This window comes from Stenella coeruleoalba (assembly GCF_951394435.1).
Source record: "Stenella coeruleoalba genome assembly, chromosome: 10".
NCBI classification, from domain to species: Eukaryota; Metazoa; Chordata; class Mammalia; order Artiodactyla; family Delphinidae; genus Stenella; species Stenella coeruleoalba.
This window is the reverse complement of record NC_137156.1, coordinates 53,910,464-54,054,642: the sequence shown is the minus strand read 5'-3', so window position 1 is coordinate 54,054,642 and position 144,179 is coordinate 53,910,464. Positions and strand designations below refer to the sequence as shown.

The window sequence follows — 144,179 nt, the reverse complement described above, 5'->3', positions numbered from 1 at the left end:
ATCTCAGCCCAGCCCGAAACGAGAAGTCACAGTGATTCACGCACTTGATGAAGGCAGAGCACCCCCCACAGCCCCACACATGAGCACCTAGACAGACAGCCTCATCACTGCAGTCCCCTCCCACGCTAAGGCGCTTCCCACTAAGGCTTAAAGAAATCATTATTGTAGGGCTGGGAGACATAGGAAATAGCATTAGCCTAAGGAGGAAGCAGATTTCCTGAGCCCAGCTGAGAAGTACAATTAAGGTGTAATATTTTGTCAAGGGTTGTCCTCCTCCTGACTGCTTATCAGTATTAAGAGACAATTTATACTTTGCAATTCTCTGGGGTGGTAAGTATTCCTCACAGCAGGCAGGTGAGATTAAACTGTCCGTCGTGAGGCGCTGGCCTTCCCGCGTTGCTACACACACACAGCTGGGGAGATGCCAGCCCCTGGCCCTTGGTGGAGCTGCTGACCTGGAGCCCTACCGACCGTGAGCAGGATGCACCATCTCCCCCTTGACCTTAACTATTGCTGGGAAACTGGAATCAGGACCAACAGGAAGATTCAGGACCCTCCTTACACACGGGGCATGGGCGGGGTTCCCCTCTTCAACACACAAGATAAGATGTCTTAGCTTTACTCCCAAGGGTCTCTGGTCCCCCAACAAGTTGAAAGTGGGGTCCATTGGGGGCCCCCCTTCCAGCAGGGAACTGCTGTCACTAAGCAGAAGCCACCCTGATTAGCTCACTTCCTCATACAAGTTCACATGATGAACACATTCAAATAAGTTCATGCATCTCCAAGGGGACACATTTAGCCTGTCTTGAAATCCAGTCAGCCTGGATTTCTCTCTCTGTTATAAAGGGTTTCAGCACATTGAATAACTGAAAATCTGTTGACTCTCCTTATCTTCCTAAGTTTTATTCACTTGAAAATGAATGCTCATGTCCACAAAAAGACTTGCACAGGAATGTTCATTGCAGCTTTATTCAAAATAGCCCCAAACTAGAAACAACCCAAGTGTCCGTCAACAGAAGGGATAAACAAGCTATGGTGTATTCATACAATGGAATACTGCTCCTCAATGAAATATGACAAGCTGCTGACATATGCAACAACGTGGATGAACCTCACAGACATTATGTGGAGTGAAAAATTCAGACCCCAAAAAGTACAGACTGTATGATACCATGTCTATGAAGTATAAGATCAGTCAAAACTGATTTGGGGGCTTCCCTGGTGGCGCAGTGGTTGAGAGTCCGCCTGCCGATGCAGGGGACACGCGTTCGTGCCCCGGTCCGGGAGGATCCCACATGACGTGGAGCGGCTGCGCCCGTGAGCCATGGCCGCTGAGCCTGCGCGTCCGGAGCCTGTGCTCCGCAACGGGAGAGGCCACAACAGTGAGAGGCCCGCGTCCGGAAAAAAAAAAAAAAAAAAAACTGATTTTGGTAACATGTCAGGACAGTGGTTATCTCTGAAGGGGGGTATTGACTGGATGGGTATTTTTTGGGGTGATGGAAATGTTCTAGTGGTCACACAGGTGTATACCTTGTAAAAAGTCATCAAGTTGGACACTTAAGATTTGTTCATTTTACTGTATGTAAATTAAACCTCAGTTTTAAAAAACTTCTAAAATTGACTCATGGTGCCATTTAACTTGAATTATATCTTCCCCTCCAACCTACCAGACTGTCCCAACCTTCCAGCCGTTTGCTGAAAATAAACTTCTCAGCACTCTGGGACTATTGGCTCCTCCACCAGACCATGAACTCCCAGCTCTTTCTGCGGCCCTCTGATGGCTGCTGGATGAACGGGTGAACGGACGGATGGATGCTGGGAGATGACCAGTCAGTGTTAGGCTATGTGATCAGATGACAGACTTAAGTTAATGGGTCACAAGACGATGAAACCATAACTTACCCCCTTCATCTGAGCTACTGGAAACCATGTTTAAAAACTGTGATGGAGGAAAAGAACTAACTTGGATAATCCAAACTTAGTCCAAAAATGACTTGTATGTGTCTCAAAAATTGTTACTGCTGCCTCACTGTTTAGTTCAAAATTTTCTTACTTGCTAAAAGGCTACAATAGGCAGGAAGCAAACCAAATTAGTTATGGAGATGGCAGGCTGGGAAAAATCTTTTATAGGCAATTAACGTCTGAGAATCCAGTTCCAGTGAAAATGCAGTTAATCTTTGGGTCTCCATTACTGGGAGTATCTTATTTAGACTGAAAACTGTCCATCAGGATCCATGTTTCTGCTTTGAACCAGATTTTGGAGTCTTTTTCCTTTTAACTCTGAATGTGTGCACAGGATTCTCCCCTCAGAGGGACAAGAAAAAAACCTTGGCTATAAAATGCATTCTCAATTACTTTTCACACACACAGAGAAAAAGAGAGAGAGAGAGAGAGAGACCATATCCCAAGAGAAGGGATGAAGGGGAGAAGAGGAGGGCTATCTTGCTTCAAAGAGGCGTTCTTTTGACCTTTTGGGGTGAAGCTGATTCAAATACCTGAGCGGGAGAAAGGTTACGCATGTGAAAATGTTAAAAGATTGATAGTTAATTGTTTAAAGTGCTAAAGTAATAAAGGGCAAATTTGCCACCATTTCTCTCTGAGTACGGGGTCTGGGATATTCAGATACAACTGGCTAGGCTTTCAAAAATGAAGATGAACGTTGTTCTTTAAACCAACAGAGCATGCAGCCGTCATGGATTAGACAACCACCAGAAACCTGGCCCTGGCGAGTCCCTGCCTGTATTTACAAAGCCACCGATGCTGACGCAGGGCACTGTCCTCCGATAGCCAGGGGCTTGCAGCCTGCAGGTTCTGAAGTCAGTCAGGAAACTAACTTTAGCAATCCCTTTAGACAAGCGCGTGCGTGCGCGCGTGCGCGCGCACACACACACACACTCACAATCCATCCAGCCCCGCCAGCATCTCATCACCAGGATTCAGAGAGCAACACCTCTAGCAGGTGCCCTTGGTCCGAGCTCCCGCAGGCAGTTTAGGTGAAGACCTCTGAAGCTTGTACCCATAGCTCCAATCAGCAAACCCAGTTTCCCACAAAGCCTTCCTCCCCTGGTCCTGGAGAAGCCCCATATCTGGCTTCTCCGGACCACACCCTGGGGCTGTCAGTGGGAGGATGGCCACGACTGGGCCTCCCCCAATTCTTTTTCCAAGTTTCACAAGTCTCTGATGAGCACAGCTACAGAAGGCTGGCACAGCCTGCTTCACATGTGCCTCCTTAAAAAATCCCACCCTCTCCCATGTGTCATATTCCCACAGCAATATGAGGACGTGACCCACAACCGTGGATGACACAACCACAGTTTTGCTTCACAAGCTGGTGTGATGAAGGAATTGAGCCAAACTGAAATTTGGGGACAGCCAATCTGGTCTGAGAAGAGGGGCTTACCTCCAGAATGAACTGAGGAATCGGGGGACCACAGAGCAGGGGAAACAGGAAAGAGGAAAAGAACCAGAGGCCACACTGGCATCCGCAGTCTTGACTCTCTCAGCTTTAATCCCAGCTTCCCGCCCATTCTAGGCCTGGCCCAGGCTTCAGAAGAGGGATGGTGATGAGAGCTGCTCCAGATGCTGGGTCCAGAAGCTGGACTCTCAGCTCTGGCACTCGGCACTTGGGTAACACTTAGGAGACAGTGCAGCTGTGGGCCTGGGTTTACCCATCTGTAAAGTACAGGTTATCTTGGTGCCCACCACAGGCTTGTGTGGAGGACTAAATTGGTCATATATGTAAGGCCCAGAGCATCACGCCCAGCACATGAGGACTACTCAGAAGTATGTTACACCCTAGTGCTAACAGTTGCATGATATTGGACAATGTACATAACTTGTAAGGGTCTCGATTTCTGAGCTGTAAACTAAGGGAGTAAGATGAGCTTTGTATCCAATAAAGAAATGTAAATGCTAAAAAAAAATTAAAGCAGTCCACGACAGGTTAACATGAAGATAAATAAAGAGTTCAAAGGATTTGGAGGGCCGCTCTTGGCCCAGAATCCCCACCACCAATATTGCCTCCCAGAGAGAAGGCACTAACCCCATGCCTGGCTCTTTTGTTATCACCTTCTGAGGGCAGCATGGGGACCCGCCTCAGTCTCAGGGCTGGGTCAGGATGTCCCTGGGTCTTCATTATCAAGATCCATTTTTCCTCCACGTCAGAGGACTAGGAACAGGAAGGAAGGAGAAAAGGGGGCATTGCTGCGACCTCCCTACTTTGTGCTGTCACCACGCCCTCACTCAGAGGCTCCTACTGGCCCGCCACTCAGAGTCCAAGCCTCACTGCCCTTCCCACGGAAGGCATGAGACCAGGCCTGCTCTCAGACGTGGATGGCTCCCTCAGCTGCGTTCTCTGCCCTCTCCTCACTTCCACCACCACCAGCCCATCCTTGGAGCCCAGAAAAGTGGACACCTCTGTAGTCAGGACACCCAGTGGTTTCCAGGCCCTGTGTCAGCACCTTTCGATGAGCTCCATTCTATTTTTAGTCAAGATGGTGCTGAAAGAGCCAAGAAATCTCCCACCTACCTCTTTCTCCTGCACAAGGTCCTACCTAGAAAAAATCCTCTTGTTCTCAACCTGAGAAACAGAGTGTTGGAACCTGAAAGTTTACGGGCCGGATGAGAACTGAAGAAGATGGAGACAGGGAAAGAGTGACACAGAGCAGATTAGTTATAGGAGGCGGAGTCCAGCATGGGAGGGAGAAGTCTGGAGAGTGATGGAGAAAAGGAAAGTAGTGAGGTGGGGTTGGGGGCGGGGGGTAGTGTTCAGGCAGGGTAAGAAGTCTGGGGGCCCAGGGTAGGCCAGGGGAGGAAGACACAAAGGTAAACATTAGGATGGGAAAAGCCCAGACCAAACTCCTGAATCTCTCCCACACACTCCTCGCCCACCCGCCACCCCATCCCAATGTGACAGAAAGCACTTCATAAACCTGCATCCATGGAGGTGTTTGTTATGATCCTAGCTTCATCTTTTGCCAGGACTCCCCCTCCACTGGCTCCTTTCCCCATGAATGGCAGCTGATTCCGTAAACTAAGGGTGGTTTCGTTCCCCAGAAAAACCCATCTGAGAGCCCTCCATGCCCAAGGGTTGATGGCATGCCTTCAGGTTTTCCTCCTGAAAGAAAGGCTTTTGCCACACATTTGTGAAAGGCAGATAACATAAAAAGGGAAAACGCTGAAGGCAGAGATTAAGAGGAAATAATAAAGAAAAGATGGGTGAGGAAAGCAGCTTCTGCATCCTAGTTTCTTCCACTAAAGCTGGGCAAAACATCCCCCAAACGGCCAGAATGCTCACACCTTTGGATGTGCAGACTTGCTTTCCACACATTCTAGGGAGTGACACCCGTGCAGAAGGTGCTGGAAGGTGCTGGAAGGTTGGAATAGCCCCTGTTGACTGAAAGGCACCAAGAGTTTCTGGAGGACCCTCAAGCTTTCTACTTCCCATCTTCAAGACCCCACTTTATTGAACTACCCCTCTACACCCCTTAAACCTGTCTGCATCTTCATCCTCAGACCCTGTCACTGGGGACACTCCTCTGAGCTCAGAAAGTTCTCATTCACTTTTTTTTTTGCAAAGGGGGGGTTTAGGGATTCAATTTCACACACACTGATAGGCTGCTGCTGTAACAGGTGTGGCTATCTGGTTGACCCGGCAACCTTCACTTCCCTGCTATGTTATACATGAAGAAGCACTGCAAACACCGGCGACAGTGAGCAACCAAGTAATCTAAAAAGACAGCACCATTTACAGCAACGTGGACGGACCTAGAGACTGTCATACTGAGTGAAGTAAGTCAGCCAGAGAAGGATAAATATCATATGATATCGCTTATATGTGGAATCTAAAAAAATGGTACAAATGAACTTATCTACAAAACAGAAATAGAGTCACAGATGTAGAAAACGATCTTATGGTTACCAGGTGGTAAGGGGGGGAGAGAGAAATTGGGAGATTGGGATTGACATATACACACTACTATATATAAAACAGATAACTAATAAGCACCTACTGTACAGCACAGGGAACTCTACTCAATACTCTGTAATGGCCTATATGGAAAAAGAATCTAAAAAGAGTGGATATGTGTATATGTATAACTGATTCACTTGGCTGTACAGCAGAAAGTAACACAGCATTGTAACTCAGCTACACTTCGATAAAAATTTTTTTTAATAAATAAATAAATAAGAAAGTAAAAAGACACCAAATAGGGAGCGAAGAGTGGGAGAAAACACAACAGTTTGGAGGCATTTGGTGCAAAACTGAGTGCAATGCCTCCCAAGCAAAGCCACAGGAGATGGTGCTGAAGGTGAAAATCAGACAAGCTTCATCATATTCATGCAACAAATGATGTACTGCATATATTTGGAATTCCTCATTATGTCTCAAAATCTTTCTCAAAAATAAGTATTTTTCCATTTCTTTGTAGCTGTTAATAATGACTTCATTTTCAAAGAAAAAAAAAAAAGAGCATTAGGACAGCACAATGAAACACTTGCCTTTTTAAGAGATGAAAAGTCCTAACCCTCACCCTCCAGAAACAGCCTGTGAACGTCCAAGATAAACCCAGTACTGAAATTCAGGTAGGAAAGGCTCTCTCAAATCCTATGTGCTCTTACTGAACGTAGAATTTTAACTCCGTTGGCTCTATTCATTTCCAGACCCATAGGAGCCAAACTAGAGAGAGTCCTCATAAAGGCAAGGATACAGACATGAGAAATACATGGAAGGGGATGTGTGCTGCATGGACCGCAAAACGCTGCCCTAATGATGACCGGAGGTCAGCATAAACAGGGTGAATACAAATAATCTGGGGTAGAGGGAAGTGGCGACAAAATAAAAGTTGGTCATGAATTGATCATTGCTGAGGCTGGCAGTTGGGTATATACAGTTTATTATATTATTCTCTCATTTTTGTATATGCTTGAATTTTTCCATAATAAAAAGAAGATATTTTATGGGGAGTTCCCTGGTGGCCTAGCGGTCCGGATTCTGGGCTTTCATTGCTATGGGCCAGGTTCAGTCCCTGGTTGGGGAACTGAGATCCTGTAAGCCACGTGGCGCAGCCAAAAAAAAAAAAAAAAAATTATTTCAAGGCTGAACTGATCTTAGGGTACTCTGCTTGTAAAAGGTGGAAATCACATGATACATTATAAAACCCTTCTTTTCAAAAAACAATCCAACAACATAAGAAGGTCCTTTAAAGGATATACTCTAGAAGATATACATTTATCTGAAAATACCTCACTTCTTGGCAGTAATTTATGTGCAGGGAAGGAAGTGTGTGTATGTCAAACTCTCTTGCCTCTGCTAGGGCCCAAATCTATTCTTTCTGCACTGACAACCTCTCTCTCCACATAGACCAGCCAGCCCTAAGATGTGCAGCCCAAGGCACGGGTAGCTATGGCCATGGGAGGCGAAAATGCTGGGCCTCCTGCCAGATCCTGCCCGAGGAGAGGCGCCCTCCCAGGCTGCCCACAGGTGCCTGGAACCAGGATCTCTATCCCCTGCTGGCTGCCGGGGTAGCCTGGGCAGGGCCGAGCTGGACCCAGGCTCTGAGATTTAGGCTCAGGCACACATGTGTCACCACTGGCCTCTTCCTGGACCTGAAGGGTTTCACCTCACCCCCTGGGTGTCAGCCATTAGGGAAGATTGGTGCTGCAGAGCAACGCACTGTCGCAGACCAAAATTAAATTGAGTTTTCAGGAAACACAAGCACTCGAGTCTGAGGGGGGATCCAATCATTCATTCCAAAGCAAGTTAATTTATTCTTCATTTGTTCACATCAATGACGTCTCAACGGCCTGAGCTCAAGAGCCGTGGGTAGGAGACAGCAGCCAGCCTTGGCATTCCAGTGGGCTTCCTCTGGAGGCTCCAAATGATTTCCTGTTTGTGAATACTTAGAGGTGCCAGCCTTCTCTGCATGTTCCTGTCAAGGACCATTTGAGATGATTATCCTTGAGGAAACAGTGCATCGAGATAGTTTATGACTTATGAACAGACAGTCACTCAAGGCAGTAGTGGCCATCCACTATTTTTACAGAAGCCCCCATCTCACAAAATGGTACCACACCCATCTTATTACTCAAAACAAACCTGGGCACCAGCCCAAAAAGTACCCTCTCCAACACATCCGAGCCAATACAGTCCATTTTCATTCCTAAGTTTCTCTCAAATCCACCCAGCTCTCCATTCCTACCTCCAATACCCTCATCCACTCTAATTTCCTTGAGCTTACTGATATCTGTGAGAAAGTTCAAAATGAGGCCAAGCAACGGAGGACACACCTCCAAACCCCAGGAAGGAAGATGTGCCTTCCCTGCAGGGGAAACCTGGCATCGTAGAATATCAAATCCTCCCCGAGTCTCAGCATCTGTCTCAACCCATCCCCCAAATTGGAGCCAATCAGGCCAGCATCGATGAGGAAGATTTGCTTGAGAGGTTGTCCCTGAAAGCCGCTCTCAGCAGCAAGCAGAAAATCAAAAGCCCTGTCCCAAGAAGAACGAGAAAGGAGTTTGGGAACCCGGTTAAGAATTTCACATAGGGTTACTAGCATAAAAAGTTGACGGTTGAGTCCTTCAGTATGTCAGGCTGGTTTCATGTGAAACTCATTCTAATTCTTGAGGGACTCAAAGAGGCAGCCTGTTGACATGACCAAGAGCAAGTTTTGCTCAAGGTGTTTAGTATTGGACTTAAAGCCCTTTAGCTGGAATTTTCCATCTGCATTTCGCCCCAGGCCCCACCACACCTGACAGTATGACACCCGGCCAATTTGCATATTTCCACAACCTTCTGAACCCTCAAGGCAGTTAATTGCTTCACCCCCATAACATAAGCATAAATGACAACAGAAAGCCCCAAAGGAGCACATTGTACAGTGTGTGACACTTCTCTCCCTGACCCAGTGTCTCTGGAGAGGGAGGGAGCTGGGAGCAGCTCCAGGACCTCTCGCCAAATCCAGGGAGGGAGGTAAACCAAGTGTCCATCAGGTATTCACAGACTGCTCAACTAGAAGGGGAAGCCGAGAGTGCTGGAAGCAGACAGGTGAGAGGCAGGTTGTGTCTCGAGCTTCCACGGCCAGGCAGAGGGGAAGTGGGGGGTCAGAGCCATCTCCCAGCTGAGGGCTGTGCTCTGGGGCCAGCTGGTGTTCAGCCTCCCTGGTTACCAGCGCATGAACAGTTGAGATGGAAGCAGCACCATGAAGACCATCATGTAGATGGCTGCAGTCTCCTCCATGGACCCTGCTCGGGCCTGTGCCTTCTTGCCAAGAGCAGAGAAGCCCTGGGTAAAAAGGCAGCTGGAGGGTTTGGGCTGCAGCTGAACATCCTCTGCAGTGTTCACTCCGGAGGAGACGCCACTACCTGTGGGTCTCATGGAGCAGGAGGCCACGGTCAAGCCCTTCCTATCCTCAGTGGAGCTCCTCTTGGCCAGCAAGTCCCTGGCATTTCTATCTCCTGCCCTTACAGAGAAGGGGTTCAATCCAACTCTTTACGCTTGAAGACCTTTCTAGAAATCCAAATTATCCAGAAGTCCAGACGGACCACACCTCTTCCAGGGTGGCCCTGGAGGAGGTAACAACCCCTCCCCAGGCAGATGTGATGCTCCAGGAAGCCCAGAGGAACCACCCTAGACTTGAGCACCAGAAGGAAGGGAGCACCAGCTCAGTTCCCCATGAGCTGAGCCTGTCACAGAACAATTCAGGGTTTGCTCTTCTCTGAGTTTCAAATCCCAGATGACACGTCATGTCCATGGTGATGGCTGCTCATTCTACCCGTTAGGAACCATGCCCCTTCCAGTTCCCTGGCTGACCATTCACTCCTGTACTCCTCTGTCTGTTTACTCATTTGCTCTTTCATTGCTATCACACACTGAGAATAAAACTCAAAGTCCTCATCACAGCTTACAAGGCTCCTGATTACTTGACTGGAGCCTCCTGACTGCTCTCCATACACAGCAAACATCCTCAGTGCTCTGGGCCTTTGCACTTCCTACATGACTCATCGCTCCTTGGATCCTGCACCTTCCAGCAGGCTGACCTGGGCTTGCTTACGTGGTAACTCAGCAAGTTTCTGAGGGAAAGAGAGGAAGCACCCGAGGTCCCTTGAGGCCTAGGCCGGGACCTGGTAGTTGGTCACATCTGCCACGTTCTACCAGCCACAGCAGGTCACAGGGCAAGCCCAGATTCAAGGGGTGGGGAAATACACTGCACCTCCTGATGGGAGAAGCTTCAAGCAAAGAGGTTTGGATAGAGGGAGGGAGAGGAACTATGGCCATGTTTCAATCCACCATATTCGCATTGCTTTCCCATAAGGATCAGGCCTGGGAGAAATCTCCCGGGGCGGGAGAAGGATTTTCCTTGATATGCCTTCTTATCCCTCTTGGATTTTGAACCCATTAAAGCAAATAATTGCAGCTAAAGCAAATAATAAGCAAATAATTTCAACTAAGTCTCTTTTTTAACCTCTTTTTTTAAATGTCCGTTAAGGAAGGAGATGGAAACGTTTAGCTAAAGAAAATATGGGGCTTCATGATCCCTGCACAAGTTAAGATGGATAACCACACGTTGGCTGGGTCTGTGTTTCTAGCAGTCCAGTTTGGTAACTTCTTTGTATTTTGGTTCTTTCTAACGTTCTGCCTGTCCTTAAAGAACAACGTGGCTGAAGTGTCATTTCAGAGGGCTGGTGTCTATGATGTTATGTACATGTGCGCTGAGGTCACACCTTCATGGGTTCGGGTCCTAGCTGTGATATTGCCTTCCTGGAATCTCAGGCAACTCGTTCATCCTATTTAAGTCTCAGTTTCCTCTGTAAAATGGAGATAATAACATCTATTCTGTGGGATTTGGGAAAGAATTAGAGAAAATATATACAGAATACCTAGAGAAATGCCTGGCACATAATAGATGAAACAAATAGTACTACTCAGCAAGTTGAAACTTGAATTTTCTTTCCACAATTTCCTACATTACTTTAAAAATAAACCTTCTTGGGGAACTTCCCTGGTGGCACAGTGGTTAAGAATCTGCCTGCCAATGCAGGGGACACGAGTTCAATCCCTGGTCCGTGAAGATCCCACATGCCGCGGAACAACTAAGCCAGTGCGCCTAGAGCCCATGAAGCCACCGCAATGAGAAGCCCACGCACCACAACGAAGAGTAGCCCCCTGCTCGCGGCAACTAGAGAAAGCCCGTGTGCAGCAACGAAGACCCAACGCAGCCAAAAATAAATAAATAAATTTTAAAAGTAATATTTTTAAAAAATTAAAAGTGAAAAATAAACCTTTTCGGGAGTTCCCTGGCAGTCCAATGGTTAGGACTCATCGCTTCCACTGCGATCACTGGGGTTCAATCCCTGGCTGGGGAACTAAGATCCCACAAGCCACACAGCGCAGCCGAAAAAAAAATAAAACAACACCTTTTCAATAGAATGGATAAACAACAAGGTCCTACTGTATATCACAGAGAACTATATTCAATATCCTGTAATAAACCATAATGGAAAAGAATAGTTTAAAAAAGAATGTATATATATATTTATACGTATATACACATATATACATATATGTATAACTAAATCCCTTTGCAGTACGGCAGAAATTAACACAACATTGTAACTCAACTATACTTCAATAAAAAATGAATAAATAAATAAACCCTTTCAGATCAGATAACTGGCTAGTGCTTCCACGCGAAGCCCTGGTAATCAACCCTTTAAAAAGACATGGCAATCCTCTTATTGGTTATGATTTTCAAAACCCAGGTTTACTTAAGGTAAACAATGCCTGTGTTAATCACTGTCACTCAGAAAGCAAATCTATCCCCCAACCTATTAAATACACCATCAGAAGACACGGGGCATTTTTTTATACCCACAGGTAGATGAGTCAGGCCTCTAGGAACCCAGAGGCTGGGACCATCCCAGAGAGAAGTAACCTCTTTCCAAATAAAGTGTGGGGTTTGGAGAAAATTAGACTCTAATTCAGAAGATGGCTAATAAGAGAATGGTATGATGCCATTTGCTCCAGGAGGTGCTCTTGTAAACCCTAGGGAAATGAGGCTCAGGTCGACAAGATGCCTCCTGGGATTTGGATGGATAACCCAGATGAATCAAGTGGATTATCAAGGCTCTAACTAGGCTGACTGCATCCTTGCCAGCTTAATCACAAAGGCACGTCTCTGGAAGGGTAGGGCTCCACCCTTGCTAGGGGCTTAGAAAAAGAAAGGTCCTGGTATCCAAGCAGTGGGCTCAGGGCTGCCGGGAAGCCAAAGCATGGTGCGGTTGCGTGGGGTGCCTGCTGGGTGGCTGAAAACTGAAGACGATTGCTTTCCAACGACAAGCTCCAGCTCACACTTGCTCGCACATACAGATTTATTACCCAAACAGCGAGAAGCGAAATTTTATGTCTTCGACAAAGAAGGAGCATTTTGAACTAGGGATTTACAATGACCAAGAGACAGCAGAAAGATACAGTCCTTTGCATCCATCGGAGCAGTAGGGCAGTCTGAGAAATGATTATCACTGCGTTCCTTGAGGGCGTTCATCAGAATTACAATGAGAAACTGGAAACTTCCACTGTGGAAAGGCCAGGACTGGCAGAAATGTGAAGAGGGCTGAAGTACTCTTCTAGACTTCCCGGCTCTTCTCTCCTTCCCAGCTAACCTGCCCCCATAACTCACCCCTAGACCCTCTCTCCTGCATCCCACTCTCCCAACATCAAAGGCTAACCCTAGGGAATGATCTAATCCAGGGACCAGCTAACTTTTCCGGTAAATACTTCAGGCTTTCCAGGCCATGAGCCTCTGTTGCACCGACCCAGCTCTGCTACTCCAGTGCAAAAGCAGCCAACAACAAAACCGTGTTCCAACAACACTTTTATTCATGGACCCAGAAATTTGGGTTTCATATCATTTTCATGTGTCATGAAATATCTTCTCATTTTGATTTTTTTTCCAACCATTTAAAAATGTATAAACCATTCTCAGCTCACATGCCACACAAAAACAGGTTGGCAGGCAGCACTGGCCCTGGGGCAGCGGTACTCCTGATCCAGTGAAGTCGCACACACTGGAAAGTAAATGACTACTAGGGTTGAAAGTATCACCTCTCCCACAGGGAACTGCACATAAGGGAGTCAACAATGACCCCGCAATCCCACTACTGGGCATATACCCTGAGAAAACCATAATTCCAAAGGAGTCATGTACCAAAATGTTCATTACAGCTCTACTTACAATAGCCAGGGCATGGAAGCAACCTAAGTGTCCATCGACAGATGAATGGATAAAGAAGATGTGGAACACATATACAATGGGATATAACTCAGCCATAAAAAGAAACAAAATTGAGTTATTTGTAGTGAGGTGGATGCACCTAGAGTCTGTCATACAGAGTGAAGTAAGTCAGAAAGAGAAAAACGAATACGGTATGCTAACACATATATATGGAATCTAAAAAAAATATGGTCATGAAGAACCTAGGGGCAGCACAGGAATAAAGACTCAGACCTACTAGAGAATGGACTTGAGGACACGGGGAGGGAGAAGGGTAAGCTGGGACAAAGTGAGAGAGTGGCATGGACATATATACACTACCAAACATAAAATAGATAGCTAGTGGGAAGCAGCCGCATAGCACAGGGAGATCAGCTCGGTGCTTTGTGACCACCTAGAGGGGTGGGCTAGGGAGGGTGGGAGGGAGGGAGACACAAGAGGGAAGAGATATGGGGATATATGTATATGTATAGCTGATTCACTTTGTTATAAAGCAGAAACTAACACACCATTGTAAAGCAATTATACTCTAATAAAGATGTTTTTAAAAACTTTTTTAAAAATAAGGGAGTCAACAGAATCCATTCTTCCAATAACTAGTTATTGAGCATCTTCTAAGTGCCAAGCGCCATGCTGGATCCTGGAGATATACTGGGTGATCCAAACAAGTCCTGGTCCCTGAATTCCTATAGCTGATGGGTTAGCAGGGAATTTCCCTAACTGTATTATGTGAAGACTTAGAGCAGGAAGAGAGGCTATCTTAGAATGCCCAGAAAACTCCCCTGGATGTCAAATCCACACCCTTGAACCCAAAGTCAACCTTTGACAAACCCAAAGACTGAACCGGCTACAACACAGCCCCGCCATTCCTCCAGCTGGATGTCTTCCGGCCCCAGAATTCCTTGAGGAAGCAGCAGCTGCTTTGTCCTGTGGAGAGTTGGATGCTTTTGTTGGGGGGGGGGGCGGGGTTGGAGTGTAGTACAGAGGTGAGGGGACCAAGTCAGGAAGATCACTGAATGATATTAAAACTCAAATCACAGACTTGTGGTGGGATTAACACCTGTTCCCAGGCAAATTTACCGATGATAATTCAGAACTTTACGTTTTCTGGGCAACGAGACTCATTTACGCAGAGCTTTTGAAAATTCTGTTGTTCTGTCTCCCCAGCCTGTGAAGGGTGCAGAACGCAATCTGCACTTGCTTATTTTGTATCTAAGCAACTGTCAGATTCCATATCTACTAATAAGAAAGGGTATAATTATACCGTGATACTTTAATTAGTAGCAGATGCCTGTGTTTGTGAATAAAATGTAAGATTTTGAGAGACCCGGAAGCTCAATTATATGCAAACTTCAGGTGCCTGATGCTTAAGACTCTAAACCTTCCTCTTGGTCAGCGAGGACACAGATGCCCAGACAGTGGCCTTTACCCGATTTGGCCACAGTGAGGAAGGCTAGGGGCCTATATGCATGCAATTTTCATATTACTGAGTATCACTGTGTAATAGGAACAGACTTTCTCTAGCGCTTTTCCAGTTAAGGATGGTAACGTCTTTATTTTTAATTCACCACTTCTTTCTACCCACAAAACCTATTCAACTAATAAACCCTAAGAGAAAGAGAGATGAGAGCCTGGAGAATTCGGACAGACTACCATAAACTGTGACTGGATTACAGTTTGGACAGCAACACCCAGACAGTATTTTTGAGTTTATCTATTGCAGAAGGTGTATTTCGTCGGGCCAAAAAAAAAAGTCTTTAAGTTGACTAGCTTGATTTATTTTCATCCTGTCAGAATTCAAGGCAAGTTCCTACAGATAAAAAAATAAAATTTGCTTCCTCAGGTCTGAAAGCACTACATCTTGTATCCAGGCCTATAGGGAGGACAGAAGTGATCAAACATGTCCTTGGAATTGCTAATACTGCTGCTTACTCACTTCCACCTGGTAAATGCAAAGCCCCCGAGGGCTTAAAAAAAATCATCAAAATTCAAAAAAAAAAGAAAAAAAAGAGGAAGAGAGAAAGAGAAAGGGAAACTAATATAATGAAGAAAAAAAGGGGGGTGGGGGCAGGAAGCCATCCTTCCATACCTGTATCCACCACTCACCATAAGGCACCTGGGCCATAAGCTGATCCATAAACTGATAGAGGCTGTATTTCAGTCTCTTTGTTTGGTCTCGGTCCCTGGCACAGAGCGGGCCCTCATTTAAGGTTGCCAAAACAAACTGAATGGAACTCTCTGGGCCTCAGTTTTCTCATCTGAACAAGACAGGCTGGGGACAGGACAATCTCTAACATCTATTCTGTAATTCTACAACCCTATTACCAGTAGGCTTGCAGACTTCTGCAGGGGTCAGCTGTCCAGCCAAGCCTAAATTTTGGTTAAAGACAGAGAATAACTTGAAAAAGTCCAGACCCTGACCTTAAACACTGAAATCTCTAAGAAGAATGTGTCTCCGCCCATCTGAAAACAACTTCAAGGTGTTTTCAGATGGCACGTCCACCAAACAGTCAGGAAAACATGACTGTCTCTGAACGGATTTCCAACGAAGCGCTCCAACTTTGGGGTCCACTGACCAAATGAGAGAGTCTCTGGAACAAACCACTACAGGATAAAAGAAGCTGGACTCTATATGGTGACCTCACAATCTGGGGAATTTCAGGAAACCTTCCTTTGCACTTGTTTTCTTAGAAACCAAAGATGGACTCCAGTCCCTCAAACATGGGGGGCCACAGGGCTCCACCCTAGACTTTAGTCCCAGGGAATCTATGGAGGATGAAGAAGAGAGAACCTTAGGAGCCAAGATAACCATGTATATTCTTTTCCCCAGTCTGAATTCAGCCAAACAGCTGGACACAGGAGGAAAGCAGATCTGGGCTCTGTCCCCTACAGAGCTGGAGGGTGTTAGCAGAGCCTCTGGGCAGCGGGTGGGCCTATCCTGCAAGCCCACTGCATGGTGGGAAAGGATGCTCTCATTCCCTGCCAGCCAACTTTGACCAACCCACACTGCAGACTGGCTGCCGCTGCCTCCCTGACCTCAGGGAGCAGAACAAAGTGGATTGGGAACTTTTTCCCACTCTTAATTCCCTTCAGCTTCGCTGTACCCAGCTGCTGACATCCCTCCCGCGGGAAGACTGTGTATGTTTAACATAGCTCGAGGCAAAAAAAGAAGCAATTACTCTTGCCCAAATCTCTGATTCCACAAAACAGCCTTCCCAGACTCGCTGGTGAAGTCTCAGTTTCTTTAATATCATCCCAACAATCTCCTTTCACGACCCAACTATGCTCAGCCACCCCTACCCACGCCTTTATCATTTTGTCTTGACCCTTGGCAGTGACAGCGCGGTGCCTGTTTTCTGCCGATGCCTGTCCATCCATTGCCACCTAGCGTTCGCATGCTGTCAGATCCTCCCGACTCTCAGGCAGTTGTTGAGAGCATTTCCTTGAGCAATTCTGTTCGTTCCCCTGGAAAGAAATACTAGGAGTGGGTTTGGCTTTGTCCCCTACTCACAGGGGAATTTCTGACAGTGGGGACACACGGCATGGAGCCTGTTGGTGTCACTGCTGTCCCGGACATCTCTAGAGCAGGGCTTCTCAAATTTTCACATGCATTCCAATCACAGGAGGATCTTGTTAAAATGCAGATTCTGATGCATCAGCTCTGGAGTGGGGCCCGAGACTCTGCATTTCTAACAAGCTCCCAGGTGATGCGGACGCCCTTGGTCCAGAGACCACGCTGAATGTCAAGGTGCTAGGGAGGCAGGAGGGACTCATCGGCATTAATTAGCAGCTAAGTATGTCCTCAGCTCTGTCTGTGAATTGCCCAGCGCTGCTTGCACATCCCCCCCGCCAACCCTTGCCACAGTCCCCAGGACCCCCTGCTCCAAGGCGGGGTTGATATCCGACTCTACCACTTATAGTGTGGCCTCGGGAAAGACGCTGACCCTCTCTCATCCTCAGTTTTCTCCTCTATCGAATGAGGACAATGATACTCCTCAGGGATAATACTCATAAAGCAATCATTCGTCCCATGGTTGGTGCTGAATGACTCCATCTTATTCTCATTGTCAGGAAAGCTCCAAGGTCCCTATCCCGCTGCCCCTGGACGGTTATTTGTTCTCTAAGAGATGATGAGTATTCGAATAGGCAGGGGCTTCCGGAGGCCAAAAGAGCAGACCCTGATATTAAGAAAAGCGAGGAGGTGGGGAGGAAGAGTGTCAGAGGCAGACAAGGTAATAACTGCTGCTGCCTTTTGATTTCTGCTGAAGCCTCTGGAACCTGCTTTGTCACTTGTGAATGGCTCTCCAGGGAACGTGACAAGTGATGGCCCAGCTCAGGGGCTGTCATCAGGCCATGCACACGCGCCTCCTCCCCACTCTGCTACTTGGTGCCGAAGGCTTTTATTTCTGCACAACTGGCCTTGCTCCCACCCCATGGGCACGAGGCAGAGGGAGAGGCAGGCAGCCAGCACCCGGCCCTGGGGGGCTTTGTGCCATCCGGGGGACAGCAGCAGGTGGGGAGGGGGGTACACTAGGACAGAGGTGGGCGGCGGGCAATCTTGCTCTGTTCCCAGGCTGAGGCCCCAAAGGGCTGACAGTGAGGAGTTAGGAAGGGCAGGAATTATTTGTGCTTGTTCCAGATGATTGTTTTGACCAGACTAACCTGCATCATAGTTCCCACATAAAGGAATAAAAATCACAAACTTTTTTAAAAAAAGGTATTCCGAATTCCACCTTCCTCAATCTGATGGCTAGAAAGTGTTTTCTGCCTAGTACATCCCTTTGTTATTCGAAGCCATAATCAGCCATGAGAAACAGCCATAAACTGAAGTGTTAGAAGCAGAGAGGTAATACATTTGCATTGTTTTGATTCTTCCCAAGGACTTTTCCATTCTATTTTTCTATATTTGAATGGCAATCCTAGATAAAATAATCTTATTTAAAAAAAAAAAAAGTCTGGGACTTCCCCGGTGGTCCAGTGGTTAAGACTCCACGCTCCCAAAGCAGAGGGCCCAGGTTTGATCCCTGGTCGGGGAACCAAGATCCCACATGCCACAACTACAGAGCCCATGCACCGCAACTACTGAGCCCGTGCATTCTAGGGCCCATGCACCACAGCTAGAGAAGCCCGTGCACCACAGTGAAGAGCATGCAATGAAGACCCGATGCAGCCAAAATTAAAAAAAAAAAAAATGGCTGCAAATCTTTGGCAGGCCTGGAGCATTTTATAATAAATCTCCAGAAAAGCCTTAGGAAAAATGACTTTGGGGTTACAGAGGAGACACTGAGGCAAGCCCTTTAAAGCCCTGGTGTGAGAACTTCTCCTTGGGGTGAGCTCACAGCAGACTAGTCTTATCTGCCTTCAAGAAGATGTCAATGGGTGGTTCCCTGCTGAGGATCTTTGGAGATACCCCAAGCTTCCCCAGCATTTCCTCCCTACAGGCCTTTCTGTTCTTGAACTTAAACCATGTTCCTACTGACTCGAAGACAGCTTCCTCCTTCATTACCACTGACAACCTTCTGAAGTCATTGCACGGAAGACACTGCCAACTGTCTCTCCAGAAGCAGCCTCATCCTGAGGCCTGAGGGGCAAGAGCAGCTCAAACTCCAGGCAAGAAAGGGTTAGGTCAGAGGAGCACTGCTTACCTTGAAGCCCTTCTGGCAAGAGGGGAAGAAAAGAGGTTGCAGAGGTGCACACCCTCCCCCATGCAGGAGGCCAGCATGGCTGGCATGCAGAGAACCAGGTGAGTGGTAGGGTAGGTGAGGTCACAGAGACAGAAGCAAGATAATCTATCCAGAGACTGGTGGGCCAGAGCTGGGATTATTGAACACTCCTGGCACGCTTGCCTCAGGGCCTTTTCACATGCTGTGTGCTCAGCTCTCAAAACTCTTCCCTCGAGATACATAAGGCTCCCTCCTTCACCTTCTTGGTCCTCACCCAGAAGTCTCCCTGACCACCCTCCCAACACCCTTTATCCACCTTTGCTCCTGTATTGTTCCTTCCTAGCACTTATCATTACCTGCTATATGGTATATTTCCTGATTTGCCTTGCTTATTGTCTGTCTCCTCCACCTGATTTCAACTCTAAGAGGGCAGAGACTATTCAGTCCCATGTGCTTAGGACAGTGCTTGGCGCTTAGTAGATGCTCAATAAGTTTTTGTGGACTGAATGAATGAATCAGTGAGCCTGGGGACACGATCAAGTCTAAACCCTCAAATCACATCAAGGAGTCATGGAGTGCTCACTGTGGGCAAAGCCCTGTCCTCGTGCCACAAGGAAGTCAGTGAGCAATAATGCAACATCCCTGCTTCAAAACTCACACAGCCTATTTGGAAGACAAGTCATAAATGTCAGGAAAGATAAACAATAACAGAGTATTTCACCCTTTGTGACCTATTGAGATTTTTCAGTCTCTAAGACAAAATCCCTGTGCTGTGGAGTGTTGGGCTTTGGTGTTATGGAATTAGTGATTCCCTACTTGATGAAGAGTCCTCCATCCTCACCAAATGACACAAGCCTCTTAATATGTATCCAAGGCTGTCTTACAGACATGATAAGACTAGTGCATCAGTCAAGCGGCCGAAAACAGCGCAAGGAAGATACATAAAAGTTCAGTGTATTAAGAGTTAAACAGAGGGCAGACAGCAGAAGCAAGAACTACAATCCTGCAGCCTGTGGAACAAAAACCACATTCACAGACAGACAAGATGAAAAGGCAGAGGGCTATGTATCAGATGAAGGAACAAGATAAAACCCCAGAAAAACAACTAAATGAAGTGGAGATAAGCAACTTGCCAGAAAAAGAATTCAGAATAATGATAGTGAAGATGATCCAGGACCTTGGAAAAAGAATAGAGGCAAAGATCGAGAAGATGCAAGAAATGTTTAACAAAGACCTAGAAAAATTAAAGAACAAACAGAGATGAACAATACAATAACTGAAATGAAAACTACACTAGAAGGAATCAATAGCAGAATAACTGAGGCAGAACGGATAAGTGACCTGGAAGACAGAATGGTGGAATTCACTGCTGGGGAACAAGATAAAGAAAAAAGAATGAAAAGAAATGAAGACAGCCTAGGAGACCTCTGGGACAACATTATAGGGGTCCCAGAAGGAAAAGAAAGAGAGAAAGGACCAGAGAAAATATTTGAAGAGATATAGTCAAAACCTTCCCTAACATGGAAAAGGAAATAGCCACCCAAGTTCAGGAAGCGCAGCGACTCCCATATGGGCTAAACACAAGGAGAAACACGCCGAGACACACAGTAATCAAATTGGCAAAAATTAAAGACAAATTATTGAAAGCAGCAAGGGAAAAATGACAAATAACATACAACGGAACTCCCATAAGGTTCACAGCTGATTTCGCAGCAGAAACTCTACAAGCCAGAAGGGAGTGGCATTATATACTTAAAGTGATGAAAGGGAAGAACCTACAACCAAGATTACTCTACCCAGAAAGGATCTCATTCAGATTCAAAGGAGAAATCAAAATCTTTACAAACAAGCAAAAGCTAAGAAAATTCAGCACCACCAAACCACCTCTACAACAAATGCTAAAGGAACTTCTCTAAGGGGAAACACAAGAGAAGAAAAGGACCTACAAAAACAAACCCAAAACAATTAAGAAAAAGGTCATAGGAACATACATATCGATAATTACCTTAAACGTGAATGGATTAAATGCTCCAACCAAAAGACACAGGCTTGCTGAAAGGATACAAAAGCAAGACCCAAATATATGCTGTCTAGAAGAAACCCACTTCAGACCTAGAGACACATACAGACTGAAAGTGAGGGGATGGAAGAAGATATTCCATGCAAATGGAAATCAAAAGAAAGCTGGAGTAGCAATACTCATATCAGATAAAACAGACTTTAAAATAAAGAATGTTACAAGGGACAAGGAAGGACACTACATAATGATCAAAGGATCAATGCAAGAAGAAGATATAACAATTATAAATACATATGCACCCAACATAGGAGCACCTCCATACATAGGACAACTGCTAACAGCTATAAAAGAGGAAATCGACACTAACACAATAATAGTGGGGGGCTTTAACACCTCACTTACACCAATGGACAAATCATGCAAAATGAAAATAAATAAGGAAACACAAGCTCTATTTGGGGAGGGGGGGTACACGGGCCCCTCACTGTTGTGGCCTCTCCCGTTGTGGAGCACAGGCTCCAGACGCCCAGGCTCAGCGGCCATGGCTCAAAGACCCAGCCACCCCGTGGCATGTAGGATCTTCCCAGACCGGGGCACAAACCCATGTCCCCTGCATTGGCAGGCAGACTCTCAACCACTGCACCACCAGGGAAGCCCCGGAAACACAAGCTTTAAATGGCACAATAGACCAGATAGATTTAATTGATATTTATAGGCCATTCCATCCAAAAACAGCAGATTACACTTTCTTCTCAGTGCGCACAGAACATTCTCCAGGATAGATCACATCTTGGGTCACAAATCAAGCCTCAGTATATTTAAGACAATTGAAATCATACCAAGCATCTATTCTGACCAAAACACTATGAGATTAGAAATGAACACAGGGAAAAAAACACAAACACATGGAGGCGAAACAATACATTACTAAATAACCAAGAGGTCACTGAAGAAATCAAAGAGGAAATCAAAAAATACCTAGAGACAAATGACAATGAAAACACGACAATCCAAAACCTATGGGATGCAGCAAAAGCAGTTCTAAGAGGGAAGTTTATAGCTATACAAGCCTACCTCAAGAAACAAGAAAAATCTCAAATAAACAATCTAACCTTACATCTAAAGGAACTAGAGAAAGAAGAACAAACAAAACCCAAAGTTAGCAGAAGGAAAGAAATCATAAAGGTCAGAGCAGAAATAAATGAAATAGAAACAAAGAAAACAAGGGCAAAGATGAATAAAACTAAAAGCTGGTTCTTTGAGAAGATAAACAGAATTGATAAATCATTAGCCAGACTCATCAAGAAAAAGAGGGAGAGGACTCAAATCAATAAAATTAGAAATGAAAAAGGAGAAGTTACAAAGGACACCGCAGAAATACAAAGCATCCTAAGAGACTACTACAAGCAACTCTATGCCAATAAAATGGACAACCTGGAAGAAATGAACAAATTCTTAGAAATGCACAACCTGCCAAGACTGAACCAGGAAGAAATAAAAAATATGAAGAGCCCAATCACAAGTAATGAAATTGAAACTGTGATTAATACTCTTCCAAAAAACAAAAGTCCAGGAACAGATGGCTTCACAGGTAAATTCTATCAAACATTTAGAGAAGAGCTAACACCCATCCTTCTCAAACTATTCCAAAAACTGCAGAAGAAGGAACACTCCCAAACTCATTCTATGAGGCCACCATCACCCTGATACCAAAACCAGACAAAGATACTACAAAAAAGGAAAATTACAGACCAATATCACTGATGAATATAGATGCAAAAATCCTCAACAAAATACTAGAAAACAGAATCCAACAGAATCCAACCATCCAAAAAGGATGATACACCATGATTAAGTGGGATGTATCCCAGGGATGCAAGGATTCTTCACTAGATGCAAATCAATCAATGTGATATACCATATTAACAAATTAAAGAAGAAAAACCATATGAACAACTCAATAGATATAGAAAAAGCTTTTGAAAAAATTCAACACCAATTTATGATAAAAACTCTCCAGAAAGTGGGCATAGAGGGAACCTACCTCAACATAATAAAGGCCATATATGACAAACCCACAACAAACATCATTCTCAATGGTGAAAAACTGAAAGCTTTTCCTCTAAGATCAGGAACAAGACAAGAATGTCCACTCTCGCCACTATTATTCAACATAGTTTTGGAAGTCCTAACCATGGCAATCAGAGTAAGAAAAAGAAATAAAAGGAATACAAATTGGAAAAGAAGAAGTAAAACTGTCACTCTTTGCAGATGACACGATACTATACATAGAGAATCCTAAAGATGCCACCAGAAAACTACTAGAGCTAATCAATGAATCTGGTAAAGTTGCAGGATACAAAATTAATGCACTGAAATCTCTTGCATTCCTATACACTAATGATGAAAACTCTGAAAGAGAAATTAAGGAAACACTCCAATTTACCACTGCAACAAAAAGAATAAAATACCTAGAAATAAACCTACCTAGGGAGACAAAAGACCTGTATGCAGAAAACTATAAGACACTGATGAAAGTAATTAAAGATGATACCAACAGATAGAGAGATATACCATGTTCTTGGATTGGAAGAATCAATATTGTGAAAATGACTGTACTACCCAAAGCAATCTACACATTCAATGCAATCCCTATCAAATTACCAATGGCATTTTTTACAGACCTAGAACAAAAAAATCTTAAAATTTGTATGGCGACACAAAAGACCCCAAATAGGCAAAGCAGTCTTTAGGGAAAAAAAAAGAGTGGGAGGAATCAGACTCCCTGGCTTCAGACTATACTACAAAGCTACAGTAATCAAGACAATATGGTACTGGCACAAAAACAGAAACATAGATCAATGGAACAAGATAGAAAACCCAGAGATAAACCCACGCACCTATGGTCAACTAATCTACGACAAACAATGCAAGGATATACAATGGAGAAAAGACAGTCTCTCCAATAAGTGGTGCTGGGAAAACTGGACAGCTACATATAAAAGAATGAAATTAGAACACTCCCTAACACCATACACAAAAATAAACTCAAAATGGATTCGAGACCTAAATGTAAGACCGGACACTGTAAAACTCTTAGAGGAAAACATAGGAAGAACACTCTTTGACATAAATCACATCAAGCTCCTTTTTCCATTACTCAACCTCCTAGAGTAACGGAAATAAAAACAAAAATAAACAAATGGGACCTAATGAAACTTCAAAGCCTTTGCACAGCAAAGGAAACCATAAACAAGACGAAAAGACAACTCTCAGAATGGGAGAAAATATTTGCAAATGAATCAACGGACAAAGAATTGATCTCCAAAATATATAAACAGCTCATGCAGCTCAATATTAAAGAAACAAACAACCCAATCCAAAAATGGGCAGAAGACCAAAATAGACATTTCTCCAAAGAAGACATACATATGGCCAAGAAACACATGAAAAGCTGCTCAACATCACTATTAGAGAAATGCAAATCAAAACTACAATGAGGTATCACCTCAACTCACACCAGTTAGAATGGGCATCATCAGAAAATCTACAAACAACAAATGCTGGAGAGGGTGTGGAGAAAGGGGAACCCTCTTGCACTGTTGGTGGGAATGTAAATTGATACAGCCACATGGAGAACAGTATGGAGGTTCCTTAAAAAACTAAAAATAGAATTACCATATCCAGAAATCCCACTACTAGGCATATACCCAGAGAAAACCATAATTCAAAAAGACACATGTACCCCAATGTTCATTGCAGCACTATTGACAACAGCCAGGTCATGGAAGCAACCTAAGTGCCCATCGACAGACGAATGGATAAAGAAGATGTGGTATATACATACAATGGAATATCACTCAGCCATAAAAAGGAACGAAATTGTGTCACTTGTTGAGATGTGGATGGATCTAGAGACTGTCATACAGAGTGAAGTAATTCAGAAAGAGAAAAACAAATATCGTATATTAACGCATGTATGTGGAACCTAGAAAAATGGTACGGATGAACAGGTTTGCAGGGCAGAAACTGAGACACAGATGTAGAAAATAAACGTCTGGACACCAAGGGGGGCAAGCCGCGGGGGGGTGGGGATGGTGGTGTGATGAATTGGTCAATTGGGATTGACATGTATACACTGATGTGTATAAAACTGATAACTAATAAGAACCAGTGGTATAAAAAAATAAGTAAACTTTTAAAAATAGAGTTAAACAACTACCGTGTAGTACAGGGAACTATATTCAATATCTTGTAATAACCTATAATCAAAAAGAATCTGGGAAAGGAGGGGGAAGATGGCGGAAGAGTAAGATGCGGAGATCACTTTCCTCCCCACAGATACATCAGAAATACATCTAAACGTGGAACAACTCCTACAGAACCACCACTGAACGCTGGCAGAAGACCTCAGACCTCCCAAAAGGCAAGAAACTCCCCAAGTACCTGGGAGAGGGGATTAAGAGCGCTGCTTAAAGGAACTCCAGAGACGGAAGTGAGCCACGGCTATCAGCGCGGACCCAAGGGACGGGCATGAGACGATAAGGCCGCTGTTGCAGCCACCAAGAAGCCTGTGTGCGAGCACAGGTCACTATCCACACCTCCCCTCAGGGGAGCCTGTGCAGCCCGCCACTGTCAGGGTCCCGTGATTCAGGGACAACTTCCCCGGGAGAACGCACGGCCCGCCTCAGGCTGGTACAACGTCACGCTGGCCTCTGCCGCCGCAGGCTCACCCCGCGCACTCCGTGCCCCTCCCTCCCCCCACCCCTCCGCCTGAGTGAGCCAGAGCCCCTAATCAGCTGCTCCTTTAACCCCGTCCTGTCTGAGCGAAGAACAGACGCCCTCCGGCAACCTACACGCAGAGGCGGGGCCAAATCCGAAGCTGAACCCGAGAGCTGTGCTAACAAAGAAGAGAAAGGGAAATTTCTCCCAGCAGCCTCAGGAGCAGCGGATTAAATCTCCACAATCAACTTGATGGACCCTGCATCGGTGAAATACCTGAATAGACACCGAATCATACAAAGTTGAGGAGGTGGACGTTGAGCAAGATATATTATTTTTTTCCCCTTTTCCTCTTTTTGTGAGTGTGTATGTGTATGCTTCTGTGTGAGATTTTGTCTGTATAGCTTTGCTTTCACCATTTGTCCTAGGGTTCTGTCCGTCAGTTTGTTTTTTTTTTACTTTAAAAAAATTTTTCTTAATTTTTATTTTAATAACTATTTTATCTTACTTTATTTTATTTTATCCTCTTTCTTTATTTCTTTCTACTGTTTCTCCCTTTTATTCTGAGCCATGTGGATAAAAAGCTCTTGGTGCTACAGCCAGGAGTCAGTGCTGTGGCTCTGAGGTGGGAGAGCCAACTTCAGGGCACTGGTCCACAAGAGACCTCCCAGCTCCATGTAATATCAAATGGTGAAAATCTCCCAGAGATATCCATCTCAACCCCAGCACCCAGCTTCACTCAACGACCAGCAAGCTACAGTGCTGGACACCCTATGCCAAACAATTAGCAAGACAGGAACACAACCCCACCCATTAGCAGAGAGGCTGCCTAAAATCATAATAAGGCCACAGACACCCCCAAAGGACACCACCAGACGTGGACCTGCCCAACAGAAAGACAACATCCAGCCTCATCCACCAGAACACAGGCACTAGTCCCCTCCACCAGGAAGCCTACACAACCCACTGAACCAACTTTAGCCACTGGGGGAAGACACCAAAAACAATGGGAACTATGAACCTACAGCCTGCAAAAAGGAGACCCCAAACACAGTAAGATAAGCAAAATGAGAAGGCAGAAAAACACACAGCAGATAAAGGAGCAAGATAAAAACCCACCAGGCCTAACAATGAAGAGGAAATAGGCCTTCTACCTGAAAAAGAATTCAGAATAATGATAGTAAAGATGATCCAAAATCTTGGAAATATAATAGAGAAAATGCAAGAAACATTTAACAAGGACCTGGAAAAACTAAAGAGGAAACAAGCAATGATGAACAACACAATACATGAAATTAAAAATACTCTAGAAGGGATTAATAGCAGAATAACTGAGGCAGAAGAACGGATAAGTGACCTGGAAGATAAAATAGTGGAAATAACTACTGCAGAGCAGAATAAAGAAAAAAGAATGAAAAGAACTGAGGACACTCTCAGAGAACTCTGGGACAACATTAAACGCACCAACATTTGAACTACAGGGGTCCCAGAAGAAGAAGAGAAAAAGAAAGGGACTGAAAATATTTGAAGAGATTAGAGTTGAAAACTTCCCTAATATGGGAAAGGAAATAGTTAATCAAGTCCAGGAAGCACAGAAAGTCCCATACAGGATAAACCCAAGGAGAAACACACCAAGACACATTAATCAAACTGTCAAAAATCAAATACAAAGAAAACATATTGAAAGCAGCAAGGGAAAAACAACAAATACCACACAAGGGAATCCCCATAAGGTTAACAGCTGATCTTTCAGTAGAAACTCTGCAAGCCAGAAGGGAGTGGCAGGACATATTTAAAGTGATGAAGGAGAAAAACCTACAACCAAGATTACTCTACCCAGCAAGGATCTCATTCAGATTTGATGGAGAAATTAAAACCTTTACAGACAAGCAAAAGCTGAGAGAGTTCAGCACCACCAAACAAGCTTTACAACAAGCACTAAAGGAACTTCTCTAGGCAAAAACACAAGAGAAGGAAAAGACCTACAATAATAAACCCAAAACAATTAAGAAAATGGGAATAGGAACATACATATCGATAATTACCTTAAATGTAAATGGATTCAATGCTCCAAGCAAAAGACACAGACGTGCTGAATAGATACAGAAACAAGACCCATATATATGCTGTCTACAAGAGACCCACTTCAGACCTAGAGACACATACAGACTGAAAGTAAGGGGATGGAAAAAGATATCCCATGCAAATGGAAACCAAAAGAAAGCTGGAGTAGCAATTCTCCTATCAGACAGAATAGACTTTAACATAAAGACTATTAGAAGAGACAAAGAAGGACACTACATACGATCAACAGATCGATCCAAGAAGAAGATACAACAATTGTAAATATTTATCCAGCCAACATAGGAGCACCTCATTATAAAAGGCAAATACTAACAGACATAAAAGGGGAAATCGACAGTAACACATTCATAGTAGGGGACTTTAACACCCCACTTTCACCAATGGACAGATCATTCAAAATGAAAATAAATAAGGAAACACAAGCTTTAAATAATACATTAAACAAGATGGACTTAATTGATATTTATAGGACATTCCATCCAAAAACAACAGAATACACATTTTTCTCAGGTGCTCATAGAACATTCTCCAGGATAGATCATATCTTGGGTCACAAATCAAGCCTTGGTAAATTTAAGAAAATTGAAATTGTATCAAGTATCTTTTCCGACCACAACGCTATGAGACTAGATATCAATGACAGGAAAAGATCTGTAAAAAATACAAACACATGGAGGCTAAACAATACACTACTTAATAACGACGTGATCACTGAAGAAATCAAAGAGTAAATCAAAAAATACCTAGAAACAAATGACAATACAGACACACGACCCAAAAGCTATGGGATGCAGCAAAAGCAGAGGGAAGTTCATAGCCATACAATCCTACCTTAAGAAACAGGAAACATCTCAAATAAACAACCTAACCATGCACCTAAAGCAATTAGAAAAAAAAGAACAAAAAAACCCCAACGTTAGCAGAAGGAAAGAAATCAAAGGTCAGATCTGAAATAAATGAAAAAGAAATGAAGGCTAGCAAAGAGCAATAAAACTAAAAGCTGGTTCTTTGAGAAGATAGACAAAATTGATAAACCATTAGCCAGACTCATCAAGAAAAAAAGGGAGAAGACTCAAAACAACAGAATTAGAAATGAAAAAGGAGAAGTAACAACTGTCACTGCAGAAATACAAAAGATCATGAGAGATTACTACAAGCAAGTCTATGCCAATAAAATGGACAACCTGGAAGAAATGGACAAATTCTTAGAAATGCACAACCTGCCAAGACTGAACCAGGAAGAAACAGAAAATATGAACAGACCAATCACAAACACTGAAATTGAAACTGTGATTAAAAATATTCCAACAAACAAAAGCCCAGGACCAGATGGCTTCACAGGTGAACTCCATGAAACATTTAGAGAAGAGCTAACACCTACTCTTCTCAAACTCTTCCAAAATATAGCAAAGGGAGGAACACTCCCAAACTCATTCTATGAGGCCACCATCACCCTGATACCAAAACCAGACAAAGATGTCACAAAGAAAGAAAACTATAGGCCAGTATCGCTGATCAACACAGATGCCAAAATCCTCAACAAAATGCTAGCAAACAGAATCCAACAGCACATTAAAAGGATCATGCACCATGATCAAGAGGGGTTTATTCCAGGAATGCAAGGATTCTTCAATATATGCAAATCAATCAACGTGATACACCATATTAACAAATTGAAGGGGAAAAACCATATGATCATCTCAATAGATGCAGAGAAAGCGTCTGACAAAATTCAACACCCATTTCTGATAAAAACCCTGCAGAAACTAGGCATAGAGGGAACTTTCCTCCACATAATAAAGGCCATATATGAAAAGCCCACAGCCAACATCGTCCTCAATGGTGAAAACCTGAAAGCATTTCCACTAAGATCAGGGACAAGACAAGGTTGCCCACTCTCACCACTCTTATTCAACATAGTTTTGGAAGTTTTAGCCACAACAATCAGAGAAGAAAACTAAATAAAAGGAAGCCAAATCGGAAAAGAAAGAGTAAAGCTGTCACTGTTTGCAGGTGACATGATACGATATATAAAGAATCCCAAAGATGCTACCAGAAAACTACTAGAGCTAATCAATGAATTTGGTAAAGTAGCAGGATACAAAATTAATGCACAGAAATCTCTTGCATTCCTATACACTAATGATAAAAAATCTAAAAATGAAATTTAAAAAACACTCCCATTTACCACTGCAACAAAAAGAATAAAATATCTAGGAATAAACCTACCTAAGGAGACAAAAGACCTGTATGCAGAAAATTATAAGACACTGACGAAAGAAATTAAAGATGATACAAATAAATGGAGAGATATACCATGTTCTTGGATTGGGAGAAACAACATTGTGAAAATGACTCTACTACCCAAAGCAATCTACAGATTCAATGCAATCCCTATCAAACTAACACTGGCATTTTCACAGAACTAAAACAAAAAATTTCACAATTTGTATGGAAACACAAAAGACTCCGAATAGCCAAAGCAATCTTGAGAACGAAAAACTGAGCTGGAAGAATCAGACTCCCTGACTTCAGACTATACTACAAAGCTACAGTAATCAAGACAGTATGGTACTAGCACAAAAACAGAAAGATAGCTCAATGGAACAGGATAGAAAGCCCAGAGATAAACCCACACACATATGGTCACCTTATCTTTGATAAAGGAGGCAGGAATGTACAGTGGAGAAAGGAAAGCCTCTTCAATAAGTGGGGCTGGGAAAACTGGACAGCTACATGTAAAAGAATGAGATTAGTTCACTCCCTAATTCCATACACAAAAATAAGCTCAAAATGGATTAAAGACCTAAATGTAAGGCCAGAAACTATCAAACTCTTAGAGGAAAACATAGGCAGAACACTCTAGGACATAAATCACAGCAAGATCCTTTTTGACCCACCTCCTAGACAAACGGAAATAAAAATAAAGAAATGGGGCCTAATGAAACTGCAAAGCATTTGCACAGCAAAGGAAACCATAAACAAGACCAAAAGACAACCCTCAGAATGGGAGAAAATACTTGCAAATGAAGCAACTGACAAAGGATTAATCTCTAGATTTACAAGCAGCTCATGCAGCTCAATAACAAAAAAGCAAACAACCCAATCCAAAAATGGGCAGAAGACCTAAATAGACATTTCTCCAAAGAAGATATACAGACTGCCAACAAACACATGAAAGAATACTCAACATCATTAATCATTAGAGAAATACAAATCAAAACTACAATGAGATATCATCTCACACCAGTCAAAATGGCCATTATCAAAAAATCTAGAAACAATAAATGTTGGAGAGGGTGTGGAGAATAGGAAACATTCTTGCACTGCTGGTGGGAATGTGAATTGGTACAGCCACTATGGAGAACAGTATGGAGGTTCCTTAAAAAAATACAAACAGAACTAACATACGACCCAGCAATCCCACTACTGGGCATATACCCTGAGAAAACCATAATTCAAAAGGAGTCATGTACCAAAATGTTCATTATAGCTCTATTTACAATAGCCAGGAGATGGAAACAACCTAAGTGTCCATCGTCGGATGAATGGATAAAGAAGATGTGGCACATATATACAATGGAATATTACTCAGCCACAAAAAGAAACGAAATTGAGCTATTTGTAATGCTGTGGATGGACCTAGAGTCTGCCATACAGAGTGAAGTGAGTCAGAAAGAGAAAGACAAATACCATATGCTAACACATATATACGGAATTTAAGAGAAAAAAAAGTCATGAAGAACCTAGGGGTAAGACAGGAATAAAGACACAGACCTACTAGAGAATGGACTTGAGGATATGGGGAAGGGGAAGCTGTGACAAAGCGAGACAGAGGCATGGCCATATATACACTACCAAATGTAAGGTAGATAGCTAATGGGATGCAGCCGCATAGCACAGAGAGATCAGCTCGGTGCTTTGTGACCGCATGGAGGGGTGGGATAGGGAGGGTGGGAGGGAGGGAGACGCAAGGGGGAAGAGATGTGGGCACATATGTATATGTATAACGGATTCACTTTGTTATAAAGCAGAAACTAACACACCACTGTAAAGCAATTATACTCCAATAAAGATGTAAAAAAAAAGAAATTAAAGATGATACAAATAGATGGAGAGATATACCATATTCTTGGATTGGGAGAATCAACATTGTGAAAATGACTCTACTACCCAAAGCAATCTACAGATTGAATGCAATCCCTATCAAACTACCACTGCCATTTTTCACAGGACTAGAACAAAAAATTTCACAATTTGTATGGAAACACAAAAGACCCCAAATAGACAAAGCAATCTTGAGAACAAAAAATGGAGCTGGAGGAATCAGGCTCCCTGACTTCAGACTATACTACAAAGCTACAGTAATCAAGATAGTATGGTACTAGCACAAAAACAGAAAGATAGATCAATGGAACAGGATAGAAAGCCCAGAGATAAACCCACGCACATATGGTCACCTTATCTTTGATAAAGGAGGCAGGAATGTACAGTGGAGAAAGGAAAGCCTCTTCAATAAGTGGTGCTGGGAAAACTGGACAGGTACATATAAAAGTATGAGATTAGAACACTCCCTAACACCATACACAAAAATAAGCTCAAAATGGATTAAAGATCAAAATGTAAGGCCAGAAACTATCAAACTCTTAGAGGAAAACATAGGCAGAACACTCTATGACATAAATCACAGCAAGATCCTTTTTGACCCATCTCCTAGAGAAATGGAAATAAAAACAAAAATAAACAAATGGGACCTAATGAAACTGCAAAGCTTTTGCACAGCAAAGGAAACCATAAACAAGACCAAAAGACAACCCTCAGAATGGGAGAAAATACTTGCAAATGAAGCAACTGACAAAGGATTAATCTCCAGAATTTATAAGCAGCTCATGCAATAACAAATAACAAAAAAACAAACAACCCAATCCAAAAATGGGCAGAAGACCTAAATAGACATTTCTCCAAAGAAGATATACAGACTACCAACAAACACAATGAAATAATGCTCAGCATCATTAATCATTAGAGAAATGCAAATCAAAACTACAATGAGATATCATCTCACACCATTCAGAATGGCCATCATCAAAAAATCTAGAAACAATAAACGCTGGAGAGGGTGTGGAGAAAAGGGAACCCTCTTGCACTGCTGGTGAGAATGTAAATTGATACAGCCAATATGGAGAACAGTATGGAGGTTCCTTAAAAAACTACAAATAGAACTACCATACGACCCAGCAATCCCACTACTGGGCATATACCCTGAGAAAAACATAATTCAAAAAGAGTTATGTACCAAAATGTTCACTGCAGCTCTATTTACAATAGCCAGGAGATGGAAGCAACCTAAGTGTCCATCATCAGATGAATGGATAAAGAAGAAGTGGCACATATACACAATGGAATATTACTCAGCCATAAAAAGAAACGAAACTGAGTTATCTGAGGTGGATGGACCTAGAGTCTGTCATACAGAGTGAAGTAAGTCAGAAAGTGAAAAACAAAAACCATATCCTAACACATATATATGGAATCTAAGAAAAAAATGAAAGAACCTAGGGGTAAGACAGGAATAAAGACACAGACGTACTAGAGAATGGACTTGAGGATATGGGCATGGGGAAGGGTGAGCTGTGACAAAGTGAGAGAGTGGCATGGACTTATATACACTACCAAACGTAAAATAGATAGCTAGTGGGAAGCAGCCACATGACACAGGGAGATCAGCTTTGTGCTTGTGACCACCTAGAGGGGTGGGATAGGGAGGGTGGGAGGGAGGGAGACGCAAGAGGGAAGAGATATGGGAACATATGTATATGTATACTGATTCACTTTGTTATAAAGCAGAAACTAACACACCATTGTAAAGCAATTATACTCCAATGAAGATGTCAAAAAAAAAAGAATCTTAAAAAGAATAGATATATATGTATAACTCAATCATTTTGCTGTATACCTGAAACTAACATTACATTGTAAATCAAGTATACTTCAATAAAAGAAAAAAAAGAATTTTAAATCATCATGAAAGATATACCATGAGCAGGTATATTTAAAGTTACCTTTTGGCCCCTAGAGAAGATTATTACAAGGGATTCGGGGGCAGCAGGGGTCACTTGGGGTCACTTACTGTCTCTTAAAGCAGGATGGGTCAGAAAGGAAGCACGTGTGAGCTAGAATCTCGGTTTACCAAGCCAACTTGAACATGGCCTATTGAGAGACCTGGGCTCCCTCAGAAGAAATGAGGGGATTTCTCAGAAAGGATAGGAACCCTCTTTCCCATTAAGAAGAAAATCCCAGAACACCATGCTCTGGAAGTTTTCCTCAGAAGCCCCCTCTCTCTCAGGAGAATTTCAACACTTGGAGCACCCACGCAGAGCTTGGTCTCAGGGGAGCAGCCTTCATTCCCAGGCACTTTCCCTCTTTTCCTCATGAATAAGAAGAGCTGAGCCTCGGGGTGATGTCAGGACTGACAGCTCCCAGCTGGGGGAGCAGGCCTGTCTTTTCACCCACTGTGTCACTTCCCTCCTTCATTCATAATTACTCTCACTCCCACCACCAGGCTCAGGGAGCCGCTGCCTGGCAAGGTGCTGTCATTCTGGAAGTCTCCAAATGTGAGCAGGTGTGGTGCTCAGGGGGAGGGGAAGGCAATTATCTCCTGAAATGTACAGCCACCAAAATAGCAAAGTGGTGAGTCACCAAAAACTGCCAACCATGAGGATCATGACAGTGATGTCATCACAAAGAGGAGGAAATAGGAGGCAATACTCTCGAATTCATCTTCTGAAAAGAGGTGGAATATGAAATGGGGGCTAGAGGGCAAGAAATTGCTCTCAGCAATGAGCACGACACCTCCCCACTTCCTACCAGCCCTTCTACACCCTCTCCTGGAAAAGGGGACCGTCTTGATATGATGCATTCAGCAGACACTGTTCTGCACCTCCTATGTGTTCAGATGAATCAAGTGAGCCTCCAAAACAGTCTTTGCAAGGCACTCGCTCGAGTCCGATTTCAAAATTCCTCACAATCGCATCTCTTGACCGTTTTTACCTTAAACCTGCCTGAGAAAGAGCTGCCACCTAAAAATCAATCCCATTCAACTCAGTTTCCAAAGAGAACAGCCTCATCTGCCTCTTGGAAGAATTTGTTACATCCTGTACGTGACAACCAACACAGAGCTATGAGGGGAAGCGAGTGCTCCTTTAAAAATCTAACAACAGAATAGCTGGGTGCCGGCAGCTCTCTGCACCCTGGAGATGGGGTGATGCTGCCTCATCCAGCTGTCCCCTCCTCAGGGGTCAAGACAGCCAAAGACAAAAGCTGCGGCCACACTGCGGGGCCTTGTAGAGCCAAGGAGGGCCCTTGCCCGGGAAGAGTTAGACCTCAAGGTCACCACCCTCTCTTGGGGACATCCTTAACATCCTTCGGTCCCCTCAATAATTAAGGAGTTCAACAAATCTTTGACACATTTTCATTCTATATTTGTTTGAGTGGCATTTTTAGCATTTTGAAAATTATATATTTGACACGTGGAGGTTTGGGAATATTTCTTGGTGGAGGAGGAGGCGGTAGGGATGCAGCTGAAATGCATGGTTAGGGTTTGGGGGACGGGAACTTGACCGTAGCAGCTATTCACGATAGTTTGGGATTCACTCGTCAGGCACTACCAAGCTCCTTTTACTTACAATCCTCCTTTAATTCCTTCCTACCCTCCAAACATCTCAATCCATCCTCCTTCACAAAGAAACTTATTGTAAGGTCCTGCCCTCCTTTCACGGAGGAGAAAGGAAAAAAAATATATTATTTCCAGCTCGGAGATTTATCGGAAATCCTAGAAGACAAAATTACATCCAAGATCAGCCAAAACCTAAAACAAAGAGAAGAAGCAGATTGCAGGGCTGAGGTCTGGAGGGAGCTCTGCTTGCCATCTGGGGAACAGAGGGGACTCAAAGGCCAGGAAGCCCCACCAGGGCCCCCATCCCTTATTCCGAAGGGGCTGTACATTCTGTCCAGGGCCGCCTCTCTCTGACACTGTTAATTTTCTTCACCTTGCTGTGATTCATGGTTCCTGATGTGTTTCTGTGGTCTTTTCTCACCACCTTTCCCTCAGCAGTGATGTCAGTGATAGAAATAAGGAGTTAAGAACATTCCTATTTGAAATAAGCTGAGGATGGTCTTGGTGAGTTGTCAAAGAATGGCAATTAGCAGCTAAGTGCCGTGTCCTTCCTCTGTCATTTTCCTTAACTCGATAACGAATAAATTAGGCTGCTTTGGGATTTTCTCTTTTCATTTTCAATTACAAGTAGCTGAAGCCTAAAATGTCACAAACACAAAAATAACATCTCTTTACATTTTGCCACTGAAAGGCATTTCAGAGGGAGAACTCTATGTTCTGTTTGTCTACATGCGTTTAACTTACATCATTCTTTCCCACCCATGTCCAGCTGGTATAATCCCTGATTTCTTTCCTGTCCCTCTGGTTTTGCTCACTTTTCCATCTTCTGCAGGATTTTTCCTCTCTCAACTTCCCTCTCTCCTCTGGTTCTAAACCTGCCCACCAGTCTCCCAGCACCACAGCCTTTAAACCGGGAGTGCCCACCACCTTGTGTGCGGGACCCAGGTTCCTTAGATTATGAGATCTTCTAGCTCTCAAACCTGCCCTGTCAATCTCTGGGCTGATGCCTGGCCTACAGATGCTGGAGCTGGGGCTCGGATGACTGAGGACCTGGGCCCAGCTCCAATGCCATCACTTATCCATGAGCGGACGGAGCAAATCAATGGCTTTGATCCTGTTGCCTTGCCTACACCATGTGAGTGACACATCTCAGGGGCATAGAGGGGACCAACAAGATGATCTGTGAGAAAGCACATCAAAGGGTCTGGAAAGCACTAAACAGATGCTAACTCTGGTTTTCTTTCACCAAATGCCTGGCCATGATTTCTCTCACTCAGAGATTTCCTGCAAGGTTTTCTAAGACAATCCAACAGGACACCTGCTTCTAGAACAAGGCTCTGGCTGATGCCTAGAGGACTTAACCCTGGCCTCTCAGCAACTGTGTGGCCCTGAGGAAGCGTTGATTCTCCCAGGGCCTCACCTTCCTCATCCATACAGTATGGGTAACAAACACCTCCAGTCTTTCTCACAAGTTATCAGGAGGATCAAATGAACATTTTTTGAAATCATAAATGTTATAGAAATGAAAGGCATTATTGTTTCTTTTTTTTAAGATTTTTTTGATGTGGACCATTTTTTAAATCTTTATTGACTTTGTTACAATATTGCTTCTGTTTTATGTTTTTTAGTTTTTTGGCCACTAGGCATGTGGGATCTTAGCTCTCTGACCAGGGATCAAACCCCACCTGCATTGGAAGGTGAAGTCTTAACCACTGGACCACCAGGGAAGTCCCCATTATTGTTTCTTAATTTGTAAAAAGGAAGTAGCGCTTGGCTTCAGCTCAAAAACTTTTCCCATGACCTCTCTGCCTCTCCTTGTGGAAAATCTGACTCTTAGAATATTTCTCCTAAGAAATCTCACTCATTCATTCATTCATTCACTCATTCAGTCAATCAATCCATCAACAAAAATTTCCTGGGGCCTCCCTGGTGGCACAGTGGTTAAGAATCCGCCTGCAAAGGCAGGGGACACAGGTTGGAGCCCTGCTCCGGGAAGATCCCACATGCCACAAAGCAACTAAGCCCGTGCACCACAACTACTGAGTCTGCGCTCTAGAGCCCGCGAGCCACAACTAATGAGCCCACGTGCCACAACTACTGAAGCCCGCACACCTAGAGCCTGTGCTCTGCAACAAGAGAAGCCACAGCAAGGAGAAGCCCACACACCACAACGAAGAGTAGCCCCCCTACCACAAGTAGAGAAAGCCCGCGTGCAGCAACGAAGACCCAACACAGCCAAAAATTAATTAATTAATTAAAAACAAAAACAAAAATTTCCTGAACACCACCAATGTGCCAAGACCCTCCGCCAGGCACTGGGCATCAAAGTTGAATGAGACAGAGTGCCCACTATCAAGACTCGTGGGAGACAGACAGGTACCAGCTGAGATGGGCTTTGATGGAGCAGGACAGGAAGCTACAGAAGCACAGAGGAAGGGGGTCAACTCCATAAGCCCTCTCTGGTCTAGAGGGTCCTGGTGTGAAAAATAGGGGGCTTGAACGAGACAAGCCCTAGGCTCATGAAGATTCAAAAAAATAGGGTTCTAAGACTCAGGATGCCTGTATGCTCTAGTCCAACTGAGATACCACACACATTGAAACTCTCTCCCTCCCTCCCTCCCTCCCTCCCTCCCTCCCTCTCCCTCCCTCTCTCTCTCTCTCTCTCCCTCCCTCTCTCTCTCTCTCTCCCTCTCTCTCTCTCTCACACACACACACACACACACACACACACACACACACACACACACAGGCACAGCCCCCTTGCTGTGGGAAGGGATTTGGCACATAATTCATAACCAGGCACATTCCATCTAGCTCCCCCCACTCTTTTGCTCATGGCTGAGGGCACTGCAGGGGTTTTCTGGATGTAGCTCGAGGAAATCCAGGTTGGGCCAGCCTGGCACAAAGCAGCTGAAATTAGTATGGAGGCTATCCCAGGTGCAGGAGGTGGCTCCGGAGCTACTTTTAGACTTTTCAATATGCAGAGCTACTGCTTCACAATTTCCATAACCCCTCTGAGGTTGTAGCTGGCAGATTAATGTCCCAGGTCTCCAAGGAATGCTGGACCTTTATTAACCTCGTTGGACCATTTTCTTTGGGGGTTCTTTTCTCTGTATGTGGAAAACACTCGACATCTTCATAGATCTGCTCAATCTACCTTGTGCTTCTTCAGCCAGAAAAGTCAAAAAGAGCTTCCAGATTTTAAGACTCCTAAGCACCCTTCCCCAAACACCTTTCAGAGCAAACAAACTCACCATGAGGGCGTGCAGTTAGGAGAAACGATGCATGTATAAGCATGGTGTCTACATACACAAATAAATGGTAATATGTATGACTTCATAAGTATTTATGTAATCAAACCACAAAAAAGACTATCTGTATATATGTGCCACATCTTCTTTAACCATTCATCTATCGATGGACACTTGGCACAAGGAGATCAGCTCAGTGCTTTGTGACCTCCTAGAAGGGTGGGATAGGGAGGGTGGGAGGGAGACACAAGAGGGAGGAGATATGGGGATGTATGTATATGTATAGCTGATTCACTTTGTTATAAAGCAGAAACTAACACACCATTGTAAAGCAATTATACTCCAATAAAGACGTTAAAAAAAAAAAAAAAAGACTATCTGTGTGACCTGAGTTCCAGTTCTAGCTCTGCTGCCAACTATCTACATGACCTTGGGCTCAGCCTTCTATCTCTTTGGGCTTAAGTCGCCTTTTGTATCAAATAAGGGAGTTGGACTAAATCAGTGATTTTCAAAATTTTGAGCAGAATTCTTTCTTGAGACCAATGAGATTGTAGAGGTGCTCAGTGTATATGAGATGTTCCAATATATAAGGGAGATGCTCCAGTGGGTCGTGCAGGTCCTGAGTCCCACCTGGTGGGTCTCTCTTATCCCCATCCTGGAGCCCTCTGGGATCGCTGGAGCACAGCTTGAAACCCCTGAACTGAATGAGTGTTAAATCCTTACCAAATCCCAAGTTGTGTTATTCTCATTGCCAAGTTCTTGCCTCCACTGGCACAGCCACCATCTTAGGCTGTTCTGCTGTTTTAAACAGTTCAGATCTACAAGCAAAACCTTCCTGACAGAAACTCATAACGGCCACTTCACTTACGGTGACCCTGCACAACTCAGTGAGGTTCCCTCACCCCATAGCACTGGAGCTGAAGTGACCCACTTCACAGGAAGATGCCGTCGAGTGGGGAGACTGGACAAATGGCTTGAGATCTGCAGTGATAATCCAGACCTCCCAGCACACACAGAGCACCTCTCAAAAACAGGGGTCCACCCCGCGGCCACCAGGCACTAGCAGAGAATGCAGAGACGAAGGTGAGTCCTCAGAGGAAGCCACCTCCACTGGGTGACATCCAGCTCTGAGTATCAGTAACTCTATGGGAGAACCTGGTGGCTGTGGACAGGGCAGAGTGAGGGCCATCCTGAGGGCCAGGGCCTGAAACCCAACCATCCTGGATGGGGAGGGGCCACTTTATCTTCCATCCCAAGGGCGTGGCTCACAGATGAGAGCCTCCAAAACTCTGGGGGTTCACTGATCCCTGTCGACAGTACCCTTGGTCAGGAAATCGATTTCAGGAAGTGTCTGCAGGCTCCACTGACTGTTCCATCAGGCAGACAAGTTCCCACAGGACCTGATGAGGAGAGATAGCAACTCATCTTCCCCTTCAACAAATACTGAATGCCCACCATGAGCCCTGAAATGCACCAGGAATTAAGCAATAAGCAAGACAAATATTCCCTGCAAAGCCACCAAATCCAACAGACATTTATCAGTCCTTACGTCATGGAACTTCCAGCATTTGACATAACTGACCACCCCCTTCATGGATCACTGGTTTTCCATGGATTTTACAGACAAAACTCATTTTCCCACCTACCTGCCAGGTCTCCCTTCCAGCCCTTCTCAGCCTTATCCTCCTCTGCTTGGCCCAAGACCCTATCCTAGCATCCTAAGCACTCTCTTCCTCTTGATTTAGACCAAGGGTCTTAACCTGGGGTCCCCAGGCCCCTAGGGGGTCAGTGAACTTGGATGTGAAAAAAACTGCATCTTCTTTTTCACTTTCCTCTTACTGACATTTAGCAATTCCTTCAATTATGAATGCAAACAACAAACCACAGCAGTATTAGCAGAACCTGTCACCTCGTCCCCAAGAAAAATTCCAGGGATCTTCATCCCACACAACAGCTGTAGCAGACTTCTCGAAATCTGTATGCATCACTACTTTACGATTATAGTAATTATTAGAACTGCCACTGGGTATTGTTATTTAATGAGTTGATAAAGAAATATCTATACTTCTATGTCACAAATTTATTTTTAGTATTTTGATAACTGTATTTCAACATAATTGGTTTCCATTGTTATCTTATACATTTTATCACACACGTTTAAAATCATAGGCACTCCCAGACTACCAAAGGAATCCAAGGCACACAAAAAATGAACAGCTGGGCTTCCCTGGTGGCACAGTGGTTGAGAGTCCGCCTGTCCCCGATGCAGGGAACACGGGTTCGTGCCCCAGTCTGGGAAGATCCCACATGCTGCGGAGCAGCTGGGCCCGTGAGCCATGGCCGCTGAGCCTGCGCGTCTGGAGCCTGTGCTCCGCAACGGGAGAGGCCACAACAGTGAGAGGCCCGCATACCCCCAAAAAAAAAAAAAAAAAACGAAGAGCTGCCACCCTTCATATGCCACCCCATAGGAGGTCTTATGTATGACTGCAGCTTTAGTTATGACCACCCCACATATATCTTCAGCTCAGACCCCTCCTCTGAACTCCAAACCTGTAAAACTGCCTGCTCTAGAGAAACCTTTGAATATCTCCAAGTTACCCTAAACTCATCATGTTCAAAGGCAAGTTCATGGTATCCCCCAACCCAGCAGAGAACACCCAGTCTAACTCCCAAAGCTTGTGCTGTAACAATGTCTGGCCCTCTGTCTCTGCCCTCCAGCCTCCCTTGTCAGTCCTTTGTACCCCACATTCTCCCTCCCACCAGAAGTGGGGTCACAGCTGTCTCACTCCACCCACTCCACCCTCCACCTCTGCCTAACTGACACTTACTTTCCACATCTCAGCCCACAGCAAAACCTTCCCTGCCCTCCTACCTGTCAAATTGCCCCATGGCACTATGTAACCCTTCTTTGTAGAACTATCTCCACTGCAATTTTACTTTTGCTTTGGTAATTACTTCTTAATGTTGGTGTCCCCATCTGATTACAAATTCCCTGAGAAAGGAACTGGGTCTATTTTTTCACCACCCATATCCCCAGCACCTCAGCACAATGCCTAGCACAGAATAGGTATTCAATAAACATTCGGTAAACAGATGAGTTAATTAATTGAAGTCCATGGAGTTTATAGTCTAGGAGAAAACAGATATGACACAAACATTCAAAATAATAATTATTTAATTCCAACTGCTGTGAGAAAAGAATGATGTACACTGCGAATTTATAACTGGAGAACCTGATCTACTTAGTCCAGATTAGTCAACGAAGATTTTCCCAAAAAAGCAACATTTGAGCTGAGACCTGAAAGATGACGACCAATTGTCCAGCTGAATGAAGGAATGGCATTTCAAGCAAAAGGATCAGCATGTGTGTAGTCTCAGGAGTGGGAAGAGCTGGGCAGGTTCAAGGGACTGAAAGGAGGCCTTTGGGGCTGGAATGCCAAGAAGGAGAGGACAGGGACCAAATCCCAAAGAACTGTATAGGCCAGGGTAAGGGTTTGGGGCTGTGGTCAGTTGCAGAAGTGGCTACAGTTATTCCCCTACCAGAGTCTAGCCCCTTTGCAATCTGATTTTGCAGCTCCTCTCATCAAGAAGTGGAATCCGGGCTTCCCTGGTGGCGCAGTGGTTGAGAGTCCGCCTGCCGATGCAGGGGACACGGGTTCATGCCCCGGTCTGGGAAGATCCCACAGGCCGTGGAGCAGCTGGGCCCGTGAGCCATGGCCACTGAGCCTGCACATCCGGAGCCTGTGCTCCGCAACGGGAGAGGCCACAACAGTGAGAGGCCCGCGTACCACAAAAAAAAAAAAGAACTGGAATCCACCTCCCCACCCCTTGAATCTGACCTGGACTTTTCTCTTGATTGAGCCAACAGAATGCAGAGGAAGCGATATGCCAGTTCTGAGCCTGGGCCTCTAGATGCCTTGAGCCTCTACTCTCTTTCTCTTAGAACACTTCCCAGATCCTGAAGCATGAGAGATTATGTGGAACAAAGCCCAGCCATCCAAGCTGAGTCCCTCCTAGACCAGCCAGTTCCCAGCTGACCCTAGAATCATGAGTCAGCCCAGACAAGCCCAGAAGAACCACCCTGGTGAGTCCAGACCAAGTTACCAATCATAAGCCATACATGCCTGTTAGTATCTATGTTTGGCATCATTTGTTAGGCAGCAAAACCTAACTGATATCACAGCTTTATCCTGAGATCCATGGGATGCCTTTGAAGGGATTTAACAGCTGAGTGACAGGGTGAGATGTGCCTTTGTAAGAACTACTCTGGCTGCTGTGTGAACATTGGGTGGAGAAGGGGCAGGACTAGCTCAGAGACCAATTAGTGAGTGCTGCTGCCACCCAGGGGGAGGGGCTGCTGCCCTGGCCTAGGAGGTGTCAGTGATGTGATGAGAAGTGGATGGGCACGGGAGCGCTTTGAGAAGTGATAGCCACAGGACTTGGTGACTGATTCAGTGCTGTAGGTAATGAGAGAGGATGACGCCTCTGTTTCTGCTTGAGCAGCTGGGAGGACAACTGTATTAGTCAGGCTTCTCTAGAGAAACAGAATTCATAGAATGTGTATATATAGAGAGAGAGAAAGAAATTTATTTTAAGGAATTGGCTCACGCAATTATGGGGGCCGCAGTACAGATCTGCAGTGTGGGTGGGCAGGCTTGGGACCCGGGAGAGCCGACGGTGCAGATAAAGCCCAAAGAAGTCTGCTGGAGAATTTTTTTTACTTAGGGAAGGGTCCGTCCTTTTGTTCTACTCAGGCCTTCAGCTGGTTGGATGGCGCCCACCCACATGACGGAGGGCAATCTGCTTTACTCTACCAATTGAAATGTTAATCTCATCCAAAAACACCCTTGGAGAAACATCCAGAATAATAATTGACCAAATATCTGGGCACCCTGTGGCCCAGTCAAGTTGGTACATAAAATTAACCATCACACTGGTGCCGCAATTACTGAAATGGGGAGGCTGGAGGAGCAGGCTCGTGAGCTAAGGTGCCGAGCTCAGGAAGCACGAGGCTCAACGGACAGAGGCTGCTCTGGCCGGGACCAAGGCAACCCAGGGAAGCCTGAGCAGTGAGGCTGGTTTCTTCCACGTTGCAGTCATTCCATCACTAGATCGTGATGTGACCCTAAGAGCTCAGCAGCCACTGAAGAGACCACGGCGAAGCAGACGGCACAGCCCGCACCCCGGCAGATCCTGACAGTCTAGTTAGAGGAGAAAAGTGGAACTCAAGGACACTGGACCCCAGCTGGACTCATGGAAGAGATCCTGGGGCCGCCCTTCCAAAGCAGGCCCCCACTGCAGCCGTGGGCCCTGCAGCGGGCAGCCCGACTCCATGACTGCCATGCTTCGTGGCCTGTGGGCCTGTGTGCTGCACACAAGGCCCTCCGGGGTCTGGGGCCTATCAGTCTGCCTCTCCAGACCCGCCTTCCCTCACTCTGCCCTTCCAGGAAAAGACACCCGGAAAAGGGCAGTGGTTAGGAGCACAGGCTTTGCTTTAAGGCTGCCTGGGAGCAAACCCTCACCCACTGGTAAAGGGCTTCAATCCCTTAACCATTCCCCAGCGTCCTCTTCTGTGAGGTGGGGATAAAACAGGACAGACTTGCATGTGTTGAGAATTAACTGAAATAATGCTTAGTGCAGTATCTGGCGCTTACTGAGTATGCAGTGAGTGTTAACTACCATTGTTAGATTCTTGCTGCCACCACTATCATCACTCTGGGCTTGAAGGTCCAACAAGCCTAGTCCACTCCTTACTAACTACTAATTAATGATGAATCCTGGCTACGTCACTTAACCTCCCTGTGCCCCAGGCCCTGAACTGTGAGATGGGACAATGGTTCTCCTTCTCAGGGATACTGTGAGGACTAAAAGAGATGGAGCCTTGAAAACACTGAGAACCTTCCCCTCCCTGGTGCTTGGTAAGTGAGCAGCACACTTTAACCTGGAGCAGCACGGGGTACGGTAGTTCTCAAAGTGTGCCATGCTGCTTGGCTCCCCTGTGACTTTTCTCTTTGGACACCCCTGTCCATCGGCCAAGCATCATTCATTTTGTGAAGCCTGCTCAAGTCCCTACTCCCCTAGAAGCTTCCCGGATATCTGCCTCGACCCAAGCGTCTTCTCCTGGGTATACCTGCTGTCAAGGATATGCCTCTATCACCTCCCACGTCTCGTCACATCGAGGACACCTGCTTACATGTCTGGACACCGCGGGACCTCCGGAGCCCAACACAGGGCCTGGTACATAGCAGAAGTTCTTTAAATGCTGGTAACACTGAACCAACTTGGCAAGAGAACATTCTGGATTGATAAAAGGTCTGCAGCTGCAGGTCCACAGCCCCTCAGACCTGTGGCTCCCTGAGAAAGGCAGGGAGACACTGAGACTTCAGGGAGGTATCCTCTGTGCCATCTTTTCCCTACCACCGCACACTCTCTCTTTCCTCCAGCCTCCCCTGGAGCCCCCCGCCAACCCCAAGAGAGCAAGAGGGAAGCCACAAAGAAGGGAGAGAATGAGCAGCTGAGGAAATGCCCCAGGCCTTCTCTCCTGCTAAGAAGCCTGAATCTGCAGGTTTCCTGCGGCCCCAGCCCAACCCTTAATGAGTTGGCAAGAAAAGATGCCTCGGCCCGGTTTGCTGGTCCTGCCAAAGTCAAAAAATGCTAACTGGCATCGCTCTGCTCCACAAGGCTGGAGGGTCACGCTGGGCCTGCCACGTTAGATGACACGCCAGCAGCCTGGGACTCATGTGAACCTGGCCACACCTTCCTGCCACCCGCATTCCCGGTAATTGGACAGGGCTCTCCAACAGGCCCTGTCCCCAGGGCTAATGGCCTCACAGCCTGGCCCTGCCGACGGCTCTGTGCACTCTCCCCAGAATTGTCTGCAAAAGCTCTCAGGGCTCCCCTCCGCCATTAATTCAAAGCTCCTCATGTCCATACCCTGGGAGGTGGGCCTGGAAGCTGCAGCCTTCACACCAGAAGCCACCCACCTGTCCTATTAACTGTCTCGTCAGAGCTACTGCACGCGGGAAGGAGCCATGCGCTGGGGGGCAGGGGGCAGAGAGATATTCGCTATTTTCCTGAGAAACTTCACACAAAACAGAAACTGTCCATTCACTCATGTATTCTTTGGAAATTTACCAAGCGCCCACTATATGCGGGGTTCTGTGTCAGATGCTAGACTACCAGTGGTGACCAAAGCAAACATGATCCCTTTTCTCGCTGGTGGGGTCCGCATGCTGCTGGTGGGGCCGGATTTGAATCAAGGAATCATAAAAACAAAAGCCTGATTCTACTGTGCAAAGCTGCTACGGACTTCAGAGTGACAGCCTGTGTCCTACACTACAGGACAAGGACCCAGACTGAGTCAGGGGCTCGGGATTAATCATCTCCAGAGATGCTTAAAAGGCATGTAATGAAATTACATACATTCTTAGCATGATTTCATTCTTAATAAAAAGAGGAATTTTTTGAGAATTCCCTGACAGCCTCGTGGTTAGGACTCCACGCTTCCGCTGACAAGGGCCCGTGTTCAATACCTGGTCGGGGAACTAAGATCCCATAAGCCGCATGGCATGGGCACCCCCTGCCCACAAAAAAAGAGGAACTTTTTTACAGATTATCTTACAAACCTTTAGAAACAGTTAGTTCTCCCCGGGTTTCATCCTTTCTTTCTACAGTAATCAAACACCTGAATATTAGCTGGGTACTTGGCTACCTAGAATAAAATTTCATTCTCCCTGCTAAGTGTGACTATGTAACTAAGTTCCACACAATGGGATATAAAGCAGAAATGGTCTGAGCAACTTCCTGGACATATACTTACAGGGAAAGAGAATGTCCCTTTTATTCCCTTCTCTCCTTCCTGCTGCTGGAAAAGTGGTCATGACTCCTGGAGCTGGAGCACCTGCCTCGGACCACAAGTGGAAAAGGAACGTTGTACGTGACAGAGCAACAATAGTTCATTCTAATTTAAACAGAATTTGGTACCCGCAGGTGGGGAGCCTCGGATAGCAAAGCATAAATGAGACGCTGTCCAAGTGGAGCCGGTGGGACAGCCGATGGCAAAGGTGCAGACGTGATATACCTCATCATATCTAAGGTGCACATTTTTTTGTCCATTTTAACATTTCTGAAATTGATTTGCATCTTATAATTGAGGGCATATTACAATCGCCACGGGCCACTTTTTACATTTTAACATTGTTGAGTAAGAGGTACCCAGCAGTTACTAACATCTCACATAAAATATGGCATCACAAGCTGGTCATATGATGACTTGTTATTCCACACAGAGCTCTTGGTTAAACCATCACTCGTGGTACCTTGGAAGACAGACAACCTTCCAATGAAGGTGAAGCATTGGGGAAAATTCCAAATTTTGATGGACTTTAGCTGTCTTTTTCTTTCCTTCCACCCAACATTACAAGGGAGATTAACTCAGTCTAAAGCCAGTCAATCACAAACACAGATGCAAGAGGACATAATTCTGCTAGGAGAGGTACTTTCTGTCTGTGGCTAGCAATCTGACTGGAAGTCAGTACATTTATGGTCTTGAACAATAAAAGACAAGGAAGAAAGTTGCCCACAGGCAGAGCTGGGGATTTCAGAAGACAATGACTTTTTCCCAGGGAGCAGAAAGAGGTGGTCCAAGTGGACGAAACAGTGAAATGTGTTCTACAGCCAGAAAAGGGAATATTTGTCATAGCCCAGTGTAATTAATGTCTGTCATATCTCCCATTTTCTCTTTTCAACACGGAGTTCCTGTTGTGATTAACCTGTGTCCACTGAGTTACTACATATTGGCCATGCTGTGATTAGATCATTTCCCTTTTAGTTTAAAGACCACCAGATCAAGGGAAGACTATCTTTTTGGGAGGATGGGTGGGAGATGCTCTGAGGAAACAGCCTGCTTTCTGTTGGTCCTCAGATATCTCCACCTAGTGAGTCTGTATGATTTGTGCTGTGACATTCAGAGCTAAACCTCTTCAATAAAGAGTTGAATATTTTATATATTTGTAAAAAGTTTAAATTTTTTAATTATTTTGGTTCCTAGCATATATTGTTCCCTCCATGACACAATTAACCTCAAGAAGGAATTTTATTTTTTTAAAAACAAAACAACTCAACAAAATAAATTATGATTCTGAATTTGATCTTCTCATACTGTGGACTGAAAGAAACTTAATCTCTTATAAAATAAAGATAGGACCAACTGACAATTTCTGAAAAACAAATCAAGGGAAGACTATCCTGGTCTGATGGACAGGACTGAGCATCACCCACAGATCCTGGCTGTTCACCCAGAAGCTGACCCAAGTGGGGCTCTGTTCCCATTAGGGGGTGGGGATGTTCTACAGAGGGAAAAGGTACACACCCAGATACTTGGCTAACCCAAAGAATTGGCTATACCGAAGGTTACTAATGATGGATGCTTACCTAATGTAACAGGTATATATCTATATCTATTTTTTAAACCAGCCTCACGTTTAATGGGAAAACACAAGAAGCATTCCCATTAAAGCCAGGAACAAAATAAGAATGCTCACTATCACCCTTATTATTTACAACGGTTCTGGAAATACTAATCAAAGCAATCAACAATAAACAGAAATATTAAAAAAAAAAAACAGAAATATAAAGTATAAAAAAATTTAAAAGTGGAGGCCAAGTTATTTGTAGTTGGTATGATTATCAACCAATAAAAGTCCAAGACAATAAAAAAAATTTGTAGGCTGGATGGATACAAAATTAATATAAAGAATTTAATAGCCAGTTAGAATTATCAAGGAAGAAAATATCTCATTTATAGTAACCAAGAAGGATAAAATATACAGAAATAACCTAAGATGTGCAAAATTGATGTGAAGAAAATTTAAATTACCCCTGAGGGATGCACACCAAAAAACGACTTGCATTAATGGGAAGATGTGCCATATTCTTAAATAGGAAACACCTCAAATGCAAAAAAACAAAACAAACAAAAAACCCAAGCAAACGTTTTTAAGAGAAGTCTCCTTTTAAAAACAATGTGAGGGGGCTTCCCTGGTGGCGCAGTGGTTGAGAGTCCGCCTGCCGATGCAGGGGACGCGGGTTCGTGCCCCGGTCCGGGAGGATCCCGCATGCCGCGGAGCGGCTGGCCCCGTGAGCCATGGCCACTGGGCCTGCGCGTTCGGAGCCTGTGCTCCACAACAGGAGAGGCCACAACAGTGAGAGGCCCGCACCGCAAAATAAAATAAAATAAAATACAGCATTGTTTCTCATCATCAAAAAAAAAACTTAAAAAAAAAAAAAATGTGAGGGAGCTTCCCTGGTGGCACAGATGGTTAAGAATCCGCCTGCTGATGCAGGGGACACGGGTTCGTGCCCAAGCCTGGGAAGATCCCACATGCCGCAGAGCGGCTAGGCCCGTGAGCCATGGCCGCTGAGCCTGCGCGTCCGGAGCCTGTGCTCCGCAACGGGAGAGGCCACAACAGTGAGAGGCCCACGTACCGCAAAAAAAAAAAAAAAAAAAAAGAGTAGCCCCAGCTCGCGGCAACTAGAGAAAACCCAAGCACAGCAACAAGACCCAAGGCAGGCAAAAATAAATAAAATAAATAATTTTTTTAATTAAAAAATAAATAAAAGCAACGTAAGGGCATGGAGGCGAGCAGAGGCCTGGCCTATCTCCCCTCCTGCCCCGGCCGCCATGCGGCCCTTCCTCAGCCGCGCTCTCTTCCCTCACACCACAGAGGCCTGACAGAGAGCTTCCAACCCCGAGGCCCAGGGCTGGGGGGCCCGGTGCCGCCGGGCCGGGAAGACCCCTCTGGGCCCCAGAGCTGGAGACAGGGAGGAGGAGGAGACAGGGGAAGCGGGAGAAGAGGACGAGGAAGACGCGGGCTTCCTGCCGTCTCTCTTGGAGAAGGAGGACCTGGCCGAGTGCCCGGTACCGGACCGGGAGCTGGAGGCCATGAAACTGAAGCTGTGGGCCATGGAGCAGGCCCAGGGCCCAGAGGGGGAAGAGAAAGACGCCGGGGCCCTGCTGGCCGGGCAGCTGCTGAGCCCCAAGCCAGACACCCCCAGGGAGAAGGCGGAGGCCGACCACAGATCCAACTACATGGGCAATGTGGAGTACGGCGGCACGGCCCAGGAGCTGGAGGCCTATTTCAACCACTGCGGCGAGATACTCCAGGTGGCCATCCTGTGCGACAAGCTCTCCCGACACCCCAAGGGCTATGGCTGCATAGAGTTTGCCACCAAGAGCTCGGCCCAGGCCGCCATGGAGCCGAACAAGAGCGTCTTTCAAGGTGCTACCCAAAAGAAACAACTTACCAGGAATCAGCTCCACGGACCGCGAGGGCCTTCAGAGACACCCAGGCGCCGGGGCGGACCCTCTCCCCACAGCAGCCTCCAGGGTAGGGCCCGTGTCGGACCACGGGGGCGGAACCTGGGGCGCGGCGGATTCTCCCGTAGTTTTCACTGTACTGAAGGGAGGAGCCGATTTTGAGAGAGGCTGCAGCTGGGTCAAGTGTAAACACCTGTGCTCCTCGTAGGCCCATTTACTCTGCGCAGAATCACTGCCCCGCCCCCTTCACTCGGCGGGAGGACGGCTCACACCCCACGGCCGAAGCCCGCGGTCACGAAGCAGCGCACCGTGTGGGCCTAGCACTGGGGCTACTGGGGGCTTTGGAGGGCACCGGGCAAAGCTGCAGCCAGGTGAGGCCCAGGCGGCGCTGGGTGTGCTCCCGGTCGGCATACTCAGGGCTGTTCGACCAACGCCTTTTATTTATTTATTTTTTTTTTTTTTGCGGTACGCGGGCCTCTCACTGCTGTGGCCTCTCCCGTTGCGGAGCACAGGCTCCAGACGCGCAGGCTCCGCGGCCATGGCTCACGGGCCCAGACGCTCCGCGGCATGTGGGATCCTCCCGGACCGGGGCACGAACCCGCGTCCCCTGCATCAGCAGGCGGACTCTCAACCACTGCACCACCAGGGAAGCCCCCAACGCCTTTTATAGAAAAGTAGAATCGTGTGTCTTAATGGTTATTTTTTTTTTAAAGCAATGTGAAAATGGAAATAGACCCACAGACACAGAAAATGAACTTATGCTTACCAAAGGGGAAAGGAGGGGAGGGATAAATTAGGTGGTCGGGATTAACATACACTACTATATATAAAATAGATAACCGACAAGGACCTGCTGTATAGCACTGGGAACTATACCCAATATTTTGTAATAACCTATAATGGAAAAGAATCTGAAAAAGTATATATATATGTGTGTGTGTATATATATATATATATATATATATATATTTGTGTAACTGAATTACTGTGCTGTACACCTGAAACTAACACAACACTGTAAATCAACGATACTTCAATAAAAAAATAAAATAAAAGCAATGTGAGAGGACTGCCAGATATTAAGATATATTACAATACTACAGTAATTAAGTTAATATGGTGCTGGCACATGAAAGGACAGATAGATGAAAGGAACAGAATTTAAAGCCCCCAAAAATATCCATCAATAAATGTGTGTATAAATAGATAAACATTTAACATATGATAAAGATGATATTCTGAATCAGTAAGAAAAAGATTTTTTTCAACAAAATAATGTTAGGAAAACTAAATAGCCAGCTAGCAAGGCTGCCACACATTGCAACTATTTTTTCCTAATTTGTTGTTGGATTTTTTACTTTGTATGTGGTGTTTTTTTGCAGTGCAGGTGTTTTTTATTTCTATTTTGCTTTAGGTGGTCAAATACATCAATCTCTTTTACTATAACTTCTGGGAAAGTCTTGCCCATTTTGAGATGAAAACTATTTTCATATTTTCTACTAATACGTTATGACCTTATTTTTTTAATACTTAAATCTTTGCTCCATCTAGATCTTATCTTAATGGAAGATGTGACGTGAGGCCAAGTTTATTTCTCCTAGTGTGATTTCTCGGAGAACCAAGGTGTGTTCAGAAAAGAAAAGTGATTCTTCCTCTGCTTCTAGGACAAGAACCTGCTCCCAACTGCAGAGAATCAAACAGCCTGCACTGGTCAAACCACCTCTTCAGCTCTAATCCTGAGAATCTTCACAATAAAACGTGCAGTCACCGGTGGCCCTGCACTGCCTCCAAGGTAAAGGTCAAAGGCAGGCTGAAAGCACTTCGACCTTGCCCTGCTTTTCACTGCAATATCCCTCTGGCTGGCTCCCTGCCCCAGAGCACCCTCATTCATTATCTGGATAAAATGCCTTGTGAATACTGGGGTTCACTCTTCACCACATTCTTTGTCTGGCTAACTCATTTTTCAAATCTAAAGTCAGTCATTACAGGGAATTCCCTGGCGGTCGGTGCTTCTGCCGCAGGGGGCACGAGTTCAATCCCTGGTTAGGGAACTAAGATCCCACAAGCTTTGTGCGATGGCCAATAAATAAAATGTAAAAAAAAACGTCAGTCATTACCTACTCCTGAGCTGCCTTGCCTTACATAAGACACACACACACACACACACACACACACACACACACACACACACATATTCCCCACCCACATCTCTCCCTCTGGGCCACAGGCACATGCCCCAGACCCCTCCACACACATCACTACCAAAGCAGAAGCCACATTCCACATTGTGCTGTCCACTACTGTGTATCTTCCCTGCTGGACTCCAGACAAATGTGCCCGCTGCTTCTGCCCTCCCCCAACCTAGTGCAGAGGGATGCTGAATGAATGACTCCAGAATGAGTGAAGATCTTCCCACCTTGCTCCCTTAGTAAGTATTTTTCTAATGCCGAGAATGGTAAAATCATCAGGAAGGATGTGATGTTCATAGCAGTGATACACGTAATGTGCAGAGTAATGCACACTATAAATGCTTCATTTCTAACAGAGTGATACTCAGTCTGCCATTCTGGTATACAACAGCATGGTAGTTTTTGCAAAAATGGCCCAAATTATGCTCTTCCCTGTATCCATACCTGTTTTCAGTGTGATTTTACAGCATCTTCCATACAGAGGTGGAGTCCTTGTGGCTGACCTTGGAACTTGCTTTAGCCAATTAAGCGTGGCAGAAGACACACTGTTCCCATTCCAAGCCCAGACCTCAGGAGTCCTTGCACGTTTTTTGCTTGATTTCTTGCAACTCCATCCAGCCATGTGAAAAGTTCCATCTAGCCTTCTGGAAGATGACATACATACAGTCAAGTCATCTCCATCACACCAGGTGACCCTGCAGCACCCAGGGTCAGTTAGCAGACTGTCTAACTGACCAGCAGCAAACCACAGGCATACAAATAACCCTAGTCAGGACCAGTAGAGTCACCCAAACCCCAGCACAAATTGCTGACCCACAGAATCATGAGCTAAGCGTACTGCTTTTTTTTAAGTCACTAGGTTTTGGAATGGCTTACTATATAGCAAAAGCTAATTTACAACTGGTTATCGAATTGTTGCAGTCCTTCCATATCAGTTAGTAAATATCCACTACCAAATTTGCCATCACCAAATGGACCCCTGACCACTCTACACCCAGCAACAAGAGCTAATGCCAGGTCCAGCAGGGGCCTTCAGTACGTGCTCTGTTTCTATAGCCTGGTCTCTTCTGACTAATCGATGTTAATGAGGTATCGGCTGTTAAATATTTTTCAAATAACCTCTGATCAAAGGGGAATGACTAAGTGAGCTATAGCATATCACAATATTACATTGTCACTAAAAATAACCATATGAACTGTCAGTCCGTAAAACCCTGTCTATAAAATACTGTTAAATGGAAAAGAATAGATCACTACCAATTGGTATGCACCCACTGTAATAACATCAAATGTCTATGTACACAATGACAAAAATGAGAATTGAAATTATAGTACCAAGAGCTTGGTGTTTTTGTTCTCTGTAATTATTTTATTCTAGTGCATAATAAGACAGAAACAACTCTAATCTATCTTAGTAGAATGCATTTTGGAAACTTGTCTTCTTGGAATTGAATTTTCTCAGAGCAAAGTCCTGACATTGAGTAGAATGCATTAAGAAAAAAATATTTCGTTTCCTATAGGCAATATATCCTAAATGTCTACTTAGATTTCTAACTTACTTTTTTTTTTTTTTTTTTGCAGTACGCGGGCCTCTCACTGTTGTGGCCTCTCCCGTTGCAGAGCACAGGCTCCAGACACGCAGGCTCAGCAGCCATGGCTCACGGGCCCAGCCACTCCGCGGCATGCGTGATCTTCCCGGACCGGGGCACGAGCCCGTGTCCCCTGCATCAGCAGGCGGACTCTCAACCACTGCACCACCAGGGAAGCCCTCTAACTTACTTTTAAAAGCTAAAAAGTCACAAAATGAAAACTAAGTCAATGTGTTCTAGAATAGATCTTGCTTATTTAAGCAAATACTAATTCACGTGTGGATAACTTTGCTCCATCAGCTTCTCTCCCCCATCCCAATGTGGACAAGAGCCCTGTTTTTACTAAATCTGCCTTCAAAATTCTTGTGATGCAAAATCTAGAGGATGAGTATACCAGACATTGCCAACTTCTTACCCAATATCTCTTCTTCCCATCTTTATTAACAGGACCCTGATTTTTTTCCCCAGGGTTTCCAGGTGACAATTATACTTACTTCCCCAGGATCCCCTGCAGCTAGTGATGGCCATGTGACCACTTCTGGCCAATGGGATGTAAGTATCAATCTACTGGATGAGGCTTCATGGAAAGTAACTATTTTCCCAATATAAAGAAACCATTCAGATAAAGAGACAAAGAAGATGTGGTACATATATACAATGGAATACTACTCAGCCATTCAAAAGGAATGAAGTAATGTCATCTGCAGCAACATGGATGGACCCAGAGATTACCATACTAAGTGAAGTAAGTCAGACAGAGAAAGACAGATATATGATAACACAGGTAGAATCTAAAGTATGACACAATGAACTTATTTACGAAACAGAAACAGACTCACTGACATAGAAAACAAGCTTAGGGTTACCAAATGGGAAGGGGGGTGGGGAAGGGATAAAATAGGAGTTTGGAACTAGCAGGTACCAACTACTATATATAAAATACATAAACAACAAGGTCCTACTGTATACCACAGAGAACTTTATTCAATAGCCTGTAATAAACCATACTGGAAAAGAATATATATATTCATATATATATTCATATATATATGAATAACTTTGCTGTTCACCAGAAACTAATGCAACATTGTAACCAACTATACTTCAATAAAAAAAATTTTTTTTTAAATAAAGAAACTATTCATCAGGCACATGTCTTCTGCCTTTGTCCATTTCCCCTCTTCTGGCCTGCAATGCAAACACGATGCCTACAGACACAGCAGCCATCTGTGAGAATGAAGAAAGCTACACAGCATAAATGGCAGAGCAGAAAAGCAGAAGGACCTGCTGGACCAGCTGTGGAGCACCTTGCTATGGACTTTTTTGCAGGGAGAAAAAGAAACCTCTTACTTGTTTTAGCCACCGTAGTGAGGCTTCTGTAACATGTAACCAGACACAACCCTGACTGATATAAAGGTGGGATGGGCACTGAGAAAAAGGAGGATGGGACAGAGGGTATGGACAGAGAGGCCAGGCCAATCCATTTATGAAAGAAGTAGACGAGAGGAAGGAAGGAGCAAGAGAAGATCCAGCACCAGTCTGTGGTTAGGGAGCCGTGTGGGTGTTGGCACAGAGGCCACCTGGAGAAGCTGAGAGGGGAGAGGAGGAAAGGCCTTTAGAAGTGTTACTAGAGCTCAGGAACCACATCCCCTTAAAGGTCTTCAACAGAGTCCTGTAACAATGGAATTCCTTCTCAATTACCTCTGGCTGCTTCATTTTATTTTTGTGAATTGGCAGGGGGAGGGTGGGGTGTCTCTGCAGTGACCCAGCCATGTGGAGCCCCAGGATTTACTAGGGTCATGTAAGCATCAATTCAGGGAAGTTTTGAAAGAGCAGAGACAAGGCAGCCGGAGATGTGAGGTCAAGTCCTCATCCTTTCATGATTTGTTGTGGAATCTCAAGTCAGTACATTGCCAAGTGTGGCTTCAGGTCCCCCTTTGTGAAAGAGGGGAGCAGATCAAACGTGCCAGAAGAAGCCTTCCATCTCGGTTCCTATAGTAGTCCAAGCGTTACTGCAAGAGAAGCATATCTAGACTCCTAGAAGGATATCCCCTCTTTGGGTAGCCTTCCTTTTGGGCTTTGATGGCAATCCATGGTGTGAAGAAAAGAAGCGTGTGCAGGGAAAATGAAGGCCATCCCACGTCAATAAACATCTGTTGACCAGCTGCTCTGAATTGAGCACTCCGATGAAGATGGCCGAAGAATACAGTCTAAGCTCCGTAGCCAGGGGCAAAGTCCTCCCCACCCGGCCCCCTCTAATCCAGGGCCTTTCTCCCCGTCTCCCACACACATCCTCACTTCTGACACTCAAGCTGCTCACAGCATCCTCAGCCTCTTGTGATACGCCAGGCCTCCCTCAATCTCCTCCAGCTATACCCTCTCTCCACGGGAGATGCCTTCCCTCTTTGACCTGGAAAAATCCTACTCACCCTTCAGTGCCCAGACCAAGCATTTTGAGAAGAATAAAAGCAGCTAGTCATTGGCCCAGGTGCTACCAGCTAGGCTGTGATGTTCCCCCTGATGAAATTAACAATTTCATAGACGATCAACGCCAGTCGAGATCTCCAACAAGACACAAATGATACCACTTGGGAATCATACCTGAATAGAAATTGAAAACAAAGACACTGTGCAACAAGGAGAAGGACCACACCTCCCCTCCTGAGGCTGACGTGAGCTGCCATGGCTTCTTTTCCAAGGACATCTCTATCCCCACTCCATTCATCCCACCTCCTAGACTAAAGGTATTAAGATGCCCAGTCACCAAATTGCCCCTCTTTCTAAAAAGACTGACCCAGAAGAGACCCCACTTCCTTGTACTCAAATCACCAAACACAAGCCCAGGCCTCTCTGAAGCCTCTCCGAACCACTCTTACCCAGACACTCCATGGTTCCGTGGGGTGCATGTTCTCTTTTCATGTAGCAGGTTACAAACCCGAGTTCAACTACATGTGTATTCCTGGTGCCCTTGGCAGGTGGTCAGTGACAATCTCTTCCTCTCTGACCTGCTCTAATCCAGGAGAGCAAATCTCCTCTCCCATGGACATCTACATCCCCTGTGCACACCTCTAGTTGCTGGAACACTCTGCTGGAACATCTCTCCTCAGTTCCACTGTCTCACTACCTCTCCCCAAAGCCTGTTCATCCTCTCATGACAGGGTTCACATCTTCCTCTGCACTGAGCAGGTCCCTCGGGTGTCTGTGGAACAAATGTCCCAAGACCCCACACCACAAATCGGCACGGCTAGGCCCCCGAGAGTCTCAACCCCAAGCACCAAAATGTTCATAACTCTTCCCCCTTCCCGGACCACACATCACGTGGAACCACAGGACGGGAATATTAGAAAGTCTGTCTTCATCAGCACTTCCCATACTGCATCTCATTTTTGCCGTGTACGCTGTTCTTAAAATTGCAAATTTGCCATCACTGCTGATCGCCCATCGAGGCCACCTCTGTGACATGAACCTCCCCTGACAGTGCGATGCCACATTATTGCAAGCAGAGGATTGCAACGGCAGGCAAATAACGGGAACATAAGTTAATGAGTTGAGAGCACCAAGCTCCTTCTCCAGAGGGAAGAAAGGAAGAGTCCTGAGGTTTAAATCACGTCCATAAAACATCTGCAAAGAGGAGTCGGAGGGGCTGCTGGCAGCCTAGCAAACAGCAATTCTAGGAAGCAGCCTTTTAGAGATCAGTATGTCCTGAAGTGTACCTTTCTATTTCTTTTTCAGTTAAAACACATCGACGTGGAGGCCAGCTGCACTTGTCCTGGCCCTGGCACGACAGGACACCACCAGGAACGGCGGCAGCAGCCCATCTTCAAAGGCTCTCTGCGAGAAACTGCATCTGCTTTAACCAAGGAAAATGTGATTTTGCTCAGCCTTATGGAATGTGGAACAAATACTTTTTTTAAAAAATGACAGGTTTGGTTGGGGTTTTTCTCCCTCTCCAAAATGGTTCCCTAGATGACAAGGCGTAGGGCAAACACCACTCACTTACCAAAGCTTAAAATGAAAACTTCTTAAGTCAGACAGAGAGAGACAAATATATGATAACGCTTATATGTGGGACCTAAAAAAAATGATACAAATGAACTTATATACAAAACAGAAAGAGACTCACAGGTATAGAAAGCAAACTATCGTTACCAAAGGGGAAAGGGAGTGGGGGAGGGATAAATTAGGAGGTTGGGATTAACAGATACACACTACTATATATAAAATAGATAATCGGGCTTCCCTGGTGGCGCGGTGGTTGAGAATCTGCCTGCCAATGCAGGGGACACGGGTTCGAGCCCTGGTCTGGAAAGATCCCACATGCCGCGGAACAACTAGGCCCGTGAGCCACAACTACTAAGCCTGCGCATCTGGAGCCTGTGCTCCGCAACAAGAGAGGCCGCGATAGCGAGAGGCCCGCGCACTGCGATGAAGAGTGGCCCCCGCTTGCCACAACTAGAGAAAGCCCTCGCACAGAAACAAAGACCCAACACAGCCATATATAAATAAAAATAAAAGAAGAGTTCCAATTTCAACGGTCAGCTACTCTTACAAATTCCCACAATCAGAAAATGCAAACTTTAAAAAAAAAAAAAAAAAATATATATATATATATATATATATATATATATATATATATATAATCAACAAAGACCTACTGTACAGCACTGGGAACTCTACTCAAGATCTTGTAATAACCTATAATGGAAAAGAATCTGAAAAAGAATATGTATATATACGTATAACTGAATCACTTTGCTGTATACCTGAAACTAACGCAACATTGTAAATCAACTCTGCTCCAATAAATTTTTTTAAAAAAAGAAAATTTCTTGTCTGCTCCCATTTCCCCACTCACTCCTGCAGTATCAGCCCCCATACTCCAGTACCTCATCAGAAAGGAAATAGGGTCACAGACACACACACCGGAGAGAAGGGGCCCAGGATGGCTCTCTGAAAAAGAAGAGAGTTTTTCTTGTTGTCTCTTTTGCCGTTGTTGAGGGGAAGTTGAAATATAACAAAATGGCCTCTTTTTTTTTTTCAACAAAAATTAATTCTGCAGCCACAGGAAGGGTTGTAAACCAGATGCCTCCTCTCAATAGTTTAAGAAACATGTGATCTGGAGGATCATCTCAGTTTTGTCACCCGTAAAGCTGGGTTCTTTCATCTGACCCCAACATCAAAGGGATGTTATAAGAAACATTGGTACAATAGATTTTTTTTTTTTTTTTTTCGGTATGCGGGCCTCTCACTGTTGTGGCCTCTCCCGTTGCGGAGCATAGGCTCCGGATGCGCAGTCTCAGCGGCCATGGCTCACGGGCCCAGCCGCTCCGCGGCATGTGGGATCCTTCCGGACTGGGGCACGAACCCGTGTCCCCTGCATGGGCAGGCGGACTCTCAACCACTGTGCCACCAGGGAAGCCCTGGTACAATATCTTTAAAGTGCTTGTGATTTCTCAGAGAAAAAAAAAAATTGAATATGAGGTGAGACTGTAAAATAAAGCGTAGGCCTGTCCAAAAGCAAATGAAACAAGTTCTTAGACTACATGCCACGCTGGCCTTGCTGCTCAGAATGCCAGCCTGGCCACGACTGACCACAGCTGGGGCAACACCTGGGCTCCTGGGGAGCACTGCCCAGCGTCCCACAGAGCTCTGCACCTGAAATGCACTGGAATCGGAGACAAACCTGATTCCTGAACATGGGTCTGCTTTGTAGTCACAGCATGGAGGGCCTCCAGGGAGTCAGAGGGGAGGGTCCGTCCTCCTACCTCATCACTGAGTCCTCCTGGTGCCTGAGCACCACTGCTGCTGACTCATCGCTTCACCGTCAACACCAGCTACTCATCATCATTCCCCACCTAGACTACCAGCAAAGACGCACCATCACCCCACCCACACCCCTCATCACCCACCATCACCTCCCCACCCCCACCAGCACATGCTGGTTTGCAAACTAACCCTACACACGGAGGGCAGAGAAGGATCAAGTTTAGAGGCAGCCACTCCAGATGAGGAGGCAGCAGGTGTGACAAGCCAGGGAACTTGCACACGAGGCTGGTCTTGGGCACCACACGTCAAGGGCATCTCCCGCCCGCCTGCCAGAATTTTACAAGTTTATACAGAGGCCTTAACTGGGTTCAGTCACATATACTGTCCAGATGGTTCCAACACCTTATTCTGTCAAGGCTGTGTCCTTGAAACCGGCTCCACTGGGGGATGGCGAGTGGAAGGTACATTCCAAGGACAGGGGAGGTAGGGGAGGGGGTGCAGCTCTCATGTCAACCTCAGAGGAAACAGGGTCCAGGGACCTGAGACCACTGGTTCAGACTGTCTAGTAGACTCACACAAACCTTTACATTTGTCATCAGACAACATTTAACAAGTTGCCTAGGGCAATCATAATAATAGCTCATAATTTTGAGAGCTTACTATGTGTCAGAGACCATTCTAAGAGCTTTTCATGCATTAGAACATAATAACTTCAGGCAGAAAGTGCCATTACTGCGCCTGTTTTGGATCTGGGGAAGCACAGAGGCGAAGTCATTTGCTTCAAGTCCTGCAGCTAATAAAGTGTCAGACCCCCAGCCCCAGAGCCCATGCCTTTGGCCACTTTGTCACACTGTCATCTCACAAAATAAATCTAGGGCACGTTAGTGAAGAGCATTTGTTAAGTTCACCGGGTTATTGGGGTACCCGTGCCAGAAAGCCAAGCAGAAGTTGCAGCCGCTCACACTCTGGGCTACTGGTATTTGCATGCCCCAAGTACACCACACGCTCAAAGACAAAGCTACGATCCTCGGTGGTAACAGCCAAGCATGGCGCTAACCGTGTACACACTTGGTTTTCTTTATTCTCACAATAATCTCGTGAGGTAGGTGATATTGATCCCACTTTATACAAGAGGAAACTGAAGCTCAGAGCAGATCAACAACTTGCCTGATGGGCATGCAATAGACACACCTGAAAAGATCCTGTTCAGAGTGGTCACCTGGACCCAACCTGTGCTGAGTTCTATAAGGAGCTAGAAGCCACAGCCCTTGGGTCCGGTCTGTGCTGTGGCCTCAGCACCCAGGATGGAGCCTGAAAGGTCAGCTCCTGTAGATGAAAGCATGCATGCTTGCAGGAAGGAATGAATGACTGAATGAAACAGTGTTGCTCATAATTAAAATAAGAGCCAAATATACCTGGAGAAAACCATAGTTAGTTCTAAGACACACGCACCCCCAATGTTCATTGCAGCACTATTTACAATAGCCAGGACATGGAATCAACCTAAATGTCCATCAACAGATGAATGGATAAAGAAGATGTGGTACATATATACAATGGAATAAAAAAAGAATGAAATAATGCCACTTGCAGCAACATGGATGGACCTAGAGATTGTCGTGCTGAGTGAAGTCAGACAGAGAAGGACAAATATCTTATGATATCGCTTATACGTGGAATCTAAAAAAATGGTACAAATGAACTTATTTACAAAACAGAAATAGAGTTACAGATGTAGAAAGCAATCATGATTACCGGGGGAGAAACAGAGGAGAGATAAATTGGGAGATTGGGATTGATATGTACACACTACTATATATAAAATAGATAACCAATAAAGACCTACTGTATAGCACAAGGAACTCTACTCAATACTCTGTAACCTATATGGGGAAAAAAGTCTAAAAAAAGGGGCTATATGTATATGCATAACTGACTCACTTTGCTGTGCAGCAGAAGGTAACACAACACTGTAAATCAACTATACTACAATAAAAAATTTTTTAAAAAAAGAAAAAGAAATGAAAAGTTCGAGCTTATATTGAACCAAAAAGTACAGAGTACCCATATCCTAGAGATTATTTAATGTTGTGATATTAAATAAAGCTAGTATTTTATAATTTAAAAAATAAGATAACAGCCAACAATCCTTAAAGGTCAGAAGAGCAGGAAGTGTAACAAAGGTTAATTTTAGAGTCACGGCGGGAGGTTGGAACACAGAATCACCCCGCCCACCAAGTCATTTTCCTCCAGGCCGACCTACTTCTGGGCGAGTGAGGGTTTGCATAGCTGTTCCTCTGTCCCAGGCTGACTTGTAAAAGTGGCTGCTGCCCTTTTCAATTAGACACTCTCAGACCTCCATTCTGAGCCCTTAAATATATACAGTGACCTATGCGCTGATGTAGCCAAAGAAGGAGGAACATGTGAAATTGTTCCCATTAAAATCAGCCCTGGGGCAACCACCGCGTCACCAAGTGTTAGGCCTGGCTGGGTCCTCGGTTTGTTGTATAAGATCGCGGTCTCTCTGCGCCTGTAAAGTTCCGGTTTTACAAAGTCCCTCTCTCCTACCGCATCTCCCGCCTCTGCCCCTTCCCCTCCCCCACACAAGTACAGCCACTTCCAACAGCCGCTGACTTAATGAAAACCCTTCAGCTTTGTTTCTACCCTAAAAGCGGATCTGTTCCTACCAGAATAACAAACCAAGTATGCTCTCTGCTTCACAAGTTTGGGTGTTTTTTGTTTGTTTGTTTTTCTTTGGGCGGGGGGGGGGGAGACAGCAAATGAGCTGTGGGCACTAAACTAGTTCTTATCTGGGTGCCTGGGAGACTCACTTTTTCGCATCACGTCTTCCTGGACTCACAATAAAGGATGCTTCAGCTCTTGGCGGGGTATCAGCTTCAGAGCCTTATCACAGGACCCCAATTACATTGTTAACGGTAAAGAAGAAAGCTTGAACCAATTTTAGAACAAGAGTTAAGAGGAATAAAAATCCCCGCCGTGATCTTTTAAAGCATTAGTTGGGAAATAGTTCCCTCCTGTGGTGTAAGTGGAAATTGCCGCTCTTACCCATTGGAAAGTTTTCCAATGTCTAGAGGTTAATAAATTTTGTGTGCTGCTATGAACCATATGGGCAGTCAGGTAAAGCCTATGGACCTCTTCCCAAATGCATAAAGTAAAATACATAAAATTACAAAGGAAAGCAATTATATTTAGATTTATTTATCCAATTATTAAACAAGTGGGTTCTATACTAATATATGTGCTTTTTGACAGTAAATAACAAGACTTAGTGGCAGGTCTATTTACCATAAATGCAAAGTAGTGATAAGTATAAATGACGTTTTGAGAAATCAGTGGTAACTTTAACGTGATATACAAATAGCTAGGATTTCGAGACGGGACAAAATCACAGGTTCTAGTAATACCGCAAAGGTCAATATTTGACCTTTTGTCACCATTTATAATTGAAGGAATTCCATATTTCAGTTAGAGCGTAGTAAACACAAAGCCTCAGTTTTTTCCCATTCTAGTAGAAGAAGAGACCTCCTGAATTCCATCCCCTTGGGGACCCCTTTGGGGTTGGTGGAGCCCAGCTAGTCTCTCCACCTTAATCTATTCATGGAGCAGTTTCCCCACCTGAGGCAAGGAGGTTACCAATTTTGTAGTATTTCAGGGGGAAAATGCTATTGTTACCTCCAGGGTGTGAGAACTGGGGAATCTGAATGCAATGGCCATTCCAACACTTCACGTAACTGAAACAACACCGCTCTGAAAACCAGGACACCAGTTTCTCTTCCATCCTGGCTAAACTGGCAGAAATGGAAGCAAATTTCAGCAAGATAAAATACATATGAGCCTAAAGTCAGAGAAGGGCCAACAATCTCACCAAATTCTCCCCAAGTTATGGGGAGTTTGCAGGTGCTGAGAACAATTATAACAGCCAGCAGCTCTGAGCACCTACCGGGGTCGGTCTTTCGGGCGCTGCTCCTTTGCTGCTGCACCATCAGGGAGATGGAGGCTAAAGGCCAGAATCACAAAGGATCCAGACCAGGTCAGGCTGCTTCTAACAACCAGCCTTTAGCCTTCGCACAGCGCTGCTGGTGGTTTGTAAATTTGGGACTTTCAGGGATGAAATCTGAAACTAGCCCCGAACTCGAGGGCAGGGGAAGAGCACACAAAGCGGCAGCCAGTCCAGATCGTAGGCGGCGTGTTAACAAGCGGAGGAGCTTACCTGCGAGGTCGGTCTTGGGCGCCGCAGGGTGAGTGGGTCTGCACACCCACCCACCAGAATTTTACACGTTTATGTAGAGGCATACTGGGTTCGATCACGTATACTGTCTAGAGGGTCTCAACACCGCGTACCCTCTCAAGGCTGCATCCTTGAAACCCTCTCCACTGCGGGCACCACAGATGGCGCGTGCATTTCAAGGACTGGAGGGGGTGAGGAGCCTCCTGTTGCCTGGCTCAACTGCAGGTCCCAGTCTCTAGATGACCTCCCCCAACAGCTGCCTCAGTGGGAGGGACCCTGACCCCAGGAGACCCCAGTGATACCCACAACTTGGAATGAGAAGTTGAAGGGGAAGTGTGTCCTCTGGGAAAGGCAGCACATGAGCAGAACCTGGCGTTCAGCGGAGGGCCTCCCAGCCGTGGAGAATGACACAACAACATGGGCAACCAAGGACCCCTTGGCTGGAGTGTCCCGCCCACTTTCCACAAGCCTCTCGTCCACCAAACAATTCCACAGCCCGTCCAAATGTGCCCCTTCTCCCTGCTGGACTCCCCAGACCTCACCTGCCTGCACCCCTCTCCTGCCCAAACCTTCTTGGGGCCTCTTGCCAACGGAGCTCTCTCACTGCTGCCCTTTCTCACCCCTGGACTCCTCACACATTGCCTTTGTCTAAACACTGCCCAACCAGCCCACCACCGCCTGCCTGCTACACACACACACACACACACACACACACACACACACACACACACAGGGTGAGGGGGCTCTCCCTTGGCCATCTAGACACAGTGGGAAGGGATGGAGATGAGATGGCAGAGTCGCAGGACTTGAGCTCATCTCCTCTCACGAAAACCCCAAAATCACAACTAACTGCTGAACAACCATCAACCAAAAAAGACTTGGAACCTACCAAAAAAAGATATCCTACCTCCAAAGACAAAGAAGAAGCCACAACGAGACGGTAGGAGGAGCACAATTGCAATGCAATCAAATCCCACAAACTGGAAAATAATTCTGTTGCAGAGGTTCTCCCACAGGAGTGGGAATTCTGAGCCCCACGTCTGGCTTCCCAGCCTCTGGAAGCGGGAGGAGGAGCCCCGAGAGCATTTGGCTTTGAAGGCCAGCGGGGCTTGAGTGCAGGAGCTGCACAGGACTGGGGGAAACAGAGACGGCACGCTTCCTTTTTTTGGCCATGCCGCACAGCTTGCGGGATCTTAGTTCCCTGACCAGGGATCGAGCCCATGCCCCCTGCAGTGGAAGCGTGAAGTCTTAATCACTGGACTGCCAAGGAATTCCCCTTAAACTGCACTCTTGGAGGGCATACACAAGGTGTCACGTGCACTGGGATCCAGGGCAAAGCAGCGACTCCAAAGGACCCTGGGCCAGACCTACCTGCAGGTCTTGGAGGGTGTCTTGGGGAGGCGGGGGTGGCTGCGGCTCACTGTGGGGACAAAGACACTAGTGGCAGAAGCCACAGAGAATATTCCTCCACGTGAGCTCTCCTGGAGGCTGCCATTTTCTCACCAAGATCTGGCTCCACCCAACAGCCTGGGACGCCTCAGGCCGAACAACCAACAGGGCAGGAACAGAGCCCCACCCATCAGCAGACTGGCTGCCTAAAGTCTTTCTGACCCCAAGGCCACCTCTAAACAAACACACCCTTTGACACAGCCCTGCCCACCAGAGGGACAAGACCCAGCTCCCCACAAGAGAGGACAGGCACTGGCTGCTCCCACAAGGAAGCCTGCATAAGCCCCTGGACCAACCCTACCCACCATGGGGCAGACACCAGAAGCCAGAGGAGCTGCGATCCTGCAGCCTGTGGGACCAACACCACGAACACAGAAAGTTAGAAAAACACCACAGAGAAATATGTTCCAGACGAAGGATCAAGATAAAACCCCAGAAGAACAACTAAGTTAAGGGGCGATAAGCAATCTACCTGATAAAGAATTCAGAGTAATGATAGTGAAAGTGAGCCAAGGTCTCAGATAAGCATGGCGGGAAGTACCGGTGGTGCCCCACCGCCCACACTCTGCATGCACCCCCTGGATTGCTGATCCACCCCAAGTCCTCCTCAGCCACCTCACCAGCTGCAAGCTCCCTGGCTGAAACCTCGTGAAATGCCCCAGGCCTCCCCACAGGCACACGGTTGCCTCCTTAGGACACCCTTTCTGAAGCAGGGTGTCCCTTACCTGCCTCACCCCGCTGTCTGTCCTAAGCAGGTATCTCCCCAGAGGGCCCAGGCCACCCCATGAGGACGGGCTGAGGACTGCCCTCACACTTGGGATGCAGGCTCCACACCCATTTCCTGAGAGTCTGAGACATATCCCCATGTGTTGGTCTCAGTGGCAGGGCCTGGATCTCCCCACCCTCTAGTCGCGGCCTTTATGGCATCAGTGGTTGGAGAAGGTGCGAGGGTCGGGTCAGATAGAGCTTGGGATGGGAAGTGCCACTCAGGTCTGTCAACACCTGTTCTGAGTGTCCAGGCCTTGCCTGTGAAGTCCAGAGCTCTGGGGAAAAAGGCCCTTCTGACCTCCTCTCCTGACCAGTGGGTGCAGACACGTTCCAGCAGACTGCTGTGTGCTCATAAGGGGTGCAGCCCCTGAAAGCCTGCTGGGGAGTCCGCATCACCCGCTGAGCCTCCTTTGCTCCGAGAGCCCCGGAGGCCCAGGACGTCACCCCTGGGATTTCATTCAACTCTACAGTTTCTCAGCTACCAACCTGCTGCATCTCAGGAATGAGCCCCAAAGAGAGGCAGACTCTTCTCCTGGGACCAAGTTGGAGCTTCATCCCCCAGCACCCACAGCTTCTAGTGGGCTCATCTCTACCATAGCAAAACAGGCTTCCCCACAACTGGGGCAAACCCGTGGCCTGGGCCTTACATGGCATGACCAGGCTGGGGCCATTTTAGGATTCAGGCAGCTCCCTCTGAGGTACAGGGCACTTTCTGCTGGGAATGAGAAACATGAATCTCCTCAGCACTGTCTAATGAGTGATTTACCTTCTCTCCATCCTGCCAACCCCCATATCTGACCAGCAGGTGAAAGCATTCAGATCACTCTTAAACATCAGCAGAGGCTTCCAGGGGCCCTGTTATTTCTGCTCACCAGTTCTCCAGTGGGGTCTCAGCCAATTCAACCAAACGAATGCAGTGCTATTGTTGGAGCATGGCATGGCATGCATGGCATGAACATTCTTTGCCCTCCCAGAGATGGCCTGAATGCAATAGGCAGCTATGAATTGAAGCTGATCAGCCCAGGTACATAAGAAATATCTATGTATTGATTGATTCAATTCTGACTCTGAAGCCCATCCCACAGGGTGATGAGAAATTGTCTCAGTCATTACTGGCTTCCCACACAAATACCCAATGTGGTGCCAGGTCCTGGGTCACCATTCCATGCTGCCCAGACTCATGGTCCCTTCAGTTACGGAAGCTCCACCTCATTTGGAGTGTGACACCCACTGGGCCTGCTGTGATCCCTCTAAAAAAACTATCCCCTCTGAGATGTTGCTGCTTCCTTTAACTCCTGGCCCCAGAGACTCCACCCAGCAAACAAGCCCTGGAACAGGAACATGAAAGGGGTTTAGCTACCTGGTTGGCATTGAAAGGAGGGAGAAGGAAATGGAGAACTCCCACAAATTCACACTTAAACCTATCATTGTTCCCAGTTCAATTTCACTCTTCCTTGGAATATTAATTCCTTGAGGGCACAGTTGTATTCGCAGCACCTAGAATAATCAATAATCTCTCAATATATAATTTTGAATTATTGGGGAGAAAAAAATGAATAGGTGAACGGAGAGATGGATGTGAGGAATGAGAGCAAATGCCTTACTATAAAACAAATACTCCAAGAGACAGGATAAACTTTAGAAAGCCTTTAACTTTTCATCTCAGTGAGATCCCAGCTCCATCACTCAGCTCCTCTGTGCCTTGTTTCCTCCTGTCCTGCAAAACGGGATGAAGTCACTGGCCGTCTCACTAGTGACTGCTCAGCTAAAATAAGTTAATGGAATTTAAATGCTTAGAAGAGGACCTGGAACGTAGCAGGCACTCAGTAGATGTCAGCTACTTTTAGCAGTAACAACAGCACACAAGAGGAACTATATTTGTCATTGTAGATGTTCAGATCAGAGATGGCCGCTGAAAAGATCCCCAGCTCAGCCACTCGGCAGCCATGTGACCATGGACAAGTTGATCAACTTCTCTCCAACAAGTTGACTCCTCTGTGTAGCGTATGAATAAACATATCAATTTCATAGGGCTCTTCTGCAACAAATGAATTATTTGAAGACTCAGTACAGTCCTTAGAACCAGTAAGTACACAGTTGATGTTGAGCAAGTTATTATATGAAATAAGAGTAGGCAACCATGCTATCAGTGGAACACAGCCAGCAGTGGACTAGAGAGAGAAAGGTGAGATCAGTACACAGGGCATCAGAATGTAAAGATGAGAAGTGAAGTCATTAGGGGCAAAACTCCCAAAACTGGAGACACAGACGAAGACAGAGAATCACAGGTTACTGGGAGCAGAAGCCACTGGAGCCAGAATCCTGGAGGAAAACACAAACCTGAGCACAAAACAGTTTTATTCATAATCGCCAAAAACTAGAAGCAACCAAGCTGACATTCCAAAAGTCATAATATAAGAAAATAATACATTAACAATATAAGTCTAAACCCTGTTTACAAAAATATATATAAAAAAGACAAGATTTAGCTGAGGATGGGAGGGAAGAAAATAAGAGTATTAGTGTTCCAAATAACTAGAAAAAAAGAAAACATAATCCAAGCAATGAAACACAGGAAAAGGAAATAGGACAAAAATATTCCAAACAGACAAAATGTCCAAAGATTATATGATTATAATTTTAACAAATTATTTTAAACTTTCCTATTAGATTACAAAACAAAAACAAAACGAAACAAAAAACACTAATGTATCCAGATATAAAAAACAGTGGAGATATTAATAATAATATATATTAAAAAGGATCACTTCATGTTCACAATAATTGGCTTGAATATGAATCACGTGGCTTCAAAATGTGTAGAGACTAGAAGAGTTACAAATACAGGAAAACTTAAAAAGAAACACAAAGGTTATAGACTTGAACATATCCACCTGTATCACTTGGTGTCACTAGTTGAAAAGGACGTAAGCAGCTTTTAAGCAAAAAGGAAGGTTATCAGGAGCCACAGAGCTGACACGAGCCAGGATCCCTTGCAGGCAGAGTACTAAGGCAAACAATGTGCCCCAGTTGAATTAACTACAAAGGCAAGACCGGTCAGTGGATGGGGACCCTGGTTAGCAGGGGCCAGCGGCTCTCTGGTACACAGGTTCTAGGCAAGCTCCTGTCTGCTCACAGGCAGTGCCCAGGCCAACCCCACCCACCCTGCGGTCATAAACTGAAACAGCCCCAGCAGCAGAGCTGCTCAAGTCACTGTCCTAGATTTAGGTTGCAGCTGAACTCCAGTTCATGGGAGGGTCCCTTAGTTCCCCATGTTCTCCCACCCCACATGCCTAGGTTCCCAAGCCCCTCCGTGAGAACTCTACTGTCCAACCCAGATGCCAGATAAGTGAAAACAAACAAAAAAGATTTAACTATACCCAATAGTTATGTATCTTAAATGTATATAATAGGGATTCAGACTATAGATTCATTCCTGGAGGTAGCTTGTTCAACTTCAACACACTTCAAAGACATACAAAGCCAACACATTCTCTGATAAATTGTGTATCCTGAGCTACATATGAGAACAGCTGCATCTGACCTTAAAACATGGGAGAAGTAGGAAGAAAAGAAGAAAATATAAATGTTTTAAAAGACGAACACATTTCACCATCCCCCTTTCCCTGGTCAATTGACTGTGGTAATCTCGCCAAATATTTCCAAAATTTAACCCAAAAATGGCACCTGAAGAAGAGATTACTCATCTGAAAGATCTGGGTCAAATCGTAAGTGATGAAAATCATGGTCCATCCATGATCAATTACAGGGTTGACAGCTGTAAGAAAACATTTAAACAACACCGTCTTCTTGTCTCATGCAGTTAGTCAAAGTGGGTATTTTTTTATTTCCCAACCCACTGTTTGTCAAAGAAATTAGAGAAATATAAAAGCTGAAGCATAAACACTTTAAATAAGAATTCATACTACAAGGAAGTAAGAATCTTTCAACTTTTATTTCTAGGATACATTTCATCCGGAACCTTTTGTTTTCTTTACAATTTCCCCCTAAGAGAAATGAATACAATAAAAATATCATCCAACTACCAGCAATGTTTGTAAGCAGAAAAGAATCTAAAATCTCTGGTGTGATAATATAGGATTTCTTAAAAAATATAAACTTCATACCAGAAATAAAGCCTGAATATTCTCTTTTTCTCTAAAAATATAATTTTTCCTTCTTTGCTCTTCCATGTAAATCTTATAATCAACCATTTAGTTCTAAAGTCTATTTTTAAACTAGTAATGATAATGCTATAGCACTGTTTTTCTCCTACTTTGTATCCTGTTCTGTACTGTGAATCAACTAATAATTACAGAAGTGTAAAAAAAAAAAAAACAACAAAAATAGATGCTGCTAGGTTGTAGCAAGATTTTCCAAGGTATCCTGATCATCCAAAAAAAAAAAAAAAATTCCCCATCAGCAAACTGAAGTCTACTTAACAAATTGCATTTTGCCATGTTTATGAAATTAGAAAATGTGTAGAAAAAAGCACTTTTGCAAACTGTAAAGCTCTAATGGAAAATATCTTTTTAATCTTTTTTGATTAGATAGGCTGCTGACTGGTACAGAAAACCAGGGACAGAGGCTCTGTGAAAACTTTTTTTTTTGGTAACTACTTCAATTTGGGGAGAGATTATAAATTGCAAAGAAGTTGGATGCACAGATCTCACAAAGATTGACTGGTTTGCAGTGACATATGACTATTTTTCTTAAATGTAAATAAAGACCAAGAGGCACAGGAGTAGACCAATACTTTACACCAGACTGAGAAGTCAAGCCATCTGTCTCCAACTAGGAATAAGAAATAAGTTAGTTTTTTCCCCACTTCAGACCAGCTCCTTTATGCAGAGCTTCATTACTTATAGTCCATTTTAAAATAGTATTCCAAAGCCTGACATAAATAAATAAAACAAATAGTGTCCTTTCTTTAGTTTAGGAAGATAATCAAAAAGCCTAATTATAAACATAGGTACAACATACCTGAACCAGAGTGATAACTCTCCTACCTCTAAATAAAAAGCATTATCCACAACAACTTTTTAGGGTATTTTGTGGAATACAGGAAGTTAAGCAAAGGATAAAAAAGTTTGGTAACAAAAATAATCCCAGTGAGGGCTTGCTTCTTCTTTGCTAGAATGCAAAACGGACATAAGAGAAACTTCTTTCCATGAGCCACCTTAATGAAACTAGAGTCCTATGAAGACACACCCAGCAATGAAGGGCTGCAGAAATTTGATCATCTGTACCTAAGACACTAGGTGACCAAAGGAAAGCATCCTCAATCATCTAAAGGATGAGTGAACCAACAAGAGGGAATAGGCCTGGGTTTGCTAACAGAGCTGAACGAGCTGGGTATGCTGAGGAGGCTGCCACGAGGGGCTGTGGAGCCTCCTTCCCTAAAGTTTCTGAACCACCTTCCTGAGCCCTCTGAGAGAACAGAGGAGGCCTAGTCTAGCACAGGGAATGGGCTAAATGGCCTTGTAACTTCTCTGGTGGCCCTCCAATGCACTTACTCTTTTCTTTAGTGCCTTCTTTCCCCAAGAGAATATTCAGGCCAATTTTGTTTTGTTTTGTTTTGTTTTTGCATTAGTGAGAATTATAAACTAGCAATTTGGAATACCCCTAATCTCACTGAGTATCTTACGATAGAAATGATAACTTGAGTAATAATAAGAAGGAACTTAAATGCCATTTACACAAGTCAAACGAGCCCATGTCATATTCTGATGATTCCACATTAACAAAACTTAGCTATGATATGTAAAAAACTATTTTTGCCAAGGTTTTAACTACTGAACTTTAAACCAATTTCAGTATTCCATGTAAAGGTCATTTATGTTGAAGTAACATGCCTTCATGTTTTCTACATACAACAACAAAGATTTTTAAAGATATACATATATTTTAAACCAATTCACTCCCTTTACAATCACACCTTCAGTCCCACATTTAAAATATAAACCCAAACTGTCAAATGAAAACAACAGTGGACCAACTGATAGTATCATTTAAATGAAACAGTAATTCAAGAGAAGGTTAACATTAAAACTTAGAAAATAAACAGATTCATTGGACATCTACTCATATGCCTGGTATGTTCTGAAATGAACCTCACACAGAACAGACCCCACTGGGATATGAGACAACTCATTCCTTTCTCGCTTTCTCATTCCATGAGGCATGTTTATGCACTCCACTAGGCAAGTCTCACTGAGGTTTATACAGTGATTAGTTTATCCTAACAGCGGAGACTAATATTAAATACACAGCCTATTCCAGAATTGGCATATGCTCCCAACAACTGTTTTGTGCACTCCCTGAATTATAAAATAGTCCAATCTTTTAGGAGCATAAAAATGAAAGGGCTTAGATCTATTCATATACATTGTGCATTAAATGTTAGTAGGTTAAGACAGTAAGGTGAAAAAAAGGAACGGAAGGGTACAGTAAATTTTCTTTAAACAATTCCATTACATTAGACAGCATTGTTAATGACATGTATTTATTTTAACCAGATTATGAAAAAAAGAAAAAAAATTATTACCAGAATTTGTATCAATTTCTTGGAGAAGCTCATAATAAAACATTAAATATACATATTTACTTGTATATTTATTTGAAGAATCTTTGGTAGCAATTGTGTTTCTTCCACATTATAGGATTTTTCAAAATAAATGTCAAAATTAATTTACTAACCAGCATATGAAGGATAAATTATGGTTATTATTCTTTTGGTTTTCCTATAAAATGTACTTGAACCTATTAACCTGCATTAATCATGCACTTAACTCATGATCTGTTTAACTTGTGTACACATAAAATGAGAGACTAATACCAGAAAGAAATTAGACAGGAATGAGAATCAATGACAAAACATAACAATGACAACTGTTCTTAAGGAATTTATTTTTAAATTATAAGATTTACAATGTTTTGATTATGCAAAATAGCATAATGAAAATTAAACCAAAAGAGAAAGATAACTTAGTTTTCTTGAGTATCAGTACTGAAACCATCATTGTAAGCCTCTGATGTTCCCATCATGTCTTATGTAGAACCAAGTATAATAATTTCAAACGTTTCACTTGTGGATTTAATTTCTCATTTTCAACTTTTATGAACTGTAATGTAATTTATTTCAAATCCTATTAAACTTAGTCTTTATACTGCAACAGCAGCAAATGGCCCATGTGCAATCAAATGTGGAACTGGGGCACAGCTTCTAGCCGCAGACAGAAATTACACACTGCACTCAGTACATCAGAGTACGTTATATTAACCAGAGCGTAGGGTTTAGTACACTTATTGCAGGGTTGGTATTTCTTTCCCTCTGAGCTGAACCAGCTGATCTTCTGAGCTGACACACTACTGCTGTGGATAGTAAGGCTGCTGTGGGGGCTGAGGGAAGGGGTATGAAGGCTGCTGGGGTCCCGGGTACGGAGCCTGTCCAGGGCTCTGGTGATACACTGGCGGATATGGCATATTATACTGGCCGTACGCGTAAGGATTATAGCCCATGGGCATGGGCATTTGGCAATACCTGATGGGAAGAAGAACACAAGAAAGCTGGATTGGTAAATCAAACACTAGAAAATGAAACATACAATAATTATTCTAAAATGAAGTTTTTTCAAGAAAGCCATTCAATGGCGAGAAAAAACAGCTGTTTCAAGGTACTTGCTAGAGAAAAGTGTTCTATCCTGTTATTAATTGAAATGCAAGAAAAAAGTGTTGAATGCTACCCAAAAAATAAGATTGTTGAAGGAAATAAGACTAAATATTCAACTATGAACAAGGAATAAAAACGGAAGCCCTTAAATCTAATGTGGCAATCTAAGTACACTTCTGTTTCACAAGATTCAATGTTCACTGTAAGGCTCATAAATTTACTATTTACAAAGTTTTAACGTTTGGAAGATACAATGTACTTTACTAAGTTTGGAAGACATTTTAAAAGATAGTTAAATGTCTGGATTTTTAAGACTAAAAAAACTATCACAAAGGCAGCTGATCTTTAAGAAAACACATGCCATAATTAGACAGATTTCTATTTAAGAGTTGATCAGAATGCCAAGACATCAAAGTACAGGTATGTAAAGAAGGCTTTATCAACCTTGCTATGCTAAGCTCAGAAAAGGCACCTACCTGTTTGTCACCTAAATAAAGAAGACCAAGGAAACATTCTGAATTCCATACAGAAGAGATATATTTAATATAAACCCAGTATGTAAAAACTAAAATTAAATAAGCCTGGGAAATGGCTATTCAACGACTCAAAAAAAGTGACTATAACTTACTTTTATTTCTACATGAGCTGACAATGTAGCTTACTCATTCATGACACCTCCATTCAGAGAAGGGGTGAGCTTGTTTTTAAAAGACTAACCAGAGCTAGAAACATTAGCCAATTCATTGGGATATACAAAGTTTCAGCCTTACCCGGGATACCCTGGATAGGTGGGGTATGGAGGTCCCTGGGCCTGCAGAGGGGGAGCTGAACCAGGAGTCTGTGATGGAGCTGGTGCAGTGGTCCCAGTGCTCGCTGGAGCTGGAGCTGGAGCTGGAGCAGTAGCAGGAGTTCGATTTGCTGGAAGCACAGGAGGTGGAGGCCTGGCTGGGGGCTGGGGCTTAGTAGGCTGTAAGAAAAAGTCAGCACTGACAAAATGTGTCAGGTTTCTGTCAAACTGCTATCAATCAAAATAAAAGGGCATATGAGAAACTCTAGAATCCAACCAAACATATTTCTAATTCCCATTCTTAAATGTGGGCTTATTACTCCAGAAATGTACTGTAGCTGAAAAGTAATTCTCCAATTTGTGGATACTCCATAGCCACTGCTCTTTCCCTGATGCCTAATATTTAATCATTTACTGTTCACTACTGCTCCCATCAATGGTTAGACATTTGAGGTGGGAGGAAGGAGCAGGTCAGGTACCGTTTATTCCTGTTATCTCTTCCTGGCCCCATGAATTTTCATATGAAAATTTTTAAACACCAGAAAACTTAAAAGACTACTATTATAAACAATCACGTTTACCAATTAAATTAATTATTAACATTTGGCCATCTTTGCTTTATCTATATCCATATATTTATCTATCTATATATTTGCAGAACCATTTGAAAGTTAAGTTGCAAACTTCAGGACACCAGCCCGAAAGACTTCAGCATACCAGTCCTATTATTCTCCTACATAATCACAATACCATTTCACCTGAGAAAATTAATAATTATTTCCTAACATCATTGAGTATCCACTCCACATTCAAGTTTCCCTATTTATCACAAAATCTCTTCTAGGCGTTTTTATGAACCAAGATCCAGCTGAGGTTCATGTATTGCATTTGATTATTATGAATCGTTCCTCTCTTTTAATCTAGAATATGCCCCCTGTCTATTTTTTTCTATGACATTTGCTTTTAGAAAAGACCAAACTAGGTGTCTCACAGAATGTTCCAGTTCTAGACTGTCCAACTGTTCCTAACAGCACAATTTAATTTCTTGTTTTATCACTGTATTTGCTATAAACTGAAAGTTGATTCTAAAGACTTCATTAGATTTAGTTAAACATTTTTAGGCAAGAATCCATGAGTGATGCTGTATTCTTTATACTGCAAAACATCAGAAAGTTGAGGTTGGTCACCTGATCAAAGTGGTGACCACCAGACCTCTACAATGTAAAGTCTGTGTTATCCTTTACAGCAAGCAAGCTGTCAAGAACACGTAAAACTTGCATTTTAAAAATGTGGTTGCTTACTGACCGGCATGGTTCTCGGCGCTGGAGTTGGAGGCATTGGCGTGTGTCCCCCTGCGGGAGAGGACTGATACGCAGGTGTAGGAATTGAAGGAGCACTAGGTTCTCTGGCAATGCTTTGTTGCAAGTCCCTTATTAAAGACAGAAGTGTTAGAAATTAACACAATTTTGAAAACCAACACATACAAAATACCAGATCTTTTTCTTACCTTCTTTTCTTCATGTATGAAACACAGAAAATATACTCAAAACAATGATGGTATTTTAAAATATACTACATTTCTGTTCTTGACTAGAACTAACTGAAATCTTCTTTCTTCCTACTATTGAATAAAATAAAGTTAGTTCTTATTCTGTTTCTGAAGACCAGGGAAAAAGGTAAACTTTTTCAGAGATCATAGTTAGAGCCAGACTAAGGAACATGTCAAACTGAGCAAGTGAGCCTAAGAAACTGCCCTCTCTCTAACAGGAGGTCATCCCCTAGATGAGAAACTCGTAACATAATAATCTAATAATTATCAGAAAACTACAACTGTACATAGTTACCTAGCTAATATTTTAATCGCTGTATTGTATCAGTGTTTACAAAAAACAACAACCTATTCGAAACCACTGAGCAAATTTCTTGATGAAAACTTTAAAACCATTGTGCAAATTTCTTGATGAAAGCTTTCTGAAAGATATTCGAAATGTGGCACCGAGATAGTTTATGTTAAAAGATACCTCATAATCTATTATTAAGGTAAATTCATTAAACATAGAGGTTGAAAGGACTATTAAAATACAGTATTAAAAATTTTGTTAATATTTTAAAGTCTCCTCTAACAGTAAATTGGAATCTCACTAAACAAAACCCTAAAGTAAAATACACTCTATGAAATACTTGGTATTGATCAACTTCTCACTGTGCTGATTCACAAGCACAGAGCAGTAAACATGACGTGTCCTGAAATGTCTGCAACAGGACCTACTGTCTTGATGTAACAATTAACAGCAACTCCAAGTCCCCCAGACCACACTTTCACTGTCAAAAACAATCCCAGTTGTAAGATAAATTAGACACTCCACATAGAAAGAAAACTTACACACATTCATCAAGAAATCAAAACTACTTCATAATGTTTGTAAATTTGTAATAAATGCTTACAATATAAACTGTAAGTTTTTAGTCAATATTAAAATTTGAAAAAGGTCAAACTTTGAAACATCTAATATATATGTGTGTATATATATAACTCACATATAATAAATATAACAATTATATTTAATATTTTACTTATTTATTATAATTATCTTCACAACTATTTAATTAGATTTTGAATACATTTAATCATAAACACAGTATCTAGCCTGTATAATTATAATATATTATAAAGCACATAAGACATAATATTTTTTCCTTTGATAGACTCCAGAGATGGTTGCAGTAAATAACACATTTATAGGACAAATGAGAATTTCCTAGCCACTTACTAATTATATAAATCAAAGCTATTAAATCACAGAGCCATTTCTGTTTGTTTCACAAACTGGGCTTCTCTGCAAGATTGAGTCTGAACAAAGGGTTCTATGGCTAAAAAAAAAAAGGCCAGGGGTACAGATAAAATGTCAAAAATAAAGTTAGACTAGTTGGTGGTACTATAAAAAACATGAAATCCCTATAATTATTTAGATTAATTTAATATAATTTTCTGAAAAGGTAATATATTCACTTGATTCAAAAACTAAAAAGTGACAGGCCACTCGCTATCTACAAATTCTCATTCCACCATTCACTACCACAAACAGACAGCCACTATTTTTTATTTCTTATGAACCTGACCAGAGCTTCCTTATCAGAAATAAACCAATTCAAATGTGTTGGGTTTTTTTTGTGGTACGCAGGCCTCTCACTGTTGTGGCCTCTCCCGTTGCGGAGCACAGGCTCCGGACGCGCAGGCTCCGGATGTGCAGGCTCAGCGGCCATGGCTCATGGGCCCAGCCGCTCTGCGGCATGTGGGATCTTCCCAGACTGGGGCATGAACCCGCGTCCCCTGCATCGGCAGGCGGACTCTCAACCACTGCGTCACCAGGGAAGCCCTGTATTTTTATCTTCTCCGTTTTTACATAAGAAGCATACTTTACACTGTCTGTAACCTTATTTTTTTTTTTACCATTAATTATCTCAGAGATTTTTCTACATGGGTAAATAGAAAACATTCTTTTTTTTTCTTTTTAAATAGCTGCATAGTATTTCACTGCACAGATGTAGCTTTATTTCACCAGCCCAACCAGGGATCGAACTCGTGCCCCCTGCAGTGGAAGCGCGGAGTCTTAACCACTGGACCACCAGGGAAATCCCTGAAAAATGTTATTTCAGAGTAATTTTAATTCATATTTATTTTATATTGAGCGAAGGTAGGTATTTTTTCATATGCTTAAGAACCACTCATATTTCATCTGCAGAATTTCTGTTCACATCCTTTCCCAATTTTTCTACTGAGTTTTTTCCTCCTCATTAGTATCTAGGAGTTCTTTATAAATTACGTATATTTGCCTTTTGCCCATGAATAAGTTTCAAATATTTTCCCCCAGTTTATTACATTTTGACTCTTATCATGTTATGATGAACTTTTTTTTTTATGGCTTCTGGGTTTGAAGTCACAATTACAAAGACCCTTCCTATTTCAGCTTTACTAAGAAATTCTCTCATATTCTCTCTTCATTTCATTTTATACATTTCAATTATGATCCTTTTGGAACTTATTCTGAGGTAAAAATAACTTGTTTTCTAAATGGCTAAGCACATGTTTCTAACTTCTTCTTACTGATTTAGGATTTTTTCTTTCACTAAATTCACATATGTATTTGAATCTACTCCTATCTTCTATTCTGTCTTTGGTCTAATCACGTGCCAGTATCACTGTGTTTTAGAGACACTATTACATATTTTAGTATCTGGCAAATTAGTTTCCCCTTACTGTTGTTATTATTCAGTTTTCCTGGCTAATCTTGTTTAACTGTTTTTCTACTTGAGCTTTAGGATCAACTTGTCTAGTTTTACATGAAAATCTGTTGATTCCTTTTTTAATCAAAGTTATGTTGAGGGACTTCCCTGGTGGTCCAGTGGTAAAGAATCCGCCTTCCAATGCAGGGGAGGCGGGTTTGATCCCCGGTCAGGGAACTAACATTCCACATGCCACGGGGCAACTAAGCCCGCGCGCCACAACTACTGAGCTTGCGTGCCTCAACAAGAGAGCCTGCATGCCGCAAACTACAGAGCCCATGTGCCACAACGACAGAGCCCACGTGTCCTGGAGCCCCCACACCACAACTACAGAGCCCATGTGCCCTAGAGCCTGAGCACCACAACTAGAGAGAAGCCCAAGTACTGCAACAAAGAGACCACGTGCTGCAACGAAAGATCCCGCATGCCGCAACTAAGACCTGATGCAGCCAAAACAGTTAAAAAGAAAATAAATAAATGAATATTTTAAAAAATTATGTTGAGGGCTTCCCTGGTGGCGCAGTGGTTGAGAATCCGCCTGCCGATGCAGGGGACATGGGTTCATGCCCCGGTCCGGGAGGATCCCACATGCTGCGGAGCGGCTGGGCCCGTCAGCCATGGCCGCTGAGCCTGCGCGTCCGGAGCCTGTGCTCCGCAGTGGGGGAGGCCACAACAGTGAGAGGCCCGCATACCACAAAAAAAAAAAAAAAAAATTATGTTGAATACATAAGTTTCTTTAGAACTGACATCTTCATGAAGCTGTCTCATCCTATCTAAGGACATGATACGTCTTTCAGCTTGCTCAAGTCCTCTTTTGTGTCCTTGAATAGTGTTTCAAAGTTTTCTTCATACCGGTCTAATAAATGACAAATTTATTCCTATGTATTTTATCTTCCTTATTGCTATTTTAAGTGAAGTCTTTTCCTCCATTATATCTTCTATGTGTTTATTTGTATGAAGGCTATTGATTTATTTTTAAATATTTATTTATTTATTTATTTGGCTGCACTGTGGGACCTTTCTTTAGTTGCTGCATGTGGGATTCAGCTCCCTGACCAGGGATCGAACCCAGGCCCCCTGCATTGCAAGTGCGGAGTCTTAGTCACTGGACCACCAGGGAAGTCCCAAGGCTATTGATTTCTACAAATTATTTTTATAATCACCTATCTTCAGTAACAATTCCTTTATTATTTGCAGTTTGAGGGTTGATTCTTTTGGGTTTTCAAGATGTGTAATCATAAAGTCTGTAAGTAGTGATCATTTTACCTCCTCCTTTCCAATTTTTCTATCTCTAATTTCTTTTTCTTTTCTAGTGGTGTAGTCTGGTACTGCCAATATAGTATTAAATAATAGCATTGATAATGGGCATTTGTCTTTTGGGGAAATGTTTATAGCATTTCTCCATTAACCATGAAGCTGAGTTTTGTGCAGATATAAACAGATAAATAGATCTACTGTATATATACACACATACACATATATTTTCATGTTAAGGAAGTCAATTAATTCCTATTTTGAGTACCAGAATAGTTATTTTCTCATGCTTTTTCCTCATCTATGAAGAGAATCTTTTTCTCCTTAGATGTAAAAATACTGGATCAATCACTGCATTACTGGAATAACCACCCACTCCCCCTTGGTCATGCTTCTTTATTAATATACTGAAGAATATCAATGGCAAGTATTTTATTTAGAAATTTCGCATCCCTATTCATAAATGAAACTGGTCTGAAGACTTCTGTTTTAATCTTTGTCAGATTCACTTATCAGTAAAACTAACTTGGAGGGTTTTTTTTTAAACCTCTAGAACCATTTAAAAAGCATTCTAGGGCTTCCCTGGTGGCGCAGTGGTTAAGAATCCGCCTGCCAATGCAGGGGACACGGGTTCAAGCCCTGGTCCGGGAAGATCCCACATGCCGCGGGGCAGCTAAGCCCGTGAGCCACAACTACTGAGCCCACACACCACAACTACTGAAGCCCGCGTGCCTAGAGCCTGTGCTCCGCAACAAGAGAAGCCACCACAACGAGAAGCCCGCATGCAGCAACAAAGACCCAATGCAACCAAAAATAAATTAATTAAAAAAAAAAATCTAATTATTTGCTTTTTAAAGGTTTAGTAGAAAAACTGAAAACAACTGGCCCTGCTCTTTCTTGGGGGGTGGAAGAAAGTAGCTCTTAACTTCGTCCACTTCTTCAATGGGAAACTGTTTAAACATGGACAGAGACAAGAATAATGGTCAGGTCATCTGAAGGGCTCAAGAAAGGCTCATGAGTATAATAGTCTCTGGGTCCTTTACATTCATTACTAATTGAGCACATGGCTCTGTATACACCTGAAGGACAGGTTGACTGGATATAAAATCTTTGCCTCACATTTGCTTCGAGTTCCAACAAGCAATCATTCCACTCTCTTCTAGCATGCAGTGCTGCCAGCCTGAATTTTTTTCACCTTTTTATAAACTTACCTGATCTTTTTGCCTGACTGCCTTAATAGGATCCTACCATTATCTTTTAAGACTAATAATTTATATGCTGGGGTGTTGACAGTTCTTGTTCATTTCTCCTGACCGTATTATATACCCTTTCAACAAGCCTTATTTTAGGAAAATGTTCTTGAGTAATATCATTAAATATTTGTTCTGTTCACTGTTTTGGTTTTTATTCTTTGAAGGGAATTCAATTTTACATATATTGGATCTCCTCTGCCCACTTTCTCTAATCCTTTTTAATCCTTTCCTTACTCTGGTTTCATTTTCTTTGATTTCTTCTTTTCTACTTTGTGCTCCTGTGTTTTCTTCATCGTCTATCCTCCGTTTTGCTCCTTCCCATTTCATCTTATACGTGTGATGGCTTTGTTCTTCTCTTCCACTTGTTTCCTGAATCCCGACACCTCACGTTTTAGTGCCTCCTGTTTTCTTACCATTTTCCTTGAGTTCTGGCACTTGTTTGTGGTGATCCTTAATGATTGTTTCCTAGCCTTTTTTTTTTTTTAATTCATGGTAAATTTTTTATCTGTTCTGTGACGACATTATTCTGGTGAATGTTCTTCATCTATTAAGTTTAGTAAAATTTTGTTCTGTTTCTCACCTCAATGAATATAGTATATTTGTATCGATGCTGTGTCAACTCTCTATTCATTACTCCACATGGAATGAGTCCTATGTTACTCGCCCAGCTTTCCCAGTAGGCCCCTGCAGAAAGTGACTTTGCTGACATTTTCTGAGCTATAAACCCTCTCTCCCTCATGTTCTATGCCTCTAGCTTCATGTAAGGAATCTATTTGCCACTTCAAAGTAAACTGCTTATGTTTATTGGCATTTCCTAAGATCTGTTACCCTGAGCTATTCTATCACTTCTGTGACATCACTGTTCTTCCTACATCTAGAGTTTCCACTCCTTTTCACCCTTTTGTTCTCAGATCATGCAGTTGTTTCCTTGCTGCTTTGTAAAACACCATGGAGGGGACTTCCCTGGTGGTGCAGTGGTTAAGAATCCACCTGCCAATGCAGGGGACACGGGTTTGATCCCTGATCCAGGAAGATCCCATATGCCACGGAGCAACTAAGCCCGTGCACCACAACTACTGAGCCTGCGCTCTAGAGCCTGCAAGCCACAACTACTGAGTCCACACGCCACAACTACTTAAGCCCACATGCCAAGAACCCATGCTCCACAACAAGAGAAGCCACCCCTCGCCACAACTAGAAAAAGCCCGCGTGCGGCAACAAAGACCCAACACAGCCAAGAATAAAAAATAAATAAATATATAAAAAAGCAAATAAACAAACAAACACCATGGAGGAAAGGAAAGAAACTGCCAACTCACACTGCCAACTCACCACAAAAGTCTCCACATATGATTTTTTTAAAAGAGGTAGCAAGAATATTTTTTTTTTAAAGAAAAATACTTCAAAAGTACAATTTAATACACAAAATAAACTTACTTTAAGAGTTCATCCCTCTCTGTCTTCCGTGCAAACACTATATCACTGCATTTGTTCTGGAACCTGATGAGTATTTCAGTCAGCTCATTGTAAAACTACAAGTAAAGAACAAACACAAGTGATAAACCGGAACAATTTTTAATCTAAGAGGAACACAATCTAAAGCTCCTTTGTCAATAACAGTTAAAGCTAAAGAGCTAAAATCCTATGCATGAGAGACAGTCATACCACTTAAGTCCAGTAACTTAATATTAAATATGACCTAAGATTCCCTAAGAAAATAAAAATAATAAAATCATCGTTAGAAAGCACTGCCACCAAAAATTAAGTGGCAACAAGTTAAAAGTTTCATGATCATAAACAAGTTCCCAATTCCTAGAGAAAAGTCAACTTCTTAATAAACACTCTAAACCTATTTAAGTGGAAGTATTAGATCTGCACATTCACTTCAGAAGTGCAGGCATCATTTCAGAAACCCTCAGAAGAATTTGCAAAGGCACTCTGGTGAGTTTTCTCAGCTTATCTATTTCAACAAAGCATTTCAAACCGAATTAAAATGGCATTTTACTATCCTCTCTCTTTGGAAGGCTTTGGCAGTATTTCTATGCTCTCTTCAGAGGGTTTTACATTATATCTACCGTATTTGCATCAAGATAACTTTATTAAGTGATCATTATGGAGTTAAAGGTACCAAAAGGAATTATGTATTTGAAAAACTTAAAAATCACTTGTTCCCTCAAAAGCAAAGTAATTGGTAAAAACAAATATAAGCATTTCCCTAAAATATCTAAAGGAAAGGCAAGAAAATACTTAAACATATTTAGTAAGCACTCTGAGTCATAAGCAGATCACAAATCTATCATAATCCACACCACCAGCACAGAATATAAAAGCCATACACACCCCCTTCCCCACCACATATCGGCTTTCACTACTACTCCTCTTCCCTCATAATTCACTCAGATTGGCCAACTTTCTACCCCCCAACAAAGTGTCACTGATCTTTTGACCTCTCTGTGCTAATCCCTGCTACCTGAAAGGAATGCCTACACATCCTCTTTCTGCCTGGTGAAATATAAAATTCATTCTGCAAAGTTCCCATGAAATACTCCCACCTTCATTAAGCTTTCTCCCATTTATACCAAAGCTCTCAGGAGCCAAAGTCATTAAAGCTACGAAATTCAAGACAGAATGATTTGGTCCAACTGGTAATACCAATTAACTTCCCAAACTCACATCCACACTGGTTAGTTAGCTCTTGTTTCTTTTGTGCTTCATACCTTTGTGCCCTCCTTCAAATTAGCTACAAGTTCAACAAAGTTGTCATACGCAGTGGCTAAATTCTTCAAAACTTCTTCTCTTAAATTAGCTTCATTGTTAGACTGTTTCATTTTTGAAAATTCCTGGTGTGAGACCTTATTAAAAGAAAGATTTATGCAGTTACACTTATTTATCAAGTTACTATAGCTCATAACATTTGTACTGATACTTCCCCAACTATGAAAATCATATATGATTTCCTGCAGCTATTACGAGGTATTTACCTAGTTATTACTAGATATTTACCTAATATATTCCTTTTGGAGTAACACAGTACTTTACAGCTTTCCTTAAGTAAAAAATACCACAAATTCAGTGGGCATGAAAATATAACCAATAACGTTTACAGATTTCTATTAATATGTAACATTTGCAAAAAACACAATCCTAATTGGATACAGATTTAGTCCAGGTTTATCCTTCCTGTAATTTTTTTTAATAAAAATCTTATTAAACTTTACCTGAATATTTTTAAGAAGTTCTTCTTGTTTCTTTAGAGATTCTTGGACTTTAGTTGTAAGACCCCCATAGATTCGATCCAGTTCAGTAACAGAAATAGCTTCTTCATTTATCACACCATCTTGAGCCAGAGCAGTCAAAAATTTGCTCGTCATGTCAAAATTCACTGATTTCAGGTCATTCTCCAGCCCCTCTCTTTCCTTCTTTACTTCATCAAGATTTGTCAGTAAGGATTTTAAGACATTTACAACCTAAACAATTTAAGAAACTTAGTTTAACTGCCCAAAAAACAGAAGCCAATTTCAAGAAAGGAATTATATACAAAGGTTCACCAGGGTCAGGGAGAGACGATCTCTCAGAGAGCCAAGTATAAATTGTACATCAGGTTTATTTAGATACAGACATTGCTGTACCTTTAGTGGATTCAGATTGCAATAGCAGCAGCAATAATGATAACAGATCTACTGAACATCTATTATGTGCCAGGCACTGTCCTAAACACTTTACAAATATAATTTAATGTATTCCTTACAATACCCTATAGGGTATATATTTATTACCTCTATTCCACAGATGGAGAAATTGCGTCCCAGAAAAATTAAGTTAACATGCCTAAGGTTACACAGCTACTAAAAGGAGCAGAGGTGAAATCTGAGACCTAAGCCTGCCTAACTCCAAACCAATCTCTTAACCTTGCTACACTACACTGCATCCTTGTCACGAGGTAGAGGAAAGTATATATATATATTTTTAAATATTTATTTAATTTTATTTATTTATTTATTATTTGGCTGCGTCGGGTCTTAGTTGCAGCATGTGGGATCTTCACTGCAGCACACAGGATTCTCTCTAGTTGTGGCGTGTGGGTTTTCTCTCTCTAGTTGTGGTAGGTGGGCTCCAGAGTGAGTGGGCTCTGTAGTTTGCAGCACACGGGCGCTCTAGTTGAAGCGCGCGGGCTTAGTTGCCCCGCAGCATGTGGGATCTTAGTTCCCTGACCAGGGATTGAACCCATGTCCTCTGCATTGGAAGGCGGATTCTTTACCACTGGACTACTAGGGAAGTCCCCACAAGGTATGTTTTTGTCAAGTAAAGAGATACCCTATTTTGCCGACCTAGCGAGACTGAGAGAGAGAGAGACATGGAGACAGAAACAGAGATACGGATATACACGGAGAGAGCACTCGAGAGAGACAGACAGACAGAAAGCTATAAGCTGTATGTTTCTTTTATATCCTGGGAGAGAAAGAGCGGGCGGGTTCTGTATCTCTCTTCGCATCATGAGTTCTGCCTCTTACTCGGTCCAGGCAGTCTCTAACACCCACGTGATTCATAAACACCCCGTTGTAGTAACAGTGTTAGAGTGTTCAAGCGCCCTCTAAGGCCACACATGAGCTGCCCCCTTTCACTCACATCTCTTCACACTTCTCCTAGGACCAGAAGGGAGAACAGCAACCCCAAGCCCTCTATTCTGCTTGCCCCAGGGATGCTTATAGAAAGAAAGTGGGGAAAGACAAAGGAAGAAGGGGCCGTCCATGAACCCCATCTACACCTCTGTCTGTCTTCTTACCAGCAGCACTTCCAGCTCCAAAGGATCTGCTCACCTACTGCCTGTTTCTAAGAAGCTCTGTCCGGCTCTTCAGTCCACGGCCTTAGTTAGCTCCCTGACAAGAGGGTCCAGAGCGACCTTCCCATGTGAAAACCAAAGCCCTGAGGAAAAGTCTCAAGTTTCTTCTACATTTTGGCCTCTGTTACCACCGTATCTCCTAAGTGTCCTTCCTATCTTAAATTCACTCTCTTAACATGCAGAGCAGTGCAAAGAAATGGTCTTAGAGGTCCAAGAAGCATCAAACCACAGACACTCTTAAAAGGAAGGAAGAGGAGAAAGAATCATACCTGGATGGACATGGCAAAGTCTATTAAAGGGATCTAGTAGAATTTGATATTAGACAAAGTGGAGCAAAGTCTTGCTTCCAAATGACTTCCAGGACATATTGTTAAATGAAAAAAGGTACAAAAGCGTTATGTATGGTATGTCGCATTTTGAGTGAGAAGGGAAATCAGAATATAAAGCTATACACACACATAATATATGATATGTATCTGTGTGCATATGTATTTTTCACAAAAATAAAAGCACTAAGCACAAACCAAAAACTAATGAATATTGTTACTTACATAGAGCAGATGGGAAGAAGGTAGAAAGAAAAGGGGTGAGATTTCTCTGCATGAACCTTTTGAATCATGAACATTCTTTTACACATCCAAAACACAAAATTAAATCAAATCGTGAATACAGAAACAAATGAAACTAGTTGTCTAGCAAAGTGAAATATGATGACATAGAAAAAAAAACTTCAACTCTGACTACACTCCCTTAGTGAATATAATGGGCTTAGTTACTGTGTAACCAAGGGCAGTTTACCAGGAAAACTCAATTTTCTCATCTACAAAACAAGAATAATAATAGTACCTATATGCCAGGACTGTTGTAAAGACTGAAATAATCCATATAAAGTGCTCAATGTAATTTCTAACATAGGCTAAGTGTTCAGTCAGTAGTAGCCATTATCATTAACTGTTAGTTAGGTTTCATGGTTTAACTCTATACTTCAGGTGCATTGTGGACTAAAGAGGCTTAGGCATCTGAGCACTCAGACAAGAACAGAGTAACAAGAAGGAACAGACCAAGAATTAAGTATCCCTTATTTTGCTGAATTATAACTATTTCTGTAACTATGTGACACATTTTGTATTGGGGGTATGTAACAGCATATAAATTTGAAAAGGCTGCAATAGTTTTATCTGTTGGCATATTTAAACTGATAACGGAAACTCAACCATGACTATGACCCTATGTGAAGGTTGCTTGGCTATTAGGAGAGTAAGAAAGGTCATTTTCCTCTATATATAAGTTATGTCTAACGAAAGTTAGAAAATGTTTAAGTAGCCAAGTGAAATAAAGCTGGGGGAGAAATAGGAATATGCAGAATTGGTCTTAAAAAATAGTCTAGTAAACAAAGCTGAAAGTCAGGAACACTATTATCTTGAAATAGATGACTGTCTCTTACAGTATAAAAACGAAGATCCTCTAAGTACCTAAAACCAGATGCCCAAACAGAACAAAGACAAATAACTAGTTAGTTGGCCTGTTCATAATGAAAGAAAAAAACAGTCCTACCTGTTATGCTTGGACCTCTTAATAAAACATGTACTTTGTATCACTTTAATAATCAGCAATTCAAATGCTTGAGTTTTTCTCATAAAAACTCTGGCTAATGTGTCACCAACTACGATGACAACTATCTGAAATAGCTTTAATAAACACATGATGTTTGCCCTTTCTGATAAAGGCACATGATGAATGAATATTTAGAACACTGAAAATTGTTGATTACCTCTATGCAGAAAATCTAGTTTCAGTAAAATAACTTCATATTGACTATAAAAGTTTTCTTCCCCTATGTAATACCACTGTGAATTAACAAAGCAGCTATTACTGAATAAAATAACATATCAGTATATGCTCATTCTGATTTTGCTTAGCAAGAACCATTTTTGCTTTTCTATAGAAAGCAGGAGAATAAAAGGACAAAAGCCCTATAAGTTCTGAGTCATGCATGTGACACTAAAAAGAAAAAACGAAGATACTAAACAGATGTTTTTTTCTAAAATAAAAAGGGGCCAGAAAGTGTTGCTGTTCTATGGGTCTGCAGGCTCTGTTCTTCACAAGTTAATCTTCTAACCACCTTCCTTTTCTCCCCCACGTCCTCAAAGCATCTAACTGACAGTCACTGTTCCCTCAGGCACCCCTGCCTTGAGACGCAGGCTCTGTGCCCATCCACCAGCGCCGTCTTCTCTTCACTTCGGGGGCTGCTTCCACAGAACCTCAGAAACTGCTCTGGACACACCCACTCACTCAATCTTCTCGGATCCTACACACGTCCACGTTCCTGCCTGTCTACTGTTCTCATAAAGTGCCAATTTCTTAAGCCTCCTAAGCTTAAGGAGCTCCAAATGCTGAAACATAACTACTTCGTCACCTAAATTCTCACAGTATAGTTGCAACACTTTTCAATTTCTACCCTGTATTACAGTAATCCTTGTATACGTCTCATCTTCCACACTGGATCGTGAATTGAAGGTAAAGGCTGGTTATTATGTGCATCTAGCATAGTGCCTTACACAGTAGCTATCCATTAAGTCTTGGCTGAGTAAATACATGAAATGTTTCTGTGCAAAGACAAATAAGGAATGATAGTGATAACTTCTGAGAACTACTATTCCAGGAAATTCACCTTTTTCAAGAAGTTTTCAGCGCTATCTCTTGCCCTTTGGCTTATTTTCCTGTGTGCTTCGGGTCTCCTCTTATCCTCCTACACAACTTCACAGTGTTCAGCCCACACTCCCCTTTTGCGACTTAGCGAATCACACGCCCCACTACTGATTTTCTCCTTCCTGTCACCAGCAGAAATGTCATGATGACGTTATCCATTTATTAGATTAACAAGCACACCTTGACAACTTTCCCTTCAGAGGTACTCCCAGTGGAATATGGTGGAAAGTGGTATAGAATGATGTAAGAAACAAAGAATCTGTGGTCAGAAGAGTATCTGGCCAATCCAGTCCTTCCACTTCAAGGAAGTTCCTATACTTCCAAGCCTCTCCCTTTTATAAAATTTGAATTAAACCTGTGAACATATGAGGTACCTAGAATACAGTACCCAGTTCATAGGAGGCATTCAATAAATGGAAATTATTACTACAGGACAGTAGTATTATTAATATAATTACTTTTTACACGGTGTATATATCATGCTACTCTAAAAACAACCACCTCAATGTACATCAGCATTTTTAAAAAGATGCCAGTTAAGAAAAAAAATTGGTAATTCATTGTATATAATGACTTGAACATAGTTTTCATAAGCAAATGATCACCCACATCAAAATGCATGTCCTCACCTCGCTGCCCTGCATGGTCTTCGCTGGGTTAGCAGACGGGATGGCAGCATTCAGCTCCAGCTCCGGCTTACACAGAAGTGCAATGGTGTCCCGGTGAGCCTGGTAACGCTCTTTCACCTGTCCATCTGCTTGCACAGCTTTATCCAAAACAGTTCTGAAGTTGCTTCCCTCTGTGGAGGGAAAAAAAAAAAAAAAATGTTACCAGAGCACAGTACTGATTTTAACAGTAATGTATATGAGCTGGTTGTACTTTTAATTCTGTTCTCCAACTTTACTCGTTTCCCCCTTCGATAAGTCCCAATTCACTACATAACAGAAACTGAGCTCCTATTAGTCTTTGCATTTTCGGTTTTGGAAAAATGACAAAATCAATTATAAAGCAAAAGCACAGTTATACCTTAAAATACATTTGCGGTTACTGTCCACCAAATAAAAGCCAATCGACATTAGTCTAATCTTTTCCTACAACTTGTGAATATAGAAAGATAACATTTACTCCAAAAATTGTTACAACTTATTTCAAAAGTATTCCTCTCTCAAAGGATCACTCCTTAAATCTGACTTAAAAGAAAGGCGGATATATTTTTAGAAAAATCTCAATAGTATTAATTACTTTTACAGAGAAATAAAACAAGTCTAGACATCAAAATCTTAACATTCAAAGTCTTAAAAATAACAATTTGGGGCTTCTCTGGTGGCGCAGTGGTTGAGAGTCCGCCTGTCGATGCAGGGGACGTGGGTTCGTGCCCCAGTCCGGGAGGATCCCACATGCCGCGGAGCGGCTGGGCCCGTGAGCCATGGCCGCTGAGCCTGCGCGTCCGGAGCCTGTGCTCTGCAGCGGGAGAGGCCACAACGGTGAGAGGCCCGCGTACCGCAAAAAAAAAATAAAAAAATAGTAACAATTTGGTTTCAGGTTAACTGTTAAAACTCATCTTTTACTATCCACTACTAAGTGAAATGAAATTACAAAACCATATATATAATATCATATCATTTATGTTTTTAAAATATGCATAGAGCTTGGAATAGGAAAAGAGTATTACAGGATCATTTTAATTTTTACTTTCTTAAGAATTCGAACTTCTCCTAATGAACGTCGATTACCTTTGTTATTTTTTGTCTTACACGGAACTGAAGAAAAACACCTGGATTTTCATAATAGCAATTTCAATAAAAACACGTTTACATCAGAGCCTACTTCAATCAAGCAAAAAACGTAGATCCAAACTGAGAACTTACTCAAGTCAAAGTCATTTATGCACATTCTTACCTGCTCTTAAGGGCTTATAGAGTTCATTGGATGGCGTCCTTTGCCAGCGTTCCTTGAATTTTGCTCTTAAATCATTGTCAGTTGTTTCTTCTTCATCCAACAGTCTTAGTGACTTTTAAAAAGAAGGTAAAGCAACAATGAAATATTTCTGGTGTAAAAAATTTAAAACAGTTTTTAAATGATCATACTCAATACAGGTGAGAATTAGTGAGCTCCTACAGTACTGGTTAGAATATAAATTAGTACAATAATTTCTGCTGCAGAAACCCAAGTTATATTTAACAAAAAATCTTGTAAAAATTTAAGACTAGGTTAGCCATTACCTTACTCAGTAAAATTAAGAAGACTAAGAGATTATGCACATCCATGTACCAAGACTACTTTGAACAAAGATGTTTTTAAGATGAAAACAAATAGAAAGCCTTTAGACCACTGAAGCCATAAACAAAACAGAGAAAACTGATTAATTCATGAAAATAAAAGATTTAGACTTCACTCCCAATACAACAAACTGAAAATTAACATATAAAAAATGCCTTTCTAATGCACAGCTGAGAGGACAGGATAGTAGAGCGCCTGAAACACAAGTGCTAATCCACCAATGGACACAAGTGCTAGAGTCAATGGTATCTGCTAATTCCTGATAGCTTAGAGCAGAGGTCTGCAAACTTTTGTGTCAAACATTAGGGTAAATATTTTAGGCTCTATGGACTATAGTTTCTGTCAAATATTCTTCTCCTTTTTTTTTTTTTACAATTCTCTAGAAGTGGTAAAAATCATCCTTAACTAGTGAACCATATAAAAACGCTACAAGGTAGAACTGGCCTACTGTCCCTAGTTCACCTCCTACACATTCTCTAATGGCTTAGAGTGTGAATTTAACAGAACATGAATAGGAGACAAGAAACACAGGTGGAGTTAATAAGAGGAGGAGGTTAGATCAAGGGCATGATCTTCCCTCAAACTGGGTCACTTCCAAATGGGTGACACTCGGTGGACAAATTTTTAAAAAGGAAAACTGCCCAAGAGAAGGGAACTTAGAACTGAAAATCATAAAACCTGTGTGACACAAAGTCCTAAGATGAATTTCAGAGTAAAAGATTAACCACAAAGAAAAAAAAAGAAAGAAAAAACCCTCCAAATTAACAGTCTTAAAATACAGGAACACACCAAAACAAAACAAAAACAAAACAAAAAACACTGAAATAAGAGGAACAAACCACAATTAGCAAAAAATCAGCAAAAATAACAAATCATGAAACCAAACCACAAAGACCACAGATACTAAGATGATAAAATAAAGAAAATAAAATAAATATATTTACTACATTTAGAATAAGAGATAAAAGTATGACAGGAGAAAGAGAATGAGAAGAATTGAAAAAGAACCAAATAAAATTTCTGGAAATGAAAAAAATAAAATGAAAAAGTTAGGAAGTTAATGGATAGTTAAAAACTGCTGAGATATAACTGAAGAGAACAAGTGAACTGTAAGACTGACCAGAAGAAATCACACAAGATGAAGCACAGAGCAACAGAAAATACAAGTGGTTAGAAGACCTGGAAAATAAAGGGAGAAGATTCAACATCAGAGATCCAGAAAGAGATAATAATGAGAATAGGGAAAAAGCAATATTGAAAGAAGTGAAAACTAAGAACTTTCTGGGATGGATGAAAGACACAACTCCTCAAATTCACTGGATCCAACAGAATATCAAGCAATTTAAATGAAAATAAACCCACACCCAGACACATAATAATGAACTTTAAAGAAGAAAAATAAGTGTACAACTTCCTTGCTGTTAAAAAGAAAAGAAAAAAGAAAGAAATGGAGGAAACTCAATAAAACCAGGAAAACTTAAGGGTGAAGAGGGACAAAAAAAGAAGGAAATCAAAAGAGTGAGACAAGTAGAAAATGCAAAATATATAGAAGAACATGATTCCAAATATATGAATAATCACAGCTAATATATACGGATTTAACCCTCTACAAACAGAGATGAAGATTGTCAAACTAAAAGAAAGGAAAAACCTTACTATGCGCCATTTACAAAAGACACAACCATAAGGACACACAAGTTGAAAGTCAAAGACACAACAAGAAAACTACAGACCAATATCCTTTATGAATATAAATGCAAAATGCTCAACAAAATACTACCAAACCAAATCCAGCAGCACATTAAAAGGATTCTAGGGCTTCCCTGGTGGCGCAGTGGTTGGGAGTCTGCCTGTCAATGTGGGGGACGCAGGTTTGTGCCCTGGTCAGGGAGGATCCCGCGTGCCGCGGAGCAGCTGGGCCTGTGAGTCATGGCCGCTGGGCCTGCGTGTCTGGAGCCTGTGCTCCACAGCGGGAGAGGCCACAGCGGTGAGAGGCCCATGTACCGCAAAAAAAAAAAAAAAAAAAAGATTCTACACCATGACAAAGTGGGATATACTAGGAATACAAGGGTGGTTCACATCTAAGAATCAATTAATGTAATACTCTGTATTAGTAAAATGAAGGGAAAAAAACCCATATAATCATCGAGATACAGAAAAAATATTTGACAAAATCCAACACGCTTTTATGACAAAAACACTCCAAAGGCATGATTCTGTTTATCTGAAATGTCCAGAATAAATAAATCTATAGAAACCGAAATTAGATTTGTGGTTGCCAAGAGCAAGAGGAAAGGGAGAATGAGGAGTGACTCAACTCCATGAGGAGTTAATGGGTACAGGGTTTCTTTTGGGGGTGATGAAAATGTTCTGAAATCAGATTGTGTTTGTGTTCACACAATACTGTGAATGTACTAAAAGTCTAAAGAGGTTAAAATGGTGAACTTTTATGTTATGTGAATTTTATCTCAAAAAAAAAAGACACATGTAGTTGTGAGATTAATATAGGTGATTTATTAAAAGAACCAATCAGGCATCTTGGAAATGAAAAATATGGGGGAAAAAACAATAAGGCACAGCTAAACAGCCAATTAATAAGATGGATGGCTAGCCTGAGACAACCTCCCAGAAAGAACAAGAGCACAAAGAGAAAACGTAATAGAAACTTTAAGAAGTGTGGGACTTCCCTGGTGGCCCAGTGGTTAACTCTCCATGCTCCCAATGCAGGGGGCCTGGGTTCGATCCCTGGTCAGGGAACTAGATCCTGCAGGCTGCAATGAAGATCTCGCAGGTGGCAACAAAGATCCCGAGTCCGCAGCTAAGACCCAGTGCAGTCAAATTAATTAATTATTTTTTTTAAAAAAGAGAGAGATGTGAAGAACTGACCCAGAAGCACCACAATCAATCTAACAGGAATTCATTAGGAGAATGGAGGAAAAAAGAGTAACTGAAGAAACAGAATCCATGAATCTAAGATGGAAAAGGCCCAACAGCTCCCAAGCAAGATAAATTTTTTTTTTTTTTTTTCTTTTGCGGTACGCGGGCCTCTCACTGTTGTGGCCTCTCCCGTTGCGGAGCACAGGCTCCGGACGCGCAGGCTCAGTGGCCATGGCTCACGGGACCAGCCGCTCCGCGGCATGTGGGATCTTCCCAGACCGGGGCACGAACCCGTGTCCCCTGCATCGGCAGGCGGACTCTCAACCACTGCGCCACCAGGGAAACCCAAGCAAGATAAATTTATCATTTAAAAAATAAATTAGTGGACACTTTAAATTTTCTCAAAATCAAGACTAAAATTAAATTTGCAACCACAGAGATAAACACTCAAAAACAGTATCAGATTCACAACTAACAACTTACTTAAAATGAGACTCTCCAAGTACAACTGACAGAATAACAGTGACTCTGACTCATAAGGCTGTTAGGAACATCAAATAAAATAAGTAAAAATACCTCATATTAAGATAGGCAGAAAACAGACATATCATATACACTAATAAAGCCAGTTTTTCCTTAATTATAAGATGAGCTTTTTTTCACATTAATATTTGTTTTATTTTAGTTAATCCTTTAAATAACCCTGGAAGGTACATATTCTTATCCCCAAGGTTCACACTGTCATCTCTGCCCCCAAAGTACTTGGATATGATGTAAATACAACATCCTCTGATAGTTAACTGAAAGATCAAAATATGAATTAAAGCATTGAGAACAGAAGTCACCTACACCTAAAAAAGATGTGACTCCTAAACTGACAGAAGCCAAAATAACCAGCCTGAATATATTTATAGCTAAAGAAACAAATGTATCAATTAGGGGAAAGAGGTGAAAGCACAGTAAAAGGAGAATAACATTGGCAAATAGTTGTCTTTAGCCAAAAAACTTGAGTGTTCCATTCTTATTGATAAAATCTCCTTTCTACTAAAAGATAGGTATAGTCAGCTTATAAAACATTTGATAGCCTAACTTCCTTAGTCTGATTCGTTGTTCACCAGAGACCTAATCTTTCATAGGAAAAAAAAAATCATTAATTATGAAAAGCTTGAACAGTTTGTGTGACAGTAATTTCTCACAGTATACTAGTTTTACACAATGGTCGTACGAGCTTCAGTAATGTGCATTTATATACCCTTAAGACACATATGACCCCATTTTCACTCAATCAGAATTCCTCTTGAGGCTGAAGAGCAGACTCTGTCTGGGCCACAGCAAAGTCACCTAAATGATGAGTGCTACCTTGTGAAACCCAATAGGAAGAAGCCTTGAGTCCTAATCCCTGCTGGACACCACAGGGTTGAAAAGTTTTTACTTGAAAAGCAAATCTCTTAAAACATACCTCATCTAGGATTTCTCTATTTCTTTGTAGAAGTTCAGGTAGCTCTTTGATCAACTGATCAACAGTCTGGATGCCTCCCTGTTCAATCACAGATGTGGACTTAGTCAGTATAGACTGAGGTACAGTATCTCCAGATATATCTTCAATTGCTGCTGGAAGATTAAGTGAAGCTAACACCCTGAAAAAATGAGATAGTATGTCATCTAGAGGTCTAATCCTCCTTTAAAACACTGATGTCCTGTATCCAAATCAATAGCAGCAGAGTTAGCACTCCAAAAAAGTGGGTAAGCCCTGTCAATGGAAACATAAAGCAAAAATAGAGGAAAAACAGAAAATCAGTGATTGAAAAAATTAAAACAAAATCATTAAAGAGTTAAGTTAGGTTCACAGTTCAGAACTGAAAGCTAAAAGGTAAGAAATATGCATTAAAATATACTAGATACCTTTGGCTCACAGGTAAATTTAACTTCTTTCAGTCTAAGTAATTAAAAGTCAAAAATTCTATTTTGAAAATGCAATCTTTTATCACAATCCTGATATACTGTCAGTGACAAAACAGCAGTAATACACAAAATGGTTATAATTTCATATCATCTAAGCAAAATTTCAAGAGTACATAGTTGGTCTATGTATTAACACAGCATCTTCATCTGTTCTGTTTTGTGGCACAATAACTATTATTCTATTATTTCATTTACATAATGGAGGGGATGTTGGAGTAAACTTATGTTGCTTTCTCACTGGAAAAGGTAAAATGAGGTCAAAACCTATGCATTCATCAAAATTAAAAACATGAAAAAGCAAACAAGACTAGGAAAAAATTCTCAGTAACATTTCTGATAAAGGACTTGCCTCTAAAATATGTAAAGAACTCTTTAAAAATTATTAAGAAGAAAAACTCAGTTTCTAAAAATGAGCAAAAAGATTTCAACAGACACTTCACAAAGATATATGAATGGCTAATAAGCACATGAAGAGTTGCTCAACATCGTCAGTCATCAGGGGAATGAAAATTAAACCACTATGAGATACTGCTACACAAACACTAAAATGGCTAAAATTAAAGAGATTGACAATCCTAAATTCTGATGAGGATGCAGAGCAAGTGCATTTCTCACACAGTGCAGGAACAATGACTTTGGAAAACCATCTGGACATTTCATGTGAAGTTAAACATACACTAACCATACAACTCAGCAATTCTAATCCTAGGTTACTTACCCAAGAGAAATAAAACATGTCCACACAAAGATCTGTACATCAATGTTCATAACAACCGAAACGTCCATTAAAAGGTGAAAGAATTAACAAACTATTTAACCATAAAAAGGAATACTGCGCAGTAATAAAAAGAATCAAACTGATGCATAAAACATAGATTATGCTAAGTGAACAAAGCCCAACACATTTTTAATATATACTGTTACATGCTGTGCATACTGCAAGTATTGCATATTATACATACTGTAGCAATACTATACACTGTATATAATGTACTATCAATATATATCATATATAATGTACTATTTACTGTATATAATATACTATATACTGTCATGTACATATTGCACATGCTATAATGATTACATTTATATTAAATTGTATAAAAGGTAAAACTAACCTATGGTGACAGGGAGCAGATCAGAAGTGGCTAGAGGGTAGAGGAGGAGGAATTGAATGGAAAGGCATGAGGGAATTTTTTAGGGTGATGGATATGTTCTCTATCTTGATCATGATGGTGGTAGTTACATGGGTATACATATTTATCAAAAAGAATTGAACTATACACTTAAAATGGGTGTATTTTATGGTGTGAAAATTATACTTAATATATTTTTTAAAACAACGTATTATTTTCTTAGCTTCAATCCACCAAAAACAAAAACTGTTTCAGAATACTGAACGTACATGTATCTTAACCTTGAAAGTTCAGTTCTACTTCACATTTCCCTCAAATAAATATCCCCTAAAATACAAATTAGTGGTCAAATATTTTCACTTTGTTTCAGTAATTAAATTTCTTCCAACTATAATATATTTGCCAGGGTTCAGTAAATATAGTGTCCCCAAGAAATGTGTGTGTGTCTGTATTTGTTATTTCAAATATCCTTGACATTCAGCTCTGAGCTCAGAAAACTACAACGTTCATAAATAATCAATCAGAAAACATCAGAACTTTAGAGATAAATTTATGAAAGTTAAGCTCTACTCACCCATTTGCCAAAGTGGTGGCTTCTCTCATTTGAGCAATTGATCTGTTAACTAAATCAGCTTTCCTCTGACCACAGGCAGCCAAAGACTGCTGCACTGACACAGGAACCATCTTCTCAAACAGATCTAAAATTAGGAATTAAAATTTCAAGAAAATTTTAAGACAAAAACTCAAACTGTAAAGAGACTACTCATATTTCCTTTCCAATATTCACATTAAAAGTCTACAAATATTTAAAGAACAAAACTAAATCACTATTGAAAATACGATGAAGAGAATTTTTAGACCACCATATTCGTGGACAATGATAACGAAAGCTTCTTCTTTGAACTTAATTTTCTTAGCTTTTAAAGATGTGTTAGTCATTAAGTTTAAAGGATCTTTGGTGAAGATCTACACAGGAGAAAACAATGCTTATTTGTTGATGAAACTGACTGAGTGGGCCACAGCGCTATGGTTTCCAGCTCTACCATTTCCTGGTTCTGTAACCTTGGGTAAATGACTTAACCACTCTGCATCAGTATCCTTATCAGTCAAATGGGGATAATAATAGTACCTGTCTCATGGAGTTGTTCTGAGAAATAAATGAGCTAATATTTGTAAAGTGCTGAAAAGAGTTTCTGGTACATGGTAGACACTTTGTGTTTGTTAAATAAGTACAGTTATCCCTTGGTATCTGGGGGGATTGCTTCCAGGACCCCCAGCAGATACCAAATCCGTGGATGCCCAAGTCCCTTATAAAAAATGGCACAGGGGCTTCCCTGGTGGTACAGTGGTTGAGAGTCCGCCTGCCGATGCAGGGGACACAGGTTCGTGCCCCGGTCCGGGAGGATCCCACATGCCGCAGAGCAGCTGGGCCCGTGAGCCATGGCTGCTGAGCCTGCGCATCCGGAGCCTGTGCTCCGCAACGGGAGAGGCCACAAGAGTGAGAGGCCCATGTAACACACACACACACACAAAAAAAGGCACAGTATTTGCATATAACCTACACATATCCTCCCAAATACTTTAAATCATTTCTAGCTTACTTATGATACTTAATACAATGTAAATGCTATGTAAATAGTTGCCAGAGGATGGCAAATTCAAGTTTTGCTTTTTGGAACTTTCTGGAAATGTTGTATGTGAATATTTTTCAATCAGCAGTTGCTTGCATTCATGGCTGTGGAACCATAGATACAGATGGCCAACTGTAAAATAACCACCCAATAACTTAGAATATTATCCTTGGCATCTCAGCTAGAGGCTACCATAATATTGCATATACCTACAATATTCAAGGATATTATAACATTTGATACAACCATGACTCCAGAAGTTTATATGTTTAAAGTCATATTTATGTATGTTTATTTTTATTAGCAGAATCTTAAATAACAAATGTTAACATAAAGACAAATGCTCACTGAGGTCGTTATCATTACTCAGACACAGTTTCAAGTTTTCTGACTCTGTTGTATATATACTTCATGCTTTACTACCATTTACTTTCCATCTTAAAATTTCACTGTAATTTTTATTCTCTTATTCACTTTGAACAACATGAAAGCAAATTATATTCAAAGCACACAATCGCCAATTATGTGATTTTAGCTACAAAAAGTAGATTAAATTGCAGAAAAAATAAGTAAGATTAAAGTGCCTCTGAACAGTTTGACATACCAGTGAATTTCTGGCTGATGGGTACACTGACTGGCGTAGATTTCACAAGTGTGGCTTTGCCAATAGGGTCTAGATCTTTAAGGTCTGGAACTCGATCATGATAAATGAAGTCATTATCCTTCTTTGCTGCAGTAAGGGCACGGTTGATTTTGTCAGAAAATTCCTTCACATTGACATATTCATCATAGCGAGATGCCACTGTTTTAATCAATTCTGCCGCATGCTAGTTAAGAAAATGTAAAAAGAAAAAGAGAGAATATTTTCTTTCTTTTTTTCAACCAGGTATCCAAGCACTGTTTTTTTAAAAAAATCTTTGAGGATTGGCATTACTAGAAATGTGGTCAACAGAACAGCCTAGAAATTCTCCCATCACAAAATACCAAAATATCAAAAATGAAGAATAATACAGAGCAGATATCCCTTTAAAGACATGAATGAATTACCAAGAAAATAAAAGAAATCAAAACTATAAACTGACATTGAGGAAAGCTGGCTCTGGCTGTTGGGTATTTCTGTACCCAAAGGACGAGCTATTAAAATGCATTAAAAGCCCTCAGGGAGACTTAAGACACGGGTCTTGAAACTACATAAGACAGAAAACTAAGAAACATCCCTTTCACGCTCCACATGAAGGCAGTAACCTCAAAGGGCTATACCCGTGATGAAAAGGGTGAGTCAGAAAAAAATTATGCAACATAGGAAATCAACAAGGAAGCATGCTGTGTCAGCACCAATAGGAATTTTTTCTTTAAAGGCTGCCCTTGTGATACATAAGATGAACACATAAAGTTAGGGTTCAAATTACTCAGGTGGTGTTAGGTATAGTAACACCAGATAAAATAGACAATAAAGTCAAAGCATTATTAGGGATAAATTCAATATAAAACACTTTCCAATTTGCCAGAAAGATATAAAACCTCTTAAATATTGTATTTAAAAGCCTTTATCGGGCTTCCCTGGTGGTGCAGTGGTTGAGAGTCCAGATAATTACAGATAATTACAAGGGCAGGGATGCTGGGGGAAGCAGAACAGAGGACTGAAAGTGGGGAGAAAGAGGAAAGGGGATGAGCATTCAGAAAATGTCAACAAAATACAAACTCTGAAAGTAGATGCATCACCTGGAAAAGCAAAGGTTGTGAGGAACTCAGGGAAATACAGGCACAGAAGTGGAATCCTTCCTACACCAGGCTTTGAGAAGCAGAGAGGAGGAGAGGAGGAAGGGCCCTATACAAGGAGGCTGGGAAAGATACCCTGCAGGAACCTCTTGCTATTCCCCGACTAAAATCAAGCTCATTCAAACACAAGTGACTGAAAAGGCATCCCATCTGCCTCAACACTAAGAAACCATAAGGAAAAGGATGAAAAAGAGCAGTTTAACTTTCCAACAGATAATGAAAATTCACTGAAGAAACGTTGCCACAGGGAGTTCCCTGGCAGTCCAGTGGTTAGGACTCGCACTTTCACTGCTGTGGCCTCGGGTTCAATCCCTGGTCGGGAAACTAAAATCCCGCAAGCCTCGCAGCACAGCCAAAAAAAAAAAAAGAAAGAAAGAAAGAAATATTGCCACAAAGCAAAGAACACAGCATACTAAAAAAACTAAAATAAGCTGAAAACTTAAGGATGCAATCACAGTACCAAAGACACACCAAATACGAACAGAGGACCAGATGGCCCAGATAACAGTGGGTGACAGATAGCAAGAAAATGTGAAATGGGACCTGCAGAACTTAGGAAAGAAAGTGAAGAAAATACGAAAATAGTTTAAGGAAGACTGTAATATTTATGCAAGGAACATGAAAGAGATAACAGACATCACAGAAATCAGTGTAAGAAACATACAAAACAAGAAAAAGTGAGGACAATTCAACATGGCAGTTGGGGAGCAGAGGCCATTACAAATTAAAAATTTATGAGACATATCAACCAAATGCAACATGAAGACCATGTATGAATCCTCAATTTGAACAAACCAACTGTAAAAACACATTTTACAAAAAATCAGCGAAAGCTAAACTATGTTTGGATACTATTAGATTACTAGAATTAATTATTAATTAGTATTAATTGTGCTAGATCGGATGACATTGTGGTTTTAATTTTTTTAAGACTTACATATACTGAAGTAACTTAAGGATGAAATGATACATAAGACAGCTGAAAATACTCCAAAAAAATAAGAGGGGAAGGGGAAACATGAAACGCAAAGCAAAATATTGATAATCACTGAAGCTGGGTAATGGATATTTGATGATTCTTACTTTTATATATATATTTTTGAAATTTTCCATAGTAAATACTTAAATAAAATTCATACAGAAGCATAAACAATCTCCTTAATATCTACAAGCTACTATCATAACAGAGAAAAAAACAATACTTTCACAAAATCAGTTTTATCCTCTCATTAGGTCCCTCATTAATGAATTAAACAAATTCATTTATTGTATGTATGTATGTATTCATTCTATCTGAGTCACTTTTTTTAATCTATATAGAGTCATCCCTCAGTATCTGCGGGGGATTGGTTCCAGGATCTGCCACAGACACCAAAATCCAAATTCTCAAGTCCCACAGTTGGCCCTCCGTACCCAGAGACTCTGCATCTGCAGATTAAACATAGCACACGACCAGCATTTGGTTGAATCCATAAATTCAGAACGTGAAGATACGGAGAGCCAAATATTTATTCACTGAAATAAACCTGCATATAAGTGGACTTGGACACTTCAAGCCTATGTTGTTTTTTATGTCTTTTTGAAGATCATACCTTGGCAGCTTTAGAGACTCCACCAGGATGATCAAGTGGACCCACCTTCTGAAGCCAAATGAACTGCACTGTCCAATAAGCGCACTTCATGAGCTGTGTAAGTCCAGGTTCAACTTTTCTTGGCCCCAGAAGTGAATCACAAGCAACAATTTTCCCTTTGTTATTTTACCTACTGTTGTGATATTCCTGACTCTTGTGATTTTGTTTTTATATCTGGTTTGCTCGTGACTAATAAGCTTGTCCCCATTATTGTTAACAGTGATTGCAAAGCTGATTGAATGGTGCAACCATCAGGTACATGGGGCAGGAGAGACTATGGAGAATATGACTTGCTGGTCAACTTTTTTGTCTGTTTTGTTCTGTTTGCCTATTTCTGAGCTCAAATCAAGTAGAAAAATATCTCATACTTCATGGAAAGAGGAACAGCCCTTGGAGATATGAATCAGTAAGTATTTGTGTTTTATATGTTAACTTCTGACCTATGACTAAAGGTGTAAAACTGAAGTTATAAACTCTTGTGTGTCTATAACTGAAAAAAGTCTTCATCTCTTGTTATGTGAGTTTGAAAGTTTCCTTTTTCCAGAGGGGTTTTAAAAATTAGATTAAAATTTCAAAAGAGGCTCTTATATAACTGGTTTATAGAGAATAAAGGCTTATTTGAATATAATAGTCCCAGAATTCCCCCAAAATAAAAAAGCTAAACTTCTGTAAAACAAACAGCAGTGCTCATCACCCAGTCATTATCCACTGCAGTGGCTGACCAACACTGCTCCCTGAGAGAGGAATTCAGGATGAAAAACAAGATGAGGCACTCTATGCTTTCGAAAAACAGGCCCCTTAGACAGTTAGATGCGTATCTCAGGAAGAATTTTAATGAACCCAGATTCCCACATCTTCCCATACATAGAAAAGCACTAAAATCATTAACTTGAGATATCTGTTCTTTGTGACTAACAGTAATGTTACTGAGGCGTAAGCCTGACCGATTGTACATATTCCTTAGCCAAAATCATATATAAGCTGGTTTCTCCCCTACCTCTTCAGAGTGGTTCCCCAGAGCTACTGAGAGGCTGTCTCCCAGGCCACAGTCCTCAGTAAAGTCCCTGAATAAAACTTAAACTCCAACTCTTATGTTGTGTGTTCTTCTTTCAGTCAAAACTCCTAGTACTCCTAATACTTTAAATATGCTACCCTGAAAAAAATCTCTCCCCCAGAAACCCCTTTCTCAGAAGCATTTTCATATAATGCTTTCATATGATGCTAAGTTATTACAATCAAAGTGAATCCCTGGAAAAATAAAGTATGTTTGATAATCTGAGTGTGCCCGTCTCTGATTTTGTCAGTGTGGAGGTGTGGAACATAATACAAGCATACATTTTATTTTTTATAAAACTTGGGTTTCTTTTCTCATGAAAAGACTAATTAAACTGAACTTCCTAAATAAGACTTGCATGTATCTTCTAATACCAGTCCATATTTAAATTTCCTTAACAGTCCTCTTCCTACCCTCTGCTTACCAACCCTCAAAATACAAACAACTCATGTAAACAGCCTTACCCCTGCTGCAAAGTTGCCCCAGATGTCACATCAAGTTTCTCACACACCCAGTGCTGATACAACAGCACAGAAGATACTCTGATTACCAAATCTATTTATGTATCTATTACCACTGTCCTTTTCAAGCTGTGGAATTGTAATGATCCAATTTAGACCAAGGCTAGGCCACAAGTTAAGTACTCCACATCCTTTCTGGAGCATATAATTAATTTAGAGTATTTTATATTACAATAAACATGGATAAATAAAAAGAAAACTGAATGCAAATTCTGCATGAAATTTTTAGATAAAATATGAGACTTCAAAAAGCACACAGTAGGTATAGCCTAGAAAATAAAAACAATCACCTGACTCTGCTGACAGGGGAAATGAGTGGGAAAGGTTTTTACGAGCAAACTTGGGAATCTCACTAAAAAAAAAAGACAAATCCGGGCTTCTCTGGTGGCGCAGTGGTTGGGGATCTGCCTGCCAATGCAGGGGACATGGGTTCGAGCCCTGGTCTGGGAAGATCCCACATGCCGTGGAGCAACTAAGCCCGTGAGCCACAACTACTAAGCCTGCGCGTCTGGAGCCTGTGCTCCGCAACTGGAGAGGCTGCAACAGTGAGAGGCCCGCGCACCGCGATGAAGAGTGGCCCCCGCTCGCTGCAACTGGAGAAAGCCCTCGCACAGAAACGAAGACCCAACACGGCCCAAAACAAATAAATAAATTTATTTAAAAAACAAAAAAAAAGAGAAATCCAAGTTACTTAAATATTTATTTCTGAGAAACTCACCTGTAACCTTGCAATCTCTTCTCCAAATTTCTTCTGCTGTTTTGCCAGGATAGACTGGTGGTACTCAGCATAGGCCTGCATGATACAGTGCTTTGCAGCCAAGACAGGGAACACCTCCTGGAAATAAAAATACTGACCAGGGGAGAGTCCAACCACACAAACCACCACAGACAACATGGGATGCAGGAAGAAAAAGGAAAAGGAGACAGAAATTAGAATCACCCCATTAATGGTTTAGAGATAGGTTAGTCAGGTGTAAACAGAGAAGACCACATGATTTTGCATGGACTGGATTCAATGAATTCAGTGTTTTTCTTCCAATTAGAATTAAAGTTTGGGTTCTTTTCTTTTTTAACTGTTAAATGAAGCCAATTAAGCTTTTACAATTCACTTTAATTGAGCCATGAAGTCAACATTTTGTTTACAAAGAAGAAAGGAAAGCATGCATTAGAAGGAGAAGTAGAATGGACATTCACAGAGGAATACCAAGCACAGGGCTTTAGAAGCTTTCTTGTGAGCCCTTACCCAGCCCTTAAGAGTTAACTAAACCACCATTACTCACATATACTAATGAAATTGCTCTATAGCTGACTGTTTCAACATGTTTAAAAGACAAAAGACAGTAAAGTAAGTTCCCTCTTAAATTCATGTCCTAAGAGACTTTTTTAATAAAGATGATTTTTAGCCATATAAAAATTACTCAGTATCACATACTCAAAAACACATAGCAAACAGACAAATGCACTAAGCTAATGACTAATATGATAAAGTGCTATTTTGCCCTAATTTGTTTTGAAAAAAATTCCAGTCAAAATTAATTTTAGAAGATCCAAAAACATGAACCAAAAAAGCAGTAGAGGATCTTCTAAAATGTCAAATCCTAGCCTATAACCTCATTGTTTTTAGGAAGTACATGCCATATAATATCCAAGAAATATACTAGACAATCACTGTCTAGACAAAAAAATAAGAGAATCAAAAACTGAATTACTACCTTGTGAGCTTTCCTGTCTCCCAGTGAATAATTTCCTAGCTTCCTGGGTCACTACTTGCAGATATTCCAGTTTTATAACTAGAATATGAAAATATCTTATGAGATTTATTAGTAAAAAGGCAAAAAATAAAAGACATCTAAATCTCAAACTGTACTCATGCCAGTTCTCAAGGTAAGTCTGGAGCAACTTGGTACTTAAACAGGAGATTTTCAAGGAATACCAGGATTGGTGCAGAGGTAGTTTCCAAGTCTTTGTAGGTGACATTCTTCTCTCCGGGACAGGACTGAACTAATGGCCCAACAGGATGTAACGGTACACTGTGCAGCTGATCATGAGGTCTTCCAGATGAAAAAAAGGTGAGAGGAGATCCCAAGTCTCTTTTTAAGAGCAACACTATTACTACCCAAGAGTCCTGGGCAAATTTCTACTGATCTCTTGGTGAATTTTAAATCTCCAGGAATCTTCAAATTCCCTAGTGCTCATATTCTGACTAATGTGTTGATGTACTTACATGCTTTTTTATTTCACCACAAAATTGTCTGCAATTTCATAATTTATAAAGATTCCTGAATGACTTATAAATCAATAAATTTCCCTACAAAAGAGCATGTAACAAATATCATTTGCTATCATACAGACAAAACTAATTCCTTGAACATTTCTGAAAGAAAGCAGTTGAATCTACTACATTTCAGTCTGTAAGTTTCCGTTTTTAAGCATTCTGAATTTACTTCTTAGTCTAATCATCTGCTTTGTCATTTACAAATGATCATCAGTGACTAGTCTCTTCAAATGCCACTTCAGAAAGGTTTATATTAAAACAATTAATACTTCCTGTGATATATGGTTTTAGATGGTTGTTTTCCTTAGCTGTCCAACAGCAGCCCAATTTTCTAGCCCTGTTGGCAAAATTTAATTCTAATCAAAGTACTGGATGAATTTGTTAAGTTTCCTTTTCCTTTTGTCTTTATGTCTGTTTCTGCGCTTTAAGATTCATCTCTAAGAAAACAGGACAATAATTAAAAGGGTGAATAATCAACATGCTCAAGTACTCATGCTGTACCAAATAACCAATGATTCAAAACTACACAATGCCCTGATCTGATAAAATTACTGGAGACAGGTGTTCAAAATTTTCCAGCAAGAGTTTTAGCTCGGAAAAATAAGTTTAGTAAAGAGTGGAAGCAAAGGCATCCCCTAAATATGAAAGAGAATTTGTCATGCATCTTAAATAAAAAAACTGTTTCTACAAATATACTCTTCAAATGCCGCTCCTTAAATTTCAAATTTCTTTATAAAACATAATTTTTAATTTGCTTTTTATACACAAAAATGTCCAAATATTTCCACATGCAAAACAACCAAGTATTTACAAAAACAATAACTGACCTTGGGGAGAGTATCTTTGTACTGACACTGTTTAAAAGCATCACCGAAATAATCTGCAGCCTGATTAGCCAATTTAGCTATGATAGCATCTTTCATTTTATCTGGAATAAAATATTAAATTGACCATTATAATGAAAATAAATATAAAATAATCTGATATATCATAATAACTCAGTATAGACATTGAGATCACAAGTTTGTACATTTGTCTTAAAAAATTCTTATTGATGAAATCAATTCTTCTGCATACAACTTAATTATTCCACAGGCAGATCCAAAGAGTCAGAATAGATCAGCAGTTGCTAGAAGCTGGGGGAAAAGGGGAATGGAGAGTGACTGACAGTGGGTATGGGGCTTCTTTTGGGGGTAATGATAATGTTCTAAAATAAGATAGTGGTGATTATTGCAAAACTCTGAATACACTGAAAACTAAAGAACTGTATACTTTAAAAGGGTAAATTTTATTGTTTATTAATTCTACCTCAATATAAGCTGTTATTTTAAAAGAAAAACTTTTCAAGTTTATTTAGCTTCCACCTGATGGACTGCTCCCTTATTTTCAATTTCTCTGTACTTACATATTCAATCTTATACTAATCTCTCATACTAATTCACAAGCCTTACAAGAATTGCTCTTATTCCCTCATTCACAGGGCCAGGGACTCTGCCTGAATGGCTCCTTCATATCAGTTAAGTCTGGTTTAAACAAGACCTCCTCAAAGAAACTCTTCTTGAATGATGAATCTAAAATAGCATGACTCCCCCTACATACTTACCCAACTGCCAGACCACTAGTCATTATCACATCTTATTTTCTTCACAGCAATTATCTCTCTTTAAAATTACCTTGGCTAGTTAATTTCTTGTTTATCATCTCCCCCACAATAAATTGTAAGCTTCCAGAAAACAGAAATCTTGTTTGTCTGCTAACTCTATCTAGAGCCTATCACAGGGATTGGCACACAGTTGTACCCAATACTTATTTGCTGAATTAACGAATTTTTGACATACTACAAACCTATATAAATACTATTCCAGATTTCAGTGTTTTAAGACAGTAACTATATATTTCATAAAAGACTTCAAACACAGCCTACATTCTTAAATGTACATTTATACCACCTTAAGGTCAGAAAAGGAAAGCTGAAAATTTTCAATAATCCGTGGGTCAAATTCAAAGAGGAAAGTTCTGTGTTGAACATATTACAATCACCTTCTTATTTTAAAAGCCTGTCACTTCTTTTCACATGCAACAAAATATAGGACAAACTGGAATTACCTCTTGTGGCTTTTAAAAAAAATACTTCTTGGGCCTGTGCCAGCATGATAAGACTGAGAGTCCCAACGGTATCTGGAGATATGTCCACAGTAGGCTCTCTATTCAAGGCAGATAAAACCGTCTCTTTAATATGCAAAAAGGCACCACTAGCAAACTAGAGGAAAGAAAAGAATTTCTTTTAAATCTGTAAGAATTCAGCAAGACAATTTTCTACTGTTACACACAAAACCACTTACATCTGACCTATAAACAATAAGGACAGTTTTCTAAAACACTATAGAATAACAAGAGATTTAATGTACATTAAAGTCAAGTGCAGTAACAAACAAAGTAAACTGATGGGACAAATTGATTAAACTTTTTAGAAATACTCCCTCAAAACTAACATGAGAACAAAGGCAGGGATAAAACATTATTAAAATGTTTTTAGTTCTGAAATGCTCTTGCTTTGGTCCCAAATTCATCTCTCAAATAATTAAACATGCCATACTTAGGGGAAACCTTAAATAGTACTGATACCTAGTCCTCTGGGAAACAGCATGACTATCCATTGCTACGGATTTTTTATTTGGCTTTCAGAGCTCCCTACTGACATGTTCCCCATCAGATTTTTCTTCTCAATTATATTTCGCTGAGGTTAACACTAAGATAACTTCGCTTTTATGAAATAAATAACCCTGGGAAAAAGAAAGGTGGCAGTCTGGGATTAAAAAGTGCTGGGGGGCACTTCCGTGGTAGTGCAGTGGATAAGACTCTGCACTCCCAATGCGGGGGGGGCCTGGGTTCGATCCCTAGTCAGGGAACTAGATCCCACATGCATACCATAACTAAGAGTTCGCATGCCACAACTAAGGAGCCCATGTGCCGCAACTAAGGAGCCCTGGAGCCGCAACTAAGGAGCTGGTTACTCAAGGTTAACTGTACTGAAGTAAACATCAATGATTGCTGCAGTCATGAAGTATCATAAAACTAGAATGTCTCCAAGGAGTGATCAGCTGACTTGCTTAGTAAACTCACAGAATCACAGACTAGAACTGCAAGGGATCCAGTCTCTCATTCACAAATACGGACTGGAGACCTACAGAGTTTAAAGCACTTAGCCAAGGGCACAGAGCTTCTTGGTAGCAAACGGCCCAGACAGGTAACTAGGATCTCTTTCCATCACACTAGGGGACCCTGCTGTGAATCACAGAGGTGACTCACAGAATGGAACATATCCTCAATAATTCAGAATGCCCTCTAAGATTTCACATGCCAACTAATGGAGTTACAATGAATGGAAAATTAAATAAAATTTTATTTCACTTTCACATTTTAAAATATTTGCCATTTATAGCCTCACAAAGGAAAGGTATATGCACCATGCTTGTCATCTGTGCCCATCTAAAATTGGGAGCATGTTGTGTGCTTAAAGTACATTTTCCTCTCACTTTCTTAGAACAGCATTCTTCACCTCTCTTCTAAACTTAAACAATGGGAAAGATCAAACTCCACCTCTGAGACAAGCAAATTCCAGAGCCATGAGGGACAGTGTAAGAAGCATTTGGAATTCCATAAAATTTGGAATCAGAACACCTGAAACCCCAATCTACCACTTTATTAACACTTCTGCCCTTTAGTCTCCTTGTCTGTAAAATGAAAATGGCATTATATAACATGCATCAAAAAGTTTATGTGAACATCAACATACTCTGTAAATTATAAAGGAATATAAAACATAAAAACATAATTACAGGTATCACTTAACAATAATCACTTACTGTTTTTTAAATTGAAACAAAGAAGAAAAGCTGAGTAAATAACATACTGCCGCCAAATAATATGCCATATTAGTAAATGATTGTATCTAAAATCTAAATTTAGCTAACTTAAGAACATTACACATCTGACCACATTTAACTATGACCTCTCCACAAGCTCAGAGTTAAAATTTTCTTGCCAAAAGGTCTTAATTTTTGTGACACTGGTAAAAATTTTTAGTGTGTCTAAGAAAAATTATGCAAAAATAACGTACAAATATTTTAAATGAGGTCATTTATTTAAAAGGGATTTGCCAAGGATTTCACCTCAAAACATTTAATCATTTGTTCTCCCAACATCTACTGAGCCTTTATTATGTGCCAGGCACTGTGCTAGGTGCTGGGTATACAATGGTGAGGAAAAACAGAGCTGGGTCCACAAGTAAGTAGTTTATCTAAGGGCTTCAAAAATATGTATCAATTCATTAAAAAGTACATTATTTTTCAAGAAAGCATCTGTGTGTAAAGAAACATTTATAAACCTAAACGTAAATTATTTTCAATTTAATCCAACTTAGTGTTGATGGTTATGTAGTAACTACTGTTCTGCGTACCTGATAATGCTTAGCAGCGATTTTCAATCCTTCATCATTATCCAGGTTCTGTTCCGCTGCAATCTGGCTAGCTAAGGCTGCACAATTGAACAACACACAGCTCTTTTCATATCCTAGGCTTGCAAGAGCTGTAAAAAAGTTGAGAAGGAAAAATTTATCAGATTATTTTTGTTCTAAAGAAAACGAATGTTTCAAAGAGAAATACTATGACCTCTATCCCACTGGCTCGCACAAAAACAAGTTTCCAGACCTTTTTTCTGACGCATAATACCAGTCCCATATTCCTAGCTGCCCTGCCAGGCATCTATTTCCACAACAATATTCTCATCACCTAAAACTCAAGGATCAATAAATTAATCTTTCCTTCCCTTTACATCCACACTGCTATTAGTCAGATTCAAAATGAAAAGTCATTCAAGTCATTTCAAATTCAATTAGAATAAATTCTTTCCATTTTTCCATCACCTCTCTCAAAATGATATCTTCCCATGACATTCAAACCAGTTCCTCACTACTACAAACCTATGCCAATGCAAGTACCTCCTAGGGTAAAGGAGATATGGAATGCCAGCTAATACATCTCTCAGAGGTAGAGAAGATTATATGGTTAAAATACAATTCTAACCAAGAATCTACACACCTCACATTCACTGGGATAGCTACTATCAAACAAAATGGAAAATAACAGTTGTTGGCAGGCATGTGGAGAAATTAGAACCACTGTGTACTGTTGGTGGGGATGTAAAATGTTGCACCCATGTAGAAAACAGTATGGAGGTCCCTCAAAAAATTAGAAATAAAATTACTAGATAATCCAACAATTCCACTTCTGGGCATAAACCCAAAAGAACTGAAAGCAGGGTCTCAGTCTCAGAGATATTTGTACACCCATGTTTGTAACAGAATTATTCATAATAGCCAAAAGGTGGAAGTAACTCAAGTGTCCACTGATTCATGAACAGAAACAAAATGTGATGTGCACTTATAATGGAATATTAGCCTTAAAAAGGAAGGAAATCGGGTCTCATGCTACAACATGGATGAACCTTGAGGACATTATACTAAGTGAAGCAAGCTAGTCACAAAAAGACAAACACTCTATGATCCCACCCATACGAGGTGTCTAAAGTAGGCAAACTCACAGAAACAGAAAGTAGAATGGTGGTTACCAAGTACTGGGGAAAGGGTGAAAAGGGGAGTTGTTGTTTAAAGGGTACAGAGTTTCAGATTTGCAAGATCAAAAAGTTCTGGAGATCTGTTTCACAACAATGTGAATATACTTAACACCTCTGAACTGTACACTTAATATTGGTTAAGACAGGGAATTCTCTGGTGGTCCAGTGATTAGGACTCGGCGCTTTCACTGCTGGGGCTCAGGTTCAATCCCTGGTTGGGGAACTAAGATCCCACAAGCCATGTGGTGCGGCCAAAAAAAAATAAAGAATTTTTAAAAATTGGTAAAGATAGTAAATTTTATGTTACGGGTTTTTTTTAACTACAAAAAAATTTTTAAAAAAGAACAAATTAAATCATAGTGACATTCAAAAGTCTTACATAATGTGCCAGGTATTGAACACCAAGCAAAATAATCAGAAGGCTTCTTACAAAAAATACCGAACAAACCATCTAGAAAAATCAGAACAACACTACAGCTGTGTGTTTGTGCCACACAATAGTGCCATAAAGTAAAACCCTCCTTGTTATGTAGCATGTTAGTAGTCTCCCTTGTAATTACGGTCAGCTTTTAGCTTGCCTCCAACCTAATTCTAGCCTCCTCACCATAAAGTAAAGCAGACATACACACCAGCTACTCTAACCTACTTTCTTAAATAAATGTATTAAAAATCTGGAATAACCAGGATATGAGTAGAACATGCAGCAAAATAAAGATCAAGGTGAACTAAAAATCTAAGCCCAGAGTAAACAATTCCAATAACAGAAAACATTTCAAAGATCCACATTAACATCCTTAAAGAGATTCAAAGATGGTACATCCATAAACAAGTACATGATGTTATTAAAAAAAGAACAATCCATGAATAAGAAAAAGCCCCTGGAAATTAAAAACTTGATTGCTAAAAGTTTTTCAAAAGAAAGGTTAGAAAATATCTAGGCAGCCCATAAAGAGAAAACAAAATGAAACGTGTAAAAGTTGTGAGTGAGTAGCTCAGAACAACTAATATCAGTTAATACAGCATTCTGAAAAGAGAGTAAAAAATGAAGAAATTATCAAAGAAATGTATGAAAATTTCCCAGGGCTGAAGGGAGATAATGAGTCTTCAAACTGAAAGGACCAACAATAAAATGCCATACCCCAAATGAAAGCCAATTAGATCTTTTGAGATTTCTAACCATGAAGTATAAAGAGAAAATTGTAAAAATCTTCCCAAGAAAAAAGGATCAGGTCACCTACAAAAGAATACTCAGCAGACTTTTCATCAGTAACACTGGATAGTAAAAGGCAAGGGAACAATGCCTTCAGGTTCTGAAGAAACATGATTCTAATTAATTCAACATATATTAAAGCCAGTATGGCTAAAAAAACGGGGAACAAGGGACTAATGGGAAGCAATGATGTCAGGGAGGTAAGAGAGCCAACTCTGCTGTAAAGCTTTAGCTTTTACTCTGAGTGAGGCAAGAAGTCAACAGAGTTTTGAACAGAGACACATTCAGCCCGCCTGGTGGACAACAGACTGTGGGGAAGCAGCACTGGTGGAGGCCAGAGATTAGGACAGGTAGCTGCTGCAATAGGCGCGAGGGGTGATGGTGGCTCTGACCACAACAGCACGAGCAGAGGTGCTGAGAAGTGACTGGATTTTTAATACCTTTAAAAAGAAAATCTGATAGGATTTGCTGATGAATTCACTGAATGTGGGGAATGAAGTGAAACAATGTCAAGAGTGCCTCCAAGGTTTCTGACCTAAGCAGAATTTCAAACCAAATTCAATGTGAGGGCAAAATACAGACATTTCCACAAAGAAGAGATTCAGAAATGTGACCTTTTCTGAGAAAGTTACTTAAGAGTATATTCCAGCAAAAGAGGAAGACACCGTAGCCAGAAAACAATGGCTCTAAACTAAGGGATAATAGTTATACAGCAGATTTAGATAGCAAACAGTCCAGATTCAAGCAAGAAAACAGTCGAGGCCAAAGGGAACAGAAGAGTCACTCAGGAAAAGGTGAGTCCAGAGAGATAAATAATAAGACCAAGAGTTTGCAAAGTCTTGAGAATATGATAAAAGCACAGAATGTGTGTGGTGGTGGAGCAATTAAAACTTCTAAAAACACACACACACGCACGCAGAGCCATACAAGAAAGTCACAGTCTAAATATAAAGCAACTCATCCAGTATATATGACAGAGAGTCAGTGGACTTAAAGAAGAATGAAATACATTCCAAGCAACAGATAAAAATAAACTTTTTATATATAAGATATATATGCCAGCCTATTATATTTCCTATGAACATTATCATCCCAGGCTGTTGTCTTTCATTTTATTTTGACAATTTCTCACGTATAAGAGATTTTGTGAAAACTTTTTCCTGTAATTAAATCTTTTTTCCTTTATGATTTCTTCTATCACATCTAAAGTTAAATCAGGGTTTCTTTAAAATAAATGTTCAACTCTCCTTTCTTCAAAGACCTCTTTTTTGTTAATATTGAACTTCATTCTTGTTTTTTTACCTGAGCTTTTCAAAATGACAACAGCTTGATTATAAATAAAAATAGTTGTTCTAAAATTCAAACAATTGTTTAAACATACACACACACACACACACAAAAAAAGAAAATACATTAAAAATCACTCAATATCCTCCCAGAGTTACCCACTAATTTTTGGTGAATATCTTGACAATTAAGTACATACATGTTCACATACCTAATTTTTCACAAATAGTACACTATACCATATTCAGGGTGCCTGGAATGCACAACTCCAGGAAGCAGCAATCACCCTGGTTTCTATATAAAAGGTGTTCCAAAGAGACCAGCTCTGGGGCCCCGAGTTACATCAATTCAAGGCAACAGCTCTCACCTGTAACAGGTCTTTTATTGGATATTCAATGGACACAGATATATATGTCAATAAATATATATTTGCATTATCATTCTTAATATTCTAAATTATACAATATTCTAATGAATGGGCAGCCTGTGCTTTATTTAACCAAAACATTAGTGATGGACATTTAATTCCCAATATTTGCTACTAGAAATGCCTTGATGATCTACCTCCTGCTTTACTTACGCTCTCAATTTTTTGTGTGTCCCAATTCCTCTAGGACCTCAGTTCATCAACTTAACCTATCTCACTTAAATGTCTCCTGGTTCTCCTGCTACCTGCTCCTTATTCTCAGCCAAACAACTTGCTTGTCACAACAGCACTAGAAGTCCTTTTCTTGACTTTGCCTCCCTCTCAGCATAAGGCTCCCTTTGTCCCCAACTCTTTACTGTATATTTTCTTAACTGGGCAACCCACACATGCTGCTTGTACTTCCTCACTTCCAGTCCACCCCTCGATGCAATCTGACTTCAGCATGCCCCTAGTGACACTTCTTTCTCTGCCAAATCCAGTGAATTCTACAACCTTCTATTTCTTGACCTCGGCCACAATGACTCTGTCAATGACATTTCGACATCAGAGTCACCTGAAGGTATTTTCAAAGGTATCAATTCCAGTGGCCCACCCTGAAATGTCCTCCTATCACATCTGGCATCCTGTATCTTTGTCTGTAAAGATATAATCTGTATTTCTAACATTCTCCCCAGATAACTGTAATATGCAGCCAGATTTGGGAACCACTGGACACAATCTCTGAAACTCTTCCGGCATTCAATCCCATTGTCTCTATTTTACCCTGGTTCCTCTGAGATTTGAAAGTCTTTTCTCAACCTCATTCCCAGGAACCTCTTCTTCTCATTCCCCTGAACGTTGTATTCCCTAGCTTGGCTTTCATATTTTTCCCAATCTACAATCTACCAGAGGAGATAAATTTATTATCATTTAATGAAAATTGTTCCCAAATCTACATCTCGACCTCTTTTGAGCTTTAAATATATTATTTCTAAATGCCAAAGAGAAACTTCTACCCAGATATAACACAGAAAAGTCAAACTCAACCTGTCTATTGAAAGGAATAATTAGCCACAGGTCAAACCAAGTTACAAACCTTAGAGTCAAACATCAACTCCTACTCTTTCTTCTGACAGCCAGCCAGCAGATCCACCAGTTTCACCTCTGAACCCTCTCTCAAACCCATCCCTGCCTTGACCCACATACACTACACCTAGTCAAATCTCTTCATCTCTCACCAGTCTAACTGGTCTGTTTCTCTCTAGTCTCTGGACTTAGGCTTTCTGGAGTTATATCTGGCTTCATTAAATCTTTGCCATATGATCTTGGAAAGTCACTTAATCTTTCTAAAGCAGTTTGTGCAACTGGTGATAACAGTGCCTTTCTTCATTGGGCTGAGAAGGAATTTACTAAGATAATATGTGTAAAGCCCCTTCCACAGTGCCCGGGTGGAATAAGCTATAAACATATAAGAGGGAAGAGCACAAATTCACAGTACACTTGCAGCTCTTCACAATCTACTCTCCAGTATCTTCACCCTCCATAATCCCCAATTCACCTAAGGTTTCAAGCCTTAACAATAATTATATCAATATGTATTACATATAGCAACACACTATATGACACTGTTATATAATATTATATAGCATATATTCTATGATGCATACACATTATATATATGTATTTCATATGTAATATAATACTCATATTATTGATTGTAGCTAATAGTTATTGAGCCTTGTTCTAAGGACTTTACACATATTCACTCATTTTATTTATTTTATTTCACTCAATGAAATAAACAGTACTTCACAGTACTATTCCCCACTTCACAGAGGAGAAAGTTAACACATAGAAAGGTTAACATGATGAGCTGGTAGATCAAAAAACCTCTCGACTTTCAGTTATAATATTCTACATGTAATGTTATTTTCTACCTGGAAAAACCAAATTCATCCTTCAAGGCCTCACTCAAACATCACTTGCATTCAAACAGGCAGAATTAACCACTTCCTCATCTATGCTCCCGGAAGTTTGTTCACAGACTAATATACTCTCTACAATATTTTAGAATGATAGCTACCTTCCCAACCTGACTGAGTACAACTATCTTATTCATTTTTAAAACTATGACAGTGCCTGGCAAGGTGTAGGCTCTCTACAAATATTCGGAAATTTCATTAAAAGTTGAAGTTAGAAAGAAAATAAAACATAAAAATTTTTATTATTTACAAAGAGTCATAAGGAGAGCAATTTCAGAAACCTACAACAATACAAAGTATTTAGAACAAATTTCCTATCATTTTTTATTTAAAAATTACATACCCAATTTTACAGATCCTCCAAAAAGTGAACCTTTATCAAAAGCATCCTTCCAGGTAAATGTCAAGCAGATCTTGATAAAAAGAGGAAAAAAAGAAAAGAAATTCATGTTACCTTCCTGAATCTCATTAAATATTAAGTCTCTTTCAAAGAAAAATCCACAGTGAAGAAAAGGACAAAAGCTTCAACCCATCTAAAATGCTATCTTCTCTAACCAACCAATTCCTTTTCCTTTTTGTGGACCATAAAATTTTCTTTTTTGAAAGTAAGATACTGGCACTAGGATATTTCAAATGGTCATTCTGCCTCAGTAACTGAATACATATTGTCTTCTTCAGAAAACACAATCTTACTCATCTTTACAAACACACAATGGCTTGAACAGAACAGATACTTAATAAACGATCATCAAATAAGCCAAGAGAAGTAAAGGCAACGAAGTAAGCTCTACAGGTTTCCCAGAGGATAAAATTTAAAACTATTCCATGATGACAAAAGTAGGAGAATGATTACCTTTCCAGGATAAAATGAGACAATATTTTATTTCTTGATCTGGGTGGTGGTTATACATATATATTCACTTTCTGAAGATTCAAGCTATATACATGATACTGTTCACTTTTATGTATGTATACAAATAAAAGTTCACTTAATTAAAAACTGCATCTCACTCTACTCTAAAATATTCCACACATGAAGGTTAAAAAGAACTTGGCCTCTTTTAAATTATGTATTGCAATCCAATACAAAATTTTTCAATTCTAGATTAGAGAAATTTTCAATACACACAAAACTAGAGAGAATAACACAAGGAACTCCCATACATCCATCAGCAGTTTTAGCCTTTTGCCCTTCTTGGTTCATCTACCCTCACTTCCTGACCCCAACCCCACTACACACATACTTTTTCTTCTGGAATATTTTAAAGCAAATCTTACCATATTATTTGACTTGTAAAAACTTTAGTACAAGAATGTTTAAAGTATTTTGTATAAACTATTTTAAAATTTAGAAATGCCACACAAATTTAAAACTTTTAACAAGTCTCCCAAATAAAACTGTAAGAAATCATCAGCATTTTCAATATCTAGCCTTTAAGAGAAAGTCAGATTGACATTCTTATAGTATAGCATCTAATCATAGTATCTGCAAATTCATATGCAAATATAACATGTGCAAATAATTTTTAAAGCACATAAAATGAGACTAGTACTTCCTGAATCATACAGTTTTCTTTATTCTGTAAAAATCAAAGGAAAGGGCACCACAGATTATATTAGTCAAAAGATCCTATTGATTAAAAACTGCAAGAAAAAAAATGCAGTCCAATGCACTAAATGAGCCCAGAAGTGACTGAGGAATGGCATGAACAGAATTTCCAAGAGACTCTTTACAATGGGCTTAAAAGTTTCTAATTTGTATTTTTAAGTCTCATAAAAACCTAGCGATAGTGAAGAGGCACCATTTATTTTAATAAAATACCATGGGTAGGAGGAAATGAGTGATTTACCATTATCATATAAGTTTAAAACAAATTAAAATTAATGACTTACCTGGTTTTCAGAAAATGGGAATTTGGGTTCAATGGAACAGATCTGATCATAGTATCTAAAAAACAGAGCAAATTTGTTTATTTTTCTTTTTGTTTCCCTTGACTGAGGAGACATATTCAAAAAAATATTATGAAGACTCATGTCAAACAGCGTACTATGTTTTCTTGTAGAAGTTTTATGGTTTCAAGCCTTACATTTAAAAGTCTTTAATCCATTTTGAATTTATTTTTGTGCATGGTGTGAGAAAGTAGTCCTGTTTTCCCAACACCATTTATTGAAGAGGCTGTCTTTTCCTTACTGCATAGGAGATTAAGAGGTATAAATGTCCTGTTGCAAAATAAATGAGTTACGAATATGGAATGTACAATATGGAGAATATGGTCAATAATTATGTAATATCTTTGTACGGTGACAGATGGCATCTAGACTTGTGGTGATTATTTTGAAATGTACCAAAATATCAAATCACTATGTTGTGTGACAGAAACTTACATAGTGTTGTAGGTCAATTATATTCCAAAAACAAACATAGAAACAGAGATCAGATGTGTGGTTACCAGAGGTGGGGGGCTGAGGGGAGTGGGAACTAGATGAAGGCAGTCAAAAGGTACAAACTTCCAGTTACAAGATAAATAAGTACTAGGGATTGTCAAGTACCACATGATAAATATAATGAACACTGCTGTGTGTTCTATATGAAAGTTAAGAGAGTAAATCCTAAGAGTTCTCATCACAAGGAAAAGAAAACTTTTTTCTACTTCTTTAATATTGTATCTATATGAGATGACGGATACTCACTAAACTTATTGTGGTCATCATTTCATGATGCATATAAGTCAAACCATTATGCTGTACACCTTAAACTTATACAGTGCTATGTGTCAATTATATCTCAATAAAACAGGAAGAAAAAAAGAACCTTAAAAATAATTTATTAATTAATTAAATATAAAAACCGGTCAAAATTTAAAATTACCAAAGCTAAATATTACACACATTTATGTAAATATAACTGGAGTACACTAAAATTATACGTGTTAACTTTGAGTGGACCACGAATCAGATTTCAATCAGCCATTTTAAAGTTAATTAACGTAGTCTTTTTTTTTTTTTTTTGGTTGCACCGGGTCTTAGCTGTGACATGCATGTGGGATCTAGTTCCCTGACCAGAGATCGAACCCAGGCCTGCTGCATTGGGAGCACAGCACCTTATCCACTGCACCACCAGGGAAGACCCACACAGTCTTTTAATGTGTAAACCTGTATCTAAAATGCATGCAATGAAAAAACTGTCAAAAAAAAACTCTTACCACCAAAGAAAAATACTTATCAACTATTATTGGCTAAAAGCAAACTAATATCTGCCTAGGTAACCAATGTATACCTTAAAATACTATTTCTTATTAAGATAACTTTATATCCATTGGGCAGATTAACACCTCTGGTAAACTACTGATTAAAATCAGGTTTACCAACTTTCCCATATGATTTGGGTATGTCCTCTCCTGTCCATCTCCACCACTGCTACACAGTCAACAATTCCACTCTCCCTTGAATGTAAACTAATCCAAAAGTTCCCTAGCCAGTCGCCCTGTCTCCTCTTCTCCTTTCTCATTCTCTTCAATGTGTTCTTCATACAGCAGCCAGAATGATTATCAAACATGAGGCAGTCTTCCCCTATCAGGCTGACCTCTGAGCTAGCCAGGGGGTTGGGGGGTGTCCAAGGCCAAGCTTTCTAACTGGCCTGTAATCTTTCTTCCTTCCCTTATCACCTCCCTGCTCCTGCACCCCCATCACCATGGCTCTTTGCAATTGTTATTTCTGAGGCCAAGTTTTCCAGAGGGGTGGGAGCAACATGTCAGAGATCAAGTTTGGGGCTGCCATGGCCACAACTTTGGTTACACAGAGGAAGAATTGAGCAATTAGGTAAATACAATGAAGATAATGGGAGTCAGGCTTCTAACTACCAGAGAAAGGAGTTACAAACATGGGAATGTGGACAGCTAGAAGAAACGCTGGCTTTGGATTGGAATGGGAGGTAACAGTGTGAACTCATTTTTTAATACAATGTAATACAGATACAAAAGAGGTATAAATGTGTGTGTGTATGTATTTCCTAAGTGTATATGCTGAGAGGTCCTAGAAGCAATAATACCTAAGTAGCAATAAGCACACCTAGAGGCCAGATAAATAGTACTATGCATTAAACGGAGCCAGCCAGTCCTTAGAGAAATTGCTGGCTCCATGACTGCAACTGAGAAAATTCAAGCAGCAAGGCTAAAACATCTAGCTATGCTAGGAAGTTAAGGACTCAAAAAATGATGAGGATATGTCAGAAGAACACAGGAACTAGCTTTAAGCAGCTCCTACTAGCCAAGTCCAGAATAATTCAAATAAATAACAAATCATAACCCACTAAGGAAAATAAGAACACCGTTCTAAAGTAAACAAAACAAACAGGTGAATAGGGAAAGCTCTACCCTACTGTACAATGCCAACTAATAAATCTAGAAGAAACAATGAAGTGAGAAATGTCACCATCTGGCATCTTTCATAATATAATATCTGATTCAGGTAAAATCATGAATGGAAGCTAAAACACGAAAGTTTGATGGAAACAGGATATTACAAAGTCGCAAACTACCTCCCCACAAAATACTAATTAGTATAACTTATTAATTGTAAGGCCAAAAAATCTGGCAGACAGCATCTTAACAAAGTGATAAAAGTTAAACATTATCAGCAATGGGACAAATCAACCTCATGTTTTTCCCAACATGCACTAAAAAGAACACAGCATCACTTGGGTGGTACGAGAGCCCCAAAATGTGTAAAACACAAGAAAATATGAGGCAAGCCCTTACTGAGGGACATTCTACCAAGTAAGTAGCCGGTACTCTTCAAAAATGCCAACATGGTGAACGACAAGGGAAAACTGAGAAACTATTCCAGATTGAAGGAGACTAAAAAGGCAATTAAATGCAATGCAAGATCTGGGATTAGATCCTGGACCTGTAAACAACATTATTGGGAAAATCAGCAAAATCTGAATGAGTTTTGTAGATTAAATGGTAATATTCAATCAATGTTAATTTCCTGATTTTGAAAGCTGTACTTTGGTTATGTAGGAGAGTATTTTTGCATTCCCATTATACTTATAATTACATCCAAAACTTTTGACATCATTCAACTCTCCAGCCTCAACTCAATATTCACTACACATTCTAGGCACTAAAATTCTATGCTCTCTCCTGGCTCAGGGCCTTCACCCATTTTGTTCCCCCATACCTGGACATTTTCCCATCACAATTTCCCATTTTTCTTGTCCTCATTCATTCACTCATTCAACAAACATATACTACAAGTTTACTATGCACCAAACACAGTTCTAGGACATAGGAATTCAGCAGAACATAAGCATTTAAAAATTTGCACCCTTGTAAAGCTTACTTTCTGAGTGGGAGACAAAACAAGATAAAGTAAAAATGTAGTAAAGTAGATAGTGCTAAGTGCAATGGCACTTAAAGAAGTGAGAGAAATAAGGTACGTGTATGGGGTGAGGTGAGAAGGCTGTAGTTTTTTCAGATAACATGGTCATTTGACTACATAAAAGTAAAAAGTAAAAAATTTTGAAACATCCTGGGGGCTTCCCTGGTGGTGCAGTGGTTAAGAATCCACCTGCCAATGCAGGGGACACGGGTTCAAGCCCTGGTCCGGAAAGATCCCACATGCCGCGGAGCAATTAAGCCCATGTACCACAACTACTGAGCCTGCACTCTGGAGCCCACGAGCCACAACTACTGAGCCCATGTGCCACAACTACTGAGCACATGTGCCACAACTACTGAAGCCCGTGTGCCTAGAGCCCGCGCTCCACAACAAGACAAGCCACCACAATGAGAAGCCCGCTCACTGCAACAAAGGGTAGCCCCCGCTTGCCACAACTGGAGAAAGCCCATGCGCAGCAACGAAGACCCAAGGCAGCCAAAAGTAAATAAATAAAAAATTTTTTAACAATCATGAATAATAGAAAGGGCATGAAGGAAGTCATGGGATGTGAGGGAAAAGCATTACCAGTCAAGGGAAGAGCAAGTGCCAAAAAGCTGAGACCAGAGTATGCCTGAAAAGATCTCTGCCATGATAAGGAGGCATATGGCCAGAGAGTGAACACTGGAGAAAATAGTGGGAGATTAAATCAAGGAAGTAATGATGCCTTGAGTGCAACTTGTAAGACTTTTGGCTTCTACTATAGAGTAAGAGGAGGAACCATCCAGAGGGTTTGGACAAGAGTAACACGAGCTAATCCATTTTCAGAGTCACCCTGGTTGCTATGTAGAAAACTGACTTGCAGGTGTGCCAGGGTATAAGTACAGACAAGTCAGAAAGCTATTGCAGTAATCCAGTAAACAGATGATCCACGGTGGTGGCAGAAATGATAGAGGCACTCAATCTCACTCCTTTTCTAAATTAGTTCCCCTCTCCATTTATAATCTTAGGCCCCTGAATTTTTCCTTCACAGAACTTACCACAGTTGGTAATATATTTATTTGCGGGACTTTGTTTAATGTCTTTTCTCTCAAAGGATTGTAACAGAAACTGGGTCTATTTGCTCAGTTTCATTGCTAGCTCCAAACAAATGAATCAGTAAAATGCAAAGTTTTTAAAAGGCAACTTTTTTTAATCTCTGAAAAGTAAAACCTGAGATTCTCTGTTTTGGTAATAAACAGGAGCTACCAAAGAATGTGTCCATAAGGAGAGACTAGCAAGTACCAAGACCCTGAGGCAACAATGTGCAAGGAGGCCGACAGGGCTATAGCGCGGGGACTGGCACACTTTTTCTGAAAAGGGCTATTCTAGGCTTTGCCAAAAAAGAGGCAAAATCAAGGATAAAATGTAGGTACTTGTTATAACAAGAAAGAAAACTCCTGCCCTGCCCTGGGCGCTTTTTACCTGGGTTGGGCCATCTCAGATGGTGGGTACACTAAGTACACAGCTATCTAATTGCCATTAGCTGGAGACTTCTCTGAGGGAAGAGGATCCAGTCTGGTGTTAAGAAGCCCAGGGGAGGGAGGTGAGTAGTGGCTAATACAGTCTGTTTCACTCTCTGCCCCAGTGACACTCAAATATCGGCACGCCCTTCTCTCCTGCCAGAGAGTCCAGCCATCTCAAACTTGGGCGGCTGGTACAGCTGGCAGGAGAGAGGGCAATTTGCTGAGTCACCAAGTTCCGGTATGAGATTATACCATTCACTGCCAAGCAACTGCCAAGCAGAAAACCCAACGTGTAGGGCACCTGAGCAAGCCCTGGGCAGCAGTGAGGCACGGCTACTGGCCAGAGAAGCAAACACTTGGAATAAAGGGGAGGATGGGGCAGAGGGGAGCACCCCAGCTAGCTCTCCAAGGCTCACAACGCTAGAGTGATGCCCTGGACCATACAAAAACAGGCAGCTGGGCAGGCCTCTGCTCTACAGACAGCAAGGAAGGAAGTAGGAGGAGATGAAGCTACTTGCTCTGCAAGTGAATCAGGAAAAAAAAGAAAGGCTAAAGAGAATGTACTAAAATTTTATACCTACCCTATTTACTCCAAAGCTTTTGGGGTCAACTCTGAAAACTTACGTGGGGTAACAGTGCATGTATATCCTACATTTAAATGACTAGGAAGATACGCGATGGAATCTTCAAAGTAAAATAGCTGTCTTAAGACAGGTTATATAATATGAAATATAAGTATGAAAAAATGAAATATAAGTGCTGTACAACAGTCATTGGAAATCAATAATATCTGACTTCATATGGAGTAAACTCCAACAAAGAGACCAACTAATGCTTTTCAAAAGAAAATAGCCATTGCTAACTGCAGGTACCACAGGGAAAATGCTGTTCCTACAGTATGAAGTACAGTAAGCTATCCTTTCAATATAATTCCACCACATACGACCCCTCATAGTTCAGCCTAATTCTCAGCTATCAAAGCTCTCTAGAGAGGGAACAAGAGCAGAACAAGAGAATCTACCACACCCCTCTCTTTATCATTTAAATATGCTTTACTCAATCAGCAGATTCTATCCCAGGGTATACCTCTAACAAATTAGACCTAGGCTGCAAGTTTTCCACAAGTGGGGAGAGAGAAAGCCAGTATGCTACACCAGAGTACTGGTGTAGCAAAGAAAAAAAAAAAAAAAAAAAGAATCTGTACCGTTAAAGATTTTATTTTAAAAATAAGTAAAAAAAAAAAATTAACTATAAAATCCTAAACATAAAAAGGTAAGTCAGACAACCCTGAGTTTGAATCCCAACTCCACCAACTCTTAGCTGTGTGACTGCATGCAAGTTACTCCTCAACCTCTCTAAAGTGAGGGCAAAACCTCATTTAATTTAAGCATGAGGGACAAATGATACAATATATACTCAAAGCTTAAAATATTGCCTGGACACACTGCACATGTTGGAAAAACGGTAGCTACAGATTCTTATTTTACAACTATTCGTAAGTGTTTTACATGTTCTCCAGTATTTCATAAAACTTAAATCACTTTAGAGCACATATCTAAGAACTCAACGTTTAAAATCTCATGGGGAAATAAAAAGGAAATGAATATATTTCTTTTAATATACCAGTGATAGGTACAGGACAAATTCCAATTAGAAATTCTAGTTTTAAAGTTTTTCTTAGGGGGAAGGTGTGAAGACCGAGAACAACCAATCTACGTTAGGCAAAGTGATACTGCAACGCAAATTCACGTAACCCATCCAGCTCCAGCCAGTACTGAGGGCTGGGCAACTCCCAGCCCACCAACCAGAGACAGAAACAAGAGAGCTGGGCCAGATATTGATCAGAGTTAACAGATGCCTCCTGAACCTTATTTTCACACTTCTTTCTTTGCCCGATTTACCTCATGAAGAATCACTAATGAAGCACTACTGCAGCAGAGTATGGCAGAAAGTAAATAGTCAGGGAGTCAAGAAGTCAAGATCTTAGTCTAACTCTACCACAAAGCTAGCTGCGTGGCTTAAACCTCCCGTGTGCAGAAGACTCTGAGAGAAGATTCTCTCTAGGGTTACAAAGAATGAAGAAAATCCTGACAAGCTATTTTATTTATTAAACATTAGAAAAGTCAGAACACAGAAAAGCAGAGATTTTAAATTTTCCTTTAAATTTTCAAGTTTATTCATTTATGCACAATAAAATTACTGAGCCAATTTAAGGTCTGGCTACTACAGATACTCCTTGAGACCAAGGGTCAGGTATTATATATCTTTATATTCCCCACACTGTTTTATTAACAAATTGTAGCAACGTCATTAGGACTAATATTATCTCAATATCTTAAGCAACAATCAGAATGTAAGCAACAGCTTGAGAAGTAAAATGGAACAGCAATATTTTCTTTCTTGATCTGTAAAACACTAGTGCTGGGATAAAATTTCAGAAATTATGAAACTAATTCCATCACCTTTATTTTACAAATGAAAAAGATACTACCATAATGCAGCAAACTAAGTATTAACCCACAAAAAAGTGACACACAAATCTATTTAGAAATTTTACAAAATCTATATAAAGGACTCTTGAGTTAAAGAAAACTAAAATTACAAACTATTAAAAAATGTCAACAAGAATACTATATACCGGGGACTTCCCTGGTGGCACAGTGGTTAAGAATACACCTGCCAATGCAGGGTACCACAGGTTCGAGCCCTGCTCTGGGAAGATACCACATGCCGTGAAGCAACTAAGTCCGTGCACCACAACTACTGAGCCTATGATCTAGAGCCCACAAGCCACAACTACTGAAGCCTGCATGCCACAACTACTGGGCCCGTGTGCCTAGAGCCCGTGCTCTGCAACAAGAGAAGCCGCCACAATGAGAAGTCCACGCACTGCAACAAAGAGTAGTCCTGCTTGCCTCAACTAGAGAAAGCCCGGGGACAGCAACAAAGGCCCAACGCAGCAAAAAATAAAATAACTAAATTTATTTAAAAAAAAAAAAAAAAGACACATGCACCCCAATGTTCATTGCAGCACTATTTACAATAGCCAGGACATGGAAGCAACCTAAATATCCATCAACAGAAGAATGGATAAAGAAGATGTGGTTATATATATATATATATATACACACACACACACATATACACACACAATGGAATACTACTCAGCCATAAAAAGGAACGAAACTGGGTCATTTGTAGAGACGTGGGTGGACCTAGAGATAGTCATACAGAGTGAAGTAAGTCGGAAAGAGAAAAACAAATATTGTATATTAATGCATATATGTGCAATCTAAAAAAATGGTATAGATGATCTTATTTGCAAAGCAGAAATAGAGACACAGACATAGAGAACAAACATATGGATACGGGGAGGGGGATGAATTGGGAGATGGGGACTGACATATATACACTACTGATACTATGTATAAAATAGATAACTAATGAGAACCTACTGTATAGCACAGGGAACTCTACTCAATGCTCTGCGGTGACCTAAATGGGAAGGAAATCCAAAAAAGAGGGGATATATGTATACATATAGCTGATTCGCTTTGTTGTACAGTAGAAACTAACACAACGCTGTAAAGTGACTATACTCTGATAAAAATTTTTTAAAAAATTCCTTTACCTATCCTACTCTTCTATTAGATGTGGACACACATAATGGCCAATAACATATGAGCAGGGTATTCCGGGGCAGTTTCCAGGAAACATCGTGGAGGCTGAGCCCTCTGCCTTCTTTCTCCCTCCCTCCATCCTCCTAAAACTTGGGTATGACTGCTATCTGGACCTTGAGAGCAAGGACTCTAGGTTTTACAGAGCAGCTCACTGGAGGAGCCAGAGCCTGAGCCTGATGAACTTCACAGAACCACTACACCATCCCTAGGCTACCAGAACTACCCATCCACCAACTTTTCACACAGAGTAAAATCATAATTTTTTTTCAATTTATTTTTTGGCTGCGTTGGGTCTTCATTGCTGCACGCAGGCTTTCTCTAGTTGCAATGAGTGGGGGCTACTCTTCGTTGTGGTGCATGGGCTTCTCATTGCAGTGGCTTCTCTTGCTGCGGAGCACTGGGCTCTATGCATGCAGGCTTCAGTAGTTGCAGCACGGGGGCTCAGTAATTGAGGCACATGGGCCCTAGAGCACACGGGCTTCACTAGTTGCAGCGTGCGGGCTCAGTAGTTGTGGTGCATGGGCTTAGTTGCTCCACAGCATGTGGGATCTTCCCAGACCAGGGATCGAACCCATGTCCCCTGCACTGCCAGGCAGATTCTTAACCACTGAGCCACGAGGGAAGTCCTAAAATCATAATTTAACTCACTGACAGTTTGAGATCTACCACACGCAGATGACTTCACCCCTAACACAGCAACATAAATAATATAAAACTAAAACAGATAATATAGAAAACTGCATACATGACTGCTGAGATCCTCAACCTCCATTCCCCCTGACCAAATTTCAGAAAGCTGACAACCAGGCTTTTTCATGGAAGGAGACTGGAAGCTTTCTCTCTAAAGAAACTAATCACAACAAAAGACATGGAAGGTGGTATCTGGAGCTTCCCCCTCCCCCCCAAAAAACCCAGCAGGGTTCCCATCTGATCACCTAGTGTAAAATTCACTGTTTACCAAGGCTCTCCTAATCAATTTGTAGTTAAAGTCACTTTACAAAGGATGACATTCATTCTTAATATTATAACTCATAAATGTGTATTTTAGGAAATGTTAATAGGTCATCTAGAAGTTAGTAACAATAAAAAAGGCAAGTCACTGAAACTATATGTAGAGCTGTGTATCATTACCAAGCTAGCTTCTCTTCTTTAGGAATTAGATTAAGCCCTCTTTTTTTAAAATTTTATTTAAAAGTTCATTAAGTTTAAAATATGTAAATTAATGTTCAGTTTACACAATTATCCAAATATAATTATTAAAAGTAAGACAATCTGCTTGATTGGATGAACACCCAACAATTGTTTCATTTTTACAGTATGTATACCAAAGGTACTTTTGTACACACCTCCATTTAACAGACTGTACTAATAGCTATTAGTTTACCCTAACTCTCCTATAACAGCAAGAAGTGAAAAAAGCGTAGTTGTTGAACGACTGTGTTAATATGAGGATAATACAGACAACTAAAGAAACACAGTTTCAAAGACACTATCTCCTCAACAGCCCTAAACCTAGGAACAGTTCTCACATTTACACCTTGGAAAAGACTAAAGGAATGAACAAATGAACAAAGTTTTAAACTTCACAGAACCACTACTCACTATTCTCTCATCTTCTAGTCTCTGAAGACTACACACTCCTTAAGGGCTGAGACCAAACCTAATGTATTCATATGTACATTATACACAACCCATGCTTTTTTAATACTACTAATGAAAAATCGTCACTGAATGCCCCTCATGTCTACATAAGAATTGTACTGGAGATTTTTTTAAAGTATGTTAATTCTAAAGAATGGCTAAGTGTTCATAGGTTAATTTTTTTTTATATTTGTTTCTTTTTTAAATATTTTTAAATTTTATTTATTTTTGGCTGTGTTGGGTCTTTGTTGCTGCGCACGGGCTTTCTCTAGTTGCGGCGAGCGGGGGGCTACTCTTCGAGTGGGCGCTACTCTTTGCTGCGGTGCACGGGCTTCTTATTGCAGTGGTTTCTCTTGCTGCGGAGCATGGGCTCTAGGTGCATGGGCTTCAGTAGTTGTGGCACGCAGGCTCAGTAGTTGTGGCTCATGGGCTCTAGAGCACAGGCTCTGTAGTTGTGGCGCTTAGGTGCTCCGTGGCATGTGGGATCTTCCCGGATCAGGGCTCGAACCCGTGTCCCCTGCACTGGCAGGCGGATTCTTAACCACTGAACCACCAGGGAAGCCCTAACTTTTTAAAAAGCTTATACTAAGTATCAAGTTAGTGATCTTTGCAACCCAACAGTCTTATCTTTAAAACTGACACCAAGGGGTCATCATCCCTCTAAGCAATCTATTCAGTATCCTCCTTCTGGAGGACCAGCTCTTCCCCAGTCCATACTAATATTACTTTAATCCATGCTGCATGGAGAAATTAAACCAGCAGAGTGACTCAGACAAGGGCAATTAAATTAGGCCATTTCCCACCATCATACATGGGCACAAGCCAACCCAATCAGAGGCCTCCATAGACTTTCGCCAGGGTGTAGGAGAAAAGTACTCTTACCTAAGATCCTGAGTGTTAAGACCACTGTAATTACAGGAGAGCCAAGATCCTGAGTGCTAAGACCACTGTAATTACAGGAGAGCCAGTGGCCATCTCTCCCAATAGAGAAACAAAGCTCTCCTAAGAGGTAATCATCATAGAGGCAGGATGATCTCCTGGAATGCCTAAAGATAAGGAAGCAATATTCCTTGACTTTGCAGTTACTAAGCTAGTTTAACCTGAGCTGCTCCTACCTGCATCCTAATACAGCTGTGTTTTTCCCGTGAAACAAGGAGAATATGTTACACATAGGAAATGAGATCATTAACAAGATGGGCGAAATAATTTTTTTTAACTATAAAGTGCTATGAAAATGTTCTGCCATCCTAACTAGAAAGAACTACAAAAGGAACTCTCCTTAAATACAGCCTGAGCTCAATAAACATTTGCTAAGATAACAAATTTACTCCAATATCTGCATACCTGTTTGTGAACAAACTGATTAAAAGCAACCTATCTTGAACGTTAATGTCACTCAAGTTTAACTTCAAATAATGGCAGCTCCTAACCTATGGAATTCTCCATTTGTCGTTCGGTTACGATGAAGCTAGGAAGATGGCTCATTCCGAAGTGGACAGGGTAGTACGTAATAAACATGGGTTCCAGTGTTCCAATTCTGCCACTTCCCTGAAGCAACTACGATTACGAAATCCAAACCTGGCCAAGAAAGTTTTGCAGTGATGCAAAAACTGGGGAAGAGAGGAGTCTCAGAGACCCCCTCCCCCCACCAAAAAGTGAAGAAAACCAGTTCTGGGTAAATGTGGCAAAAGAGATCAGTACGTGGCAGACCGTTCCTCCCAGGTGGCCGACGGCCCGAGCCTCGGTGGACCAAGGGCTAGGGCGGGCAGCTAGGGGAAGCGGGTCGGGTCCCCGGGGACTTCGAGGCCGCTCCTGCTCAGCAGGAAGGAATGCAGACCACACCTACGCGCCCGGCCAACAGGGGCAGGACGGCCGGCCCGGGCAGTAGGTGTGAAGGAGGGAGGCAGGAAGAGAGAAGGAAGCAAGGGGAGCGGCAGGCCGCCGACGGCCTCCCCCCGCCCGGCCCCAGGCCCACCTCAGCAGCGTCTCGAGCGCGCTCTCGTGCTTGTCCAGCGGGCGGCCGAGCGCGGCGCGGCGCAGCTTGCTGAGCTCCTCCGCCGCGCGGCAGTACTGGGCCTGCTCCTCCCCGCCGCTCGGGTACGTCTGCTGGATGAACTTCACCAGCGGCTTGGCCAGGTCCACCTCCGAGGTCTTCTTCAGCTGCACTGAGACGAACGTCGCCATGGCGAGCGCCTCGGCCGCCCTTCGGGCCAAAGACCGCGGGACGACGACGAAGGCCGAGGCGCGCGGGGTACCGTACAGGCGGACTGACGAGCTGACAGAGGTCCGCTCGGCCTGCGCTTCGGGTCTGGCCACTTCCGGGAGCTATCGCGCAGGCGCAGTCGGCGCGCCGCCTCCGGTCACGTGAGGGAGACCGGGCGCCGGCGCTGCTCACCTGGGCCCCCACTCTTCCTGCGCCCAGCCTTACGGCGCCGGCTTTCTCCACAGGCGGAATTTTCTCATTCCTCCGTACTTCCTCGGCAGGTGGGCAGAGTGCTTTCACGTAAAGATAATTTTTCCTCCGCTCTAACAATTTCCCGGGGAAGTGCTACAGTTACTGCCACGGGCGCGAGTTTGCAGCCACCTGTCCAAGACCTGGCAGCCTCAGGGTTATTGTGACCTATGGTAATTCATTCAGCGGGCTGCTGTGTATGAATACTGTGTGCACAGTGAGCCGAGTAGGCAAGGTCCTGGCTATTGTGCAGCTTAATGTCAGGTAAGGACACAGATATTAAGGTGGACCAAAAAAGTATCTTGGTACAAAAAGCAGGGTGCTTGGCATGTAAGGGTATGAGGGTCCCTCGAAAGAACCTAGTTTAAACAATAATAATTATTAAATAATTATTTAAGAGAAGGTTTTTCTGAGGAGGTGAACTTTAAAAGACCTGCAGTTTGAGAAGATGCTTGACATTAGGAGAAGGGAAGAGTGGCCGGGAGAGTAGTGGCTGGGGAGAGCCTCCCAGACCAAGGGGCAACGGCCCTAGGAGGCAAGCACTTCCCATGTTCAGGGTGTGGAAGCAAACAGTGTGGCAAAAACTTAATAAACAAGTAGAGAATGGGATGAAATAAAGTTGGAAGAGTAAACAGGCATCAAATCGTTCAGAACCTTGTAAGCCAAGTTAAAGAATTTGTATTGTAGAAGAAATGGAAAGGAAGCTATAAATGCCATTTAAGAAACGGTGACATGATACAATTTATCGACACATTTTTAAAAGGCCACCGTGTGCATCAATCTGATGAGATGTCATATGAAGTATACAATATCGTCATCTATGATCTATTCCAGGCAAAAATGTTTAACTTGAATCTGTCAATTCTTTGCATCTAACACACAATTTATAAAGAAGTACAGGGGATAGAAGAGCAAACTAAATGATACCATGAAAAGTAACCAGACAAATGCAGAAGGTGGAACATTAGGCAGAATAACTGATCCCATCTCTTTAAAAAATTATAGTTATAAAAAAGCCACTGCTCTGTAAAAGAAATTTGAGGGACATAGAATCTGGATTGAATCCTGATTTGAACAGACCAGCTATGAAATGCGTTTTCAGGACAATTGAAGAAATTTGAACATAGATGGACTGAATATGAGATGAAAATGTATTGCCATGGAAAGGTGGAGATCATTAACTGAAAAGAGCAAGTCACAAAACAGTATGTATGTTACAATATCTCATTTTGATTATAAAATGCACATATGTGTATTTATGTACTATGAAAAAAGATCTAGAAGGATTATACCCTAAGGAATTAGCAGTTGTAATCTTTAGAAGTGGAAATGTCTTATTTTCTTTATTTGTTGCCTATCTTTTTTGTGTAATTTTTTACAGAATATATACTACTTTTGTTACAAAAGTTTATTTGGCCACAGTTTTTTTTAATTTTTAAAAGTTTATTTTTCCAGGTTAAAATAAATAAAGTAGCCACTCTGGGTGCTATGTAGAGAATGTATTAGAGGAAGGCAAGGTAGAAGCATGGAGCCAAATCCTGAAACCATTTCAGAAATCCAGGCAAGGGATCATGAAAGCTAGCATTAGCAGTACTAAGCCAGACTCCCAGATTTGGGGCCTGAACATCTGAGCTGTCAGTGGAATCATTTACTGACATATTAAAAAAATATAAAATAAAAAAAACTGATGGATAATCCACTGATGGGCCCAGAGGATGGGAAGTGTTTATACCAAGCATTGAAGTGGAGTCATTAAATTGACAATTGGGTATATGAGATTAGAGCTCCAAGAAGAGATCTTGTTTGGGAATCAACAGTCGGCATACAAATTAATTTTAAGCCTCTGGGCCTAGAAAGGAACACAAAGAAATAGAAATAGATCAGAAGCTTTCAGGAAATAGAATATCAGATTATGTGTTTTTTTTAAGACAGAAGATAGTATTTTGTAGGTTGGCTGACAGGACTGATCCACTGGGGAGAGAATGAAGATTCAGAAGAGCTGAGGATAACCAAAGGAGCCAAGTGCATGAAAAGAGGAGAGGAAAGGGTAACCAGAGTAGGGAGGGTACAAGAGAAGGGATTAACTGTCAGAAAGATGAGGGATGTGTCATTTGTTGAGGCAGATGGAGGGAAAAAGGAAATGAATATAGATGTGTTTAAGTGTGGCATTGATCAAGGAAAGATTAAGGTGATCTTATCTGATAAAACGTGATCTGTCTCTGTATGTCTCTCAGACTTTATGTTTTGCCACTTGTTCCTCATGTATTACTGCCCAGTCATGTTGGTCTTACTTCAGTTTCTCAAACTCTCACTAAGATCTTTCTTTCCTCATATGACCTGAAATAATTTACCCCTTTCTTCATATCTTGGAAGAAATGTCTCCTCCCCATAACACCGTCTAAAGTAGATTCCCCCCTTGTTAGTGTCTAACTCAGCCATTGTTTATTTGCTTCATAACACTTATCCTAACTAGCAAGTTTTTTGTTACCTGATTAATTTTTTTCTGACTTTCTCACTAGAATGTAAACTCCTTAAGGACAAAAACTGTGTTTGTTTTGTATACTGTTAAGTCTCTAGCACTTGGCACTTAGTAGGCAACTCAGTAAATATTTTTGAAAGAGTCAATGAGTTTCACTGCTTGCAAAAAAATAAAAAGGTTTCTACTATCAAAATAACACAGCTTTCCCCTCAATACCCTCATTAAATAGGCATTAGGCCAGTGGCCAAAGAAGGAGGGTATATAAGGGTAGGCTAGCTCATATTCTGATAATAAACAATTTCAAAATCTCAGCATCTTAACATAATAAACATTTGTTCCTTGCTCATGCAAAGTCTTCTGTGGGACAAGCAACTGTCCAGGGTCGCTGTCCTCCAAGCAGTGTCTCAGTCATTCAGACGAGTTTGATCTTGTAGCTTAACTGTCTTAACTTGAGACTCCAATTTCAAATGGGAAGAGGGAATCTGTAGCATCATATAGCAACTGTTCACTGCCTCTGCCCTCTCACTTTCATTACCTTTCACTGTCTAGAACTTCTCACATAGCTCCGTCAGACTGGAATGGGATCAGGAAGGGTGGTCTTCTGTATGCCCAGGAGGGAAGGGAGAACTGGATGCTTAGGGAGCCCTAGTGATGCTTTCCAAAGATACGTTTCACTGTTTCCAAACTCGCTTATGGTAACATTGATTTTCCATCTGTGTAATGAAACTTCATAAAATGTGTTCTTAGAGTGTATCCGCAGTGTAACGTTTCAGGGAATATTAAATCTATAGGTTTTTTCCTCCCTGATAATCCCTGGTTCCGGTGAGCCCATCATTACCCCCACTGATTGAACCAATGGAAATAAACCTCTCTGGATGGACAGAACCCTGCTGAAAACAGCTTTGAGTTTCAAAATAGAGCTTTCAAGTCCATGTTGAGACAGTAGCCTGAAAGTAAGCACTTGTGATTTTGGGGAGGAGCGAAGCCTTGTTGAGGAGAAAAGAAGTTTATCAAAGCCAAGCCCAGAGGACTGTAACAAAGAGTTTTTACAGTAAATGAGAGGGTAAATAGTACAAGGATTTGATGTAAGGGAAGTCCCTGCAATGCAAGAAAGAGAAAGCCCTTTTGGGTGCTAAGAGGAAGAGTCTAAGAGAGAGAAAGTGAAAGGCAAAAGGTAAATGAGGTGTCTTCACTCCCCTACTCCACTCTCGGGGTAAACTTAAGGGTGTTGGGGGGTCATGGGGGAGGACCTACAGGAAAGGAGGCATGGAGTAGAAGAGTTCAAATAGACTTGCTGAAACCAATAACATTAGGATGGAGAGGACTTCCTTGGCGGTCCAGTGCTTCCACTGCAGGGGGCGAAGGGTTCGATCTCTGGTTGGGGAACTAAGATCCCACTGCCACATGTCACCTGGGAGACACATCATGTGTATGGAATAGAAAGGGGAATGGTGTGGGGCAGGGCACTCAGTTTTTTGCAACATATAACATGCTTGAGAACTATTTGTCTCCTTAATCTATTCGCATATTTCTAAAAAATTAAAAATGCAAGAAGAGAAAATTACCCACTTTCCACTTATGGGTGTGTAAATTTTGAGGTCCACATGGCCTCAAATTTTTTTAAGAGAAATAGGAAACTATTAACCTTTTTATGTAGAATTATTCCCTGTGCAAGCCCATTCTCATCCCATATACGAATGATCATATTTCCACCAGCTGCCAGTTCTCTAATACCATTCACAGCTATTTAAATAACCTGCCCTTTGCCACCAGTGTCTCTTAGACAGGAGTTGTTTTACTTGTTTTACTCAGAAGATAACTTCTGAGAATGAATATCAGCATTATTTTGAAAGAATTGCTTTACAGAGTAGAAATAATTCTGGACAGCTGTGTGTATTATCTTGTGTGTATCTCGACGTTTGAGGGCAGGTTTCTCCTGTTTTCACCAAAATCCAGTATGTGTTTTAGTATCCAAAGTTGAAGAGGAGCTCCCTCACCGTCTCTCCCTTGCTTTTGTTAATTTGCTTTTAGAGTTATATGCAGTTTCTTTAGTCTGTTCCCTCAGGCATACACTAGCTCTCTGTTTCAGATTCAGGGAGCAGTAAGTAAATGGTTATTGGTATTCCTTCATATTAAACATACTTGAGTTTCCTTGTAAGAAAATTATGCATGTACACAGACATGTGTGATTTCATTTATCTTTACTTATTTAATATTTATGATCATATATTAAAAACCAAGGGCTTCCCTGGTGGCACAGTGGTTGAGAGTCCGCCTGCCGATGCAGGGGACACGGGTTTGTGCCCCCGGTCCGGGAAGATCCCACGTGCCACGGAGCGGTTAGGCCCGTGAGCCATCGCCACTGAGCCTGCGCGTCCGGAGCCTGTGCTTCGCAACGGGAGAGGGCACAACGGTGAGAGGCCCGTGTACCGCCAAAAAAAAAAAAAAAAAAACCAAACCCTCCCCGTAAGCTTCATGGTACAAAGGAAAGTATCAATAACATGTGGATGGCCAAACTAAGTTATTCAGCAAGTATCTGTTCAGGTTCCACTGTGTGCCAAGCAAAATTTAAATCAGGAGAATTCTGTAACCAATATGTCAATCTATTGTATATATTTACAAAGTTCTTGGTTCCACACTCATAGAAGATAGTTCAGGAGATGGTTTATAGGATGGGGTCTAGGACAGGAGGTAAGCCCTACAATGGTAGCTGTGCAGCAGAGTAGCCAGACCAGATTAAAACAGGAAAATGAAGGGCTGCAGAAGGAAGGTCCCATAGAGAAAAAAAGAAAGATTAGAGAGGGACTTCCCTGGCGGTCCAGTGGTTAAGACTCCACGCTTCCACTGCAGGGGGCACAGGTTCGATCCCTGGTCGGGGAACTAAAATACTGCATGCCACGTGGCATGGCCAAAAAAATAAAAAAAGAAAGGGGGATTAGATAGAATACCTGATGTGATGGAGCTTTCAGAAAAAACTAAGAGTTATTACAAAGAAGAACAAAAGACTGTGACACTAAGAAAAGCAAAGGAAATAAAATCATTGTGCATCTCTTGGTGTTTACAGTCATAATAAACACTAATTGTTTAAGGTTGTGTCTACCAGGTTTCTTTCTAGAAAACCTCCTATTTTAAAAAATTTTTTATTGAAGTATAGTTGCTTTACAATATTTTATTAGTTTCAGGTGTACAACAAAGTAATTCGGATAGCTAGATAGATAGATAGATATTTTTTTCAATTCTTTTCCATTATACAAGACATTGAATACAGTTATTACAAGACATTGAATATAGGTCCCTGTACTATATAGTAAATCCTTGTTGTTTGAAAAATTACTATTTTCTCTTTGTAATTAATAAATAATTTGGGGAAATATACTTTGAGACTATATTAATGTGTTGTTCCTCATTAAACTTTTTTTACTAGTTTTAGCATCCTTTGATGATTCTCACCTGACACTATTATTGCTATGATAGTGGCAAAATGGTGATTTTCTAATCCATCATTTCTCCTATGTTTATTAGTAGGCATTATTCTATAAGGAAAACTTTTCCTTTCTCTCCAATTTATTAATTTATTCAGTTACATATTTATTTATATCAGCACAGACTCATGGATTTTTATTCAGTAGATTATAATCCACTGCTATCATTATTTATTTTGATACTCTACCTTGTCCAGGAGTTGGCCAATGGAAGCACCTTTAGGCAGGCTCCTATGTTCTTTTTCTCCCAACGTTTTAATTTTGTAAATTTCAAACACAGCATAGAATTTTACAGTGAACACACCTACATCCCACCCACTTAGCTTCTAACATTAACATTTTACTATCACACATATCTATCTTTATCACACCTCTCTCTATCTAATCATCCCTCTATCCATCCATCCATTAATCTGCCTTACTTTTTTGGATCCATTTCACAGTACATTGCAAACATCAGACAGGAAAAGTAAAATAAGTAACTTGATTGGTGAATATGTAATAGATGGGAGTCAAAAGATATTATCTGGGGCTTCCCTGGTGGCGCAGTGGTTGATAGTCCGCCTGCCGATGCAGGGGACACGGGTTCGTGCCCTGGTCCGGGAGGATCCCACATGCCGCGGAGCGGCTGAGCCCGTGGGCCATGGCCGCTGAGCCTGCGCGTCCGGAGCCTGTGCTCGGCAACGGGAGAGGCCACGACAGTGAGAGGCCGGCGTACCACAAAAAAAAAAAAAAAAAAAAAAAGATATTATCTAAATTATATCAACAAATATCATTTAAAGCTGACAAATCAAATAGTATAAGGAAGTAAAGAAAAAGGGGACCAAATAATTTTCTAAAAGGCATTATTATAAAGATAACCATTGAAACAAAAATATAAACTTTCCTAAAACCAAAAGAAAATTTAAAGGAGCAAACAGGCCACACAGGCAAAAACATAATAAAAATAGCAACACAATAAATACAGCACAGAATGATATAACAAATTGAGATCAAACCTAACAGTCATGTAATAAATGTAATTGGGTTTAAATTAACATTGAAAGAAAAAAGACTTTTAGACTGAATCAAAAAGGAAAACCCAAATATGATAGATTGTAAAATTGGCTACAAATTCTTCTCCCTTCATCTATGACTTTGCATTGTGATGTTGTAGATCCTCTCATCAAGAACTGGAGTCTGTTTGACCACCCTTAAGTCTGGGTTGTTGATGTAAATTGCTTCGGCCAATGGGGCATTAGCAATCGTGATGCAAGCCGACACTTCAGCCATCAGAGCTTGTTCCTTCTTGCTGCACTTGAAACCCTGTGATCTCTCTGCAGAGACCAGCCTGCTGGATTATGAAAGATGGCCCAGTCATCCCCCTATCCTCAGCCAATAGTCTACTAATTGACAGACAAGAGAATTAGGCTATTGTAGATCTTTCAGCCACCAGCCAACCCCCAGCTGATGTTAGTTACATGAGTAAGCCCATCAGAGTTTTGCTGAGCCAGCCTAGACCACAAATGCCCAACCAACCCACAGAATCATGAGCTAAATAAATGGCTCTTGTTTTAAGCCACTAAGTTTTGTCACAGTTTGTTATGCAGCAAAAGCTAACTGATACCCCAACATGGCACATATAAGCAGTACACCTAAACAAAGTGATTCAGAAAGGATAAATAGAAATAGAGATATGCCAGGCACATAGAAACAATAAGAATGCAGAGGTTATCATCTTGATATCAGACAGTTCAAGCCAAGAGGATATAAATAGGAATAAGAACACTTCATAATGCTAAAGGATAAAATTGTCCAGAAAAAAAGTGTAACTAAAGCTACAGTTACAGGTTTTTAATATGTATGTGTTGGGTAACCCCAAAAATCTATGTATCAACACAGCAACCACCATCACAAAAGAGAAACTACAAGATTAAATTTTGAACTAATAATTTCAAATCTTTTGGCCAAATGTTTGAGTAGCTAAGAGAATTAAAAGGAATATCACTCAGGGGTGATGCAAAGAGGATACATCTGGAGGCAAGAGAGATGAATAATGTCCTCTCTGAATAATGTGTAGTACCTCATTATGAGAGATGTGGCCATGCAAATTATAGGGCAGTTGAGAAAGTATAAATTTTCCACTTTGCAGTTAGGCTGTATTCTCTATGAAAAATAATATTTGTTTTTTGGAGATGGTGATTCAACAGCCACCTGCAACACCTTTCGTAGAAACAAAAAGAATCTCATCTACAACTCCCAGTAGCAGTGAGTTTGTTCACCCACCTTGTACTTTGTAGGATCTGAATAGTCGAAGTTCCCCACTCTAACTTGGGAGTATGAGAGGACTCCACTGCCCTTACCCACCACACTCCCCCCCAGGGTATTCATCTAGCCCTGTGGTTCCAACTTCAGGTAATTTTGCCCCCCAGGAGACATTTAGCAATGTCTGGAGACATTTTTGTTTGTCACAACTTGGGGGTTGGGGGGTTGCTACTGGTGTATAGTGGGTAAAGGCCAGGGATGTTACCTACAATACACAAGACAGTCCTACACAACAAAACTGCATCCTGCCCAAAATGTCAGTTGTACTGAGGGTGAGAGTCACTCTTGAGAATCATGCAGTCATGCAGTCAGCCCTCTGTATCTGCGTATTCCCCATCTATGGATTCAACCAATAGTAGACTGAAAATATTTGGAAAAGAACTTCCAGAAAATTCCCAAAAGCAAAACTTGAATTTACCGTGATGGTAACTATTTACGTAGCATTTACATTGTATTAGGTATTATAAATAATCTAGAGATGATTTAAGGTATATGATAGGATGTGCATAGGATATATATAAATACTACACCATTGTATATAAGGGACTTGAGCATCTGTGGATTTTGATATCCATGGGAGTCCTGCAACCAATCTTCCATGGATACCGAGGGACCACTGTACTCTGTCCAGTAGACTTTGAGGTCTTCCTACCTTCCATATACCTTCACCCATCCACCCTTCTCTAAGTATCCTAATCCTCATCTGGGTATCCTTACCTCTCTGTCCTTTTTTTTTCTTTGTCCTTTTTCTTAAACCTTAACAGATAAGGATGTGGCTCAGGCCTTAGATCATTAGTATAATCCCATCCTCAAGCCTCAGTAATTTAAAAAAAAAAAATGACCCAATTCTAGCTATTGAGGTATGAAAGAGGTTTGCCAGAGGTCTAAGAGAAGGGAATTTCATTGCTATTTTGAGAGAATTTCTGAAAGTGACCTTTCTTTCCCTAGATGTGGATGAGGAAACATGTTTCTGTACGTCAGAGTTCTTTCTTGTGCGCAATAGAAATGAACTGTGGATGGTTTAAGCAGCAAGAGAATTTATTAAAGGATATCAGGGACTTCACAGAATCTCTGGGAAAGCCAGAGAATTATAGGACACATGGCAGAATATATCCTGTTGCTCCGGGGAAAACACCACTGCTTCCCACTGAGCGCGACTACCCCGCTAGCAGATAATGTTGGGCCCTTGGGGGGCCTGAACCGCCACCACTGCTGCTTCTGAAGGTAGTACTGTCACCTCTGCCAGGGAGTCTCTGCATGGTTTTTGCAACTTTTTGACACCAAGAACCATTTGAACATACTGGCAGAGCTACAGGAGAGTCTGGGAAACAATTTCTGAATTCCACATTGGTTAAGTAAGGACTCATAAGATGGAGAACTTCCCCGTAACCCCAGGAAAGGTTTCAAAGCTGCCTTGCAGCCATTAAGCATGCATATATCCACTATACCTTGGAAGTTGTTGACAACCATCTTATGACCTTGATGGAGAATTAGGCTTCGGATGAAATTGACTTGGCAGAAGTCAGAGAGGAGAGCTAGAAAGAAACTGGGTCAACAAAGATATCACTGAGATGCTGAATCAAACCACAGCTAAGCCCACCTTGTGTCTGGGATCTATGTCCAGGGCCTAGTAAACCCCCATTGTTGTTTAAATTGGATTTTCTGTTACTTACAAATAAATGCATCCAAAGCGATATGTAAACAAAAAATAATTGGAAAATATTCCTGAATTCTTAACAATGGAATTACTAGATTACAGGGTATGTGCATTTTAAATGTGGGTATATGTTAGTCAATTACCTTCCAAAATTTTAAATTAATGTTTATTTCCACTAGCAGTTTGTGAGAGTTTCTTCACACCATTACTAACACTACACTTTATCCTACTTTTAAATATTTATTAACCTGTTAGATGAAAAGTAGCATCTCATTATGCTTTTAGTCTTAATATTTAATAAGTAAAATTAAAACTCTTTAAGTGTTTTTTTTCTTCTGTTAGATACTTATTTTTATCCTTTGTCCATTTTTCTATTGGATTACTCATCTTTATTGACTTAAACGTATTCTTTATTAATAAAATCATTCTTTTGTCATATATTTTGCATTACCATTTTGTCATTTCTCTTTTGGTATACATATCTGTTTTTAACATTGAAATTAAACTGGTGTGTCTATGACCATACCACACTGAATGCACCTGATCTCAGAAGCTAAGCAAGGTTGGACCTGGTTAGTTCATGGGTGGGAATATCTGGTGCTGTAGGCTTTAATAATATACATGAAGAACAAGTGTACACAGTACATTATGTGTACTGTATGTTTGTGTCCTTCCATAGTAGACTTCTCTTTGGAAGAGAGTCCAAAGTCTTAATCTTGCTTATAACTGGCTTTAATAATGAAAGATGGATGAATTCAGTAAAGTTGCAAAATACAAAATCAATATATAAAAATCATTTGCATTCCTATACACTAACAATGAACTATGGGCTAAGAAAACAATCCCATTTTACAATAGAATCAAAAACAAATACTTAGGGAATAAATTTAATGAAGGAGATGAAAGCTCTGTACACTAAAATATCAAACATTGATAAAGTTAGGAACACACAAATAAATGGAAAGATAACTCAGTGTTCATGGGTTAGAAGAATGAATATTGTTAAAATGTCCATACTGCCCAAGGTGAGCTATGGATTCAATGCAATTCCTATCAAAATTCCAATGGCATTTTTCACAGAAATAGAAAATAGAAATAGAAAATCCTAAAATTTGTATGGAACCACAAAAGACCCTGAATAGCTAAGCAGTCTTGAGAAAGAAGAACAAAGCTGGAGGTATAACACACTTCCTGATTTCAAACTATATTGCAAAGCTATAGTAATCAAAATATTATGGTATTGGCATAAAAACATACACATAGATCAGTGGAACAGAATAGAGCCCAGAAATAAGCCCATGCATATATGGTCAATTAATCTGTGACAAAGGAGATGAGAATATACAATAGGGAAAGAATAGTCTTTTCAATAAGTGGTATTGGGAAAACTATATCCACATGCAAAAGAACAAAACTGAATCCATGTTTTACACTGTACACAAACATCAACTCAAAAATGGATTAAAGTCTTGCGTGTAAGACATAAAACTATAAAACTCCTAGAATAAAACATAGGGAGTAAACTCCTTAACCTTGGTCTTGACAGTGATTTTTTTTTTTGAAATTGACACCTAAAGCAAAGGCAACAAAAACAAAAGTAAACAAGTAGCGCTACATTATACTAAAAACTTCCTCACAGGAAAGGAAACCATCAACCAAACGAAGCGGCAACCTATGGAGTGGGAGAAAATATTCGCAAACCACTCATCCAATAAGGGATTAATATCCAAAGTATATAAGAAACTCAAACATAAAAACAACCCAATTTTAAAATGGGCAAAGGACCTCAATAGACATTTTTTCCAAAGAAAACACAAATGGCCAACAGGTGTCTGGAAATATGCTCACTAATCATCAGGAAAATGCAAATCAAAACGACAATGAGATATCACCTCACACTTGTTACAATGGCCATTGTAAAAAAGACAAGAGATAACAAAAGCTGGCAAGAATGTGGAGACAAGAAAACCTTTGTACACTGTTGATGGGAATGTAAACTGGTGCAGCCGTTTAGGAAAACAATATGGAGGTTCCTCAAGAAATTAAAAATGGAACTACCATCTGGTCCAGCAATCCTACTTCTGGATATATATATTCAAAGTAAATGAGATCATCATCTCAAAGAGATATCTGTACTCCCATGTTCATTGCAACATTATTCACAAGAGTCAAGGTATGGAAACAAGCTAAGTTTCTGCTGATGGATGAATGGATAAAGAAAATATTATGTATAATATATAAGAATAATATTCCATTTTATATATAATATAACATATATGTGTGTGTATACTAAGAAAGAAGGTAATTCCACCATTTGCTACAACATGAATGAATCTAGAAGGCATTTTGCTAAGTGAAATAAGCCAGACAAAAACAAATACTGCATGGTACCACTTACATGTGGAATCAAAAAAAAATTTTAACAAGAGTTGACCTCATAGAAACAGAGAGTAGAATGGTGGTTGCCAGGAGAGATGGGAACAATAAGGAGAGGTTGGTAAAGGGTACAAACTTTCAGTTATAAGGTGAATAATGCCTAAGGATCTAATGTGCAGCACGGTGACTGTAGTTAATAATACAGTATTGTACGATTGTAATAGGCCAAGAGAGTAGAACTTAGGTGTTCACCCCCCCCCAAAAAAAAGGATGACTGTGTTCATTAACTTGATGGTGAGAAACTTTTCACAGTGTGTAGGTACACTTGAAAAATACTACAATTTTATTTGTAATTATATTTCAATAAGGCTGGGAAAAAGTGAAAAAAGGAGAGATGAAAAATGAAAGACTAAAAGATGGAAAACTGCTGCAGTTCACACAGACCCCAGTCTCTCCTACCTCTGCCCCACAACGTGTCACTATTGAAACACGGAAGATTTGCTATATCAGGACTGTTCACGAGATGGAGCTATTGAAACTTGAGTGCTCTGATCGTCTGAGGTTACAAACTTGAAGGACTCTTTTCCCTAGGGCACACCTGTGGTGCTAGAAGGAAATTTATAAGGGCTGAGCTAGAAACCTGTTCTCACAATCAGCAATGTTAAGCACAGGTAAGCAGCCCAGGCTTCCCTCTCCTTCGTGGTGAATTTTTCCTGGGTAAGCCTTGGTGTCTTTTGCTGCCATCT

General features: G+C 41.4%; 1 protein-coding gene and 1 pseudogene across 2 annotated transcripts; one reads left to right on the top strand and one right to left on the bottom strand.

The window, feature by feature from the left end:
* The first annotated feature begins 46,565 nt into the window (after positions 1–46,565).
* LOC307192943 (embryonic polyadenylate-binding protein 2-like) lies at positions 46,566–50,660 on the top strand (annotated as a pseudogene). Its single transcript has 2 exons — positions 46,566–46,619; positions 49,423–50,660. The product of its transcript is annotated as an embryonic polyadenylate-binding protein 2-like (transcript).
* A 19,318-nt stretch (positions 50,661–69,978) lies between these two features.
* On the bottom strand, positions 69,979–131,008 carry PDCD6IP (programmed cell death 6 interacting protein). The gene is made up of 18 exons (XM_079932794.1): positions 130,659–131,008; positions 118,372–118,426; positions 116,822–116,891; positions 110,419–110,546; positions 108,066–108,219; positions 106,787–106,887; positions 104,403–104,519; positions 99,304–99,526; positions 97,643–97,766; positions 95,430–95,607; positions 90,713–90,824; positions 89,443–89,612; positions 84,483–84,731; positions 83,982–84,116; positions 82,702–82,796; positions 75,779–75,902; positions 74,457–74,653; positions 69,979–73,557 (listed from the first exon to the last, which is right to left on the bottom strand). Exons 1-18 carry the CDS (start codon positions 130,865–130,867, stop codon positions 73,383–73,385), a joined length of 2,616 nt encoding a protein of 871 aa, XP_079788920.1. The 5' UTR covers positions 130,868–131,008; the 3' UTR covers positions 69,979–73,382.
* Between the last annotated feature and the right edge of the window lie 13,171 nt (positions 131,009–144,179).

Bases quoted from the DNA above. Each gene is read 5' to 3' on its own strand.
- PDCD6IP (XM_079932794.1), bottom strand. From the start codon at position 130,867: ATGGCGACGTTCGTCTCAGTGCAGCTGAAGAAGACCTCGGAGGTGGAC. The intron at 110,547-116,821 runs GTATGTAATTTT...ACTTTTTTACAG, and splicing joins TGGAGGATCTGTAAAATTGG to CTCTTGCAAGCCTAGGATAT. The intron at 95,608-97,642 runs GTGAGTAGAGCT...TCATTTTTTCAG, and splicing joins GCCACCACTTTGGCAAATGG to GGTGTTAGCTTCACTTAATC.